The 128,619-nt window shown below is 41.1% G+C and overlaps 1 protein-coding gene, 1 long non-coding RNA gene and 1 pseudogene across 4 annotated transcripts; all 3 read right to left on the reverse strand.

Moving 5' to 3' along the window:
- Positions 1–3,685: 3,685 nt before the first annotated feature.
- On the reverse strand, positions 3,686–52,971 carry TAPT1 (transmembrane anterior posterior transformation 1). Of its 3 annotated transcripts, XM_075420573.1 has the most exons (15): positions 52,716–52,971; positions 48,086–48,216; positions 44,970–45,088; positions 40,101–40,124; positions 32,627–32,789; positions 28,393–28,528; positions 27,474–27,571; positions 27,258–27,327; positions 16,364–16,444; positions 15,366–15,475; positions 13,731–13,790; positions 12,217–12,285; positions 10,600–10,676; positions 7,060–7,220; positions 3,686–4,508 (listed from the first exon to the last, which is right to left on the reverse strand). In XM_075420573.1, the coding sequence occupies exons 1-15, from the start codon at positions 52,954–52,956 to the stop codon at positions 4,279–4,281; spliced, it is 1,770 nt and encodes a 589-aa protein (XP_075276688.1). In that variant the 5' UTR covers positions 52,957–52,971; the 3' UTR covers positions 3,686–4,278. The 3 variants fall into 3 exon arrangements, with proteins under 3 accessions (XP_075276688.1, XP_075276689.1, XP_075276690.1); XM_075420574.1 differs by lacking the exon at positions 40,101–40,124 and having other exon boundaries at positions 52,716–52,956; XM_075420575.1 differs by lacking the exons at positions 48,086–48,216; positions 52,716–52,971 and adding an exon at positions 40,771–40,837 and having other exon boundaries at positions 44,970–45,057.
- A 32,043-nt stretch (positions 52,972–85,014) lies between these two features.
- On the reverse strand, positions 85,015–86,124 carry LOC104329257 (lamin-B1 pseudogene; annotated as a pseudogene).
- Positions 86,125–100,464: 14,340 nt separating this feature from the next.
- Positions 100,465–116,277, reverse strand: LOC142361359 (uncharacterized). Its single transcript, XR_012763942.1, has 3 exons — positions 116,101–116,277; positions 105,677–105,723; positions 100,465–100,703 (listed from the first exon to the last, which is right to left on the reverse strand). It is a non-coding gene; the product is annotated as an uncharacterized LOC142361359 (long non-coding RNA).
- Between the last annotated feature and the right edge of the window lie 12,342 nt (positions 116,278–128,619).

Here is a 128,619-nt window from a genome sequence, read left to right on the forward strand (position 1 = left end):
AACTGCCTCCAATTAAGAGCAAAACCTTGGCTCTGCTTGACAGCAGCGCTCTGCTACAAAGCAGGAACGAATGGAAGAAATGACACTCCACACAGCCCAGAAGAGGAGCTGCGAGCTACAGGTGGGCAGCGTATTTACATTAAGGGCACATTTTAAAATCTGAGTTTATTTCAGCACAAACACGCTGATAGTGTTTTAGTCAAAACTGAGAAATATTTTAAAAACTTATTATCATTTTGGATTTTTTTGTTCTTAGAGCTATGAGCCTACTGAAGAGTGTTCTTTGGTGTTATATACTCATAATCCCACTTACAACTCCTCTGCTGGCAGCGTTTTTTCTAGAACAGAGCACAAAAGATACTGAAGTCCTAAAAGAAGCCTAGCTAGGCTCTGGCTTAGTTGGTACGGCTGATGAAAGACTCTCTTCTCCTAAAGACACACAGAAGTGACACGTTAGGTGTTTCGACAGCCTTCATAGTCTCCGCATCTCATACCACTAAACAGAGACAAACTTCCTTGCACTGAAGATGGGCCTATGGCACCGCTTCCAGGGTGTTTGTTACAGCCCCCTTTGCTAGCTGCTTAGTACTGACACAAAACTACTCGCTTCATAGGAGTCAGCAAAATTAATAGCCCAAATTTCTAAGAAAGAGCAATTACTCTGAAGAAGTTTTAGTAACAAACTTTGTTTAGTAATTGTGAAGAGCATTTCTGAAGCCAAGATTACCCAATTCCTAGTTTACTCACACTTGAGTAGCCCCGTTTGTAAGAAAAAATGTTGCAATGTCTCAGGAGTTTCACGGAGTTTGATCACACTTGTGCTATAATCAAGACGCATTCATCCCTGCTTACCACCACCAAATACATTCAGAATTGTAGCCCAACAGCTGAGCTGGTGTAGCAGCCACAACTGGGCAAAAAGTGACCTTACAAACTATGCTGACTTACAAAAACTGACTTCTAAATGGATATGTAGAATATAGAAAATTTTGCACTACAAGAACAAACACGACAAAGTTGAAAAGTTTCAACAAATTCACTCTAAATTAAGAGGCAAGTAAATTAACAGTGTACTTGTGATTGTAAAACTGCTTTGCTTGAGGGGAAATTCTGCTCGGCTGATGAACATCTGAAAAGCGTCAAAAGATTAATTAAATAATCCTATGGAAAACACGGTTATTCCTTAATGCTCCCATAATGAAGAACACTAATTATGAATATACACTGTACTCAGCGTGCTTTTGGAATTATTTTGGCACCCGTGACTTCAGTTGAAATATCACTGCTTGAATCCAGACGCTCTAGATTTTGGGTTTGAAGGGATTTATTAATTGAAGAACTCAATTTATTCACTGTTCAACCTCTGATGCTCTTACTTATTTCACTGTTAAGACAGCAGCTTTTCAAGGAAAGCTAAAGAAATAAAGAACTGCATCTACAGATCACTTGATCTTGCTGGGTTTTTTTTGTTTTGTGATGTTCCCCGCCCCAGCCACCTCTAGAGTTCCGATAGGACCACCCATGGTCAGAGATGAAGCTGTGACCTTTCACTAAAGATGCAATACTAGATATTCAAGGAACCCCTATTAATCACGAACAAGAACATGAGAGCAATTAGAGAGCTTGGAGCAAGAGAAAACAATGACATGTCATGCCCAGTTGGGCCCCAATCAGACCTTCTGCGTGCTTAACGGGCAGTGTTGCATTTGCAATGCCTCACGTATACCTCTGAATTATTTTGATACGTAAGTCAACAAAGTCACGGCTACACAACAAATGGAGATGTAACAGCCCAGCTACACTGCTTTAGACCTAGTTATCACCATTCAAGGGTAACAACGAAGCAACAAAAGCTCTCAGCCTCAAGATGAGGATCTGGACCAGGACTCAGCCTTGGGTGCAGTCAGCCAGGACCCTTCCGCTGCTGCTGTCACGTACTCAGTCAAGGATCTGCCCAAGCTCACACTACAGTTAAATATGGCTTTGCTGTATAGGTGTAACTATTACAACTGCAGTAACTGACTACAGAAATTACAACTCCCTTAAGACATAATGTTTTTTCATTTACGTGGGTTTTGCCTTTAAAAAGCAAAGTAGTAGTAGGTTGGCATGAATACCTTCTTCTGCCTACAAGTGCCAATAACCAACTGCTACAGAAATAAAATCAGAAGTAAAGCCACCGATAACCCAGTTCTTAGGCACATTTATGTCCCACATTTTCAAGAATCTTACTTTATGGGAATCAATTTAACACAGTAAATACATTGCAACTTCACCAACTTGGAAAACTAAGAAAGAAATGTTGACACTGTACTTTTCCTTTTTTAAACAAATATTACAAAATTGAATTTTATTGAGTTTCACACAAGATGCACTTATAAAATTGATACAGAATGTCATTCAACAAAAAAAAAAAGCAATTCCAAGCTTCCTTTAGCAATCGCTAAATAATTCAAAAATAAGATACAGCAAATTGACAGATAATCTCAATTTCAATGTGTGAAGATCTCCAATTAGTATAAAATACATCAAAAATTAAAGAGTTTCAGATTTTTCCCCAGCACAAGTCCTCTTCTTTTTACTCTTATCCCTGAACTGTAACCACAGATTTTGGCCATTACTCCAGCTACTCTTGATGGGAGAGAAGAGGCTGAAAGACTGCAGCAAGAAGTTCCCACCGGAGCAGATCATCACGCTAACCTGTATGGCAAAGCCATCCCATTCCAAGTCTGCTCGGATACACGAGAACTTCGTCCAACTGTCTCCATTTGCTACAGTACTGTAGTCCTGCAAGCTTCAGTGATTAGCGTATACATTAAACTTGCACACTTTCATAAACCAAGTAAACTTTGGCTTTCCCACTCTGACAAATCACAAAATCAGCAAAGAGCAAATTTTGTCGTCATTTATTCAGCACTGAAGTACTTTCACGATACCTTCCCTTGGAAAGTGAAACTGGTGCTTACTTCAGTATCTGAAAGGCATTTGAAGTTATGTTGTCTTTTAACAACAATATATGAAGAATTTTATCATTAACTAAAGGGTCTCCTCTGATACAAGTCTCCAGCCTAAGTTTTTTATTCTGTTCTTGGCCTGCGGATTCTAAACCGTCTTTCATCAATTCTCCCACAACTGCATCTCACACTAAAAGCTAAGATGCACTGGTAATGCTTAAATGCTTTTTACAGATCCAGTCCCTCTGCTTATGTTCCATCTACTTCAGTTTGGCTAAAACCAATCAATTAAAATGGATAATTCTGATTTGACTGTCAGTATGAGCTTTTATAAGCATGTTCTCAGGCAATTTAATACACAGATGTCATTCTTATCAATCAAACCCCAAATGCAGTGGAATATTCTTTTCTGCTGTGTTAATGCTATATGTAAGTTCCAACACAACAGTTGGTTGCTGCAATTAACTCTGCCTTTCCTCAATACATAAAAGTGCCGGTTGCTGCAATTAACACTGCCTTTCCTCAATACATAAAAGTGCCCCTTTATTAATTTTTCCTACAGCAACAAACAATCCTCAGCTTTAAAAAATAATTTTATAAATAATTTGCCTGGCAGGACACACAACTTAACACAAGAAATGATTATACTTCATATTTGCCCCGTTAAGCAGAACCTTCATTACTGTGATCTTCCCTTGGTGTTTAGTATTTAGACAAAATAGTATACAGTCTTTCATTTAAAGGCAAAATTTTATTCTGATTACAAGATTTTCAAGATACATCTTGAAAAGATTTTTGTTGACAAGAATAACTATCTTGACTTCCTGTTTTATGTACCAATGCTTTATGCGTTTGCTGATATAAGCACAAGTTTTGGAATCTGCTTGCAGATGTTTAATAAAACAAGGTAACTGGAAAGGCAAGCTTCCGGTCAAGTTGTCACACATTTCCAGGAATATCCTTACACTGGAGGAACCTTCATGAAAAGTAGTATGTTCTGGAAGCATGGTTTCATAACGCAGAACAGGATTATGCTTTCTTTCCAGTCTATCTCCCAGAAGAGTGATTCTGCAGCTCTGCCACCAGGCTAGAGACTCACGATCCACCACATTTTCCAAGAGGCAAGTTAAAGATCACTTACTTGACCTGACCAGATACGAAGCCAAGTTACTTGTAGAAAGAAATTACTATTTTTTGCCATTAATAATTTAAGTTTTTAAATAAATATTTATGTGCCTTTTTTGGCAACCGTCCATTCTGGTAGCATCTGCTGTCCCAACAGCTCAGTATCCTTAGCACATTGATTAAAAAAAAAAAAATAATCTTAGTCAATTCTGTTTCCACAAATAGTAAACCTGTCTATCTCCAACAAGTCTTTCTTTGAAGACCTGTGTTTTAATTCTGAACTGTCTTGGCTTGTATCTTTTTCTTCTCCATCAGGAGTTGTCAGAAATTGATCAGAATTGCTTGTTACAAGTAAAGACGGCATATTCTCCTTCTGATGCACAGGCTGATTGGTAACAGATGTAGATCCGTTTTCATCTGTGGAAATTCCTGTTGGAACAGAATACAATTACAAAGATACTCAAGAATTCAACACAGACATACTGATGCATCTGTAACGTGCAGATTGGTCTGAAGCTGTCCTGGAAAAGTGTGCAGCACCAAAGCAGCAGAAGCAACAGAAGAATGCTTTGTGGCAGCCACTACCTCTTCTCAGTTTCACCATAAGAGATTTCCTTTTCTAATCTGGTAGAAGGACAGAAAATGAATTCTACACAAGTTCGGACAAGGAGCAAGCACATAAACAGCAGGTGTCAGGACATACACTGCATTGTTCTGGTTTACAGAGTCATTTTTAGTGGCTTAGGCAAAAAGATTTTTTTACAGTCATTGCGCGAATTGCACAAGTATTTTCTACTGAAATGAAGAGAAGGAATCTCTGTAGCAGGAACTAGATGGGCCTAATCCTCTACCTATGTACAACAAACCTGGCTTCTCTGGGGACAGCTGATCAATGACTCACGCACTGCTACACACTTTAATAGCAGTGGCTCCTAAAGCAGTTCTATTAAAGGTGTCTATTTTTATTCCTGCATCTTACTTCAGAGGACTTGAACACTAGCTCCATTAACCTAAGATACTTCTAAGTAATATCCATGTATTGTTTCCACATTTTGTTAAAACATTTCAAGAATTAGAATGCACAAGCAAGTGACAAGGCAGTAAATTTTTTCTTGTTTACCATCTCCTCCTAAAGACTGAGCTGTTGTTTCTAAAGGGAACAGAAAAAGATCTACAGCATTAAGCAAGTCAAAGGTACTAAACTCGCACTAAGAAAGCAGACAATTAATGCTAATTGCAGAACTTTGTTACCAAGGGAAGTATTTTCTAACCCAGCAGCTTCCAAAGAAAGCTGGTCAGCCTATAAATGATTACCAGTAACTAGAACTTCCATCCGTCAAGAGCAAGTATAAGATTTTATCCTTCAAAATTTTAGACTGTTTCTGGATGAGGTGCAAACTCTTAGGAAAATGAAGTACATTATAAGCTGATAGAAAGTAGACCAGATTAATTCCCTCACCCTCATTCTAGTAAGAGATGGGTTGAAAGACTGTACTGAAAAAAACCTGCTAAGTGGGGCACAGGGATTAACCAATATTGCAGAGCCCAGCAGTAATAATGCAGACACACAGAAGCTGGGGAAGGTAAAATCATTCTTTCACATAATTGACGTTTCTAGTAAATAAAGGGCTATCAAAATGTATTCAACAACCCCTGAAAACTGTTAAAAATTGAGCTTTTTCATCACTGATGCAAGTTAAGAATATTCTAAATTAAATCAGCAAAAGCTTTTTGATTGCTACTTTTCAATCAAAACCCTTCCATTTGAGGAAATCACCATCTCTGCTGACTGACCTGGTAAAATTGCTGCTGCTTCAGCTAAAAACCGTCTTCAGGGTTTATTTACTGTGAGTTTAAGAGTCACTCTAAGTAAGTATGACTTACTAAGTCTCATATCCAAGTGTAGTACTAGAATGCTTAATTAAACCACTGTCATTATGATAGCCGTCTAAGGAAATGGAAAAGACATTCAGACCAATTCATATCACATTCTTTCATTATGAAACTAAAGCAACTCTATGAATTTAACCTATTTAAAAATAAATGTCTGCACCAAGTTTCTGCCTGATGTGATTTGACACAGGTGAGATTTATGACTGAAACACTGACAGATTCTCAACTCTACTATTGCTGGCAAGACACTATGATGACTAATAGGCACCTTCAAGCTGTTCAAGTCTTTGGCAAGCACCAGAGTGAACACAATAAAAGCCTCATTTAAATTCTCTAGGGCTCTCACTAAGCTCTTCACAGATACACAAGGAAGATACACAATCCAATTCAGTTGACTGCAACAATGAAGGTTTCTGTCTCCTTCTATAACGTGCCACAGGAATATAATAATGCCCCATTCCAATTATATATGAACTGCTGCTGCTGAGGACCTATATGAGAAAACCATGCTGCACAGACTTGAAATGCAGTGAGCAGAGACCAGCTGAAATTCCTATTTAGATTTCATTAAGCTTTTCATCAATAGGTTCACGACAACTACAAGTAATTATACCTACCCTCTTGCAATGTTCTACATTAATTTCCAGAAGAAATGCATAGACTGCATCCTTACTAAACTTCAGCACTGCCAGAGATGATGTGTAAATATTTACTTATTTGTGTAGTGACACGGCAGAGGGGGTTGGACTAGATGATCTTTCAAGGTCCCTTCCAGCCCAAACCACTCTACGATTATGATTTCCAAACAAAAGTGTGCTACTGTTCTGATGTTTCTATCACCTCCACGCATCAGGGTGGGATCTTATGAGAGCGGTGAGTATTTATAAGCAAAAAGAAGATGCACGAACTAAAGCAATAAATTCTATTACATTTACAGATTTGTGTTCACAGCTGTGATACAGTACAATTAACGTCCAGCAACAGGGTTACTGTGCAGCAACAATGTCATACATCTGGTTTAATATTAAATTTCGTCTGAAAGCAATTTTCATTATAGTTGAAAACAAAACAAGGCAGTTAGCCTTACCCTGGGTAGATTTAAACATGCTTTGCTGCTTGCCAGCCGGCTTCCCTGGGGTGGCAGTCAGGACAGGATTGAATAATTTCTCCTCCATTTTTGCCTCCTTTACATATTGGCAGGATTTCCCCAGCAATACAATACTGTTAAGGACTTTTAAAGATATTAACCTGAAAAAATAAATGTATCTGTTTACATATTTGCATTAGCGTATTAAAACTATTGCATATTATTCATACTGCAATTATTCATATTAAAATAGTTGCATATGGTTACTGCCGTCTTGGAAGGATTAGCTAACAAATCCCTGCAATAGCAAGATCAAAAGGTAATTCCCTTTCCCTAACAATTTGTTTCACATTCAATGCTTAGTTTTGTTGGCTAAATTTTATTTTTCTCTTCAGAATGCATCTAGAGAAAAACGTCAAGTTTTATCATAGTTTAAAAAAAAGCACCACAAGGACAGTTAAGCAGCCATTTAAGACATCAAATATTTAAACACAGATCTAAAAATGGCCCTCAACAGAGCAAGTCCAAACTAAACGCACTACTGTCAAAACTGTAGTCTTAAGTGTGCCCAGCCAAGGATCACTCGTGGACTTTGAATCACAAGAAAGCAGATATCTAGCTTTCACAAATTACAGGCTAATCATAAAATGCCCATTTTCACATCACAAAAGATAGTACATTAAACTCAATAAATCCAAAGAGGCAGCACTGCCTTACTGTCCTAGCAGTACAGTTGATGGCAGATTCCTTTTCTGTTGTCGCTGATTTTCAGCAGAAACTTCGGCAAATCATTGAAGTCCCTTTTATATCTGTCTAATCATTTAAAGAACAGTAAGGTCTCATCTACCATCAAGCGCTTTTAGATTTACAACTCAAACGAGCTTTGTAAAAATCTAAGTTCCATTACTGGTATTACACAACACACAGACCAATGTCCACTCTGGAAGTGAAGGCTCACTACTGAACAAGGAAATAGTGATCTGTTCTCTGTGTGATGAATTTAAATATTCTCCATGCATATCAACCTATGTAACGAAAGTGAACGAAATGCAGACTCTCAATTCTTTCTCAATTCTCTGACAATCTGTTTATTATGTACCTCACTAACAGAATAAAAGATGACGAGAAGTGAACACTGACAGGTTGAAACTGCTTAATCATAAAGCGACCGAAGCGCACTTCAGCAGCCGCTCCATCATCTCTCACTGCATTAGTGTAATCAGAACTTGTCAAACAGAAAAACAAAGTACACTGCACTTTTAAGGGAATTTTATGCACTGCATTTACTTGTAGAAGAAATTTACAGGAATGGGAGAATGAGCAGAGCACTTTCAGTACTCAGAAGAAACTGACATTTTAGTATCCAAGCAACCACAAAGAAGGTATCATTTTATACAAGTTGAAAGCCATGGCTCTCTACAATTTTATGAAGCTATCAGGACAGATTTTGTTTCTGAGAGTTGAGCCGCTCTCCTTCGTTTTAGAGGTTTTTTTCCCCTACCCTTTCTATGTAACATGCTTCTGTTCTGAGAGACTACTGTTTACAGCATGATTTAATGAGATCAGAAGTTCAAAAGGCCACAAATCAACACTTTACTGTATCAGTTCCAGCTTCTCATGGAAAATTATGCAAGGGTTTCTAGTGATTCTCTTTTATTCTTTACTGCCAGTCCACCCCAGCGTCAAATTTCAAACAACAATGTAAGTTGGCAGTTGTTCAAAATCCTAGAAGAAAAAAACCTCAGGTTTCATATGCCGGGCAAGACTCTTTAATAGTATAACTTAGAGTATTACAGTTGTTAAATATCAATACAAACCAATGTCCTCCACATTATAGTCTCAATCCTTCGCCCAGTTAACTGTTTCAGATTTTATCACATTGTTTCTCACATATCTATGCTATACTAATCTGACGAAAAGCTGAAATTTATGTTCAGAATACAAATTACTTGAAAGATGCAAGAGGTGAGTTAAGTCCAAAACTGAGATCACAACAGAAGTAAAAATCTGTTCTCCCTTTTTAATAAGGACAAAATAAAATGTATTTACTCTTTTGACCTATGACTTCAAAGAGCAGCATTTAATCCTTCATGTTAATCACATTACTTCTTTCTGCCCTCCATCCTCCAAGCCACAGAGACAGGGAAAAATCCAGGACTGGGCGGCAGCACTGGAACGGTAGACGTAGGGAAATATTACATTTATTGGGAAAAAGGAAAAACCACTGAGCAGAATGAAGGTGCTGAGCTCGGCATACCACAGCTTGAATGTGATGATCAGGAGCTACTGCTTTTAATCATATAGAGCTGGCTTTAGGCAAAACATGGGCACAGCATGTGGTATGCTGGGGAAGAAATCAAAGTATGGTGCAGAGGAATATGGCTAACATTTTAACATTTAACCTATGTACAATATCTCAAAGTCCTAGTTATCTGACACTAAAGAAATGTGTCTCTGCACTGATGCAGACTGGACACATCAGACCAAGTTTTACTTTTTTGCAGATCAAGGTCAGATTAGAGAAAAGTCTACTACTTCTTAAAAAAGGTGTAGTAACCCCACTCTTTTCATAAGGTATTGTAAAAGAACAGCCTGCTCTCTTCCAGTGTACCTGCTGAACAGCCCCAGACCTAGAAGTCTTTTACTTCCCAAGTCTTGCTGCCTTCAATTACAAACACAACTTGGTAGGGCATTGGAAGAGCTACTTCCACCATACCGCAAGGCAGGTTCTCTGGGCTGCAGCAATTTGAATCACTTTAGAAGGACTCCAATATCAATCAGTACTGAGACAAACACCAACACCGTCCAGCATGCAACTTTCCTAGAAACTGGTCATCCCTGTATAGTCTACAGCAAGTGCCTCAAGACAGGCAAACTAGATTGCATCTAAAGTACAACTAATTGCATCTCAGAAGTACACATCAAATGGTGAGAATTTAAGGATAACACAAGTATAAAGCGACTTGGCAGTGAAGACATATTTACCAATCATCGGTTTTGGAAAACAAGTTGTCACAGGACATTATATTCCTTAGCAGAGATCACTTACTGACCCCACCCTTTGCAGAAAGGTGAGCCTTGCATTTACTTTTCTTCCCTCCATACAACAGTTTCCTATCACAAAGAAACCTCACATTTAACTACCAGAGAGAAGAATTCATGATCTGCTCAACTGCTTATTTTTGTCGGCATGTTGAATCTTTAGCTCTTTTCACAGAAACTTTCATTCATTAGAATTCTATTTCCCCTTTTATGCAGAGGTATGGTGCTTGTCTGTCGTAAATTCTTTCAACCATTTTTTCCACTAGTTGTTTTCATTACTGAAGTTACCTATTGAGGGCTACAATACCCCAATGCAGTTACAGTACTTAAGAGACCAATCTGCACTCTCAGTTTCAGTCTATGAGCATAGAAGTTTTACATTTATGTCCTACTGAACATAAACTGTGTTTACACTTATACCTAGAACTATCAACAGAAGCTTTTTCACTTATCTGATTAAAAAATTGTAAATACTTTCAATTGTGTGCATTTACTTACCCACAGTAGAACAGCACAACACAAACATAAGCTAAGACTCCTTGTACTTTTATTGAACTTGTTACGACTCTGATGAGCTGTTTTAAGGATAAAAGTTAAACAGTTAAAACATATAGCATGCAATTATTAACTGAGTATTTTAACAGACATTTCTTATTTGGTAAATTCAAAACAAAAGTAGAAACATATACGTTAATAGTAATTTATTCTAATATTGCCCTTCGTAGTGCTAACTAGTCAAGATTTTGGTTTGAATAAGTATTATACTAGTACCTAGCTGAAACTTTGCCAAAACTAGTCTGATAATGTTTCCTTCACCAGCGACTTCCAAGTAAAATAAGAAGCAAAAAAAAAAAAAAAAAACCTCCTGAAAAGTCAAGGGCGGGGAGCCGAGTTAACAATTTTTGAGGAAAATGTCAAGAGATGCTAATGCAGTAAAACAGAATCAGTGTTTTGAACTATGCTACCATTTTGAATACAAAATTGCTTTGTGGATTAGGCATATGAATCCCAAGTTTCAGTAACAAATGATCCTGAAAGCTCAGTTTTACTTCAGTATTTCATAGTTAGTGTTCCAAGTTAGCAGAGCACTTCAGTTTGTTTTAAACCTATTAGTAGTCAGGATATCATATCATAACACAATTAACTTGAAAAAAGCACCTCAATCAAATTCTCACTAGATGTGCTTTGCTTAGTTATAAAAGAAATCACAATTATGATCATAGTTGGTTTGGTTTTTGGGTGGGTTTTTTTTTTTTGTTTCTTTTTGTGTGTGTTTTGTTTTTTTAAAATCCTGAATCAAATCTAGGCAACGCTTGTCAATAGTATTTTTCCCCATCTCTATGGGAGAACATTACATTTGAAAGTTAATTGCTATCAGTGTTCTTCCAGGAAAATGACAAATTATCATCTTTGCTGGCAAAGCAAGGACACATTCCCAGTATTACGATAACTACTGCTCGTCTACATGTGTGTATGGGCAAAGTCAGAGCAGCTGTTCACAGAAAACATTCTGCAATAGATAATTCAGAACAGAGAGCATGTGAACACAATTCCAATAATGAAGTGATTCATTTTGTAGCAGCATGTCCATGTAACAGGGTCAACTATTTCAGAATCATGTATTCTACAACAGCTCACAAGCTCAGTGCCCCATATAAAAGGAAACTTAGCCATTAAGCATACCATTACACAGACAACCACAAGGACTCCTAAGGAAAACCTGAAAAAAATAGTACACTACTGCTAACCTTCTGGCAACCAGCTGCTTTGACTATTCCAAATGAATGAACAGGGTAATTGCCAAAAGGAATAAATGTTTAATAAGCACAGATGTAGTTTAATTCCACTGCTACAATTCAAGTGCCTATAAATTCTAGCAAATTAATACATATTTGATTTTCTATGAAAGGCAAATAAACAGTAATGCATTTGTGAAGTCATAATTAGTATGTGATATAGGTTATACTGAATGCTGACTCAACCTTGCAGCATCATTTCCATTACTTAAGGTGGTAATTTCATCCTCCAAACATCAAAACCTGCTAGGCATCTCAGGCATATATTCTCAAACTGAGATCTTATTGATAGAAAATGGACAGGAAAGACACAACTTACTAAAACAGCCAGTGGAAGAGGAATGAAACCCATTCTTCTGGAAACCGAATCACTATAATCTGTGTATGCCTAGGAAAAAAAGAGAAAGAATAATGAGCTATTTATGCAAAGGAATGAGCTTATTTTAGCTTGGCACACCCTCTAGGTAAGATTCAATCTCAGCTAACAAACATTATACTGGTATAAAGTGTACCTATTCACATTTGGAAATTCAAATGCAGATAGCTGTACCCTCAGACAAAAACGTAATACTACCATGACCAGTAAGATTAGCTTCAATGCTCTAAATCAAGAGCAACTGAAGTATAACACAAATCTCTAAATCGAGAGCAATCAGGACACTGAATCCAAACACTGTGGTATTTCACCTGTACATTACTACTTGCTTAGAGATCTTTTTGTATTAATTTGACTTTGATCCTCAAACGCTGTACAGAAAAACCCGTAACTGGGATAAAAGAATAATTATCCATCACACTAGCAATTTTAAATCATCCTACAAACACCTACAATTAGTCTCAGGATAACTGTGTTAAAATCATTTTGAAAATACATTTACATGTGAACTCTTAAAACACAACCACTTTGCATGACAGCTTTCACGCAGTATTGAACATCCTGCCAAAGTTAGGTAGCATCATATAGGCACCCATTTTCCACAAACGATCCTTAGGAAAAGTAATGGGAGTTTTCAGCACTAGTAAGCTGTTTTTATAATTAACAAATTATTAATAATTATTAAAATAATTTTAATATGTTTTATAATATATAATTATTAAATATTAATTGCAGGTGTCTAACTTATGAGGTATAACTACCGCATTCCTAGCAATGGCTATTAAACATGCCCAAGAAAACTACATAAATTATTACAACTAAGTTAATTTCACAGTTAGGGCACTCATCCAGAGCACTCACTAATAGTTAAGAGAGTCATCAAGGAAAGATGTGCTGTAAATAGTCTTCCAAAAAAACAGCACTCATGAAAAACACTAGCAGTCTGTGTGTCCTGTAAATAGCCATGCCACAAAAGTAACATGCATGGTACAAACACCCCTACAGATCTGTGCATGCCGTCTCAGAATAACACAAATGCCTCATGAATACTGTTATTTTGATCCAACATGGTTAAAATAAAGCAAAAAGAACACTAATTTAAAATTATCTCAACATAATTATCTCAAGAACACCTTGTTAAGCTCGCTTACTTCCCATATAACTCAAAAATGTCAAGGTGGTTATAACCATCCCCTGACTACACCTGTATTTGAAAGAGACTTCTCAACAATACATTAAATAAAGCCTGAAGTGACCCGAACTGAATAAAAATATGAATATACATCACAAGGAAATATTCCTGTTATCTCTTTTTAAAAAACAGCAGAGTAGAATTTCAGTGCTGTAGAAGTGCAACAGTTCTGTATGTATTTCTTTAAATATCTGTCCTAATATTCATCCCCTCACCCTCCACAATATGATGTTAGTTAAGAAAATGCCTTTATTTTCAGGCTTACATTTTTCTGTCGACTGCTAACAAGGTCAAACGCAAGACTGGCTCTGTATTCACTGTAGACCTGGAAAAAATCCAGCACATCAGATGTGTCATTAATTTGTTATCACACTTTATAGAAGCAACAGAGATACTAATATTTCTGTAAAAATATTATAAATGGTCTTGCACAGGCTGAAGGAGTCAAAGCCAGTTTTTCTGAGGTTTAACTGCACCCTTCAACAGATGAGCTTATATTTCTGTGATAAAGTAACTTGTGTATATACACAACAAACAAAAACAACACTATGCTATGTTTTCGGAACTGAATGAGACTTTATAAAGCATCTGCTGAATCTGAGGATCATAAGGAACACAAAGTAAGGGAAATCCCGTTTACTTTTCTCCTACAGTTCGTAATTTGTTTTAAGCTACATGAAAGGTAGCACTGGGATCAAATTAAACAAATGAGAGAGCTTACTAATATACTAAGCATGTGATCCCACAAAAAGAGCAAATTGTATCAGAAGATGAATGAACCTTTTCTTTCTCTTCAAAACAGTTCTGCATATTAAGACAGAAAAGCATCTATTTTAAGGATACGCGGTAGGGTGACTTGCACTGTAGGTGTTCAAAACTTCTGAAAAAGTCTGACCTAGTAACAGTAAATCTTTAGAACTTCATACAAAAAATACAAAGTTTGTTAAATAAACCTTGCAAAATTGTCACTCACTACTCCCCATCCTCCAGCTGTTTCAGCATTCCGAAACATGCTACATTTTCGGTTATCATGACTTCACTATTGCTCTTTTCCACACTCTATATGAAAGTAGGCCACGTATAACAGCCTTTGGCGTTAAGGGACCTTATTAAGTACATCTATTAAACGTGTTTCTACACTGCACAATGTAGTTACTTTAGAGATACTGAAAAAGATAGCACTTCCAAGTTCTGATCTCATTTCCTGAAAAGTGTTTTTGATAGTGGAAAAACGCTAACTCATCTCTTCACAAATTTATCAAGTACATTTGAATTCACACAACATGCAAGACAAATGGCCAATGCATCATGCCACACCACACAAAAAGTAACCTCATCTACTACTTTATAAGAAAGACTGCATAATATATATGGCCTAAGAAATTTCAGGAGTGGGAAACTACCATAGGCTACTTCATAGTAGTGCTCCAGCGATAGTGGAAAAATAGATGCACAATTTCACATTCCACCTTTAACATACAGCCTCACAATACCCGTTTTTCCCAAAGCCTGAATTTTAATCTATTCTGCTAGGAAAAGGTACAAGCTCTGTCTAGACTAGAACAAGTAAACTTCTGTCAATGTAATTAGCGATCACTTCACAAAATTATCTGCCAGTTACATGAATTGTGGTTATTGTGTGAACTGTTACACAACACTTTCAATAATTTATGGATCTGGAACTACTAATTTAGAAGCAGAGGTATTTGTTCCACATTATAAAGATCCTCAGAAGTATACTGTATCAGGAAATTACCAAGCTTCCCCAGATGATGTCCTATATATGAAAATAACAATTTTTACATTATCTGCACTGGAATAAATTTTAATATTTAGGAAAAAAATAGAAAAATAATCTACAACTTAAAATAGCACACAGCATTCCAAACAGGATACCTACATCTGCTGTGATGTCATTGAATTTTGTTATAAAGGCATGTTTCACGATATCCACCGCAATTTCTGCAGCAACCACCATGCAAACATCTGGGAATAACACCCAAAGATGATCTGAAGGTTGAAAGCGGGAAGAAACAAGTTAGGCCATTTAATTTGATGCCAGTACACAAAACAAAAATTCTAACACTTTCATTCAAGAGTGAAAAAACCTCAAGAGTCTGAAGAGTCTGTGACTTTACCTCAACACTCAGCAAGTAAGTGTGCAAGTTCTCGCTTACTCCGTTGCTGTTCTAGAAACTTATCAGTACTATACAATCACAGCGTAATTAGGATCAGGTTCTAAAGCTTTTACTTCATAAAGCTTTATGTCTACTAAGAAGACAACCTTTGCACGTACTAGACAGTAGATGTTCAGTGTATATGAGGAATAGACAGAGCACCTGTGGGTTTAGATGCTTAAGGTAAAATTTAGGTAGACTGTAACATTCAAGTAAAATATACCACATAGATCAGGACTCAAAAATTATTCAACCAAGTTTTAACAAAATAAAATCCAAATTTTACTCAATATTTATTCAATATATTAAAATCCAAAGCATAATCAATACTAAATTATTAATGCAAATTTTTACAATCTTCTATCAAATTTCAATCTCACCAACCTCACAAAATAAAATTCTCTAGGGGATACTTCATCCTCAACATACTCCAAGGAAAGGGAAAGGGCTGCGAAGAAATCATTCACGACACTACTTAAACATAAATATGCACGTTTGTAGCATAACACCATATACTTCTAGCAGAAAGGATAGAGTCACTCTTACAAGAAAACCAGAAATACAGAAATTAGAATCTAAGGTATCTGATAAACTAAAATTCTTCAATTAAATGGCCCGGTTACCCTTATCTTTCAGATTGAGGAAAGAAGCAAGACATGCAGTTCTTGACAGCACAGGAATTTGTCATTTTTTTACTTAATTTTTCTACTAATTTACTCACCTGGATTCCATGAGAACTGCTCCATATTTCTTAGACATACAATTAGTAGCAGCACATAATTGGTGAACCTCTCCTTTATATCTAGTTTAAAAAAAAAAAAAAAGCAGTCAACTCCAAAGAAACATTTATTTGCATATATGGGTATATGGGTACCTACTCATTCTGAGGTTCTATCGTTTACTGAGTGTTGGATTAGACAATTTTTTTCACAAATTATTTGGTTGGATTTGTGGGGAGGGGATGCTGTGAACCTCACCACGGACAGGATCTCTGCAGTATGCTGTGGTGTGACTGGAGGTCTCTCCAATACTGCATCAACTCAGGGATCCCAGCAACAGAAGGGACTTAAGCCGTGACTTGTTATTGCCTTTTCTAATACATTAATCAAACAGTCATCTTTTTTCATAAAGCTTGTGTATTTCTTGTGGGATTCAAAAAGAACCAAAACCTCCTGGTGCAAAAATGGAGACAATACACCTGTCATTTGAAGTTACTAGCAAGGCAAATTTCATTTTCTACAGATCACAGCCACCCAAATTCCTATATACTGGGTCCAAGGGGGTGGGAAGTGTTTCAAGACAACTATTAAACTATTACACCCTACTTAGAAAGTTCCTACTAATTTTTTTACATTGCCACCTTAAAGGAGAACAGCAGGATACAGTAACTAGTCACCAAAACCGTAAGAACTATAACACAAAAGCAGTCTGACTTGAGTTGGAGTCCTGTGACTTGTCCTCCCAGACTAGGCAGGCTTTTTTTTTTTTTCTACTTTGGTACTGTCTCCAGAAACAATCCATACAGCTTGTTCCAGGAAACATCACATTTTTTTAACATATTAAAAAACCTCTCTGAAATTATATTATTGAAAAAATGGGGTAAAACCTAAAATGTAATGACACCACAAATTAGCAAGTCTGATTAAGTCTTTTTAGAAGTGTTTTGGTTTCGGCTGCCGCCGGCAACAAAAGCGCCACGCGGCCACCCCTCCCCCCGCCGCGCTGCGGAGGAGAATGAAAAGAAACAGGCAGAAACTGGTGGGTCGGGATAAGGGCAGTTTAACAGAACAGCAAACAGAGGCAACAGGAACAACAACGATACAGATAAGGAGAAAATATAACACAAACTCGCACAACAGACCCTCTCTCCCGGACGGGACCGGCGCCGCGTCTCCTGAGCAGCGAGTGAGTCCTCACCGCGCCGCCCCCCCCCCCCCCACCGGAACCCAGCGTGAGGGCACATGGTATGGAATACCGGGCTCTGTTTGGCCAGGTGGGGTCAGCCCCCACCCCTCGGCTATGCCGGCTGTGCCCCTTCCTGGAGTCCGGTGGAAATTAACCCTGTCCTGGCGAAACCCAGGACAAGAAGACAGAACTATTGTGAAAATCTGTGAAGATACTGTTATTGCTTGTTACACCTGTTAATAACCTTTACAGTAATTTCTTTGTGGGCAAGTAATCTCCAACTCGAAAGCGTTCATTTCCTTAAGCATCTCAAACATTCCATGGGGTTCTACCTACTTATTTTAGTCAAAATTGAAAGAAAATAAGGACACAAAAAATAGAAATGTTCAGAAGAACACACAAGCATTGAACTGGCCAAAACCATATTTGACTCTGAGTTGGCAGCTTCCATCACCTCTAACTGACTACAGACCAATGACAACGTTCATGGCTGCAGTCACTGTAATATAGTATAACAATACCACTCATTTTAAAAAAAGAAGTTTCAAAATACTGGAAAGCCTCAAGAAAGGCAGCAAAAAGAAAAGAACTCCTCCTCCAGGAGATGGGAACAAAAATCACACAGAATTCAAGACTGAGACTGCATATACACATGTAAAAAGGCACATTTCGGGGTACATAAACTCATGTCCGTACAGGCTGGGGAAGGGTCAGAGCAAGCACAACTTTCCAAAACAGAACAAATGGCATACGTATGGGGGAAAAACAAGGAAATCCTTCAGTAAAATAAATTCAAATACCAGAAAAACAGGGGCATAGATGAAGTCCTAACCCTAATTTCTTGGTTTCTTGCTGATAACACTCCAACACGTCAAGTATGTTCTTCTGAATTCACCAAATGCTGCCCAAATTACTAGAACAGAGTATTTTCTGATAAATCTAGTTAAGAGCTATCACTTGGCACTGTCACCAATGGATTAATATGCAGTCACAAAATCACAGAATGGTAGGGGTTGGAAGGGACCTCTGTGGGTCATCTAGTCCAACCGCCTGCTGAAGCAGGGTCACCTACAGCAGGCTGCACAGGACCTTGTCCAGGTGGGTCTTGAGTATCTCCAGAGAAGGAGATTCCGCAACCTCCCTGGGCAGCCTGTTCCAGTGCTCCGTCACCCTCAGAGGGAAGAAGTTCTTCCTCATGTTCACATGGAACTTCCGGTGCTTCAGGTTGTGCCCATTGCCCCTTGTCCTGTCACTGGGCACCACTGAAAAAGAGTCTGGCCCCATCCTCCTGACACCCACCCTGCAGATATTTATAAGCATTTATAAGGTCCTCTCTCAGCCTTCTCTTCTTCAGGCTGAACAAGCCCAGCTCCCTCAGCCTCTCCTCATAGGACAGAAGCTCCAGTCCCCTCATCATCCTTGTAGGCCTTCGCTGGACTCTCTCCAGTAGCTCTTCATCTTTCTTGAATTGGGGAGCCGAGAACTGGACAAAGTACTCCAGATGAGGCCTCACTAGGGCAGTGTAGAGGAGAAGGAGAACCTCCCTCGACCTGCTGGCCACACTCCTCTTAATGCACACCACGATCCCACTGGCCTTCTTGGCAACCAGGGCATGCTGCTGGCTCACGGTCAACTTGTCGTCCACCAGCACACCCAGGTCCCTCTCCGCAGAGCTGCTCTCCAGCAGGTCCACCCCAAGCCTGTACTGGTGCATGGGGTTGCTCCTCCCCAGGTGCAGGACCTTACACTTGCCCTTGTTGAACCTCATCAGGTTCCTCTCTGCCCAACTTTCCAGCCTATCCAGGTCACGCTGAATGGCAGCACAGTCTTCTGGTGTGTATCCACCACACCTCCCAGTTTTGTGTCATCAGCAAACTTGCTGATGGTACACTCTAACTCTTCATACAGGTCACTGATAAAGTTAAACAAGACCAGGCCTAGTACTGACCCCTGGGGGACACCACTTGTCACCAGCCTCCAACTAGACTCAGCGCCGCTGATGACAACCCTCTGAGTTCTGCCATTCAGCCAGTTCTCAATCCACCTCACTGACCACTCATCCAGCCCACACTTCCTCAGCTTCCCTAGGAGGATGTTATGGGAGACAGCATCAAAAGCCTTGCTGAAGCCGAGGTAGACAAGATCCATGGCTCTCCCTTCATCTACCCAGCCAGTCATGCCATCGTAGAAAGCTATCAGATTGGTCAAGCATGATTTCCCCTTGGTGAATCCATGCTGACTACTCCTGATAACCTTCTTTTCCTCCACTTAATGATGATGGCCTCCAGGATAAGCTGCTCCATCATCTTTCCTGGGATGGAGGTGAGGCTGACTGGCCTGCAGTTCCCTGGATCCTCCTTCGTGCCTTTTTTGAAGATTGGGGTGACACTGGCCTTTCTCCAGTCCTCGGGCACCTCTCCTGTCCTCCAGGACCTTTCAAAGATGATGGAGAGTGCCTCAGCAACGACATCTGCTAGCTCCCTCAGCACTCGTGGGTGCATTCCATTGGGGCCCATGGATTTGTGGGCATCCAGATCGCTTAAGCGATCCCTCACACAGTCCTCCTCGACCAAGGGAGAGTCATCCTCTGTGGGCTTCCTCTCTTACCTCCGGAGCCTGGGATTCCTGAGGGCCTGCCTTGGCACTGAAGACTGAAGCAAAGAAGGCATTCAGTAGCTCTGCCTTCTCTGCATCCTCCGTCACCAGGACGCCCACCTCGTTCAGCAGCGGCCCCACGTTGTCCCTAGCCTTCCTTTTGCTGCTGATGTAGTTGAAGAAGCCCTTCTTGTTGTCTTTGACATCCCTTGCCAGATTCAATTCCAGGTGGGCCTTGGCCTTCCTTGTTGCATCCCTGCACGCTCTGACAACATTCCTGTACTCTTCCCAAGTGGTCTGTCCCTCCTTCCACATTCCATGGACCTTTCTCTTCCACCTGATCTCCCCTAGAAGCTCCTTGCTCATCCATGCAGGTCTCCTGCCTCCTTTTCTAGATTTCTTTCTCAGGGGGATGCACCAACCCTGAGCATGGAGGAAGTGATGTTTAAACAGTGCCCAGCACTCTTGGACCCCTCTGCCTTCGAGAGCCCTGACCCACGGGATTCTTCCAAGTAGCTCCTTGAAGAGACCAAAGTTAGCTCTCTTAAGTCCAAGGTTTTGATCCTACTTATTGCCCTGCATGCAGTCTAGCATTCCTTGATCTTTATTCTCTATCACACCCACCAGTGACTTGAAAGTAGTCACTGAGTTTTCAGACTCTTGTGCAATAATCTCAAAAAAGTTTTATCTTCTGTTTCCCACATTGCATACTTCCACACTGCCATGACACATCACTGATCAGCAATGCTTAAGACAACACACAGATCCCATTTTCAGTGCTTCAGATCCCATGGAAGCCCATACAGATAGAAATTCTCAAGTGGCAAGTAAGGACATCAATTCAGGCCTAAACATTAAAGCATGTCTCAAGCCAATCCTTCAGACATTTATTACCTGCTCAGTATATGTTAGCTCACCAGTTGACAGGATTAAATTGAGAAGGGACATCTTTGGCCTTAAACTTCCTCCTATGCTGTAATAATAAACATTTTTCCCCCACTAACTTGTGAGACTGGATGACAGGCTGACACCTCTTTGCCCTCTCTGCTTGTTTTCCCTGTTCTCACTGGCCTGTCTTCTAATCTGTTATCTCTGCTGCCACAGCTGTTCCAGGCTGCTCAGAGCGAGGGGAATGAGTATGGCTGCTCTTCTTCGTCCTCGCCCCTCTCATCAACTGACTGTCAGAGACACAAGCAAGGGAGAAAGGGCATTTTACCGCAGCTTCCACAGTAAACAGAGATGATTCAGATATTTCTTTAATTTCTTGCCCTCAAGGACAAGGGCAAAAAAGGCTTCTGGATTTCCAAAACAACCAATGGTAATCACTCCTAAATCCCAATTAAAATTTCAGAATACAAAATATACACTGATACTGTTTAATCATTTATTAAGAACTTATTAGTTGTTGTGTATGTAGATTTTTTTTATTTTTTTTAATTTTTTTAAACAGGTGAGGGGAATTTCCTGTACCATGTATTGCCACTTCTTAGATAATGTGGTAAACTAAAAACCAAGTAAGGCTACACCCCTAGATTCACAATTATGGACACCATGCTCTTAAGTACAAAGGGAAAGTAAATAACTGTAGCTGTGTATCTGGGGAAACAGTGACAAGCCACCAGTGTTAACGTTTGGTTGGAGAGACTGCGAACGTAAATGGCTTTATTCTGCTTTAGCATTACGAAGAACAGAGTGGGAAGAAAAAGGGATCTCTGTTCTTCATTCTGCATCACAACAATTGTTAATAACACTAATGTAAGCCATTTCAACTCTGTTTTGAACATATCCCACAAAGTGTTGATCATAAGCATATCACAAACTGGTTTTCAATCTGAATACAGTATAGCTTCAATAATTCTTTCCATTTAAGTCAGGGTTAAATGAGAGCACGAACAACAGGCTGAGGACATTTTAAACAGTCTTCAGCTACCTCCACAAGCACATGATTCAGAAGTTTACTTTCTCACTGTTTATGCTCCTAAGTATTGAAAAACCAACATATGCCCCTAATTCAGATATACCTATGTCCTTGATTGACCTCTTGTCAGCACATACCTTGCATAGACTTCATTCTAATACCACGCTCAAACTCTGCTCTTAATAGGGCTGGCCCTGAAGCCTGGTCACACATCATACTATGTATTCCCCATATACACACTCTTTAGGCTATTTTGAAAGATGACTACTATGCCACTGAATTTGCTTGTGCTTCCACACATCCACTGGTGGTGCAAATGACTAAATATGATTCAATCTTTTCAGTTTCCTTTAAAATATATATTTCAGTATATTGCAAAGGGTAAGAAAGAATCAAGCCTTAGTGCATCAGAATTTAGAGGTCATGTGTCAAAATCTAACCAAAATATACCTTCTTCCATGACGATAAGTCACATATGCCTATTAAGATTCTCATATGAATGGAGGTGGTAAACACTTACTTCAAAGCCCGTATGCACATACTGCCACCAACACAACAGTGAAAAAAGCAAGATGTACTTTTTTCCCATTGGTTCTGTGAAGTAAAGCCCCAAAAAGGACTGCACATAGCCAAATCATTTTTTAATACTTTCGCCCCACTTACATCAACCCTGCCATTCCAATTCAAATGGAATTCTACACCCATATTAATAATACATTCTGCCCCTCTATAAATCCTTCTGGAAAACGGAGACAATTCAGTTTAAAGGACTGATACCAACAGAGACCTGAAGTTTAATTGCAAATGTATGAGATTGCATCATCACTTTTAAAAAACACATAAAAAACTACAGAATTGGATGTGATAGGCAATAAAGGATGTCCCTAGGACTAGCGCTGCATCTAGTATGAACTAGTGTAATTAACTAGCCAACATCCCAAACAATTGATTACTGAACTCATTCAGAAAGGATCTGAACTCTGAAGAACGTAACTACTTTGCAGCGATAACGAACAAGAAAGACAGTGACACAGAAGTGACACTTCTACACATCTAGGTAGAAAACAAGTCTTTAGAACACATTTACTTTCTTCCAGATTCCCTGAGATGTCATGCAGGAATCTGTAATCAGGAAGGAAAAAATAATTTGAATCACGTTAATCCCACTGCTTATATGTGCAGATCAAAAGCTGGTGGTAAATCATCAGCATCTAAGAAATGAAACAAGATCTTCTGGTTTACATCTCAACAAATTCTAAGTAGTTCCAGTGACAACTACCTCTTAACAAGTGACCAGAGCACAAAAAAGGATCAAAGACTGAACAAGGAATCATCAAGGAGGCACCGCTCTCTCTCAGATGTACTCCTGCCCCCAAATCCTTCATCCGAAAATGAACAACTGGATTAGAATAATGGTGTTACAAAAAACTAAAGCCACAGGAGAAAGCAGCTGGAATACCAGAGACCAAAGGTAAAAATAAAGGCTGTTTAATATTTTGATCAAAGCCAAAGAAACTGATAAATCAGGAACAAAGCAGAATGAACAGAACTAGGGGAAAAAAAAAAAAAGGAGTAAGATATTATAAAGCAAAAAACTGAAGTTCCTAAAGCTTCACAATACATGTGTTAAATTTGAGAAGGGAGATTTAAAAAACAAAGAATAATCTGGCCAAACAGCCAACTGAAGCAAATAACGTAAAATACCGCACCTAACGTACTCATTCAAATGAGGTACAACTGTGTTTTGTGAAAAATTGTTTAGTTTAGAGCATAGCCTGAAATGAAAAACATTTAAAAGCATAAAGGAAGGCAGCATGCTGTGCTTTCAACAATGATGAAAGAGCTTCTCTTTATAATTTTGGTCTCCTTGTTCACTAATCCTGAACCTACATATTAGCTTACAGATATCTATTTCAAAAAGAGAATACACTATTCCAATTTAGGGAAATATTTCTTCCTGCTACAACAAATACAAGGTTTTATGTCTTCTGTACGGAAGTCTCTTCCAAAGGCCACAGTCTTTAGACTGCTTGTGTGTACGTAAGATTCCTAGTAAAAGTCAGGCTGACAACGCAAAGGTAATTTTGCTGCAGCTGACAAGTCAAAGCTTTAGGAACCGATATGGTTAAAATCAGTGACTCTCTAGCTGCAGTCTCAAGCAGCTATACAAACACAAAGATCTTTGCTGACCTCCTGCAGCTAAAAGATAACAGGTTTGGTTTTATTAGATAACTGGATAACCAATGTATATCTCACGCTCTGTTCAATTAGTTTCTATGTAGATGATTCACAGTTCTTTTATTCCTGAAGTTTTAATGAATTAGCTGTTACAGCAGAATTTTAAATGGCCATTCAAAGGTGAGAAGGATCACTGACTCCACTGACACTAAGTCCAGAACTGGAAATACCAGGAAAAACTGTATAACCACACATCACCTTGCTAACCACAAGCCAGTAGTGAGCACAATGCCAAGTGAAAAATGATTTCACGATTTCCAGATCTAAACTGGTAGCTTAGTGTCACTTCACATCCTGGTGTCTCACTACATAGCATTTTCAATACTATGCAGAGCTCTGCAAGGTATTTCAATGCATGACATAGGACATGTCTTAACACAGCACAACTGCAACAGCTCATTTCTGTTTCCATGCTTCTACTCACAAGATTACTTGCTTTTGAATACTTGTAGCAACTTCTCTTTATCACTATGTCTACTCTTGAGGTCACTGATATCTTACTTTTCTGCTAGTTCCTATTTTTTTTCAAACACATTAAGTAAGAAGGGAGTTTCACCTGTTCATGACCTGCTCCTCAGATGTCTCTATGAGATTGACCTTATCCCCCCACCAAGAATTAGTGTATTTAGCTTCTGTGCCGATCAGTACCTTTTCACTAAATTTAAACCATGCGTTCGAGAGACCACGGTAATATTTTGCACAGGGCCGCACAAAAGGTGGGGCAAGTGGGCATCCCTTCAGTCTAAGCTTAATCAGCTAGAGACTGCAGGCCTGAGAAAACAGCTGGAAGAAACCAAGAGAAAGGTCTGAAATACATGAGGGAACCTATAATTAGTGCTTTATTTTAGCAGTTTAGCTCAGTTCAAGCATGCAGGTGAAGCATATCATGTTCTCAGACACACAAGGCACTCCGAAGGCTAACTGGAAGCTCAGTCCGCAGGACCAGACTAGCCTTAATTCCAGGGGTAGGATGTGGCATCGGCACAGCATGCCAACAGCAGATGTGCTACTGTTTCAGCTGCAGGAAATAACACATTTCAAGGATAATAAAGTTCTCAGAATACATGAACTGAAGCAATACCGATCCATCCTTACTGAAGCTATGATGCAGTAAAGATGTTCAAGTTCAAAAGAGGCGAAAACCTCTCTTAAAAACCTGTCTACGTTACCTATCTATGAGAACAAAAACACTGCTATTTATAACCTTACTGAGAAGTGTTCCAGGAAAAGTTATCTGTCTGTTTGAAGGCAATGAATTAGCTTGCTTTGTGCACTCTTATATGTACATACCAACCTGCTTCCATCCCCATATGGCATAATGAATAGCATCGCTTTTTCCACCAAGTGATAAAGGGAGACCTGATATTGCTATTACGGGTCTTCAATAATAATGTCTAGCAATAAAATATTGATATATATTTCTCATAGCATACTGTTGCAGGTGCTTTTTACAGAGGAAATTACTAGCTATTTCTTATAGCAATCCCTCATTTATTTCAACATTTAAATCAAGCAAGAGGCCTGGCCTTTCAGTAGGAGAGCTGGGTGCACACTTGTAAGTATTTTCTCTGAGTACTGTGATTAATGAGAGAAAATCTATAAAAATTAATCTCTGTTTTCTGTCGATATCTTAGTAAACATCACTTTTAGATGTTCTCACTGTAAAGTTAAATGTATTTTATTTGAAAAATGTAAGTATTTACATCTTGGAATCAAAAATACATACTATTAGCACAGAATAAACACCTTATCAACCCATCTGGGAAGACTGATTTTTTGTGTTTTTAAGAATGTCTATGAGGTAGATTAAAATTTAGTGCTAATTTTTCTGTTATGTGACATCTTTAAGCTTTTGTGTAAATACTTTCATCCAAAGTATCACAAAAAAATTGCTATTTAACATTTGCATGCAATATCATTGCAGTTTGAATATGAATTAGACAAAAATCACATCAACAGCCAGAATTCAAAACCTGAAGCCTGCTGAAAGTTTAACTCTTGATAAAAAAAATCTGAATTATCCGTTTCAAATAAGCAGCTTTTTTTTAAGCTATTAAAAATGTGAGTTCTCTAATTAAAAAAAAAAAAAGAGTTGGAATGAAAAAATATATTATATTTTGTTTGCTTATCTGTATAAATAGCTTTGACCAAAAAAGTTGATGCACAAAATAACAGCACCAAATATGTTCAAAGATCAGAAAATACTACAAGCAAAGATGCTCTTGTACAACCTACAAGTGCAATCTCTCCAATCAGTTTTGAAGCCAAGAATTCAACAAATATTTCAGATGACTGACATCAGTATTAGAAAGAATCCCCATCAAAGAATAACTGTTACAGCTTTTCCTCATGAGACACACTGAATAAGAGTTCCCAAATTTCCTACTACGTAGCATCACAGTTAAGTATCACCAGAAGCATAACATGTTTCTTAACTACCCTCTACTATTATCTTGCTAGCGTGTCAAAAGTTAGTCACCTCTGGTATTTCCTTCATAAGCCAGCTATTTCATCGTTACATTCTTTTGGGAGGGGGCAAGTATTTCAAGATCCATCCTCACAACTGCCAACCAATCTGCATTCTGAGGTCACTGTCAACGCAGCACACTACAAAGTCAACTTTCTGAAAACACTGAAATCTCTGAAGTCTTCTGAGTTATGATCTTTTGAATATCATAACTGAAATCTGAAATTCGTACTTAGTAACAACTTGAGCACACAACCAATAGGTTGTTTTAGCACCTCAAATTAAAAGTAGCCATTTAAGAAGAACAGTGTTCCTGAAGTGGAATCCCAGTTTTGTCCCATTCAACCAAACAGTAACAGGGAAGATGAAGAATACAACTCAGAACGCTCAAATTCACCAACATAAAACTTTTTAACATTAATATTTAATAAATAAATTAAAAAATGGGCCTCTCACGTCACATCTTCTCCTGATTAGCACAGCTATACATACCGCTATTTGACATTTGAAAAAGATTGTTCTTCTCAAACTTCTTGAAAACACTTCCTTTTATTTCAACAAACTGCAATTTTTAAAAACAGATAGTTAGTTTTTATTGATAAAAATTATATAAACAAATCAGACAATCAAATAATATGCAAATAGACATAACACACAAAGGATGCTGAAAAAATTTAGGGTAGCTATATAATAAAGCTACATACTTACATTATTGGACATCATGATGGTAAGCAGTGATTTATTGTGGGAGTTGAAGGCCACATTAAGGGTTGTTGCTTGAACCATTATAAGAATAGCATGCAGAACTGCAGACAGCAGGGTTAAGAAGCATATATGGAAATAATTTTTCTGAACAGCACCAGAACTCAAATTTCCTATTTTGTTTCCAAAGTTTAGCAACAAAAAAGTTTCTATCTCCCTGTCAACTGGATTTGCAGCAGGACAGTACTTAAACCTATGTAATGTACCCACAGTGCTTTGTAGCAATGACATTAGTGAGGAGAAACAGCAATACAACCTGAAGGAAAAAAAAAAAAAATCTGAGATAAAGAAAGGTTCATAATTAGCCTGAAGATTTCAGAGAAAACAGGGGAAAGTACAAGAATTCTAAATTGATCACCACATCTATCAGACTACGTATCTCTCAAATTCATTTTTATCAGTTTACTGTGACGTTACTTCACACTCAACTCATCTGCATCCTGAATACGCATGAGTTTATCCCTTCATTGAAAGAAAATGTTTTCAAGCTAGGTGTTTGTAACATTCCACTAAACAACAAAACCCCACTGTCTTCAAGATCTTGTGACCCAAAATGGTCAAACACAAATCAGAAATCAAAGTTTCCATGAATTATCCAATTACTGTTTTTCATTTTACACATTAGGTATTAAAAAAGCTGTCTACTACTGCACTGGAATACCATTATGAAGGTTTTTTTAAAGCAGATTAAAAGGTTTTTTTCACTTAATTTTAAAAACCTGTACTACCAGCAATCTCACTTTGAAAGTAAATGAACACTGATTTAGGAATATTACAATTTTAATATACTTGAAAAAAGAATGCAGAGCAACTCCTGTGTAATTTAATTTACAAAATTTTGCAATTCATCAAAGAAAAAGGATACACACATACAGCACTGCCATGAAGAAGTGAGGAATCACACCTATGTGAGCTCTTTTTCTTTCCTTAGGTTCTGTAGCTGTCCAATAAAGAGCATCCAAAATATCTTGTCCAAATGAGGAAAACAGACGATCAGCCACCTAGACAAGAACAACTTTTTACTACCTTAAAGCGATATTTTTCTCTGAACCACTTGAATATGCTGCTGTAAGTACAGCTCAACCTAAAAAACATCTCACACATTTATCATTTTCCATCTCTTGTTCATTCCATTTCCAATCTGGATTTCACAGTGATATTGTTCCTTTCACATACTCAGCAGATTACTTTCCCCCTCAAATTTACTATCCCTTTTTCAATAGTATTTACAATATATTAACCATGTAGTGTTATCCGAGATGCTTCCTTGGAAGACATCCAAGTACAGTTCAAACTTCAGCCTTTGAAAAATCAATATGTATGTTGCATCAAACTATCTTAAATGCTTTCTCCCATGCCTCTGGGCTTGACAGGGGGAAAATACTATGAAAAGTGAATTTCAAATGTGTGATAGGTAACAACATCAGCTTACAGGTACAAAAAGGACTGAATTTCAATGTGGTTTTACTGTTTCCTTACATCTTGGAATAAAGTATATACTCAATACAAATCTCTATATAAAGCACGATTTTAAATTAAAAGTACATAACACAACAAGCAAATGATCAAGAGGGACTAGAAACTCTGCCAAAAAGGGAAAATTAATTTGAAAAGACTACACACATCTGAAGTGTAACCTAAAAAATATATGCACAAGTAGGAAAAAAAACTAGTAGTAATTCTAAAGATAGGAAAAACATGGACAGCAATCTGAGCTTGTAATTCAATACCACTGCAAGAAAGGTCATGTGGAATTCCACCAGTTCTCCACACTTCATCATTAGCAAGCATGTAAAACTGAAGATGATTACAAGGAAAAACTTTTTTCTGCCTATACAGTACGGTTCAGTAATTCTAAAACTAAGAAGCACAGGACAACAAAAATAGCACTTCAAAAATTAAATTCGGTATCACAAGGCACATGTCTGGCTGGAAAAAAAGCGTTATCTTTCATTGCTTACTAACTCAACAAAACGGAAATAGTTAAACATGAAAAACTGATTATCTCTACTTAAAGACGACTGATATTTCCTCTTACTATCTTTCTGTAAGACAACAATTTCAAACACGTTAAAACAACATGCAGCTACACAGAACTAGGTGCAACATGTACCTGCAAATATTGAACCATACGTATTAACAAGAAAATAAGTTCTTGAGACAATATAAGTAAACTTAGATTTGAGACCATTTCCTGACTTCGTTAATTAAGAGTTCAAAAGGTAAAGACACCAAAGGGAGAGGTCATATACTTTAACTTATTCAAGCCAACATTTATTGAAGTTTCCTAAAAAATGAAGGCTAAATTAAAACAAATTTTACTGGATGTCTCAAGGAAACTGTACTGTATGCTACTCTAAGCATCAACTACAAAATAAAATGAACAAAACCATGAGCTGATGAATTATCATAAACCTCAAGTTCAAAAACCCATCAGTGTGAGAGATATTTACAGTGGTATTGTTTTCGGCTTTTAAATTGTGTAAATTAAGGCAGTCTGCATTATTTGGTTCCTGCTCATTGTGATGACCCACTGAGTAATTACACATGGTGTAGTAACACCAACTAAGAATGTTTAGAGTTTGGTATGTTTTTGTTCACAATATTGCGAGGGTTTTAACGGATAAAATGGAGGCTTTGCTTTCCTTTTTATTTAAACAGTCCTTGTTTCTTAGCTGACAGGATAGAAAATATTAAAACCCACCACACAATATTGTTGCTTGCTTTTCCAAATATGACTTACCTAAACCCTATATGCCGGCTCCAGGCTCCAGCAGAATTCCATGGTGAGTGCTGTCACCAGCGTAACGCACACTGGGGCTTCACAAGGAGCAGGAGCCGGTGGGTCTGAATCTAAAAAAGAAAAGTGTCATTTAAGCCAAATGTGCTGAATGCTCCCTGTAGGCTATCTGGAGCATTCAGCACATAATTTGAAGACTGTGCATTCCTCATATCTGTCCAGGACAATATTCCCTGGACTTGCCAACAGCCGAAAACATTAGGACATTGTAAACATCTCTGTTGCTCAGTGATTTAACTAAATTAAAAAGATCTTCCTATTTTGAAAACTTGTGAAAATGTAAAGTATATTACATAAAAAAATGTGTTGAACAGTTCCTTAAAAAGCATTGCTTGCATTAGTAGCAAACACTTATAACAAAATTCATCGAAGTAGTCTAAGCAAGCCCATAGTCAAACTGTTGAAAGCTGACTACCAACCAAGTCTTTCAGTGGGATCCCATGACATTTTCTGCTGATACTGTGGCTGTAACCTACCACAGTAAAAAATACCCTTACAAAACATGTCCTCTGCTTGGCATGTTGGGTTTCCTGAGACACTGCGTAAATTAAATACCATTTCCAACTTCCAACTTCAAAGTAATGTAATTTTTCTAGTAACTATGAGTGGTAACAGACTTTCTCCTTTCTTAGGGAAACTCAGGCAGCACTTCTTAGTTGAGACACACACTTTTGGTTCTGCCAAACATAGCAAGGACACTCAACTCGTCCTCTTCATTCAAAACGGAATGGCACATGGCTTCCAATTCACAGCAAAAACTGCAGTCTCTTTTCAGATTACATGGTAAGCACACGGCGCTGTAACTTCTCAGCTTTAAGAGAAGTGACATGAAGTAGTCTTCAAATAAACAGAAGTCACTGTTTTGACCACATGCATGTATTTAGTAAGTGCTAATCTCTCACAAATTATGGAACTATACATGGAGGAATACTTCTCAACACAACTAAAATCCACATAGTAACGCAGTGCCAATTTAATATTTGTACAAGTTTTTCAGCACATCTAAAATCAAAGGAAACAAAACCCAATAGATAAACAACTGAGGTGGCTTGTATGATGTTTATTTCACTGAGAATAATGAAGTGCATCCCTTATGCAATATTTTCTTATTTTATGAGAAGAGAACAAATGCCTTTAGACAATATATTCAGATTTTGCCCAAAGCGTAGCCCTGTTTTAGCAGTCTTCAAACAAAGGTACACCAGATGTTCAAATAAGGATTAATGTGTTATTCAGAGATCCCAGAATCCTAGTAGAGTAGCTCTTGTGTACAAAGCTCTGAGTCCTTTTAAGAAGCTGTATTGCTAATATGTCCTATATTTGCAGGATTGAGATAAGATTGTAGCTATGAAGACATTACTTTGAATCACAGAAGTGCAACTAAAAATCTCATGCTTTGCATTAATAACAACACAGAAACAATTTTCCCCCAGAATTTCTCCTTATCTTACCTCCCGAAACAGAATTTCCTTCTCTTGTTTCACTACCTACATTCAACTTACTGTTTATGTACTCAGGCTTTTGCCTGCTAGCCAGGACTGAGACAGATCAAGCTGTAGCACGTGTCCTTGCATACAATGAAAGTTACACTTCCATAACGAAGACTCAAAAACCAAATTCCATGTCTGCTGCCATCTTCCTTCTCTGTTCTATCTCAGGATCTTATCACTACTTCAGATCAATAGTTTCCACTTTTCTCAACAAGTTCAAAACCTCATTCACTCCACTTGTTGCATTTCATAGAATCATTAAGGTTGGAAAAGACCTCTAAGATCATCGAGTCCAACTGTCAATACTAAACCATATCCTAGAGTGCCACATCTACATGTTTTTTGACCACCTCCAGTGATGGTGACTCCACCACTTCCCTGGGCAGCCTGTTCTAGTGCTTTACAACTCCTCCAGTAAAGAAATTTTTCCTAATATGCAATCTAAATCTCCCCTGACACAACTTGAGGCCATCTCCTCTCATTCTGTCACTAGTTAAAGACATTAACTATGACATCCTGTTGCAGTTTAAGACCTTTCTTCTTCCATTTCCAGATCTCAATTTTCATTCAACTAAACTGATTAATAAACTCCAGGAACTAGGCAATAAGAAATAGTATCAAAAAAACCCACCAAAAAACCTATGTTTTCATGAACTTCTCTGTTTCACTATGTCTAAGCTTATTATCCTAGGTGCGTGCACATTTGCAAGAATGAGAGCTGTCATGCTCTAATTACAAATACCGTAATACAACAACGTATTAGGTAGTCTGAAAAAAGCATGCTTGATATTCCGATGCAACATTCTTACCTCAAGCATGTTATAGATGATGTAGAGCTTTATGACAGACTGTCCCCTTATCAGATGATACATCATAGAGTAGTCAACATAGTGCATCATGAAGTAGCAGATGACCAATATAACTCCTTTGAGAATGTCACATACCTGAGCAGGTTGTAGCAAACGTCTATCACTGAAATACAAAGGGCAAAAATTTCCACTAAATGTCATATACCAACAAAATACAAATGTTATGAAGCGAACAGGCATTTACAGAAACTGTTAATCAAGGATATGTGTTAATGTAGTCTATTGCTGCCCCCGTACCTTACTTCAACAGATAAGGAAAACCATGACATATGTTTATAGATCCCACTCCCGAACAGGATCATGTTCCCTCATCTGCCACACCCATTTCGTTACAGTATTGTATTTGTTGGGTAAGAGCTCCCACTTGTTAAAAACCTTCCACATGCATGTCCCTTGGTTTTTAATTTACGTTTCCTTTTCCAGCCAATTCTACTTATCATTTTGACTTCCTCAGTTACAGAAATTGTATTTGCTATAACCAAAGGAAAAAGAAATGAAGCTCAGTTTCACTGTAATGAACCAGATGCTGAGGAATAGGTTCTAAACGCAATTCCGTATCTTCTTTTAGCCAAGGTCTGTAGCAGCAAATGCAAACAATTTTACGCCAGAGCTTCATGTTGATTCTGAAACAATGCAGAAGTTTTCTATCTATAGTCCCAGAAGTAACCCAGAAGACTAAACCAATCATTAGAAATTTCATCCTATAAACTAAAACCACAGGAAGAAAATAGCTTTACTTCAATTACTACAATAGCAGCCATAACCACAATGAAATTGCAAGGCAGTATTTACTTGTCTATTTACTTAGTTTAGTATTAATAGGATGCAAAGTATTTAAAAAGCCATCAAAAAGTAATTTGAGAATTCAATATTAAAAAATAGAGAAATTACTTCTATTACATGTATGTATTTCTAATATACACTGAAAGGCTTTCGCAGAAATTAATGTTTCACAGAAGTCAGAACCAATTAGCAGAATGCAAGTTACAAATTTTAATTTTCTTTATTCTTCAGTCACTAGGTTATCCAGAGATCAGACAATGCTCCTATAAACTGGTGACACGTGTAGAAAAAAATTAGAGTAACCTGATAAAAATTCATTCTCTTTTCAAAAAACATCCAAACAGTTACTTATGACCTCTGGGAGTCAAGACATTTTACAGTGCCTGCAGAAAAGTCAAAAATCCCAGCTACCTGACTCATTCTATTTACACACAACATCAGAGCTAGAATGTTACACTTCAGGTTTCTTTGTTGTCTTCCATTCAAAAGACAAAAGCCCCCAGACAGCATTCATGCACTGTAACACTGACGGAACTACATGCTGTCATTCTACAGTGGGCAAACAGATCAGGCGGGTTCTAGAAGTATGAGCCAGAGTTTCTAAAACTCTCAGATTTACAGTACTACACTTCGAACAGAGTGCGCCTGCTCCTTTTATTATACACTTTTTTACTGCACAATCTGTATTAAAATTATTTGCTGAGTAATAGAATTCAAGATGGTCCAACACACTAGAATTGCTGAGTGGATTTCTCACCCGAAAAGACATCATCTTGCTCTCACAAGTCATCCATCATCAATAACCACACTACATTTTATTTCAGATTGAGTCCTTGACGAAAAGTCTCAGCCAATTTTTTTCCATTTTTTCCCTCCAAATTGAGTTTTAGCTCCAAATACCAATTTAAAAACTTACAGAAAACTGAAAGTGTCCATTTTCCAGCACATCCAGTATTCACCTGCTGCTTAAACAACCTATGACTACGCCCTTGCATGACACACACCAATAACCCCACACTCTCTCCAATCCACAAAATTACATTTTGAAAGTTTATTGCCCTATTTAACTACATCTGACTACGATTACACTTCTTAAATATATTAGCATATACTGAAACATTTACAGGATTTAAGCAAGCCCGTGATTACGATTATCACTCATGCACTAAGTAACACAGAATGTTCCTTTTTCTCCAACCTACTTCAATTTTGGAAGTGTACTCGGAGTCATTTCAGTACAAGTCCCCCAGTCAGCACTCCTACTCCGCAACGCAGACTGGGATAAAGTGGTAAAGGTATTACTCCACAACAGTAATACCAGGTCTTAGTATCTGAAGAAAAGAATCAGAATTTGTTATTCAGAACATTAGCATCTTCCTTCTTCCAGCTAACACCTACCTTATCACTACCAAAGTAGTGACTACCTGGTAGAGAAAACCTGACTAGCGAGAGACACCCACCTCAAAAGTCTATGTTTTAAAAGTATGGCAAGGTACCATATTTTATGATACGATAGTCTCTTGTTAAAATGCACTAACAAGCAGAACCTGTTCATGAAGTTTCTGAAGCAGTCTTTCAGAAAGATTTGCACAGGACAATACAGATTGAACATTTTCACTTTGAAGGTTTTCTGGCTTACAAGTAACATCAAAGATGCTCAACCACCAGCATGGTCACAAGTCACAGTTACTCTGTACTGTTAACCCTACCACTCTTCTGCTTGTGTTGATTTTCATCAGTATGACTATGCTCACTTGACTAAAACAAACTCCGGAGAAGCCAATGTAAAAGCAGACAGCAACCATCACAGGGGCTTACAAACTCTAAGAACAGACTACACACAACTGTGAGCACAACTGCTCTTCTAAAAGTGGTCTCAACTCTGAAAACTAACTCAGGAGAATAATGCCATATGAAGATGCATCCAAACTCACACACAGCATCCTACACACTGGAAAGATGAAGATATTTTGAGAACGTGCTGTGTACAGAAGAAACTGCATATCACTACAATTCAATTCAAAGAGTGTCCGAAAGGGTCAGATCAACTACACTTGACTGCTCTGACTTACAGGAATTAAGCTTCTGCAGGACAGGGTACATTCAAATAATGTTTTTAGAGAATTTTACCTCTCAAAGTGACTTGGATTTAGTTTCTCAGTAGTCTGTATATCTAGAAAAAATTGCAGTAAGCGCTCCATTTTTTTCTGAAGTTTTAACTAAAACCACACTATTAATGTTCTATTCAAAGTTGTGCATTAACTTCCTTGTGCTTCTCACCCACAGGAGAAGCAGAACCAACACTAATGCTGTAACAACTTCTTCAATATGCATGTTTAGAAGAAGGCATAAAAATATCCTCACAGTTTCAGTTTACTCTGATGACAGAAGAGCTCTCAGCATCTCTAAGCTCTGGTCAGTACAAGGGATTATTGCAAAGGCTGACTACAGAAAGCTGCTTTCTAGAAAACTGAAGAGCGAAAGGATCCTGGCATTTAAAACATATTCCAGTGTTCTTTCATTATACACCAAGACAGACCCCTTCATATTGACTAGGCAAGCAATCTAAGGTCTACTGCTAACGTGTTTCTGATTGAGAGAGATTAATCATCACTACTCCATAAAGCCACAAAAGCACTCTGATTGCAGCAGAATCTTTTTCTGCTTTGGCTAATAACATTTACAAGGATTTTGTGGTGTGGCTCTGAATATAATATGAGATAGGGATAATTATTCTCTACAAAGACAAGGAAATCAAGTAAATGGATGAAGTCTAATGATTTGTCACCTTTTGGCAAATACACAGAACTAACTGCAAAGCCTGCAGTTATGAAATGATGTACGCAGCGTTCAGTGAGAACTGAATATTGCAGTTTCAGTATACCATCAGGCTCACACTGGTTCAATCTGTATTTGTCACAAATAATTCATATCCTTCGCATTAAACATACATATAAATACATATAAAAACCACACAGGCTGATGTGATTTTATGCCTGTCAAAAAGTCTTAGCCCACCCATTACACTTTCTGCATTCATTTTTCTCACTACATGTTTCTACTTACTGTCTCCAGCAGCAACTCGGAGCCAACACTGCCAAGTACTTTCAGAACAATCTTGAGCACTAAGTCATCAGGCCTTGTGATTAATACCACGTACAAACTCACAATGCCATATTCGTAAGTACTACAGAATGAATGTAATTGAAATTACAATTTTCACATCTCATAAACCAGTAAATATGTGGATTCAGGGCATTTGGACTGTCCTTCAAAAGCACCTTATACACACACTTTCTATCTTTTCGCCCAACTATTTTCTGCCCTTATTTCATTATTACTTGTAACGTTTTTGCTGTAAGTCATGCTCTCCACGATGCTCTCTACAGAATTTTACAAGTGGTTTGATTATGCTAAGCCTTGAGTTCCCACGTTTAGCTGTACAGGCTAGACTACCAAGGAATCAAATTTTTAAATTAAATTTTTTCAAACATCAAAGTATCTTAATAGCAAAAAGTAAGGCTTATCCATTCTTTCTATTATCTGCTGCATAAAATCTTGTATTGCTTTATTATTACTACCGCTGAATACACCAAGCTGTTTAAACATGACATGATCCTTCAATCCGCAAGAACTCAGAGTGAAAATCCAAGCATTCCTCTATAGATAAAATCTCTTACACTGTAACACCACCTAGCAAATTCAGGCAACACATAAAAAAAATGCACACAGGGACTTCAATATTCTACAGCATGTACTTAACAGTATTTCAAACTTCTCAGTCTTTGGGTACATTTACCATTATGTCTACTGACAGAAAATCTCCACTGGAACAAACCTTTGTGTCTCCAAATAACATAATTATACAAAGACTTGCTTAAGGGGACATAAAAGCTTATTATTCATTTTAATATAAGCAAGTGATGTGCAAGCCTTACTACTATACCTCCCTATTGCACCACAGCATGCTTTTGTTTCAGCCCAGTCAATTAACAAAAGGAGAAGCACGCCAAGCTCAATGCTTATCGTGCATTATTTGAGGCAGTTGAAAGTGAACCTACGTCAAAATTTATACAGTGCACTGACTGACATCAACCAAGAACTAGGAATTCAGAAAACCGGTCTGTTACACAAAAAAAATTACTTTTTTTCAACACAATTCGTAAGCTCAAGGTTTAATATTCATTCTTCAAACTTTCCAGTTTATTGTTTATCCACCTCAAGACACACTTGGACAGTGTGAATCCAAGTCTTTCCTCTATTTAGAAAACCACTGGATCTGTGGATGTCCTCCCCATTTGGAAAACTAAAAACAAGCAACTTCCCTTATAAACAGGAAGAATTACTCTGCTATTCTATAAAATTAAATTAAAATACTATCAAATCAGGATACTACCAAATATTCTGGCTACCCACAAGGTTGCTCTGTACATTTTAGGAACAACAACAACAAGAATTTAGTGTTTTTTTTCCTGATTACATGACATTTCTAAGAAAATCCACTCTAAGTGCTACAAAAGTAGAGAGTCAAACTTACTTCAAGATACACAAAACACAGCTACCCTGTGAAGAAAAATTTGGTGTGAAAACCAGCATTCATCACAAACCATCTCCTTACACAAGTGAAAGTTCAAGGAACTAGTTACCCAACCGTCATTTCCAAGGTATGCCTATTTCATACCATACTGTAAAGGCTGCGAGCCACATTTCATATACTAATAGGAGTTCTGTCTCCATCTACTGGTTGAAAAACATTAGGTTCAATCATTCACAAGGGCTATATGATATATGCTACCGATATATAACGTTTGTGATTGTTTCAACTGCATGGCATGTTGGATTTCACAGTATTTTTCCTCTAAGTTATTAAAGAAACAAGAGAGCTCAAGGCTTTCAGTGTATTGGCATCTACCCCACTGATCGCTTTCTTGTTCCAACAGCTGTACAATTACTTAGCATTAAGTAGAGCATTACTAAAAATAAATCACAATTTATTGATATTCGGCTTTAATACGTTACAAATCACAACCAAACTTGTGCATTAGCTACTTACGTGACTGACTTCCACAAAAACCAAGATTGGATGTTAAGTGCTTGAATAAGCCTTACTTACTGAATTTCAAGTGGTTCAACCATTTGGAACATAAAATGCACCCCAGCACAACCATAAATTTGTTCTTCCTGTGCAAAATGTCTAAAAATCGCACTACAGTCGTCTATGGTATGCTTTTCAGCAACTGTCATTGCAAAATGAACAACGTTTTCATTATATTGTATACAAAGTAATCTGTAAACAAGTATGTTGTCTGAGTACTTAATTACTTTAGAATCCAATGCATAAGCACTCTGCATATATTATTTTAAACTTAACTCTGCACAGACTGACATATGCTATCATACGACTTCTTTACTTTTGTCTTTCAGGCCTTCTGGTGTTCCTCAAACCTTCACTAGTCTGATTTGACATGGTTTTCCAGTCACCTTGTAGATTTGTTTAGGTTTTGTTTGTTTTTTTAACACCAACAGGAAATCAATATATTTTTCTCATTTAATTTTGCAGTTTAAAGATGTCCAACAGAATGACTGCATTTTTAATTGGTTCCTTCAGTATAGTCCCCCCCAAATAATTCAGATTACTCTAAACAATTACTCCTTCATAATAAGCATAGACAAAATTTCCAATATTGATGTCACAGATATGGTAATTTAAAGATATGAATACAGTAATTGCAATATTGCCTTAGATGGGCATTTTAATCTAATGAAATAATGAACTTTACCACTTGCATACATATACACATACACATCTACAAATTCAAAATAACTGTTATTTCTATAAATGTTATTGTACTTTACACTATTAAAAAATCTTTTCATTTATATAGGTTTATTGTTTGGTTAATAACACTGAAGAAGTGTTTTAGCACTGAGGTTACAAATTTGAGAAAGTATTTTACAGCAAACATTTTGTAACTATTATTCAGTATTAACACTTCTGTTTAGGTATCTTTTCCTTCTCCATTTTTACATCCCAGATACTTGTATGAAAACTGAACTGTGGGATTTTGGTTTACATGTAGATACTTAGTCTTGATCAAAGTCTTAATCCTTCAATGCCTCCTTCTTTAATGAACTGTGGTATCGTACGTTTCTAATCTTACACAAAGTATTAACAAGAATGTTCAGATTAACACATGAAGGGGTATTTTCCTGTTAGCATACTAAGTAAAGATGTCAGGGAAATCAAAACCCAAGCAAGTGTGTCTGAAGGGCATACTTGCCCATACAGCTACACACCAAGAATTTTCAAAATGAGGAAACTGATCCACTGGAAATATTTTCCCACGATTATGTTCGTTTGGCTTCAGGAAGAAAAGCTATTTTGATCAAATCCAATATCCATTTTGAAACTTTAAAAAGAGATGGTTTACAGTATGCAGGACTTCACTGTTGTAAAATTGTGAGATACACAGACCGAGTGCTGATAAAAATACGTCACAAATGAAGAATTCTAAGATACAGAGAGCTGAGTTTGTCAAGATTAGATGGCATTCCATCTGTCAAACAATAAAAAGCCTCCACATGCACACAACACAGCACGAGATCATGCTAAGAATGAAACGAAACCAACCTTGCTGTTAGACCCCGATGAGAGCTGTCTCAAAATAAATAAAAAATAAATGAGGTTTCAAGTAAGTGACAACTAGAATTAGCTTTTATTAAGCTTTTATTTTTTCAGTAACAGAATCAACTATAACTCTAGTCAGTAAGTGAACATATGCAAAGGTTCTGTATTTTCAAGAATCAACTTCAAGTCTAATACTAAGATACCTGGCAATGAACTTTCAGAACTCCCCAAAATTCACATTAAGCATTACAAAAAAACCCGCTTGAAGAACACACAGAAGTATGGCTATGAACCTGACTGAAGCGTTACTTAGCATAAACGTAAAAAAGCTTAAGGCACTATAAACTAAGTACAGCAGGGGCTACAGATTTTCCAAGATACCATATTTTAAATTGGGCTGAACTGCTCCACAGGCACTCTATGTAAAAAATGCTGTAAGTCTATTAAGATCACAACCTATTTCGACAGTGGTGCGAAGTTACGTATGAAAATACACCTACCATAAACAGCACTGAACCAATTTAATGTGTTGGTTTCCCCTTTGAAGTATGTTGGTTAATTTAGCTACACTATTCATTTGTAATCAGTCTTTTTACTGATCACGTGTATGTGTGTGAATTTGGCTGACAGCATAGAAGGGAGAAAAAAAAAAAAAAAATCAGGATTTACTCACCAAGGAGGAATCCCTGTGACACCACATTCCATCCTATAAAGGAAGTGAAAGTGCTCTTCCCTTCAGTCTGATTTACAAGAAAGAAAGAAAGAGAAGGTTGTAATGTTGCTACACTATTCACTGTTATGGAAAGGAGAAGGGAGTACTTGATCGGAGAGTTCACTACAGGAAATACTGAACGCACCTGCCTTTTTTTGGTTGGTAGGAAGCCACACATTTTGGTGGACAGGTGCACTACTTTCTCAATGAACTTAACCAGACAACACGAAGTTTATGTATTTAATAGCTATAGCCCTTAGCAAAAAAAACCCTAGGATTGAGAATAAGTGTGCAATGGAGGTTCTAATTTATTTAATAACCTGATAATATGAACAAAGAAATAATGTCCATAATAAGAATGCCAGTATATTTGCTTGTTTTGGTTCATTTGGGGTCTTTTCCTGAGATGCTTTCCTTCTACAGTTTCTTTGTTGAGGTAATGCTGTTCTATTTATTTCCTACTGAAAAGTGCAAATTATGATTTCACAGGAGGGCAACAGGAATTTTAAGAGGTACATATAATACAACTGAAGTTAATGATGTTATTGCTGACAGGACGTAAATTCACTTATTTTACTTATCTCAGGGAGAAGAAAGCAGAGTAAAAGAAAAACACAAAACACATTTATAATCTATATCTATTTCCACATGGAAGAAATGTAAAGATCTTGTCATTCAACCTTCACATACAAGAAAATTCATCATCTACTTCTGTACTTTCTGGGGAAAACTAGAATTTGGAGGAAAAAAAGAAAGTCTCACTTTCCATAACAAGTCCTTACTTGCCTTGAAGCAAGCATACAATTTTAGCTCTCATATCACAGTGTTTTTCAAATAATATAGAAGAGCTTTTCCACATTTCCACAACAGCTTTCATTGGTCCGCAAGATATTTTTAAGAAAAACAAAAAATTAGCTCTATAAAAGTGTTTCAAAGCAAGCAGAGGTATTAATCTGCCCAGAAGCTCTGGGTCTGAGGCATTAGTTAAAAAATGTGTCTGAATTATAAAAGGAAACTGTACCTTTCAACCACAGTTAGTTTTAGGAACCTATCATCAAGGACTGTAATTTTGAACAGAACTCCACCAGCTCCACTTCTCTCTCTACCTTCGGTTTGTTGTTCCAGCAAAGTATGTGACATTATGTTGTCAAAGACTATTTTGATAAAACAAGAGTAGTTTACAAGATTCAAAACGAGTAATTTAGGAAGCTTCTCTCCATGACTTGGAAGAAAATGCGCAGAGCTGATTTTTTTTTTTTTTTTGTAATTTCACAAGATGCAAGACGTAATTTAATTTTGTGAAGTGTTTGTTAATTTAAAAACACCCTGCTATTTACAGGATATAATGAAGCAGTAATGAAGTTTCACCTGCCAAAACCACCACAATCTGACAATTCAGCCTCTGTCAGCTTGACCACAGCAGTTTAACCAGCAATTTAGTTTACTTAATGACAGAATCTTGGATTCTTCTAACTGAAGTTTTCGAAGTTTCAGAGTCTCTCTCTATAATAGCTATGTTAACACCAATATAGCTGTGACAAATACACAGAAGTAAATTTACTCAAAAGGAAAGAATAAGTGATGAAGAGTGACGACTTGGCTGTCAAACTGAGGCACACTGTCTAGGCAGAAAAAGGACACAGATTTCTTTAAGATACATTACTCTCTGTTCCCTTTCAGAGCTCTGTGAAACGGAATATTAAAACATGTGGAAGAGGCTATGAAGCACTCCACCTACATTTAAGCACTGCACACAATACCATAAACAGGAATTCGCCCATCTTACATAGAATGCAGTTTTATTGTTTTAAAGAAATAATGGGTAATATAATCTTTTTCTACACTAAAAAGAACAGAAAGAGTTATGAGGAAACGAACCGAAGAGTAAGCTGGGAGACAGAACATTCACTGCTCAATCACTTCACTGAGATGTTGAGAAAAAAGTCAAGATGAAGGGAGGAGCACTTTTATTTACTACACAGAATGGAATATGATGTGGCAGGTTTAAATAACAACTTGTCATGTGTCTCAAAAATTACTTGACATTTGTGAGGAAGAGCAAGCTAAAAGATACACAGCCACCTGCTTTGTAAGTACCTTTTGTAATTATAGATGTGTTATATCTATTGAACTGTATTTTATTACAAACTTCTAAATATGTTTCCTGAGCTAGATGCAAATCCCAAATCTTTTTTTGCCATAAAAAAATCAAATCAGCATAAATAGAAAAACAACATCCCCACCCCCCAAATCAAAGTGCAGGCTCTGAATATTTGGAAATAAGAACCACTACAACCGAAAGTTTCATTACACACTATAAACACGAATTATGAACCTTTCAGTAAAAATTCACCAACTTTAAAACATTAATAAATTATACAAAGCCTCAAATAGTGAACAAGTAAAGAGATTCTAGGGAAATAAATTCCACAAACATTTGAGGAAACTGTAACAAAAGAAATTGCTTCAGGAGTTATTACAAAAACAAAGCCTTCTTCACTCAAGATAATCTCAGTTTCACCTTACCTGATAAGACTTTAAAGTTAACATAGTGAAGTTGAATAGATTAAATTGGATTCTATCCTGCCTCACACACTAAAAATACTGTCAAGCAAGCAGACTAAGTGTTAACACCGCGGGTGTGTGTACATATACCTATACACTTGTGCATGTATGTGTATGGTATTTTTCAATGTCACTTTCTTCAGTATATTGAACAATACCCCAAAACAGCAACTGGTCTTTCAAATTTTTAATCATAATTTCAGAAGAGCAGAAAACTTGTTTGTCAAAAGCAAAACTGAGTTGATAAACAAGGAAGAACACTTTTCAAACAGAAAAAAAGTAGTAAGATCCAAATGATAGGTTAAAATCCATTACATTTACCTGAATTTCAGTATTTTAGCATCTGTACAGATATTTACAAATAAGAACACAATTTGATTTGTCATCAGGCTAAGACTAAATAGCTGTCGTACATTTTTTTTTTTTTACACAGCTACAAAAACTCTGAACTTTTTTTTTTACACAGCTACAAAAACTCTCTGAACAGAAGACTGAGATTCAGCTGAAAATTAAAAACACAATCAAATATTAGAGTGCCACCTAGTGCCTATGTTAAGCATCACCAAAGTACAAACACTTCCACTTCAGATGACACTTTAAAACATTATTTCATATGCAACTAGACTAGCATTTGCTGTAATTAGAACATACATTCTACTATGCATCTAAAAGCACTTCACATATAAAAGGCTATTAAAAATGCAAATGCAAGCAACTCAATTGAAAAAAACCCAAACAATCAGCTACCATAAATCCATTTCAAGTTTGGAGAAATCCAGAATGGAAACCCTGAAGTCCTTATTTATTCAAGGAAAAATAACATCAAAACAAATACTCCTCTTCTTTTAGGCTACACTTAAGGCTTACATAATCAGTTTCACTGTGAAGTAGCAACTCTTATGAAAAAAATTAATTCTGCCCAATTTTTTATGCCTACACCAGAAAGGCAAACCAAAAATCCTGTGTATTAGCAACTACTTCTTAGTATTGATGTGAACAAAAAAGCAAGGGGTTAAGACCTAAAAATTTTTAATATTATTCTGATTAGTTAGTCCCATCCAATTACTCTCTAAGATTCTTTGGAGAGGAAATGAAATAATGCTTTTTATACCGGGATCCTTTGGGCAAAGTTTACCGTGGAAATGAGGAAAACTTTTATACTTAAAAAACAAATAAAAAAAAAAAATCAAACTTCTTTTGTTTCAAGATCAAAGAGTCTGTTAAAAGACACGAGCCAAGTCATTAACTCAAGTCTAAGAAATCCTAAAACACTGTTCAAACAGATGTTAGCTGAAAGAACAAAACTACAGGGTAGGGTTATGTCTCTGTCCTCCTTTACTAACCTGAATATGCCTAAATGGTGCTGTTATCAAACTGAGCTGTCCAAAGGAAACAACAATGACAGTTAGTGACTGGTGGCAAAGCTTAAAGGTCCCATGCACATGTTTGCTTCGGCTAGTTTAGATCAAAACTTCTATTTTACAGTAGAAGAAGCCACTAGTAGTTCAAAATGTACTGAAAGGCCATACAATCATGCACACGCATAAATAAACATTATTTAAGGGTGTCAACACCTTTCTCTTCAATCAACTTACCGTAAGCCATAGCAAGGCAAAGTGATGAACCGGAACATTGCCAGAAAAACTCTCAAAGGAAGCAGGGTGAATACATACAGAAAAGCATCCAGGCACAGAAAGATTCCAAAAAACATCAACTAAATTACAAAAATAAAACAGAGGTATGTTAGTTGTTTATAAAGCATTACAAAAAGTTTATAAAGAATTCTATTATTTGATGAAAAAAACATTTACATAACACTAATTAACCTAATAACCACAATACTCTCACTACACTCAGCTGAACTGTAAGAAACACAACATGCAATGCACTTGGAAGACTATCTGCAAAAATTCTGCACCACAATGTCCAAGCTGGATGACTGGAGCTGAGCTGAACATGTTTTCTTGCTTCTTTTTTTAAACACCTTAACCCATGCAAAACAGAAAGATAGCCTGTCATTTTGCCCCTGTATTCTGAGGCATCTTCATAATCTAGAAAACAACTCTGCGTTTTCTTTTTGACGCAGAAAGACTTTTTCTCTGCCCCAGTATAACCACAGTTTTTCACATTCTATAAGCTCACATTAATATTTGCAATTACTGCTTAACGTCCTCATTTTCCTAATTTTTTACTACATTACACTTGCACACTTACATGTACCCATTGAAACATAATCAGCACTGAACCTTCCACTCATTTCTGTAAACGTTATTGTCGCTGTTACATTCCAGATACCGAGGACCTAACAGAACAGCTTACAGAGCTTTTCCATCATTACAACTATATTTTAGCAAAAGAGCACAAAGATTAATTTTGAGATCAACTGACAAGTGTTCCCTTAACAAGGCAGGAATAGGGACCACCTTTTCATTCAGTATAAATAATCTACTACAATTAAGAGCTTCCACTGAAGCTGCATAAAAAGCTTGCGCGGAAGTAGCATTTATATTACAAATTATCTAGCTTCTTTAAATAAAAAAGGGGTATTCAGAATGACAACAAAAAAAATACTACCCTTTTAACACCACACCCAACTCTAAAATTACGTACATGTGATAAGTGCATGTTAAAGAGTATCTCCTGAGATTATGCTTTGATAAATTTACTCCAGTTTATTTTCACTCCACCTGATCATGATTTTCATTCCTAGTCTGTAATTGTACTATTAGATAGCAAACAATACAAGCCATTAAGAAAATACTTCTCTTCTTTTCCTAGTGTCTCACATGCTTTATTTCCATTAAGCAGACTTCTGAATCACACAGTCAAGTGATTCCTGCAATAGGTGATGGTCTGTACACTATTTAGCTTGCTTTCTAGGTGCTCATCACCATACTTTCTCGATTTCTTCAGCGAGTATGATTCAGTTTTATATAGCCAGTATGTCTACTAAGCCCATGCAAAGAATTAACATTTATTACATAATCTCTTTGCAAAAAGACAAGTATTACTTTTTAAATCTACCTGCTTATTACTCAGTTTCATATTTTTATATTCGTTTGAATTTTGACTTACTATGCAAAACCCATCAACTTCAACACTTACAGCATCAACCTTATTTATAAGACTGTTGGCCTTCACTCGTTCTTACACATTGAAAGTTTTATCGGAAATCTATGGTGATGATCCTTCAGAATAATTTCTGTGGCTTGGAGATGGCACATAATTGTCTACATAATTACAGTGGAGATAACATAGAACTCCTATATTGTTCAACTGAGACTCTACCATAACTGAAATATTCTTCTGCAAACTGGAATGGATAAACAGTGAGGATGTGAAGACACCATCACTGGAGATGATCAAAGCCCAATCAGATCTGGTCCTGAGCAACCTGTTGTAGGTGATGCAGCTTTAAGCAAGAGCTTGGACTACATCCTCTCCGCAGGACCATCCTAATCTCCCTCATTCCGTGATTTCCTGCAGTAACTGACTGGTAATTTAGTTTTGTAAAACCAGGTCTCATCACGGTTCAAGGATGAATTTAAAGATACTGAAGCGAAAACCTGAGTGTCGCTGACAAAGCAAATCCTGCCCTCACTCCCTCCTCGTCTTTCATCTTCCTACCCTTACTTCAAGCTATACAGCTCCCATTCCACCCCCCCTGCATAGGTTCCAGATTCTCAAGAATACTGGCTGAGCAATTCAGCTCACTATTATTGCTCTGTTTGTTCTTTGCTGGAAAAGTGAAGCATTGACTGCCAAATTATGAGCTGATTTAACTCAGAATGGTCCAACAAGCACCACAGCTCATGCAAAACGGGCAGCATGCATAAGGCAGGAGACTGAAATGGGAGGAACAATGAAACAAGACTCTTTCTTCACAGTTAAGTGAGAGGGAATTTGATTTAGCCCTACCATGTAACTTCATCCTTAGAGGTTTTGAGAACTTTACCAATATTACTTTAAATGTTCCATTACACTGCAGCCTAGTCAAACCTTATTACCAATGTTGCCTTATTTATCATCCTCGAGTATATTCCCTCTGCCTCCCAAATAAAAATAGTTAAGCCAGAATAAACTCTCTTCTACATTAAAGCACTGGAACTGGTTCACTGCTGGGCCAGAATTGTATCTAAGCTGACAGAAAAGAGGTGGCAGGAATGCCTCAGGAAGAGCCACAGCACTGGGACAAAGTGGGAAGATGTGGTGAACGGTAGCAAGAAGCAAAACAGAAAGCTATGAAAATGAAGTAAAAAAACTTAGACAGAAACTCATCCATCACCATATTTTTTAAGTACTGAAATCTTCCCACCCTCAAAACATTTTATATTGGAAAAATCTTTAAAACCATTTAAAAAGAAAAAAAAAAAAAAAGTAAAATTACATTTTGCAGTAAAAAGTCTTCGTTTGCTTGACTATTCCTTTAAGGATCAGTGTCATCTTTATATTCAAATTAATTTATTGTTATCTGGACTTGAAAGTTAGTCACGTCTGTCTCTGCTAACATGTGCTGCCAGCAGCAACAAGCAAACTTAGGCAGAAAAACACGAAACACAAAAGTTTAAGTTACTAACACCAAAAATTAATCATTAGAGACATTTAAATCTTTTTTAGTAGCAAAAGTATTTGAAAAATTAATATTTCTCTAAATAATTTAATGCAACTGATTTAATCTTTAAATTAAAACAAATCTTAAAGTATACTTCACCTTTTCCAGTTCTTTCGGTATCCGCATGCATGTGTACACTCTCTCTCTCCGCTCCGTGTATTTTGCTTCATTGTGTTCAAGGAAGTAACCTCTTGTTAGCTCAGCACTGATGAATCTCAGCAATGAAAGATCTGTATTCAGGAACACACATAAGCAGAAGACACTTCAGGCACAACCTCCAAAGAGTGAGAAGACTTCTACGCTCTTGCTACATGTTTCATTTACATCACATCTAACCCAGAATGTTTCTACTGATCAGAACCAGAATGTCAAATAACTTGGTACAGAAGGAGCCATATGAGAAGCAAGTCCTGTGCTCCCCTGTTCCCCATTTGCCTCTCAGCGAACAAAAGCAGCTACTTTTCCCAGTCAATCATCTTCATCAGACACCTCACTTCTCCAGAACATTACTCAAAGCAACTACACTTTTGTTGAGTAGATCTAATCCTTAATCGACTGACAGTCCTCCTAAATTTACTAAGCTCTACTTCAGACTTCTTAAAAGCCATTTTCTCTCTCAGCAACACTAGCAACTTGTTCTTTATTTTGAAGAACAACTTTCTGTAAGATCAGAATGTTCATGGATACATGATCCCAAGTGATTAAGTGCACAAACAGCACATGCATGCTGATCATTTGATGACCAGACCAAAGTCTTTCAAGACCAAAAAGCCATCAAGCACGTATAGGTCTTCTGCATTTTAATAGCTACAGATAAACAAGCGGAGGGCTGACTGAACAATGTTTAGTCAACTCATATGGCTTCTAAAAAAGACTTTGTGCAGAGTAGTCTTCCAAAAGGAAATAAAATATGAAATTATAATTACGAAAATTCAGGCTATCAGCATAAGGAGATTGAGCTTAAGTTTAGATGCTCACTGACAAAATCTGACATTACCACCTCTCCTGGTAACACTTTGGAATTGACAGAAGACTACAATAAAGTTTAACATTTCTGGTTATTATTGGCATTTAAAAACAGAAACCCTCAGTGTTCATACAACATCCAAAAGATGGAAGTCACTTATCTAGACAGAGATGAAAAGCTACAGAGCATTTATCATGACACAAGAACATGCTCACAGAAAGTAAATTCGGATTTTTGCCACAGTCTTAGTGACTGGGGGGGGTGGAGGGCAGACCTTGCATGGTATAATGTTCCACGTTGCTTGGAGGAGGAAGAGGCTGCATAACACATCCTTAGTAAAACAGCCTAGATAACAGCTGTTAAGAGAGGAAAGCAAGTATAGATGCTACATGTGAAGAGTTTACCCCAACCTGTCTTGAGATAGCGGCTCCTCAAGATTCATCACATTGAAGATGATGAAGATCATTAGCTGGTAGGGCACCCAGAAAAATACAGATTTTTAAAGTAAAGAAGGAATTAGCTCCAACAGAGGTATAAAAGCAGCAGAAGAGGCAGGGTGTGCTTATAACCTGCACTGCCTTGGGTGGAGGGCACTTGTATTGACTGTGATTAGAACTTGCAGGGATTACAGATGGGCATTTTGAAGTTTCCGTTGGTGTATTAACATTCTGCATATGTGTAGTATTGTGATTTATCATGTTGCTGATACTGATCACAACTACATAATTCACTGACTGCTGGCTAATTATGTACTGTCTATAAATAATTTACATCATGTTTTGCTTTGAACTACATGAGCTGAACAGTATTTCCCTGTATGAGCTTGTTTGGATAGAGATTTTGATGATTTATATACTACTGATCCACTTCTAGTAAGTGGGCCAAAGCCACTGTATGCCTTAAAGGTATTTATTTGAACACAAACAAAAACAACATGTAGTTTAATGAGTAGTAAAAACCTAATATTTACACGTAAAGTTTCAATCAAAGTTCATTCCAGTGAAATAAGGCAGAAGTTCATACCACTAAATCATTGTTCAGATCTCTTGCAAACTTGTTTTCTAGAGTCTTCCTTTGTAATACTATCACTTGTAACTTTTTTGGTTTTCCCAATTTTTCCTTGCTTAAAAAGTTACAAGTGAAAAGAGACAACCTTAGGTATAAACACGAAAATTGACTACGCTGTTAACTGCCCAGGTGTATTTTCTTCCACCTCAGATAACAGACCTTATCTAGCTTAAAGGTAATGGATCTCAAAGAACTGAAGTTTCCTGCGAAGTAAATATATGCACATGGGCAACCACCATGGAGTAACTTCTGTGTCCTTTTCAATTTGAGATATTCTAGGATTCTAACGAATGAGCTATTTGTTCCTACTCCTTACCTCACACAAACTGGCTCACTGGCCTATTGTTGAAAAATAAATGATTTTAAGTTTCCTCCACCTGGCTAGACTTTCATGCCCTAAATATTAAGAGATAATCACTCCTCATGACTGAGGCTGATCAATACAAAAGCTCCAGACTGTGACTGCAAAACAATCTCTCCAGTGACAGGGGATGCACTGAAGCACAGTCGCTCAGCCATCTCCTTTCTGAGCACTTACTGCCAGCCAGCATCAGCCCTAGTTCTGTGCCAGCTGTGAAACACATCAGTGGCTGACCCTGTAGGAAAAACACAGTAAGCAAAAGAACAGCATGAGACACCAAGGCGGGACAGAGTAATACCAAATCATCTGAAAAACGGTTTAATTCTGCTGTCAAACCATCATTTTCTTTCAAAAATAAACAAACACTCCAATTCCTACTTCAAATTCCCTCCCTACTTCAAATTTCCCTCCTTTGCAGTCAGAAAGTTTTAGGCTGTGCCCTAAGTTTGAACTATTTGGATAGCATACTCTTAATGCTTAAAGTATTCTCATTTACTTCTTATCTCAGGACAAAAAAGCACAAGCATCTTCGAAACATAAAAGGCCACTAACTCCTTCAATGTAAAAAAGATAATGATTTACCTAAGTTATACTTCAATGCGTAGCTACACAAAGGATACTCATTAACCAGAAATGGAGAGGAAAATTTGTGCAAATGTAAAATGCACTGCACCTCAATAATTTTCTGGTGTTATACAATCATAACTTTAATCCTAAATGAAACATTTCCAGGCACTCATTTCACTCCTGTCAATCCTAAATACGCACTTCTTCCATAAACATTCAAACAAATCAATCAAGACTAACTCAGAACTTCTTTCTTTTTTTTTAAAAAAAAAAAAAAAGGTATTTCCTTCTCCTCTAAACAACTTCTCTGTACAGTGCTGGTCATGCCTTACCACCAGGAAAAAAAACTACTTCTATGTACTATTTAACATATTGTTACCACTAGGCGAGTTAGAATTTTTACTTGCTCTATCAAGAAGCCTGTCCTTCTGATGTCTTCCTATCCTGAAAAGTCAGAAAGCACTAATGATTTTTAACTATTTTTTAATTTAAATGAATTGCCGGAAGATAGTTAGGAATTCACACACAAATAACAATTTCCTTTAGAAATAATTATTTGTTCAGTTGTCTTTCACGCACACCAGTATGTATCTCAACCATTCTTTTTTCATCACAAAGCAATCCATAATACTATGATCAGGCCAATTCCTTACAACTACGGAAACCTCAACAGTTTCATCAACACCACCAAACTGCAGTTAATGATGCTTCGTGTCCTACTACACAACACATGTCAGAAACAGACACAGCACCTGCCAAACTTCGGGGGAAAGCATTCAATTGTTGACAGATTATTTAAGGTAAAACCCAATTCCTCTTTCTCCTTTTCTGTATTTGGTGAGACCTGCGGTATCACATTCAAGCCAACGCTGAGGCAGAAAGCCTGGAAATCTGAACACAACTTTGCGCACTTTGCAGATGTTCAGCGAGCACATCAATTATTAATATGGCGCTAATAAAGTTATTTACAACCTCACCAACATTAAACCAATCCTGCCACACCGAGCAACAATTTTCATACACAAAAAAGGGAGGGCTATTCTCAAGAATTACTCTGTAGATACCGGAAATAGACGTAACAACGCACAACAATAATATTGGAAGTCTTCTGGACTAAATGCAGTTTGCTGAGGATTTTGTGAGGAAAAATAAGAAGAAAGCCTCTGCTATCGATCTGTAGCTGTAGTTAAGTTTATTTCAGGTATCTACAGGTCCGCCGTGCGGACGGCGGGGCCGCTCCCTGCTCCGCGCTCCAGCGGCGGGCGAGCCCGCAGCCCGCCGCCCCGGGGGGCTCAGGGGACGCCGGGCCCCTTGGCAGGCATCACGCCCGCCAACCCGAGTCCCGGCTCCAGCGCTCCGCACTGAGACGGAAGACGCCCGCGCTGTTTAAACCCCCCCTGAAGACCAACGGGCAGCTAATCACTGACAGGGGACCGGCGGGGGCACAGCCGGCTACCCCGAGGGCTTCTTCCCACGCCCGAGGTCCCGGCGCACTTTCTGAAGCCGCTCGCCCAAGTCGGCAGAGGCGGGCGGGCGGCCGCGCCTCAGGCACCCACCGCGGCCCCCCAGGACGGGCCGGGCCGGGCCGGGCGGCGCCGTGAGGAGCCGGCGCTGGCGCCGCGCCCCTGAGGCGACGCCCGCCCCGGGCGTCACCGCCGCGGCCACCCCGGTCTCCCGCGGGGGCCAGCCGGGGGCCCTCGCTGCCCTCCGCCCGCCCCGGCCTGCGGGAGGAGGCCTCTCGCCCCGCCGCCGCCGCCGCCCCTCACCCGAGAGGCTCCGCTTCTTCTTCCTGCCCCGGTCGCTCTCGTAGAAGCCCAGCGTCTCCGTTCGCTGCTGCGGAGACGGCTGCCCCGGGCCGGCGGCAGGCGGCCGCTGCTCGCCGCTCCCCCAGAGAGTTTTCGGCTCCCCGCGGCCGCTGTCCTGCTGCTCGGGGGCCCCGCCGCGCCGCCCGTCCCCGCCGCTGCCCGGCGCGGCGTCGGAGGCAGCGGCGTCGGCAACGCCGGCCATGTTCGCCGCCAGCAGCAGCGCCGCCCGCCGCGCGCCCGCCGCCCCCGAGCCGCGCGCCGCGCCGCGCCCCTGGCGGTGACTCATCACCGCGCGACAGCGGCGCGCCACGGCCCTGCCCGGCCGCCGCGCGAGTGCCGAGGGCGGGGGTGAGGGGGGCGGAGCCTGCGCGGCGCCATCTTGACGCTGTGCTGCCGCCGTTAACCGCTCCGGTGCCGGGAGGCCGCGGGCCCGTGTAGCCTCTCTCGGTCCGGCCTCGAAGCTCACTCTGGTTTGATAGCGGGTGCTGGGCACACGCAGAGGGCTTTGTGTGAGGGAGAGGTCTGACGGGCCCTCTTCCCCTGGCGTCGGAAATATGGGTGGTGATCATGGCTTCACCCCCCTCAGACCGGCTGAGGGACCGTCATTTGAAACAGTTGCAAATAGCGTGATTAATCTACCCTGCGCCATGCAAATAAAGCCCTTGTTTGGAACTGGAAAGCGAGAGGTGAATTATTAACTGCAAAGCCAACAGGATTTCCATGGGCTGCGTAACGCATGTTGGACCAGGCCGGGCACTCGAGGTCACCAGCTCGTGCTCCCGGCCTTCCTGCAGCTCTTCCCACAAGAGGCCTCTGGACCGATGAGCCCCGCGCGAAGGGCAAGTGGTGGTGTGGCACCCAGCTCGCAGGGAGCTCACGAGGGCAGGCACCGGCGCTCGGGGAGCCCGCAAAGGTCAACAAGCTCTGCCAGCCCAAGAACCAGGGTCTGAAATCTTCTTGTTCGTGACGTGCTGAGGTTGGAAGTGCTGCTAATTCCTGGCAGCGTCGTGGTGGCAGTGATAAGACTTGCCAGAGGCCATGCTGATGACAAATAATTTTTCCTGGCTCCAAGTGCTTATAATTTATACAAGAGTAAACATGAGCGTGAGAAGCAGGGAGCTCAAAGTCACAGTGAAGCACTCGTTTGCAGGGGGAATTCATGCGTTACGAGGACAAAATACCTGGCCTGAATTTCAAGTACAAGATCTCCTTCACATTCAGTTCTCATGTTCTTACGCCTTCAGAGGCCAGATTCAGTCAGCCTGATACTTAGCCACTCATCCTGGGAAAACAGAGGGCTTTATTCTTTCTTTGGAAGGCGATAGTACTCTTCCTCTATAAATTAACTGAATTGTATAGTTGTCACAAAGAGCATTTCAGGCTTTGGATAGACTAGAGGTGCTTATGCCGAAAATCTGGTGGGATTAATCCAAGTCTTGATATTTTCAGGCAGTGGAGCGCTTTTTACAGGCACTCATGATGTGTAATAAGAGTATGACAAAGGGAGCTAGCAGGGATACCTACTACACATTGTCAGTTTGGGCTTTCTTCTTCAATCTTTTCTCTGCAGATGTAAAAAGCAGTTGGAAAAATAGGATGTGGAACAAAGAGCTCCAAAAAAAGCTGAAGTATTCCCTCAGCGGGAGTGCTGTTGCAGTCCATGCAAAGTTACATGATACCCAGGGAGATATTCTGCTTCTCTCCTTCCAACTGTGTATAAAAGCTATATCCATCCATAAGATGCATTGCATGATATTTAAGGACAACAAATTGTCACAACCTTGTTATCGGTCTTACCCAAATGAAGGCTTTTGCAACATCAGGCATCATCTGACAACCAGCTATGTTCTTCTTCCTTCAGGCCCACTGAGAAGCTACCTAATGAATGGCCAGCACCAGTGGTGACAGCACATACATTTTCTATTCAGGGATTGACCCGAGATAACCATACTTGGTTTACAAGATCTTCCAGTTTTCCACTTGAAGTCATTCAACTGAAGGCACGATAATAGTATGACTGCAGTACGGTTCAGTTAAGAATTGGCTCATATTTTTGATGCTTCAAAAGCACATTGAAGAGCTGCCCTCAAGTTTCTACCCACAGAGTCTTTCTGTATGTGTTTTCTGTACTTTACATCCAGTTTGTGACCCATCATTGGCCGGAATTTTCATGTGTTCTGTTCCGCATGCAAAGATGTGTGTATTTCAACTATTACATGTGACATTTCGGCACGGTGGCCACTTCCAGAAGGTCAACCCAACTGCAGTAAAATCCAGTCCTCAGATGTTTGAGTCCTTGAACTGGTCAAGTCAGAGGGGAAAGTTGCTTGGTGAAAAATGCTAGTGGTGTTGTTATAGGAAGCAGTGGTTCATTACGATATCTGCTGTTGGGAGCTATCTGTGACCATCTGCTGTTTGGCATGAGAAGCTGTATTTTGTTGCTTTCCGTAGCTTATCTGCTATGAGACAGGCTATGGAGTGACTCTGCAGCGGGTCAGAATCCACTTTGCAGTTTCATAACCATTCACCGATCTTCTTCCTGAAGCGATTTTCTTAGAACAAGGCACAGCCCTGTCTGTGTTCCCACAGCTGGAGTTGCACGGTTTTCCCCAAGAGTTAACTAGCAGGTGGGGGGAAGAGGGAGGATTGTTTCAAAATAATGACTGTCTCCAAGGAGAAAAAGCGGTTTCATTAATACAACAACAACAAAAACATTAGGATAGTTGTGGAGTGAATACAGACAGGGAATTAAGATTTACTTGAATTTTATAGGAAATGTCATCACTGCTGATCCTTAGGGCTTTGAGCAAGCTGCTTCATTTTTTGCCTTAAATTTTCCATACATATACTAGAGTAATTGTTACCTACCAATAATGTATCTTATACATCATCATCAGAGAGGGATTTTTGCTAATTTGATGTCAGGACAGTTTCTTCTGGCACTGTCAAGTATTAAAACTTTTATAGTGTGTCCAGCTTGGTTGTGCTTTAGTCCCTGGGTACTCATTGCTGCAACTACTCTGTCTCCTAGTGAGGATGGTCTTTTTCTAAAGAACATTTTTACATGGTCTAAAACTCCTCCTTTTTTGTAATGGATAATGATTTCCCCACAAGACCCAAGGAAAAGTTACTAAGAAGAAGACTTTGAAAATGGATAATAATATTTTTGTAGTGCCTTTTGCTGACAGAACTTTGTTGTTTTTTCAGACCTTGCCATCTATGTCATTTACCCCCACCAACTCAGATATCACCTCTTAACATAGATGATCTATCTGTGAAGCATGCTACCAGAGGTAAAGTAAGTTCTCCTTTTTATAGAGCAATACAAATGTGAAAAAAATCTGTCAACAAAATGATATATGAGAAGTAAATTATGGACATAGGTTAGGAAATGCAAAAGAAGTCTGGAGAGAAGTATAGAAACTCAGCATGCTGTACCGAGCAGAGGCAAGTGAAACTGGAGAATACATGAGCTAGCGATAAAGAAGAGGCAGCTGTTAAAATGATGATAGTAACAATGTACTACTCATACCTGTATGAAACAGTTATGAGTAAATGCAATACTCATAACTACATTAAAACATCTGATATCTATCTTCCATTGTAAGCTTTTTCTCAGTGAGGCTCAGACTTCTTTAGACTTTGCAATATCATTCAAAAAAGACTCGATACTAAAAATGTATGGTTTAATGGTTTAATTTCTTGAGTCTTCTGCAAGAAGAGTTATAGTCTTCAGCGTGATTTTCAATCATTCTGCATTTTTAAAAATGTCGTCACTGAGTACACCTTGTGCAAGGAGGCAAGTCAACAAAACTCATGATGAACACAAAGTGCAATAACGCTGATTTTTTCCTACAAGAAAATATTTTCAGACCCTTTTGTAATATAAACAAGTGATTTTGTATTGGGTTGATGACTTTTAGTTCATCAATCTCCTTAGTATGTGGGTGCATATTCATTCTTCTACTAAAGGCAATGCATCTCTTAGCAACAACTGATAGTAACAAACTTAGTTCTAAATCTTTCAGAATCGCAGCTGTCGTATATTTGCAAGGTACAAAAGTATTGGTTGGAAGTATAATTTAATTCTGTCTCAGTCAGTTCTGTTTGGTAGCTGAGGTTAAAAATAGCTGTTTACGCCCACAGGAGAAAAATCATGTAAAGATTCTTTCCTCCATTTTGTGTTGAACATCTAAGCAACATGTGAATTTTGGAATGGGATAATCTTTGCCTATGACAAATAATTGGTGTAAGAAATTGTTGTATGGACATTAGCATCCTACATGTTTCACTTCCCCCCCCCCATCTCAATATAAAATTTACAATGCTATAGTTGATCATATTTTTTCCTGAGTTGTAGCCTCACTAAAGATTAGGTTGCCTCTTAGGTAAGCTAAGGGCATTACTCAACATCAGCATGTCCTTGAATAATGCAAGCACAAATCATGTTACGCAATACTACAGTACCTGAAAGTCGAGTTTGACTTCTTGCTGGTACATTTCCATTATTTGTTTGCTTTGGTTACTGTATTGGATAGCACAGGAGCTGCCGCACAGTTAAAATCAATGGTGCTCTTCAGTGGTAGCATGAGTGTCCACACCTGCCATCTTTGAAGTTTTTGGAAGAAATAATTCTGAGATGCTTGTGCATGGCAGCTTATCCTGGGACCATAGTTCAAGGAGGACTGAAGGGCAGAGGTACAGAAAGTTAGTTCAGTATTATAGGCTTTTAAAAACATGTTCAGATTATCTTAAAAGTAAATTTTATAATATTCTTTGATTTTTGTTAAGACTTCTAGTAGTTCCCTAGTGTAATATTGTTATAGCTCTTTCCCTGTCAGATATCTTGAATGTTTTATCAAGGCAGTTCTTTTTCTGTGACTGTCAGTGACAGTCTTTTCCTGGCCATGGTCTAATCTCCATTTCTCATTGTCAAGATTTCTTCAGGATTTATATCTTGAGCAAAATACCACAACTAATACTTAAACTGCTGCCTCTATTGGAGCTCAGATACCCGAACCTCTGACACTGACTACGTAAGAATAGCAGCGAATGGTCTTTGCAACATCAACATAACTGAACTCGGTGATATATGGGGCATTTCCCCCTAAGGTTCACACATTTGAAAGTAAAATAGCAGGGAGATTACTAAATCTCTTCCATTCCAAGTTACTTTATCCCAATCTTCATCCTGAAGTGCTGGAAGAGAGGTTTCGTAATCTCATCGTTCCTCTTTTTTTCTACTTCCATATCTGTAGCTATGCTACAGAACATTTAAAGATGGCTCTGTACATGACAAGATGGTTCTAAGTGTTACAAATTGAGAGTGCAGCTGCCTTTGACTCCATCCTCAGCTAATTCCTTAGAAGACCTAAGCCAGACATGAGGTGTGAGGGGAATAGGTTGGAGGAAATCGGTGGAGAGAATGCAGATGGAAAAACGGTTATGAGAGCTCCAACAGTCATAAACTGGGAAGAGAAAAGCACCTGGGGAAGACAGTCTCACCACCTAGACATGAGTTTCCTGTACCTAAGAATGAAATTCCCAGTATCAGACAGAATATATGTTATCTCTCAAAATTTCCTCCTAAAGTGTACATTTCAGTCTACCATTTCTTCGTATTTTTCAGGTCCAGGGAGCAGAGTTGAAATCCCAAACTTAGAGTGGCCTAGGTTTTGTGCCTGAATTTACAGTATGAGTTTTCGGTCTTGCCAAACCCAAGTGGAGATGGAAATCTCTGTGATAAGTATCATTAGCAATCAGCATTGCTGTAAACAGTCCTATTGTTTTTAATAAGTTGAAAATCTCGGCTCAGCAAGAGCATTTCTATTATGATAAAGTATGGAGATATATACACACATACAAGCTTTGCACCTAAAATTGGATTGTGAAATCTCTAGATAGGATCTTAAGTCTCTCACTTCTGGAAATCATCTCTAGTCAGAAGAGAATTCAAATGTGTTAGATTTAAACGTAAGGGTAAGTGCTTTACTGATTTTAGGCTGAAAAAGTGCGTTCTTCAAAAATGTTGAGCCTCTTATAGGAGCAAAGGAATCAGTTAAGAGGTTGTGGGACCACTAGTTTAGCTTCCTATATCTGAAAATCATCACTCATTTTGTAATTATAATTGCACGTGAAAAACATGAACCATAGCATAACTGGAAAAGGAAATTGCTTACAAATGTGTAACTAATGGCTCTGAGACCAAACTTTCAGTCATTGTAAGTCAAAATAAAGTCATAACCTTCAGTGGCTTAATGCAGTTTTCGTGAGGTTGGGACTAGTTTTGAATTACTTGAAGACTGAAAGAAGAAATGTTTTCTTGTTTAATGTAATTGTTATTTGCTATTTAAGCAATGATATAATAGATACAGATCACCTAATCCACTGCGCACAATATCATGAAGGTGAAGAACATTCTGCAGAACTTCTCTCCGTGAACACAGGTGTTGTTTTCATATATATAAACACATGCAAATATTTATTTACGTATACCTGACAACAGAATACTGAAATAAACTTTAGGAGCTAAGCATTGTTTTCATGTTAGAAATATTCTAAAATCAGCTAGTCTCTTTCAGGCAGGGGTTCAGTGCTATGTTTTTTAATGATTGTCATCCCTTGAGATTGATTTTTGCTTTAGTTATAGTTTTTGTTATGAACTCTTATAATCCAGTTGTCAAGTGTCACAACAGCATTTGAATCAAATTAAACTCTTGATTTAATTCCAGTAATGCCAGCGTAGTCTGCATGATCTTTTATATGTTAATGTGCAAAGGTAGATTTTTGATGTATTCACAAACTGTGTCTATCAATACACCAAACCGTGTCTATCTATACCACAGTTACAGCATCAAGGGAGTGATTTCTTATGTCATGCACCAAAGACCCTCTATAGTAGCATGATGAGATAAGAATACATTGTCAACTGGAACTCAAAATTTCCCGTCCTTTTTTTGCTCAAGCTTTATATTTTGAAGCAGGCAATGTTAATTTGGCAGGCTCCGTACAAATCCAATTACCATTTGGAACTCCTGGAGGACTGCTTTACCTTGATGAGTAACAAGATGCACTGGAACGTGTTTGGGATTGCTCTTTCAGCCCTGGCAGACCATAAAGAAAGGCACTTACACCGAAAATGCTTGATGTTCCTGCAGAGTAGCCCTACCTGCCCTACATTTGCATCAACTAGCAGAGGATTAGCTAAACATGTTCTTCCCTTCCATTTTCAAATTATTATTGTTGTGAGATCCTGTAATTTACAACAAGTTTTATGCACCAAGGCCACATTAAGAGTTGACAGAAGTCACGGAGGGCCACTGAGTTCGCATTTGGAATATCAGAACTTCGGCACTGGGGAAGCCATCAACTGGTTAAAGAATTCAGCAATTTAATTGAAACAATATGAAATGTATTCCTTTTTTGAAACTCTTATGGAAGCACATTTTCAAACACAGGCAGCTGACTAAGAAAAAGTCCTATAAATTATGTCTCAACATTATTATGTTTAAAGTACTGTCAGCATTTCTGTTACTGGCATTTACTGCGGAGTAGTAGATTCACTTCTAACTCAGCCTTAAGAATATATACTTCTTGTTTTGGCCTAAAAAACTTATATAGGTATGCACATGTGTTCATGTGTTTGTTTAGAGCACCTGCACACAGAAACGCATGTTCACATAACCACGTACCCGTACATTGTATAGAGGTGTTTGTAAGCAAGAAGAACCCTAGACAAACAATTACCCAACCAGCTCCCACAAAGATGACTCCCATGCATACGGATATTTTTGTGGGCATTAGTCAGCTGCTTGGTTATGATAACTTGATCCAAAGTCTGACTCTGGAGTTATTTTAGTGACCAGGATGCACTATTTAAGATCTGTATTATAAATCCCTATAATACAATTGCTGACAGAAGCTTTATCACAGCATTGCTAGCAGATCATTTATGATCGTTATGATCTGCTAGCAGATCATTTATCCATTCAACAGAGGAATAAATGCTCGATACATAAATTTTAACAATTGCAGCCCTGCCCAGTGAGTGCCCCTTTCCGAATGACTGGAAGTTGCATGACTCATTCCCTCCTTTGTATATTCCCAGCTGGCACATTCAGTTCCCTCCCAGTGCTCCTATATTTCACAATCCATAACAATCATTCTCCCCTTTCCTTAAGTGAGATTGTTTGAAATGAAATCAGGAGAATTATTAATTAAAACAAGAACAGTTGAATATCTGAATGTTGCCCCTTGGGTAAGTGCAGAAGTATAATCTTAACTGCAAGCAGCATACTTTATCGTAATATACGAAGCACAGCTTGTTTAATAGAAATATTTCACTCTTCCATATGTCCTGATGTGTCTGCAGAGCATAAGCATAGGTTTAAATTGGAGTCCCTGATATGGACAAGCAAGTCTAATAAAGCAATACCTGAGAATTAACAGAAAAAAGATATTATCTTATCAATCATTATTGTTCACAGAACTACTGTGCCTTCTGATTTACTCTTTCCTACTCACAGCATGTTCCTGGCTTCTGATGCTGTGAGTTAAGATTGCTTATGGTGCCAGTTCACCCTTTTTTTCTACAGTGTGACTCCATGGCAGATCTTGTTCTCCCCTCCTTGGCTGTGTTTGGCTCGTCCTCAGTAGCCGAATGTTTAAAACTTTGCCTGAAGATTGTTGTTGACCTTTCAGACCTCTAGCCCGACTTGAGTGAGCAGTTGTAATGCCTGGCTGAATCAGCCGTGTGATCAGCATCATAGGGTCTTGAAGGCACAGCCAGGAGTTCAGTGTTTCACTCTGGAAAATAACTGGTGGCCTGGGAGAGAGGAACCCCCTCCCATTTGTTTGCAATGACCGCCCAAACACTGTGATGCTAGAAGGCACCTGTTTTAAGAAGTTAGGCGGATTCTGAGCCAGGTCTTTCCCTTCAACAAAGCCTGATTTCTGTGGGTTTCAAGGAAACAACTGAGCAGATAATTCAGCACTGAGAAAGTGAGAGCACTGTGTCTTACTGGGTTAGAGGTAGTTGAAGGTGACAGGCAGTTTTACAAGGGAGCCACTTGTATTTAGAATTTTAGATCTGGGTTGAGGAGTGTCATTTTAGACACAGAGGCATAAAAATCGTAGCTTAAATTCAGGAGCGGGTTAACAACTGAGTTTCTGTTGTAGAAAATGGATTTCCAGGTTGGGAACAGCTCTATCACTTAGGCAGTCTTCCCATTTACTAAGTATAGCTATTAATTTTCATTTGCATAAAGAACATGGATATGTAAGTCCCCAATTACTTTAAAAGCAATATTTTAACTGATACAGTGAAGTAATTAGTTCAATGAGGAAATTATATTACATAGTGGAAAGCTTAGTTTGCCAAAGATCAATTTGTTGACATTTGAATCCAACTAGAAATGAAATGCACAGAACAAAAAGTAGACTATTTTAGTAAAAAGCCATCTCATCGGTTTGGAACAAATGAAAAGCATGCCTGCTTCTCAGCCGGAGGGGCTAAGGCAGGGATTTCTCTGCAGTAGAAGACTTAAAAATGACCATTTAAAACATGAGGAGAATAGTTTATGATTAAAGCATGGCGAGTATACATGCTTGTTTTGTTACTCCAGAAGCAGAATCATTATTTCTACAGCACTTTTTTCCTTTATGTAAAATGAGGATACTATTATATATGCACCTTTTCACAGAACTGCGATGCTTGATTCAGCAACATCTGTTAATCTCAGAAATCCTTGAACAGGAAATACAACAGGAAGACAAATACTGGAACTTGGATTTACATCTGGGTTTACTTTGCTTGAGTTTTGCAGTTGTTTATGTACTGTCGTATAAATTCATAGCATCTCCGCTACAAATAAAGCACAACAGGATTTTGTTCCAAGAATTTTCCTGTCGAAACTGGATTATATAATAGTAACTGGAATATATAATAGTAACAACCGATCAAGTGATAGCAATGAAAAATGAGTGAGCTACAAAGGAATAAAGAATAGAGCTATGAGAGAAAACAGACCAGTTACTATTACATACATATTTTATTAGTTCATCCAAGTAACAGAGGGAAAGGACAAGGTGCTTTTTATAAGCCAGGAGGTTTTCTTTCTCAGTACAAGATGGATGTGAATGTTGCCAATGTAACAGGTAAAGGTAGGATTATTTAAATTGTCCAAAGCACACTGACTTTCAGTTATTCTTGAAAATTGCAGCGGTTTTAAATCTTTTTATCAACACAAACTTAGATTTAAAATGTGTAGGCTCCACATGAAAGTTTTATTTTTTTTTTTTTTCTGGAATCATATAAAAGCTACAATAAATTGACAAGAACGATTAATTCCTATTCTAATTGAAGACAATGGTGTTATCTAAGATCATTCATATCAGTGTTGGATAAACACTTATAAATAAGGTAGTAAGGGTTCACTTTGTCTGCTAGAGATTGTGTGTTATGGCTGCCAGGTATAACTATATAAAAATTAAAAAACTGCTGAAAAGCATAGGGCCTGTCTCCACAACTGAAATTCAGTTAATATAGGGTAAAGAAAAGCTCTTTTAACAACACATAGCTATGCTACACAACAGCTTCAAGTAGAAAATGAAGACATAATATTCAGAATTGCATTGGTAAGGATTCAGTTCTGTGGTAAGGATTAGTCTTCATTCTTTTGGACATGAACCAAGTTTTAACTGATGTGAGTTAGAAAAATCTGCCTATAGGAACACTTTTTGTTCCAACCTGGTATGCTTCAAGATTTCTAGCTCTTTCCTCATAAGAAATCAATTGGGGTCAAAGGTAGAGTTCTGGAGATAGGATACTGCCTCATAGCAAGTAGAGGTCTCATCAGCTGTGGCAATGCTCACCTGTTTATAAAAAAAATGGATAGATATTATGAATTCCAGTATGATGGGTCTTTGAAGGACCACACAATGAGAAGTTACCAGTAGTTGAGGAGATAGCAGAAGAAATCCACTTAAACACAAAAAGTGGCTGCGTGCTGCCTTTTCATGTTTACACTCCCGTGAATGAGCTAGGTCAAGTAGAAGACTACCTCTGGCACCCGTCAGCCCTCTGCTATATTCTACTTTTGCCCCTTTTGCATCTTTGACAAAATTAGCACAAAAGGATTTCAAGCGGACAGAGATCATTCATGTCTTGCTCATCAGCAGACACAGGTCTTTACCTGTGACTGCTGTCATAACCTGAGCCAAACTGGAGGCAGTACCAGAGCATCTGACTTCACATGGGCTTCTGCTTCCATGTGGTCTCGGTGACCTTTGCATCAGCAGTCAGAAAGTGAAGGTTGCTTCTGGATCTCTCACCCAGCTACTCACCCTGTTCAAATTTGTAAGTTCTGAATTTATGCCATTTTGAAGGAGAAAAAAGTGCGAAGATTATCACTTCTTTGGTGAAGAAATTCCATTAAGTTTGAGTGTACATTCTCTATATGGGTATTTTGGAAACATTAGTGATGTAGCCTACTGAATCTGCATATCTCTCTATATATATGTATACATATAACATATATATATATATATATATATATATATACATATAACAAGTGGTGTCCCCCAGGGGTCAGTACTGGGCCCAGTCTTGTTTAACTTCTTCATCAACGACCTGGATGAAGAGTTAGAATGTACCTTCAGCAAATTTGCTGATGACACCAAACTGGGAGGTGTGGTAGACACACTGGAAGGCTGTGCTGCCATTCAGCGTGACCTGGATAGGCTGGAAAGCTGGGCAGAGAGGAACCTGATGAGGTTCAACAAAGGCAAATGCAGGGTCCTGCACCTGGGGAGGAACAACCCCATGCACCAGTATAGGCTTGGGGTGGACCTGCTGGAGAGCAGCTCTGTGGAGAGGGACCTGGGTGTGTTAGTGGACGACAGGTTAACCATGAGCCAGCAGTGTGCCCTGGCTGCCAAGAAAGCCAATGGAATCCTGGGATGCATCAAGAAGAGTGTGGCCAGCAGGACGAGGGAGGCTCTTCTTCCCCTCTACACTGCCCTAGTGAGGCCTCATCTGGAGTACTCTGTCCATTTCTGGGCTCCCCAGTTCAAGAAGGATGAAGAGCTACTGGAGAGTGTCCAGCAGAGGGCTACAAGGATGATGAGTGGACTGGAACATCTCCTCTATGAGGAGAGGCTGAGGGAGCTGGGCTTGTTCAGCCTGAAGAAGAGAAGGCTGCGAGGGGACCTAATATATACTTACAAATATCTGAAGGGTGGGTGTCAGGAGGATGGGGCCAGACTCTTTTCAGTGGTGCCCAGTGACAGGACAAGGGGCAATGGGCACAAACTGAGGCACAGGAAGTTCCGGATGAACATGAGGAAGAACTTCTTCCCTCTGAGGGTGACGGAGCCCTGGAACAGGCTGCCCAGGGAGGTTGTGGAGTCTCCTTCTCTGGAGATATTCAAGACCCGCCTGGACAAGGTCCTGTCCAGCCTACTGTAGGTGACCCTGCTTCGGCAGGAGGGTTGGACTAGATGACCCACAGAGGTCCCTTCCAACCCCGAACATTCTGTGATTCTGTGATTCTGTGATTCTGTGATTCTGTGATCTGTAATAACGATAATAAGCCAGCAATCTATGTTGATACTAAGTGGTTGATTAACATCTTTAGTAATAATGCAAAGCATTATGAACTGTGGGAACAATCAGCAATTTAATACATTTTGTATTCTAGAGACTTGCTGCAGCTAGGTTAGCAAAGAATGAGTGCAAGGCAAAACCGAAAGGCTCCCTAAAATACCTGGGTGCAGCTGGCTGTACTGACAGACCGAGTCTGCCCACCACTTGCAGAGGTCGCTGCAAGATGTGTCAGAGTGTTCTTGGGTGAATGTTTGGAGCAGGATAAAAATATGCTCTGGGTAGTCTATCATCCCACCTATGGCTCGGCTCCTGCAAATTCTGTGGAGACAGCGAGCAGACAGGACAAGTTACAGGAGGCATTTAGACTGGGCCAGTGTACTCCAGGGGCTGCACACACCTGTGGTAGGATATATCCTTTTCAACTATGGCATTTCTTCTCTCTCTGTTGACCTCAGAGACCTTCAGATCAGAACTGTGTTCATTACTCTGTCTTACTGGTGTGTCCAGGCTTGTATTTGTGAGTAATCCTGTGATTTTTAAAAATGCATCTTTCACTGCACTGTAATTTTTATTTTGAATGTGGACTTCTATCAGATCTATATAGTTGTCAGTGAAGAGTTCTTGCCAGCAGCTGAATTATGACGCGCTGTGCTATAAATCTGATGTGGATATAAATTGTTTGCGCTTGTCTACTTAGAAGTACAATTTCTCTTTGAAAGACTCACTATGAAGAAAACCCAAAGATAACCAGATTTTTAAAGAAAGGTCTTGAATTTTTAGGAAACTGTGAAATAAAAAGTGAGTATCCTTCTGAAAAATACTTAATAAATTTAGCAGAAAAGGTAAATGTTTTTGGCACTGCTAAACTCAACATTTATAATGTAGAATCAAACTGAAATTAAATGAATACACATAAGCAACAAATAGAACATATCAGTAATCTTTTATTCTATGCTGCCATCTTGTGACTGTAATTGTGACCAGCTGGCATATAATAGCTAGACTACCAAGCCCTTTAAATAGGACCTGTACAGTTTGGTAAGAACATTTTATTGAAATACTCTTTTTGTTTATATGTTGTCAGTACATACTGAACCAATAGCAGGAGAACAGAGAAAATACTTTGGCAATATTTCTGCTAATACAGTCATCAGTGAGCAGTCCCAAGCTTGGCCGTTGTGAATAGGATGGTTACACAGTGAAGCCATTGTCCATGAACACTTCTGAGAAGGAAACTTCTGTAAGCATCCATTAAATCAATTCCTGCCCCTGGGTAAACAGATCCACCAGGCAGCCCTTCTTCAAAACTCCCTAGAGAAAATACCTCCTGTCACTATGGGAAAGCAACATGAAATAACAGCCCTCTCCTCTCTGTAACATAAAGGAACAGACATTTAGCTTGGGATGAAATTCAAGGTTAAATAAGAAGATATTACAGAGCGTTATATCCTGCTGTTCCCACAGCGTGGCTTTGAGGATCCAGTTGAAGACAAGTGAATAAGAGCCGGTAGAGAAGGTGGTCCTTAGCTGCTAAACACATAGTAAGATAGGCAATACCACCCAATGTATAACCAGCACAAAGCAGAGCCAGTCTGGAAAACCTCAGATTTCGGTGGTGCTACTCAGGATGAAGTTTTGCACACGAAAGCATGCTAGCTTTGCAGTAATGGGTAGATGACAGAGTAGACATTCATGTCTAACCACGCGCTTCTGATGCATCTCAGTGTAGAAACCAACTTTCAAAGCTGGAGGACATACAGAATAACAATAACTCAAAAAAATCATAAAGCATAAATTGTCCAGGAATTAATTTAGTCTAGAATTGAGAGAAAAGTTTCTAACCACTCAATGAGATTCTGAAATGGCCATCTAGGAGAGCAAAGGAACCTGGCTAGTAATGGGATGAATCTTGTTACAGCTGTTGAAAACGTTTTTAAGACAGATTGTTGGCCAGAATTCAGGAGATTGCTTTCCAGTCCATTCCAGTGGTCACAGCAGTTAACAAGACACCAACTTTTGGAAGCTCAGATAAGAACAAATGGAAAGTGCTGTATCTTACCAAAATAATGTAAAAAAACCACCACCAAAAAATCCCCAAACCAGAGAGATTTAGATGTAGCCTGAACTGGAATAGGGGAGAGCTTGAAGGACAGAGGGTTGTGTGCACAGAGAGGAAACCACTTCCTAACAGGAAAGGCAATGGAAAAGAGATGGAAGATCCGAATAGAAAAGAGAGACCTCCATTTTACCCAGGCTGTGGGCTTTTACCCCAAGAGCAGTGGGCCTAAGTGTGCCTGTATTTATCTCTTAACACTGATGAAGCCTGACAGATTTGCTCTTTCCCAGGGAATTGCGTCAGTAGTGAGAAGGAGGAACTTAGGGTCAAAAGAATTTGTGGTGTTGTCCTGCAGAGGGATCTGGACACACTGGATCAATGGGCTGAGGCCAACTGTATGAGGTTCAACAAGGCCAAATGCTGGGTCCTGCACTTTGGTCACAACAACCCCATGCAACACCACAGGCTTGGGGAGGAGTGGCTGGAAAACTGCCAGGCGGAAAAGGACCTGGGGGTGTTGGTTGACAGCCGGCTAAACACGTGCCAGCAGTGTGCCCAGGTGGCCAAGGCGGCCAGTGGCATCCTGGCTTGTGTCAGGAATAGGGTCGCCAGCAGGAGTAGGGAGGTGATCGTGCCCCTGTACTCGGCACTGGTGAGGCCGCACCTCGAGTACTGTGTTCAGTTTTGGGCCCCTCACGGCAAAAAAGTCATGGAGTTGCTGGAGCGTGTCCAGAGAAGGGCAACAAGGCTGGTGAGGGGTCTAGAGAACAAGTCTTATGAGGAGCGACTAAAGGAACTGAGGCTGTTTAGTCTGGAGAAGACAAGGCTGAGGGGGGACCGTATTGCTCTCTACAACTACCTGAAAGGAGGTTGTGCTGAGGCAGGTGTTGGTCTCTTCTCCCAAGTGACAAGCAGTAGGATGAGAGGAAATGGCCTCAAGTTGTGTTAGGGGAGGTTTAGATTAGATATTAGGAAAAATTACTGAAAGAGTGGTCAGGCATTGGAATAGGCTGCCCAGGGAGGTGGTTGAGTCACCATCCCTGGAGGTGTTTAAAAAATGTGTAGATGTGGCGCTTCAGGATATGGTTTACTAGGCATGGTGGTGTTGGGTTGACGGTTGGACTTCAAGATCTTAGAGGTCTTTTGCAATCTATGGTTCTATGATTTGGCTAGGATAGAGTTAATTTTCACAGGAAGCTGGGAGGAGACGCAGCTGGGATGGCAGACCCAAACTACCCAAAGGGGATATTCGATACCATGTGACATCATGCTCTGTATATAGCTGGGGGCGCTGGCCAGGGCAGGGGAATCGCTGCCCAGGAGTGGGCTGGGGATTGGGCGTTGAAAAAATGTCACTGTGTATTCTTTTTACCAGTGTTATTGTTGTTACTTTTCTCTACCTTTGCTGTTCCATTAAGCTGTCTTTATCCCAGCCCGTGAGTTTTGTCCCTTTCTTTCGATTCTCCTCTCTGTCCCACTGGCTGGGGAGGAGTGAGTGAGCGGTCACGTGGTTCTTTGTTGCTGTCTGGGGCTAAACCACAAGTCTGTACCTCCAGTTTGGAAGTTTATGTAGGGAAGGGTGAGAAGTCCAGCTGAGACTACTCCATGCTATTGAAATGCTTTAAGTATTTTCCATTTTAATCTGTTGTTCACCTTCATTTTTGTTCTAAGAGTACGTCATCACTGTGAATTAAGACCATTATTTAGAAACTAGATTGAGCGGTTTGTTTCGCACATGCAGTGGGTTTGATGTGTTGCTCTCAGTGTGCAGAATAAACTGCATGCTGTATGTACACAGATGATGCATGGATCACCTCTATTTCATGATGCATATGTATGATAAAATTCGGTGGAGGAATGATACATTCCATGACAGATCTGAGAGCTGACGTACTGTGCGCATAGTGTACATTTTAAGAGTGACAGTTCTTTTTGTTTATAAGGTGTTTACAGACAGCTTGACGAAGGCAGTGGCAACTAGTTAAGTGAGTGGTAGAGAAGGAGACTGTATTGGAGATTGACTGGTGAGGAAAGTTTTAAAAGGAGCCAGATATTTTGAAATTATTGAGTTGTAGCACAAGAATAGATAAGGTTAATGTAGAAGTGTGGCATTTAGCAGATCTTTTTGAATATTCCAGTGGATGTAGCAAAGTAAAAATAAATACACTGCCATTTACAGATGCTCAGAAAGAAAACAGTATGGTGGAGAATGAAGGGGGTGGCAAAGACAGAAAATTAATCTCTTGAACTCATATATGCCATGATACTCCTGCTTTCTCAAGGCTTGCTTTGACAAATGCTGCCAGCATAACCTGCTTTCTTTGAACAGCAGCAAGCTGGTGGTGAAATACACAACCCATACACCATCTACATGCTAAGTTTCTTTTCTAAGTCTACTTTGTGGTTAGAAAGCAAAACTATGTGGTAAGAAAGCTGGGTTGGGAACCTTTAATAAGGCCTCATGACCATGAAACCTCTCCTTCACCCTCTACCTTTCACTAAGGAGCTCTGCATGCCTCCTTTGTTCTGCGCCTTGTAGATACTTCGAGTCCAGTCACACTGAAGGGACACAACATGCAAGTTGCAGCTGTCTTCAAGATCCTAAATTATCTACCCTGGAGATGCCTGCATCTTAGGCAAAACAAGGCTCTGGTGCTGCTAGGTGTGCTACACCTTGGAAGAACTGGGAAGCTTCTACCTCTGCTGCTTCCATAACAGCTTGACCTCATGGGCCCATGTTTGACTTACTGAGTGCATCTGCTGGCTTTACAAAAATATATACAACCAGGTTTTAGCAACCAGGGCTGACTTTTGGCTGTGGGACTTTGTGACTAGTTCGGTCACCAAAACAGGGCAGTCTTGGCAAAGTAATATACCCTTTATCAGCTATGAAGGTGCAGATAAATTGAGGGTTTTCTAATGTACTACAATCTATTGCTTAGTGTGGAGTGGTTAAGCTTATTCCAGTTTTTAAAGACCACAGACATTGATGATACTGCTTAGTAGCTGGTTGAATACTCACCGTGAAGGCTGACAGCATTCTGCTAAATGACCTGAGAATTCAATCAGAATTATTTGATTGGGTCATATAGTCTTTTCTGTCCCACTGCTTCCATTCTCTTGGCTTCAGAAAATAAGTGTAATTTGTTAAAATTATCTTTTCCCTCAACTTTTCTGAAAGTTCGCAAAGCTTGCAATACTGACTGGTGGCTCATTTGACACAGGCGGCTGCTCTGCCATTTGAACCTCTCAAGTGAAAATCTTGGCAAGAGCTTTCATTTCTGCTCATGTTTCTCTTTCTGTAAAGCTTACTTCCATAACCTGAAGTTTGCTTAAAGTCTTCCATTGCTTAATCCAGCTCCCTCCAACATAACTTTCATCCACTTTTTATAAGTGCAGCCAGTCTATATATTTCTTCCCCTTTCTAAAGTCATCTTTTACAGTCAGTGATCACTTTCTCCTTTGCTGCCTTGATGCTGCTTCATTGAAGTTCTCTTTGCCATATCAATTTGCAAGAGGCAAATAACATCATTTTTTTTCACTCCATACAATCCATCACACACTATCTCCTCTGCCCAGATTCAGGGAGGTCAGCAAATAAATAGTTTTTGTGAGATTTCCATCTTCTGCTCAACTTTCATTAAAACTAAAGAGGTGATGCTCTCAATGTTAGGGTTAAGAGGAAGAGTATGTGAATATGCATGCAGTCCTAGGACTTTTCCAACAAAGCATGCTTATATAGGAAGCATGTTGATACAGTAATACTATATGAACATGTTTTCATCCATCCAGAATTAGAGTGTTCTTCCTCAGTTTAGATTATGTTGCCTGAATGCAACATGGGTAGAACAGGGGTAATCCAGCAATGTTTCCATAAATAATTTCCAAGAGGTGTTAGCTATCCTGCAATGTGTGTAAAAAGAAAGACAATCATGTTACGAACTTTTGCATCACCCACTGTAAGTGACCTTTCCTTGGGACCGCTAGCAAGAGAGACTTTTTCTTTTGCCAGTGGGGATATTATATGAACAAACCAGAGCAGATGAGGGCAGATTTTGAGTTCAACCCACAATACCCAGGAGGACAGCAACATTCCAGGACAAACAAGTGGGGATGAAGGAAAATACCAATGGGTTGCCTATTGGCAAGTCCATCTAAACAGAAGTAAAGGTCTAATGGGAGTGGCAGTGCTCCAGTGACAGGTGGGGAAGAGAGACTTCTCACTGTAGAACCATAACAGCACCTGACCATTCACGCGCAGTCAAGACACTGATTTTCGGAGCTGGCCAAAAAAAGGTATTTGAGCATGTCTGCTCTGAGAAGGTGAGAAAGGTGAGCCATCCATCGCTGTTGACTAAGTGTCTGAAATGCAATTTACAGAAACACTGATTTTGCAATTAGAGAAAAAGGATGATGCTGTTTCAAAGATACAGGCAGGTAGGCAGAGAATCAAGCACTGTCCAAGAAGTTAAAAGGGAAATGTATCTTGTCAGAAGAAGCTGCAGTGAGGCTAATTCATCACTATACTAAATTACCTACTGTACTCAGAGAGGGAGGAACCTTGCCAGAAAGGTTTTGGACCAGTCAACTACTTGGTGAATTCTCTAAGCCTCCAAGGACTGTCCGTATTTTGTCATTTTAGGTGAAGCTGGGACATGGACTAAAGATGGAAAAATACTTGGTTGCATACAAAAGCATTTTACATCCTATCACTATTATAGCCTGCACTAACATAGGGTGTTGAGTTTAAATACAGTCAGCTGGCATATGTAACAGAATATTCAGTAAATTCAGGTAAATCCAGAATTACAATGCCTCTAGTTTTATTAATAACCCAAATTAAGGAAAGACCATCTAGCCTCCGAGCAGGGTTTTGCTATGCCCAGTGATCAGAAATACGAATTCTAATATAACAGTGCGGCCAAGCGTGGGTATCAAACTTGAATAGCCCTGTTTCATTCATTCCCCTCAGGTAGAGGAGGAGGATTTGCTCTCGTTTTCTCATCTAGGTGAGACACAAAGATCTCCTCTCTCAAGCCCCATTTTATTCCTCTGAAGGGACATAAATCTGCATGTGAGGTTAAAAATCCCTTTCAAGTGAAATAGGAACAGATTGTTTCAAATAAAATTAGATATAACCTAAGCGTTTTGAAAATACATCCAGTACTAGTTGCTTGGTCTGGCCCTGGAGCAGGTGGTGGGTTACTGTCTGATACTCTGCTATGTCAGGCATCAGGGAGCAGCAAGGCTTTGAGCTCCAGAGCTGCAGGCAGCAGCCGAGCAGCAGGGCAGGGGCCTCACCAACACCTCAGTCCCACCACCCCAGAGCTTAAATGCAGGCGACGGACCATGGGCAGAAGGTACATAGGGGATATCCCAGGCAAGGCTTGTTGCAGCGCTTTCGCACAGCTAGCTGTTCTCATAGCAGCCTGAGCCAGGGGCACACAGCTGTGGCCCATCCAGGCTGACGTGGGCCACAGGATCTGAACCCCTTGCATGAACCACTGGTGCACACAGGCTCTGATGCTAGGTGTATTAGAGGTTAAATCAGTGTGATCAAGAGATATTTCCCTACCAAGGAAAAATATTTTGAGAAGTTCGGGAGCCTTGAATAACATGGATTCATTAATCTTGATGAACAAATGAGTTTGTTTTAATAACTATGGTGATCAAGGACCATCTATACCTACTGGTGCCCCAATTGTTTTGCTACCGTACGTCACTGCGGAGGTAGCAACTGATGTAGGTACACAGAAAAAACTGAGCCACATCGTGAAGAGTGAGGCAGAAGTAAGCATTAGAAGTAAAAAAGCACAAGCTAAGGACTTTGAATTCACCAGAACCACAGCCGGAAGCAGCCTTCTGCAGGAACCTGCAGGCAAGGACATGCCAAGCTCCTGATCCAGCGCTTGGCTGGTTCACAGCAAATTTGGGGGACAATTATGATGTGGGTTGCCTGGGTCTGATGCCTCTGCCTTGACAGAAGGCTATTGCTCATCTTTCTAAGCTGGAAGGGTCACATCTGCTCTCCTGATTAGGGCTAACAAGTTGAAAGTGATTTTCACAGCCCACTCTTCAGCAATAAATTATATTTTAGTATTTGAAAGAGGATAGGACTAATTTATTGCCCTTCTCCCAATTCAAGCCCTGTCACACTGTAATGTTCTACATTCTTAATGTCAAAAAAGTTTATTCAGTACCACCTTACTCACTTTTCATATTGTCTGGATTTACAAAGGCTTGAACAATTCCTTGTGTCGCTTAAAGAATTCATTTTTGTGGATACACAGGCAAAAGAGTTGAATGGCAAACACGCATCTGCACTGTTTGTGAGATTAGTTTGATGATTTACTAGAGAACTAGAGCAAAACCACTTTGGTTGCCTGCTACAGGACAGCCAACCTCTCTCTCAGACTCCTCCTTGCTCTAAATGTTGTTCCTGGTAATAAAAGAACTGAAGGAACTGAGATGAGGATTCCTTTAAAGAGAATTTATTAAAACCCCAGAAGGTCTCTGTACAGGAGAAAAACTTCCAAAGCTAAGATTAAATTTGGCACTTTTTATTAAAGTGTGAGGTGCCTGAATAAATTGGTGGTCCCACAGGCGCTGAGCATCTGCTGCTAACATTAGCTTCCATAAGAGCAGAAACCAGGCAGCACGTATGAAAACTAAGCTCTTTATATAGGAACTTGAACATGCCAAAACCCGAGACTCTTCCCCACACTTCGCCTCCCTTTGACTGACCTCAGTTTGGCTCACCTGCTTTCAACACACTCCGTTACTGTACAGGTGTTCATCACAGCCACCCAACATCAGGGATGGACAGTTGCACAGCTATGCCTGTTGGAAATACTCTCTCTCCCCCAGCTGCGCACTGTTTGCTTGTACTAGAGGTTGCTGTCCCCAGGAGGAATCTTGTCAGCGTTTGCTAATCTGCTTCAGACAACCACAATTGGGTTCATTTAAACAGCTGATTAAAGTGGTTTGCACTAGCGGGGCTAAGTTTGCTTGAAGCTTTTTAGCAAATCCACCCAAGATCCCTTCCAGGAGCAGAGGCGTGGGGACAGCTTCCAGCTGCTGGCTGTGCAAACAGCTCTGGGGAGAATGGTTGAACAAACACTTGGGATCTTGAGGACGACATCTATCCATGGCCTAACATGACGTTATCTGAGACACTGGGAAAAAAAAAAATGAGTCACAAGAGCAACACTGAGTAAGGATAGAGTCCAAATCAAGGGTTTGTCTCTGATTTGTCTACCATGGATGGAGATTTCAACTAGAATTCACTGCTGATGTCCAAAGGTCCTTCAGCATCACAAGGAGACTGGTCCCTCATGAAAAAGTCTTTAATGACCCTAAAATTACCGACGGTGTCTGAGTGTCCAGCTTTGTAACCCAAATACCCCCTTCTGCTTTGTGATTTCAGAAGACAAAAGCAAATGAGAACAAGCAAATAAAATGTAATCTCTCTTCAATAAAAAAGCATCTGTATTGGAGTTCACAAATACATCTGTTAGCTTTCAGGCATTATTTGCAGCAACAATGTCTGCCTCTTATCTTTTCCTCTCAATAGGAAAATGGAAAGCTGAAAAACAACTCTTCCTTTTACATCTCCCCAACATCTAACATTTTCACCTCCTTAGTCAAGTGTAAAACTGAGTCCTTGCATCCGTATTTTCAGTTGTGGTAATCCAGTGTTGTCTGGACTGCCTTCTCCTTTTTTCCAAGATACATCACTACCTCCTGTATGTTATGCTTTCTTCCTTCCCACAGTATTTCTGGCACATTACATCCCCCATGTGCTGGATGAGAACATTTTCTGATTCCATGGTTGTAAATAACTCTGTTAATAGATTTATATCAATGCCAGATTTAGAATAATGCTACTTCTACAGCTATCTTTCGAGTGTGTGAACACAGACTGGCCTCATCTGGGCTGGTTTTGACTGCCACAGAGCTTTATCTTCCACATGGTAAGCAGGACCCTGTGGCCAGCATTTGAAGACTTAACCCTTCAAAGACAGGAAAATATCATAGAATCATAGAATGCTTTGGGTAATCCCCTCTCCAATGAGCAGGGACATCTTCAACTCAATCAGATTGCTCAGAGCCCTGTCCCACCTGACACTGAATTTGTTAATTAATGGCATTATTATTATTAATTTCCTTATATCCAGTCTAAATCTACCCTCTTTTAATTTAAAACCATTACCCCTTGTACTATCGCAACAGGCCCTGCCAAAAAGCCTGTCCTCATCTTTCTGCTAAACCCCCTTTAAGTACTGAAAGGCCACAAAAAGGTCTCCCCACAGCCTTCTCTTCTCCAGGCTAAACAGCTCCAACTCTCTCAGCCTTTCCTCACAGGAGAGGTGCTCCAGCCCTCGAATCATTTCTGTGGCCTCCTCTGGACCTGCTCCAACAGCTCCATGTCTTTCCTGTGCAGAGGGCTCCAGAGCTGGACACAGGACTCCAGGTGGGGTCTCACCAGAGCAGAGCAGAGGGGCAGAATCTGCTCCCTCGCCCTGATGGCCATGCTGCTTTTGATGCAGCCCAGGGTACGGTTGGCCTTCTGGGCTGCAAGCACACATAGTCAGCTCATGTCCATCTTTTCATCCCCCAGTACCCCCAAGTCCTTCTCGGCAGGGCTGCTCTCAATCCCTTCATCCCCCAGCCTGTATTGACACTGGGGGTTGCCCTGACCCATGTGCAGAACCTTACACTTGGCCTTGTTGAATCTCATGAGGTTCACACAGGCCCACTTCTTGAGCTTGTCCAGGTATATGATATGTATATATCGCATATGAAGCAATAAAAATCAGTAAGCTGCACCATGAATCCCACCAACCGCTCCTTCACACACCTCCAGATGGCCAGTAACATCCTGCTTGATACGGTGTTTTTACATGTTATGTGCAGTTTTGGTTGTGTTAGACACCAAAGTTAGTACGTAACATCTTTACATAGTCTGATGTGTTTTGCTAGGGATACGCTCACTGGTTATTAACTGGATAAAACCTGGTATTAGCTTGGCTTTTTTTAATTTCTGATGTTATTTACTCTCTGATAACTGTAACCTCAGTTAATATTGTGGATTGTTTGCCCTGTAATAACCAGGTATTCCATTACATTATGTAAATTATTTGTATAGTGATTATGATTTAACGTTATTTGTAATTAGAATTATTTGCCTGCTGGTAATGCTGTATAAATGATCTGTCATTAATCACAGTGCATACCTTACCAGGAGTTCTAATGAGGAAAGCTGCAGTCTAATGCCACTACACTATCTGTCTCCTCTGGGCCTTTGTTTTACATCACAGGGAACTGTGTTCTGTATTTATTGATCATTCATTGATCATTAGCATAAAGACCTGAGGCTTTGTAAATATGTCTTTATTCTTTGATGTAAGATTTCACTAGACCTTGAGTCACAAGCAAAATGTGTAGCTGCTAAAATTTATTTATCAGATTTTTGCACTTGCAGTTTTAAACCACATCAGAAGTTCCTCCTCTTGAGGAAGGAAGAAAATTCATAGTCCAGACCCGTCGCATTAGTACCCATAGAGTCAAGGGCACATCTTTTCCAAAGGAAAGGTACAAAAGGCAAAGGCCAGTGAGACCCCAGGCAGCAGAGCACCGTGTTTATTTCAGGGAGAAAAATTTCCAAGGGGAATCTCCTCTTTCCCTGGACAAAGTCAACTCAGAAAGGTTCTCTCTTGTTCTTTTCCACTTGCAGCTTCATTGCCATCACTTTTTTAGGAACCACTTTAATTCATCTTATATCTTCCTTGCAATAAACCCCTAGTAAGCTAATTGGTGAGAAGAACAACAAAAACACACTCCACATCCTTCCTACCCCTGTTTGGTGTTTGTTGTGCCTGTTTTGATGAACTGAGTGACTGTTACCGTGTAAGCAGAGAATCCCGTACCATTGGAAAGCTGAGTGTCCATGTAAAGCAGAGGGCCACTAAGCCAGACCTTCAAGCTCTGCAGTGATGAGCCAGCGTGTAACAGCCAGCCGTATCCACACTGCAAATGTATACTGACACTTTCTGTCTATCGAAAACTGGGCAGAATCATTGATTACCATGATTTCTAAGGTAGGAATTAGAGCTTAAGGATCCAAAGCGCAATGCTAAGATCCTGAAGAGCAGGGTTTAAGGCACACTGGTGAGCCCTGCCCCTCCACACAGCCCTGCACGCCATGAACAGATGCGTCAAGGTCATACGAGAAGTCTGAGGCAGATTTTCACACACCCACAGTCAGTGCAAATCCTGAATGTTTTGTCTTTTCGGGCTCTGAAGTTACTTAAAATCAGACCTATCTGATTAACTAATGGAAGATGAGGGAGTTATTCCCAAATGAGAGACATTCTGAAGTGAGACTCATGCCTAGTAAACAGCCTTTACTATGGCTTAACTGCAAGGTATTTAGTGTAAATACTTTTTCTGAGTATCTGAAAGAGCTAGAACTCTGTATGAAAAATGAAAATACTTGTCACAACACTTTCTGCATTTTTTGTGGAATAAAGAATTGTTTACCTATATACCCATTCAGTCAAATTGCAATGCCTGTTATCATGCTAAAAGATTTGAATAGTCTGAAAGAAATATTTGTACTGAAAACCTTTATTTAGAACCAGAAGGAAAATAGCTGAAGTCTACTGAACTAGAAAATTTATGCAAAGAAAAATCAATGTGAATAAAATATCTCTTTTAATATTTTATTGTGGCAAAAAAACAGAATCATTAATGTTATTTTTAATTTTGAGCCTCTGTAAGATTATGGACAGTCTTGGATTGGCCTTGGAAGATTAAACAAAAAGACTAGTCAGCTGAATAAGGGAGAATTGGATGACAGAGGAACATGAAGAAGAATTTCATACATTGTTATGATTTGGCTGCAGCCGGCAACAAAAGCGCCACGCGGCCGCCCCTCCCCCCACCGTGGTGCAGAGGAGAATGGAAAGAAACAGGCAGAAACTGGTGGGTCAGGATAAGGGCAGTTTAACAGAACAGCAAACAGAGGGAACAGGAACAACAACGATACAGATAAGGAGGATACACAACACAAACCGCACAACCCAGAAAGCCGCTCTCCCAGACCGGACCGGCGCCATGCGCTCCCGAGCCGTGAGTGAGTTCCCACCACCCCGCTCCCCCCCACCGGAACCCAGCATGATGGGACATGGTATGGAATACCCTGCTCTGTTTGGCCAGGTGGGGTCAGCCCACCTGGCTGTGTCCCCTCCTGGTTCCTGGTGAAAATTAACCCTGTCCTGGCTGAACCCAGGACATTATCCACCCCTTATTCCATACCATCTATGTCATGCCCAGATCCCCCATTGTCCAGCTGATCACCACCACTTCTCCTGTCTCCAGATATCATTCCCTTAGTCTATGGATCATCACTCTAAAGTGTCCGTTGAGTTCATTTAATCCATGACTTCAGGCTCCATCGGTCGTAATGGTCTTCCGTGGCAGGAGAGGTGATGTGTGGTGATGGGCGGTCACTTGCTGTATCCGGAGCTCACGGCTGATGTATCTGGTGCGGCCCGTGCCCACAGTCTGCAGGAGATGTTGATCTTGATGAAGTTGGTGGGTGCCAGTTGTTGAAAACCAGGTCCAGTCCCATCATCGCTGTGCTCTGCTAGGTTTCATCAAAAAGTCCATCCTTCTTTAATCTGGATGATTCTTACTATGATACTACTGGTATAACATATAAAAATTATAAGAATGATAACAGACAGTGACAGGGTTATTTAACAATTAACTTTATACAATTTATTTATGGACTGTTCTCACCCATAATCAAATGCCCATGAGGTACACATCGGACTTCCCCATCCTTCCGCATTACCCACCAGTTACACCCAGGTCCCTGAGCAAAAGCAATCCCATGGACGGGCTTGCCTTTGCCTGAGGCAGGACTAACCCAGACTGTCTTCCCTAACGTGTTCAGCATGTGCACTACGGGGACTTTATCCCCTTCTACGAGGCGCTGAGGTTTTGATTGGGCAGGACCAGCCCGGTTGGTGGATCCCCTGGTGTTAACCAACCAGGTGGCCTTTGCTAAATGGGTATCCCAATTTTTTAAGTCCCACCCCCCATTGCTCTCAAAGTGGTTTTTAGCAGCCCATTGTACCGCTCGATCTTTCCAGAGGCTGGTGCATGGTAGGGGATATGGTACACCCACTTGATACCGTGTTCTTTGGCCCAGGTGTCTATGAGGCTGTTACAAAAATGAGTCCCGTTGTCTGACTCAGTTCTTTCGGGAGTGCCATGTCTCCACAGGACTTGTTTTTCAAGGCCCAGGATGGTATTCCGGGCGGTGGCATGGGGCACAGGGTAGGTTTCCAGCCATCCAGTGGTGGCCTCCACCATTGTGAACACATAGCGCTTGCCTTGGCGGGTTTGTGGCAGTGTGATGTAGTCAATCTGCCAAGCCTCCCCATATTTGTATTTTAGTCCATCGTCGTCCATACCACTGAGGCTTTACCCGCTTGGCTTGCTTGATTGCAGTGCATGTCTCACATTCATGGATAACCTGTGCGATGGTGTCAAGTCCACCCCTCGGTCACGAGCCCATCTGTATGTCGCGTCTCTTCCTTGGTGGCCCGAGGTGTCATGGGCCCACCGAGCTATAAACAGTTCACCCTTATGTTGCCAGTCCAGATCCACCTGAGCCACTTCAATCTTGGCAGCCTGATCCACCTGGTGGTTGTTTTGATGTTCCTCAGTGGCCCGACTCTTAGGTACGTGGGCGTCCACGTGATGCACTTTTTCAACAAACTGCTCTAGCCGGGCAGCAATATCTTGCCACAATGGGGCAGCCCAGATAGGTTTGCCTCTGCGCTGCCGTTGTTCTTCTTCCATTGCTGCAGCCACCCCCACAAGGCATTGGCCACCATCCAGGAGTCGGTGTAAAGATAGAGCACTGGCCACTTCTTTCGACTGGCAATGTCTAAAGCCAGCTGGATGGCTTTCACCTCTGCAAACTGGCTCGACTCACTTTCTCCCTCGGCAGTTTCCGCGACTTGTCGTGTAGGGCTCCATACAGCAGCCTTCCACCTCCGCTGCTTCCCCACAATGCGACAGGACCCGTCTGTGAACAGGGCATACTGTTTCTTCTCTTCTGGCAACTGGTTATACAGTGGGGCCTCTTCAGCACATGTCACCTCCTCCTCTGGCGATGCTCCAAAATCTTTGCCTTCTGGCCAGTCCATGATTACCTCCAGAATTCCTGGGTGACTGGGGTTTCCCATTTGGGCCCACTGGGTGATCAGAGCGACCCACTTACTCCACGTAGCATCGGTGGCATGATGCATAGAGGGGACCCTCTCTTTGAACATCCAGCCCAGGACCGGCAATCGTGGTGCTAGGAGGAGCTGTGCTTCAGTGCCGACCACTTCTGAAGCAGCTCGAACGCCTTCATATGCTGCCAGAATCTCTTTTTCAGTGGGAGTATAGCGGGCTTCGGATCCTTTGTATCCCCGGCTCCAAAACCCCAGGGGTCGACCTCGAGTCTCCCCTGGTGCTTTCTGGCAGAGACTCCAGGTTGGGCCATTCTCCCCGGCTGCGGTGTAGAGCACGTTTTTAACATCTTGCCCTGACCAGACTGGACCAAGGGCTACGGCATGAACTATCTCCTGTTTAATCTGTTCAAATGCCTGTCGTTGCTCAGGGCCCCATTCAAAATCGTTCTTCTTCCGGGTCACGTGGTACAGAGGACTTACAATCTGGCTGTAATTTGGGATGTGCATCCTCCAGAAACCCACAACACCCAGGAAGGCCTGTGCTTCCTTTTTGCTGGTTGGTGGAGACATAGCTGCTATTTTGTTGATGACATCCATTGGGATTTGACGGCGCCCATCCTGCCATTTTATTCCCAAAAACTGGATCTCTTGCGCAGGTCCCTTGACTTTACTTCGCCTAATGGCAAAACTGGCTTTCAGAAGGATCTGAACTATTTTCTCCCCTTTCTCAAAAACTTCCTCCACTGTTTCACCCCATACAATGATGTCGTCGATGTACTGCAGATGTTCTGAAGCTTCACCCTTTTCCAGTGCAGTCTGGATTAGTCCATGGCAAATGGTGGGACTGTGTTTCCATCCCTGGGGCAGTCGATTCCAGGTGTACTGGACACCCCTCCAGGTGAAAGCAAACTGTGGCCTGCACTCTGCTGCCAAAGAGATGGAGAAGAATGCATTAGCGATGTCAATTGTCACATACCACTTGGCTGCCTTTGACTCCAGCTGATATTGAAGTTCTAGCATGTCTGGCAGGGCAGCACTCAGCAGTGGTGTGACTTCATTCAGGCCACGGTAGTCTATTGTCAGTCTCCACTCTCCAGTAGACTTTCTCACTGGCCATATGGGATTATTAAAGGGTGAGCAAGTTTTGCTGATCACTCCTTGACTCTCCAGCTGGCGGATCAGCTGATGAATGGGGAGAAGGAAGTCTCGGTTGGTACGATACTGTTGCCGGTGCACCGTTGTGGTCGCGATTGGCACCTGTTGTTCTTCAACCCTCAGCAACCCCACAACGGAAGGATCCTCCGAGAGACCAGGCAAAATGGACAGCTGTTTAATTTCTTCTGTCTCCAAAGTAGCTATTACAAAAGCCCACCGATACCCCTTTGGGTCCTTGAAATACCCTCTCCTAAGATAGTCTATACCAAGGATGCACGGAGCCTCGGGGCCAGTCACAATGGGGTGCTTCTGCCACTCCTGCCCAGTGAGGCTCACTCAGCTCTTGGGACGCCCCTGTCACTCCCAAAATGCAAATGGACTCTGACCCTTTGAAATCTGATGGCATTAAAGTACACTGTGCACCAGTGTCCACTAGAGCTTTATACTCTTGTGGATCTGATGTGCCAGGCCACCGAATCCACACCGTCCAATAAACCTGGTTGTCCCTTTCCTCCACCTGGCTGGAGGCAGGGCCCCTCTAATCCTGGTCAGAGAATTTGCTGCTCACTTGCTGTAAGAATGACTTGGAGGTCCCTTCCAGAGGATCGGAATCAAGATCAAACTGTCTACCTGGTCTGGAGAGCTGGCTGCTGGAAACTGGAGCGGCATTTTTCCTAACAGAATCCCCTTTCGTGATCATTTTACCTTGCAGCTCACGCACCCATGCCTCTAGGATTGAGGTAGGTTTTCCATCCCAGTTCCTCATGTCCTCTCCATGGTCACGCAAGTAGAACCACAGGGTGCCCCGTGGTGTGTAGCCTCTGTATTCTCTCTCCTGAGCAGAGGAATGCTTACCCCTAATAGCTGAGATGGTGGCCCGTACAGGTGGGGAGTAGGAAATACTCTGTTCGAGTCGCTGGACCTTCTGGGACAATTTCTCCATGGCTGAAACGAGGGAGGAAGGGAGACTTTCCTCATATTGCCATATACGGACAGCCACCTCATCCACTGTTGGTGCCTCCTCACCTTTCCAGTCTGCTATTGCCAGTGAGTTGGCATATGAGGATGGTGCGCTCCGCACAAACTTCCTCCACATAGATGCTGTGCACTGGAGTTCATCTGGGTCTGTGGGTACCTGCTTATCGTCTGTGTCACAGTAAACCAGCTCCCGCACAGCTAATTCCCTCAAGTACTGAATACCCCTTTCCATATTGGTCCACTTGCCAGGGTAGCATACAAAATTGTCACTGAAGGGGTACCTCTCCCTCACGCCTGACAGAAGTCTCCTCCAGAGGCTGAGGACTTGTTCCTTTTTCCCAATGGCCTTGTCAATGCCCCCTTCCCCTGGCCAGGGATCCCATCTGCTTGGCTTCCTTGCCCTCTGCTTCCAAGCTGCTGGCCCCGTTATCCCAGCACCGCAGCAGCCAGGTGACAATGTGCTCGCCTGGGTGGCGGCTGAAATCTTTCCGCATGTCTCGCAGCTCGCCCAGGGACAAGGACCGGGTGATGATCTCTGTCTCTGTCTCCCGCGACGACCCTGGCTCACTGTCATCCCTCCCGGAGCGATCTGCTCTCTTTGCGTCTTTCTTTAGTTTTACAGGGGTGACTGCAACTGGCATAGGTTGGTCGTTGGGCTTAGCTGCGTTGCCTGCTGCCGGAGCTGGGGCTGGAGCTGCTGCTGTGCCCCGCCAGGCAAACTGGGGCCACCCCTGCGATCGTGGCAGCGGCAGCCGTGGTGTCAGTTGGGGGGGCTGTGACTGCCTGCTGGGCTGGAGGGGCTGCAGGGCTGGCTGGGGGGGCAGCAGCAGCTGCAGTGCCTGCCGCTTCGCTTCATTTCCCCCCCTTTCCCCTTTAGAGCACTGAATCAGGTTGAACAGGGCTCGGTAGGCGTGGGCCAGACCCCAGCACATTGCAGTGATTTGTATCTCTCTGGAATTCCCAGGGTGGCAGCACACTTTTTGTAGATATGTTACTAGTTCATCCGGATTCTGCACTTGCTCAGGGGTGAGTTTAAAAAACATTGGAGGTGTCCACTGCCCTAGGTACTTGCCCATGCTGTCCCACACACCCAGCCACTCACAGCTATCCGGCCCCGGGGCAGGTCTCTGCACGATGTTCTTAACTACTTGTTTAACCCTAAACAAGACCCAAAACGCATTCAGGAGGCATAACAATAGGAGTGAGCTGGCCTGAGCATCCCATGGGTACTCGAAATTCTCAGAAGTCGTTAGGACCAGCCTGAAGGAGAGGGGGGGGGGCGAAAGAGTAGTGGAAGATATCCCCTCTGGTTTTCCCCACAGACTGGGTTCGATTATTAACAAATTCTAAGACATAGGATCCGAGGTATGGAAATGACCGCAGTGCCACATGCAAATACAAGCCTAATTTCATGCACAGTGATGTTATCATGTCATAAGTCGATATCATACAGTACAGCAGAATCGTCATCCTGATCTTTTTCCCCGAGGTAGTGAACAGCACGGCAACGAACACATAAAGCAAGTATAGGTTTAAATACCAGAGCCACTTGATCAAAGTCAGAGACCTTTTTTTTCTTACTGGCGACTGTTTAACTAACAAAATAAATGTGTATAAGAAAATCTAAGAAAGCTGTTTTAACACCCTCTGCTCAGCCCTGCCATTATCCCCGCCCCACGTTGGGCACCAAATTTAATGTTATGGTTTGGCTGCGGCCAGCAACAAAAGCGCCACGCGGCCGCCCCTCCCCCCACCGTGGTGCAGAGGAGAATGGAAAGAAACAGGCAGAAACAGGTGGGTCGGGATAAGGGCAGTTTAACAGAACAGCAAACAGAGGGAACAGGAACAACAACGATACAGATAAAGAGAATACACAACACAAACCGCACAACCCAGAGAGCCACTCTCCCAGACCGGACCGGCGCTGCATGCTCCCGAGCCATGAGTGAGTTCCCTCCGCCCAGCGCCCCCCCACCGGAACCCAGCTTGACAGCACAAGGTATGGAATACCCTGCTCTGTTTGGCCAGGTGGGGTCAGCCCACCTGGCTGTGTCCCCTCCTGGCTCCTGGTGAAAATTAACCCTGTCCTGGCTGAACCTAGGACATACATTTAAAAGGCTAGTTGATGATTGGTCAATCCAAATAAATATACAATATGAATGACTTTGATGAGGTTTCCTCATGGAAGATGTGTGTTTCATCAAATCTGAACTATGAAAGTGCCAATTTCACATCCAGAAGTCATTCGTAGTCACTCAGCTGCTCCTGCATCTGATTCCTTATCTCTGCTATTTCCTTCTCCTTCTCAGATGGTATTTTGCGACAGCTTTTCCGTTCCTTGGCCAAGCTGTCCTCAAGCTCTTGCACTCTATCTTGCCATGCTCTAGACTCTTTCTGAAGGCTGGAGAGATGGGAAGACAGATTATCAATTCGTATGCGACTTTCATTCAGTTCTTCTCTCTCATCGAGTTGGCTGCAGAATTGTGCATCTCAGAGGAGAGTCTAGCATTCTCAGTTTTGGCATGGTAAGTCTATTCAAGCTCTTCTTTGTACAGCTTCACTTCAGCATCATGCTGCTCTCTTATTTCATGAAGGCTTGGGTTGGTTTATGCTCATATTTAATTTGACGCCCAGAATCAACCTCAGCTAAGCGAGTTTCATGTTTCCTTTCTGTTTCATTGATTTCCTCCTCATACATATTTTTATGGAATTCCAAGTCCTCAGTGAGACTCTGACAATGGTTTTCAAGATCCAGCTTCAGCAAAGTTTCATTTGCAAGCTGTTCCCTGGCAGCAGCTGAAGAAATTTCAGCTGTAAAATTTGATCTTTTAAGTCTTCAATTTCTATCTCCAGACTTTTCTTATCACCAAGGGCTGTGGCCAGTGCAGCTTCTTTAGAATTGAGGGCTGCTTCAAACTCTCGAAGTTTGACTTGGGCTCCATTAAGATCATATTCTTTTTTTGCATAGCTGCTCAGCAGCTGCTTGTGCTTGGCATGGATCTTGCCCAGCTCGATCTGCATCTTGGCCCGCTCCCGCACCGTCTCGTCCAGCGCCTGCCGGGCGTCAGCCAGCTCGGCCTCGTAGAGTGCCTTGAGGCTGGTGACCTCGTGGCCACGCACCTCCTCCCGCTCGGTGACCTGCAGCTTCAGGGCGCTGTTCTCCGTCTCCAGACTCTGCACCTTGTCAATGTAGACGGCCAGGTAGTCGTTCAACTGCTGCAGCTCCTCCTTCTCCTGCAGCCAGAAGACGCGTGTCGGGCTCAGCGCTGTGGCGGCAGCGGAGCCCTGGCTCTGCGGCCCCAGCAGTGTGACGGCCGCCATGGCGGAGGGGCGAGCACGACCTGCGAGGGAAGTGGAGCGGGAAGGAGGGAGACCGGGAGGCGCTGTGGCCGATCCTTGACTTCAACAAGGCTTTCGACACAGTCTCCCGTAACATCCTCCTAGGGAAGCTCAGGAAGTGTAGGCTGGATGAGTGGTCGGCAAGGTGGATTGAGAACTGGCTGAATGGCAGAACTCAGAGGGTTGTCATCAGCGGCGCTGAGACTAGTTGGAGGCCGGTAACTAGTGGTGTCCCCCAGGAGTCAGTGCTGGCCCAGTCTTGTTTAACTTCTTCATCAATGACCTGGATGAAGAGTTAGAGTGTACCCTCAGCAAGTTTGCTGATGACACCAAACTGGGAGGAGTGGTGGATACACCGTCAGGGTGTACTGCCATTCAGCATGACCTGGAGAGGCTGGAAAGTTGGGCAGAGAGGAAACTGATGAAGTTCAACAAGGGCAAATGCAGTGTCCTGCACCTGGGGAGGAACAACGCCATGCATCAGTACAGGCTCGGGGTGGACCTGCTGGAGAGCAGCTCTGCGGAGAGGGACTTGGGAGTGCTGGTGGACGACAGGTTGACCATGAGCCAGCAGTGTGCCCTGGCTGCCAAGAAAGCTAATGGGATCCTGGGATGCATTAGGAAGAGTGTGGCCAGCAGGTCGAGGGATGTTCTCCTTCCCCTCTACACTGCCCTAGTGAGGCCCCATCTAGAGTACTCTGTCCATTTCTGGGCTCCCCAGTTCAAGAAAGATGAGGAGCTACTGGAGAGAGTCCAGCGGAGGGCTACAAGGATGGTGAGAGGACTGGAGTATCTCTCCTGTGAGGAAAGGCTGAGGGAGCTGGGCTTGTTCAGCCTGAAGAAGAGAAGGCTGCGAGGGGACCGTATAAATGCTTACAAATATCTGAAGGGTGGGTGTCAGGAGGATGGGGCCAAACTCTTTTCAGTGGTGCCCAGTGACAGGACAAGGGGCAACAGGCACAAACTGAGGCACAGGAAGTTCCGGATGAACATGAGGAAGAACTTCTTCACTCTGAGAGTGACGGAGCAGTGGAACAGGCTGCCCAGGGAGATTGTGGAGTCTCCTTCTCTGGAGATATTCAAGACCTGCCTGGACGAGGTCCTGTGCAGCCTGCTGTAGGCGACCCTGCTTCGGCAGGAGGGTTGGACTAGATGACCCACAGAGGTCCCTTCCAACCCCGAACATTCTGTGATTATGTGATTCTGTGAAAGTCTGGTAAAAGATTTGGAAGACAAGTGTCCTTGCATTCTTAATGAATGATGACAAAAATAAAGGGGTGAATAAATTTGGAAGTATTTGGTGATGTGTCCTTTGCACCAGTCTTTACCCTTCATAAAATATCTACTGATAGAATTAAGGAGGCAAATAGTGAGGTGTGCATACAGCAACATATTGGAAACGTGCTGGTTATCTTTGGTTATTCAAAATACAACAGCTACCCTTTTTTTGAAGCCAAATATCCACTGACGTGACAGTCTTCTCGGACAAGAACATCATGTTTCTGAAGTCTTTCGATAAACATGGAACAATTGCCCTATAATGACAAGAAACGGAGGAAATGTGTTGTACGAGTTCTGTTCATGAGCATTTTGCTAAAATAGCAGCAAATGAGTTTTTCTATGAATGTAGGGATGTGTTTTGCATTTTGGCTCATTTCATTTCACTTATGTCTTCCATCAGCAAATGAAAACATAGAGAAGTATATTTTTTAATTTAGAGTTACATTTTTCTCTTAACAGCGATTCCAACAAATATATTTCAGCATAGGTTGGAATACTGCCATCCATCAGACAACTCATTCAGCTAAAATCACTGGAATCACACAAGCATGGGTGTTAGACAGATGCTATGGGTAGCAACAGAATAGCCAGTGCTACAGATGAGCTGTATAAGAAAACAAAAAAGTAGGTCTAATTTTAAATGTGTTAATCCAGATTCACATATTAGCTTTATCAGTGTCTGTGACAATTTTTTCCACAGTTAGTTAATTAATGACATCAGGAAATCCTGTTAATGAATCCTCTGAGTCTTTGCACACAGGCATAGAAAATATCAAGGAGCGTAGAAAGGTGTTGGAGAGCAGGGGTTCTTACAGACCTTGCAGTTCCTCAAAGCTTTTCAGAACATACCTATCATGGAAAAACAGGCCAGCTACACCCGTGTATTCCCTGTCCAAGAGCTGAGCTAATCTGAATTTACTAGCAGGAGTTTGTACATGAGGGAAATGTGAGAGGAGATAGCCCAATGGTCTGGAGGGGATGGAGGATGCAGGACAACCATGTGTGCAGTGCTTGCCGCGTCCAGGCCCCTCCTGATCCTCCTGACAGTGGAGGGTCTGGCTCTGCGCAGACTCGGGCACCGCGATTCTTCCTGCTGGGATTCTTTGGACTCTCTTTTTCTTGTTGTCCCTGAGGAATCTGGGGAAGTTCTAGCCATTGCTTTCTTCTCCAGGCTGGGGAGACAACGTGATTTGTAGATACTGGATTGATGCCACACTGCAGAGACTGAAAAGCTGCCTCAGCAAAGGAAAGAGGATTACGTGTACACAGCATATACGTATATGCTAAAATACAGCCTGTACAGAAACTTACATAGCATGAAATAGGGAAATAAGTGCAAGAAAATACTAACAAATTTACTGCATAATAGTTATTGAATTTACAAAAAAATTCAGAAAGCCACTTGCAAGGACACACGTGTGTATGTTATAAAATAAAACACATAGCACTCTCTGAACAGTTCAATTCTGTGTAATGTTGACTGAACTTTGCTTGGCCTTCAGCTGCGAAGTAAAACAAGGTAGCATCTTAGAGTTACGTGTCATATTACCTCAGTGCCTCCCTAATCCACAACAGAAACATTAATCACTGTGTCTTTGTCACGGCAGCAAGGCAGTTTGCAGCCTGTCTGTGTACTTGATTTATGAGCAGGTGATGGCCACTGAACTGCAGCAATCCACCAAACAGTGTTCCGTACTTCCTTCCCTCCTACTTCCTTCGGAGTGGAAGTGTTACAGAACACCGACATCATATTCCATCTAATATCTATGAGGTTAGTTTTGTAAGCTCCTTCATTTTCTCCTCTCTTTGGTCTGTTTTCATGTCTCACTCTTTCCTCCTTCGTCACAAAACGCATTGCTGATCTCAGACCCCCAGCTCACCACCATGCTTAAAAGTCTGGGCTTTGCCAGAGCAGGATCAGGACACTGCAGTCTTCCAGCACTATCAAAGTGAGTTCCTGTCAGCTGAGCAAGTAATGGCATGGTCCTCAAGCCTATTTTCCTTCTTCTCTCAGTAGCTTTCCTCTCATCCCGTGAATGCTATGTGAAATTTGGAGTTTCGAGACCTGATGCGTATCCTTTTGGGCATTAGTCCCCAGCATGGCCAAGTTCTACTTCACAGAGCTGCAGTGGAAGGAAAAGGAAGGGGACTAGATTTGCATTTTGTTCTTTTGCAGATGCCTGAGAGGTGGGATACAAAAGAGGCCCCTCCTCAGCTCCCCCTCTGCAAGCACAGCGCGAGTCCTGACCCCAAAGCAGCCAGCTCCTGTCTCCGCGGCGTGCGGAGGGCGGTGCTGGTGCGTACCTGCGGTGGCACAGCGGCTGTGGAAACCTGCATGCTTCATCAACGCGCTCACTCAGCAGGGGTTTTCTGTTGCTGTCTGCTCTCCGGGGGATTTCTGCCCGTTTCTGATGGGTGTATCTGCATCCTCCCTTTCTCAATGTTGTCTCATTCCTTAGGACCCCTCTGTTCTCTGATTCACAACTTTTAAAAGCCAAGGCTGCTTCCAAATTTCTGTTGGTCACAAACCTATGGCAGTGCAGCAGATTGCTACATTCAGTAGCATTTAGGAGGATATTGCTTTGTAAACTGTGCCCCACTACTCACCATTGCCTGTACCAAAGCACTCTTTGTTGGTTAATGGTGTCTAGAAAATAATGGTGAAATGTAAAGCATCTCAAGTTTTGAAGAGTGCATTAAGGAAAAAAAAAAGAAAAAAAGCCAACCACTAGAAAAGTGAGGGGTTTTAGTGCTTTATCTCACCTCTCTTGGTAAGAGAATGAGGGAGGGACATGTTCAGAAATATATGAAGGGTGGCTTGAAGAGAGAGGGCTGCCCTACAGGAACTCCTGGCATCAAAGGGCATACACGAGGCATAATGGGATGAAATTAGGCAGTAAAGTTAACCAGATAAGTAGTCTTTAATCCTGGAAGTACATTCCAAATGTTTATAAATGCAGTAGTGATTGCAAACATTTTTTGGGATGGATTCCTACCAGCAAGATCTGCCAGGTATGGGCTGGCTAGGTGGCTAGGGGAAGGAGGAAGAGGAGGCTGAGCATCACCCTCGCCCTGGCCGGCATGGTGCTGGCTCCCGAGCAGCCTCTGCCACTCCAGAGTGGGTCGAACTGTGTGCTGCACCGTAGGGCATCACTCCCCAGGTCAGTGCTTGAAGTCCTGACCCCTGTGAAGCTGAGCTGAGCCAAAAAGCTGTTACAAGGCTCCACCTCACACTGGCAGAAAAATCCCCCAGGGCAGGACCAGGAGCGGGGTTTGGCCCAGATGCCTCCATGAGGCACTTGACCCACGACGCAGCTGGCTTGGTGGGAGCCTGGCACTGCTGCCACGGGCCCCATGACTCCATGCGCTGAGCACGGCGAGGCAGGTCGCGGGTGCCAGGGTACATTTGTTATTTAGGCTAGAACCACTGTAAGCGATGAGAGCAAATTGCCAGCCCGTGTCTAATGACAGAGAGCTTGGGAGAAAACCTGAGATGAAGCAGAGCAGTGTCAGGCAGCAGGGCTGCGGAGGGTGGTGGTGATGGTTTCCTTCGCCTCTTTCGGTTTGCTGCTATTTAATAAAAAGCCTGTATCCTCATAATGTTTCTTTAAATGAGTGAAAATAAAAAATTATGATAAGCAGAGTCTCCGCATTCACTGTCACCCACAAGGTGGAGCTCTGAGCTCAGGAGCAGGGCCGATTTTCTTTGTGTGTTACAGAAAAATGAAACATTTTTCCTCTCACCCTTCTCTAGTTTTTATCTTTTGCTAATATAATGCAGATTGGTTTTATACATTATTTATGGAGCCCAGAACTGGTATAGGGAATGCTGTCACTCATTTTAATGATTTAGATGTGTTTTTTATTGTTATTATACTGTGTGGACTTTGGAAAACCTTCATTTGGATCCCATTTAGAATACAGGAAGTTCCCCGAAGCTTGGATGTGAACCTTAATTTACTGAAATCCTTGTAAGGCTGAGAATATTTACTGCTGGCATTTATTGCTCCTGTGAGAGTCAGAGCGAGGGTGAGTGGTGGGGGGGAGAGAAAGAGAGGAAAGGAAAGACAACCGCAGCTTCAGCCAAAAAAGCAAAGAACATATGCTGGAGTCGTGCTTGGCTGTGCGAGTGCGGCAGCAGGGTAATCTGCCTCCGAGCCACTCTGCTGGGACGAGGAGGTGCCTTGCTGCCGCGGAGATTTAGGAGAACTCTGACAGGACTCGTCCTTCAGAAATCTGAGTCTGCCTTTCTAAAGCCTCTCTTTATAAAGTGGGTTTTTCACTACTGGTTAGGACACTTGGGATTGATGTAGCCGACAGAGGATTGGGCCCTTTTTCTGCTGCAGCAGAAGTGCCTTTGGACTTCCTACTGTGCTCTGCAGGTGAAAACCATAGGGATTTTAGCAGCGTAGGGTTCCAGCATTTCCAGGAATGCCCAAGGGCTGGCGAAGGTGACCCAGCAGCCAGCAGTGATGGAAGCGGGAAGAGATCTCTTATTTTTCCCCCTCGTTTCTGTTACTTTGTGCCTGTACAATAATAATAAGCCTATACAAGCTTTGGTTCTTAAAACTTGTAGGGAAAAATATTCCTAGGACAGGGGTAGCCTTTGCTCAGGCTACAAGTGCAGGCGATTTCATCGACCTCCAGCCTTTCAGAAAATCAGAGTTCTGCACTTCAGGAAAAAGAACAAGTGCCCCCGTAATTGCCACAGTGTTTTTTACTTTAAAGAAAAGCAGAGCAAGTTTTTTTCAAATAACTTTTTTAGATGATTGCTTTATGCTCTCCTGTTCCTCCAGCTCCCTTTCGTTCAGCTGCTTAACCTACCTTTCAGCCAGTCTCTCTGGTGGCTTGTTTGTTCTGTGCTGCGACAGTTAAAAAGGCTAATAAAGCAGCTGGCAGGAGGATGAATGAAGGGACCATGCCAGCTATTGCCCCTAATGTGGAAAAAAAACAATGGTGAAACTTTCATAAGTCTATGCTGAAATTTCTTCAGAACTTGTATATTAAGGACCAGAGATTGCTTAAATGGAAACACTGTTTTGTGAATCTCTAAAGAAATGCAATATGCTTTCTGAGGAGCAGTTTAATTTAAGAGACTGCCTATTTACATGAAATACCCATGACTGTTTGTTACTGTGATTGCTGAAGCAGCTTTTGATGATATACTGTCATTATTTTGAATTTAGTTATGCTTTGTTAGTATTTATTGCCGACACTGTGAATGGATCAAGGCGTTGCTCAACAAGGTGTACCAATGTGTGGTGTTTCTCTGGGAGCTCACAGCCAGAGTATGGCCGTACAGGAAAGCAGGATGGGGTGAGCAACTGGGAGGTAGCGAAAGCAGATGAAGTCAGTCATGGAAAACTGTCCCTCTCTTATAGGCTCTATACTGCATGCAAGAGCACAGTGAGTCCCAGATACAAAAGATTTCTGCTAAGGTCTCAAATGTCAAATAAAGCTCAGTTAGAGAACATGACTGAAACAGTAAATACATACGACTGGAAGATCTATGTTTGTGATACACTATCTAGATGCTTACAGTGTAATTATAATCATAGCACCAGATTGTCTCCCGCATAAACACCTAACATCTCTCCAGTAAAGACCTTCTGAAGTTCCTCGAAAGATGTGCAGATGGTTTAGATATGCAATGTCTGCTCCTAGAATTAGGAAACCTGAAATGAAGAGAAGGGATTTGCAATTGCTTGTAGAGCTGGAAGGTTAGTGATCATTCTTTATCGCTCATTGTGTAAGTGGGAGGGCACCCATCTTGAGCAAACCGCTAGACCCAGTTGTTCATTTTTACATTAAGATGTCATTTCACATTAATTTAAAGGACGCCACTGCAAAATGTGGCAGCATAGTTTCATTCTAAATAATCTTGTAATTATTTCCATTTTGAGAAGATATTAAAGCATTGGGATAAAGAGAATGTGGAAATTCGATCATGAGACCTGTTTAGAACAAGTTGGACAAATATCTGTCAGGGATGACACAGGTATAGTTGATTCTCCCTTGAGGCAGAGGAATAGACGAGATGACCTATTTATTCTGTTTTCTAGGACTCGTGTGAGACTAGCTGTAGGTGCTTAAATGCAGAATATATGCTGTGTCAAAATAAAGAAAAAGACCAGCTGCGCTAAAATAAAGTTCAACTTAACCTGAAGCTAAACAAGAAATTTGTAGGAATCATGTAATTATCCAAAATTAAACATATATATCTAAAATTGCAAAGGAAGGTGAAATTATAAGAAAATACATGGAAGACAGCATGAGAAATGCTCAGAAACATCATTTGAGGAACCTCAGCTCTGCTGTATTGCAACATTACCAAACAGAATTATTCCAACGAGGGGCATTTTTGTGTTTCTAGTTCCAGATTCAGATGTTCGCCTAAAAATAGAAATTATCTATTTTTTTTCTCTTTGTGTCATCGTAGTGTTCCCGTTAAGAATGTAGCCAGCAGCTACTTTCGTTAACAGAAGCCTGTGATCTCAGCTGCAGGAAGAACAATGGAAACATGCTGTTCTTCTCAAAATGCCCCTGTGGATATAGGCTTCTTCTGCTCTGCTGTTTCATCATCAACTGTCTTCAGACCAGAACCGCAAGCCTCAAAGCAGCCAGGGAAGAGCAGGGTCAGACTGATTTCTGGGTACCTCCGTCACTTGGTGCAGGTTGGGTATGTGCTGGTGGTGTCTGCAGGTTGAGCTGCAGGGTGACCAGGCTGCCGTTCTGCATTGCTTTAGCCACGCTGGTGCCATGGTCTGGCCCACAGCCTGGAGACCAGATTTCTTGGCATCTTTCCTAGAAGGACACTCATCCCATATCTCATACCATATGCTACAAAGGTAGCTGGGACTGACGAGCAGCCTGAGTTTTGTGTACTGTGGATGCTGGGAGCTCAGCTGTAACAGTCCTGTCTCCGTAAATGTGCCCTGAGAGAGCCAGGTCAGGGAGTATGGTGGGCTATGTTCTGCTCATATGACCACTTATTCAAGCAGAGTATAGATGCAGCATCATATTGGGACTTCACTTCTACTTAGGAGAAAGTAACCATTTTGAAAGACAAGTTTCCCACACTGTCCGTAAGATTTTCTGCAGAAGAACTTCTGAAAATAACAATATTTAGAGGGGAAAATGGTTGTTAATCCTACAACACTGTCTTGAAGTGTAGGACGCAGACTTCCATAGTTTGAACTACTTAGAAGAGTGTAAAGAATCACCTGTTTTACTAAGATCACATAATCAGAGGTACAGAGTGCTACTTTTAATCCAGATGCCCTTTTAAATTAAAATTAACTCCCAAATACTCTGGTTTATTTATAAAACCCTAAAAATGTGCAGATATTCTGTGCTTTCCATGTTAAGAAGTTTGTGACCTCCTGTGATAGTTTGTTTGAAGCCTTCATTGACTGTTTGATGGATATGCTGAAGAAGAAGCAGGAACTTTGAGTTGACACCGTTTTACTGTAGGATATCAAATGCTAGAAAGACATTGTCTCGTTGGCTCCATTTGATGAATTCTTGCAGGCGTAATTCAATCTAATGTGTAACAAGCAGTGTACAGTGACCTGATTATTTATCTTGTCCAATGGAGTCCCTGGACATAAGCATCAAGCTGCCATTGACACTGGTGTGTAACCAGCTCTATATTAAACTGTACAGCTGTGATGTGGAGACTGCAGCAATTATTTACGTAAGAAGCTTAACACACAGTGCTGAGGGTGTTTGACAGACATGAGAGCCCATAAAGGAGTACCTGCTGCCTCACTAGCCTTTCTGAAGGTGTTTCAATCTAAAATTTTCACAAGACTGCTCTAAAAGGTCATGTTTATATCAGCTTTAGTGTAAATTAATGGAACATGCCCACAATTGGAGAGGTTTTATTCTTAATATTTAATTTTAATATATTGCCTCAGTTCCCCTGATAGGGCTTTTTCAGTATGCTGTTGAGGCAACAATGACATGAGGACACATTTCAGTCATTTATGCCAGCTTCAGCCAGTGATACTGGTGCCAGAAAATAGACAAATCCTGGGGATTCGACATGCCCAGTCCACCTCCTGCCACTGAATCACTGTCACGTCTAGCAAACTTGATTGGTGAAGACCAGCTGTAGAGGAGGATGGTGACCAGCTGCATCTCCGATGTAACTCCGCTTCAGAGTTAACTGAACTATTGACCCAATTCACCTTGGAACCTGTACAGTTACAACAATTAGATAAAACAGTAATTAGTAACGTGTCTTAATTGCAACCTATTCTTATCAAGTACAGCTTTTGCACAAGATTTCAATTAATTTTGACTACATGGAGAGCTGAGAGAGTCTGTTGCTTTAAGATTATCCAGGACAAAGAACAGATGCTAAATTTTTTAAATGACCAGTTTAATTTTAGCTCAAATTAACAGGTTTGTTTATTAATGCACAGAACACTTATCCTGTTCTTAAAGGATGAGAAGTTTGGGGAAGGGGTGCTCATTTTTCATACATAATAAAAATGGTGAATCTCTGCTTTAAAAGAAGAGAGAAGTCTCCATAAACTGTAGGGTTGTGACCGAGCCCTCCATACCAGAATGGAGAGCCTGATAACTTTGTGGTGAGGTGGGGGAAGTGAGACGTCTTCAAAGAGCTTCTCGAAAGTGAGACTTTCTACAAAAGATTTGCTGTGAATCGGACCTGTTGCAGGGTGTCCCTGCAGTTGTGCTTTGCCTCTTCTCCATCATACTTCCTCCGACAGGCAGTTCCACGAGCAGGAGGGGCTGCATATCCGTCCAGTGCCACACTTCACCCCTGCATTACCTCCTCAGATTGCTTTCTGCTTATCCTTTAAGTACTCTGGTCATCATAAACTCGTGTATGATCCCAAGTTATGAAACCATATCACATTTTAGACACAAGAACCAGCTTCGAGAGGCCCCCTATGTTTGCAGAAAATCCAAGCATGAAAAAAATGCTGCATATAAACACCTATCAGAGTCTGTGATTCCCGATATACGTGGGAATTAATTGGCTGTGTGAAATTTGAGAATTATACAGGTTCACTGCTAGAACTAAGTCACAATTAGTGCCAAGTGCCTTTACCACTAAAAAAGCCCCATGGATTAGGCCTTTCAGAATAAAGAAAACCTGCTTCTGAACTTTTTGCCGCAGTTGGATACTCCGTCGTAGAATAGTCTACATACTGCCAGTACATTTACAATGTAAACGCTTTCTTTTCAAGGTCAGGGTTTTAAAGCACTAGACTGCTATTGAAACTGCAGGGGCAGAGCCTGAACAATTCTACTGGTTTTCTAAAAATAAGGAGCTTTATAGCTAAACTGCAGGATGTATTTTAAAAGAAAGAGTCTCAACATTTTTCTTTTTACTGTTACTTGTATCCCATCTCTACCGATTTTTACTGCCTTACACAAAGGCACATCCATTGCAAAGCATGGCATAAAATCAACACTCTTCCATTCTAGCAGTTAAGCCCAGTCTTACTATATTTGTGATGTGCCACAATATTCAAATGCATTAACAGAAACCCTGACCCACAAAAGGAAATATAGCTTTACAAATAAAATGACAGAAAGGGAGATTGCCTACTTGGCTAATTCAGACTTCTTAGCTGCAACTACTAATGTTGAATTTTACATTTTAGAATGTCATATTTTCATTTAAATCCTGCATCCCTGAAATACCTCATGAAATCCTGCAAGACTCTGAGGCATGAATGAAGCAATTGCTTCCTTCGTTATAGGTGATTAATTCTAATCAATCAGGGCTTAGTATTCCCAAACCTTTAGAGCTCTCTTGTTTAGCTTTTGTCGCGCTTGAAAATGTTTTTTGACTGAAGGGTGAAAATGTTTTTTCTTGGATAAGATTTGGTGTTAACTGTGATACCTTAAAATACTAAATTCTGGTCAGTTTGTAGCTAGGCATACTGACAGAAAAACAGCGAGGTGTTGGCGCACTTGTAAGGTTACCAAAAGATTGTCCAGTGTTGCAAATAACAGATCATAGCGCTGCTTGTATCCATACTTCCTTGGAGGCTGTGACAAATGGTCATGTGTCTTCAGGTTTCAAGGACAGCTTGGCGTGTACTTGGCTGCTCCTGCTTCAGATTTCAGGGTAAGCTGCACTGGCCATAACCTCGCTGACCGTGTTGCCTGGCACAGCCGCTAAGCACGGTCCCAACGTGAAGCCCCATGAGTGAATGTGAGTGCCGCAAGTTTCCTGGTCCTCACTGAGCATCAGGACTGAGGAGAAGCAGATGACGGTGAAAACCCGCCCGCATGGATAACCGTGACTCACCTTTCGTTTTCTTCTTCAAGATTTTCTCTTTAGCTTTTAGTACCAGATTTAAAGATGAAATACTTAACCTCCTTTTTATACATGCCCGAAGATCTTGTTCTTCAATTCCAAGGAAGTCTAATGCTGATGGTGTGTTATCCATCATTAGCCAACGTGGGTAAAAGGACATTTTGTACACCCAAACTGCTCTTTTTTTCCCTAATTTGGTCATTTGATATTACAATGGAGATACATATGTAGATACTGTATATGAACAGGTATTTTTACGTGGTATCACACCTTTGATAAAATACCTTGTTGAGTAAGTATGAAAAACTAAGAGAATGAAATTGTGTTCTGTTCCAAAATTTATAGTTCTAAACATAAAGCTTTCCTCTCCACTTACCCTAGCTTTTGTCCTGAAAAATAACTTTTTTGAAGTCAGACAAAGTGTGGCAATTTCGTGTCCCCAGTCCAAGTATGTCTCAGCTGAATTTAGGTCCCGGACTATAAAACTTCATTTTTCTTCTCTAAATATTTTCAGCTACATCTACATCTTTCAAGTTTTTGTTTCGTGTTTCTATTAAGATTTGCAAAAAATATTATGAGGAAACTCTTGGAATTCTTTTAGAAATACCAGAATTGTATTTAATGAAATTACCACAGTTTTTAGGACAAGACTCAACTGTTAGTAGTTTTAGGGTGCAAATTGTATTGCAGAGCTATATTCAGTGGATTCTGATTTCATTCCTTCTTGAACCAGGTATCCTAAGAAGCAAATGTTTCCATTCTTTAGCATATAGAAACTTAGATATGGTTTGCTCTTACTGCTGCCCAGTGCCAAAGCCAACATCTCAATCTGTGCAAAGAAACAGGAGGACAGCCCGTGGGTGGGCTCGAGGAATGAAACAGAAGGAGGGAGAGGGAGCGAGTGGGAGAGAGGCTGTGTGTGTGTGTCCAGAGGAGTCAAGTAGTTAGAGCATCCGTTGGGGAGATGAAAGACCAAGACTCATATTCTTCTGCTGTATGATCCCAGAAATTTGCTTAAACTCAGGTCTACCAGAGCCCCAGTGACCAGGTTATTTGGTTACTCTGTCCTTTCCAAATGTCTCTTCTTAGAGACATTCTATTGTGAATAAATAGAAGATATCCCTTGGAGCAGGGATATTCTGTTCACGTTAATTAACCGATATTCTTCGTGTTCTGCCTGTTTTTGTTCCTGTGGTAACTATATGAAGTGGAACAGCACCAGTGGGACAGATGAAAAGTTTCATCCTAAACTGACCAAGGGGATGGAAAATGTTAGTGAAAGTTCTTGCTGTGAACGAGAGCAGAGCATGCTTGCAGGATGTGTCTCACTCCTCGGGATCCTGCTGGAGGAGCATACCTGATCAGAGATACATGCCCAAATCCAGGCGTGCTGGTCGCTTTGGCTCCTGGGGCTTGTCCTCTCCTCTGAACTGCAAATGTATCTGGTAAAGCAGCTGTCTTTTCTGCCAGGAGTGCTCTCTGCTCCCACAGGCCTCTAAATCAGGAATGGAGATGCTACTAGATCGCAATCGTCTATGAGTAAGATATTTCAGTGACTAAGTTGCTTTGAGGATTTATTCATAGCTTTTACTGCAATCAGCGGGAAATGCACATCTAGATTCCTCTGCAAGTCAGCCCTTAGGAGTTTCAATGGGAAAGGAATGTCCGGGCATCAGCTGTGTTATTAAATTTCATCTTTGATGCCTCCAAAGATTTTATAGTTTTGCAAAAACATGTAGCAAACATGGAATTTATTGCTTACAGTTCATCCAGGAAATGTGTCGTAGTACAAGATGGACTGAACATACCAGATAGCTGTTTTGGTTTTGGTTTTCAAATGTTAACAAGTATATAGCAATGGTCTGTAAAACTGTTAAATAGATCAACAAATAATTCCAGTGATAACATAGTGCATTTCAATAGTCAGTGAAAACCAGTGCTTTGAAAATGCTGAATTTTGCTTATCTAATGACTAAGTCTGTGTCACTTTACCATAAATACTCAACTTTAGCAATTATCATCAAGGCCTTATTCAACAAGTTTCTAATTTCATCAAGTGTTATTTACTGCAATAGTGAATTGTTGATACAATACCTATTCTTTATTTCTTGATGAGCTTGACCCATAAATTGATTATATAAGTAAAAATGTCTGCAGGGAATTTTTGAGTAAGCCTGAGGAGCAGGAGTGGAAAAAAAAGCAGAATTTGTTACACTATTGGGTTGTAGAACCGGAGGTCCCCTGAGTTTGTTTCCCTGTTTGAGTTATCTGACATCCAGAAAGCTGGCAGCATCCAATCTTTAGGGAGACCCTCAGCTATCTGAGCTCGCTTTCCTTCAAGGACCTTTGCTGTGCTGATTTGTTGTTTACACGGTGAGACCTTCAATGCTGCAGTGCTGAAGGTTGCATCCTCTAACCTTACCACCCTGCTGTCTCAGAGACCCGAGGTACAGGGTTATGAACTGGAAGAGTCAGACACTAAGCACATTGTTACAGTTCGGCTGCGGCCAGCAACAAAAGCGCCACGCGGCCGCCCCTCCCCCCACCGGGGTGTGGAGGAGAATGGGAAGAAACAGGCAGAAACCGGTGGGTCAGGATAAGGGCAGTTTAACAGAACAGCAAACAGAGGGAACAGGAACAACAACGATACAGATAAAGAAAATACACAACACAAACTGCACAACCCAGAAAGCCGCTCTCCCGGACCGGACCGGACCGGCGCTGCACGCTCCCGAGCCGCGAGTGAGTTCCCTCCACCCAGCGCCCCCCCACCGGAACCCAGCATGATGGGACATGGTATGGAATACCCTGCTCTGTTTGGCCAGGTGGGGTCAGCCCGCCCAGCTTTGTCCCTTCCTGGAGTCCGGTGAAAATTAACCCTGTCCTGGCCGAACCCAGGACACACATGTTCGCAGAAGGAACAGAAGAATTCCAGACCTGAGCTGGGAATCACAGGTGGCTTTCCAGGAGACAGTGCCTGGAAAAATAACACATTGCAAAGCACTGATTTTAGAAGTAGTTAACTGAAAGTATTAAGAACAGACTGCTGTAAATCAATTTGTGTAACAAAAATACTGAGTAAAAGAGATGAAAGAGCAGCATAATTTTATAAATGTAACAGAAAGAAGCCTAACACCAAAATTCTTAAAGGACATAAAACCCATTAATAGATAGCTAGCCAGTTGGCGCTAAACCTTGTCTGAGCTTTTGCTGTTAAGGTATGCAAAGTGAGGACCTTTCTGCCCTGCAGACAAGCAGCTTGACAATCACAGAGGTTCAGCTGCAGAGGAGTGCTGCGGTAGGGCACGTAGATCTATATTATCTAATCCTTAATACATTATTGTCCAGATGTTAATACAGGCTGCATTGTTATAAGTAACACAAGTGGATGTATTCCTAGGCAGACTAGATCTAAGTGCATGAATGTGTATTCTTGGATTAGCTAAACCAGCCTGATCTTGTTCTGTGGTCAGTCATATCGCCATCGGTTCGTTCCTTTTCTTCACCTTGATTTTTCTTGTCATCTCTTCCGACCTAACTTTGGCAAACAGGCTTTCCTTCTAAAACACTTTATGAGGAAGTCTTATAAAATGTGCAAACACCTATTAGCATTACTGCATCTCCTCAGGCGTACTCTGTCTCCATTTCTGCCTTATTTTCTATGTCAGGATCAATCTTCTATTTTTTTTAAACTGATGTTTTTATAGCACCTAGTCTAATAGGGTTCTAGTCTCTCAGGTGCAGCTGCACGGCACAGTAACCCAGTAGGATATATGAAGTAGACGAGTGTAATTTAAGGCCCTGGCCAATGAGAAATGAAAAGAGAAGATGAACAAAAGTAGAAAACCACCTCTACCATCTGAGGTAGTCAGAATTTGCTATTAGACCAGGCACCGGGCGTGCAGCGAGCAGGGTGCATACCCATCAGATGTGTTCTTGTTAAGCATGAAATACATCCTGACAGTGGCAGGAAGCTTAGAGCTCTGGGTGGTACCAAAACAGGCACCAGACGAAGCTTGTGTCAGAAGGGGGATGTTCAGTGTGAGCCAAAAGTGTTCCCACAGTGGGAAAATATTTCTAGGAGCAAGTGAAAAAAAATATTTGTAATTTGTTAATTTGGGCATAATGCTCAACAAAACTCACATGTTTCATGTGTCTGTTGCCAGGCTGGAAATTACAGGGTGCAATTACAGCCACCAAAACACAAGAGGTACAGAGATTTCATGCTTTCCTCTCTGCAGCTCACTCAATAGCTTCCACAGGTAAACAACCTGGCACATGGAATACTGAGCCAAAAACCTACACTCTCCTGTTAAGACTCAGTTGTCCAGTGACAACTTTCTACGGCTTCCTTCCCTTTCACAAAAAGCAAATGACTTGCCCATGCAATTCCTCTTCATATCATACTGTGTTATTCCTCATTCCTGCCTAACATTGTCTTCCCTGGATAAATAACATGTAAGAGGTCTGTAAGGCTTATGGAATTTGGTGCAATTTGTCTAGGTTGGTTTGGTTGTTCTCACTCTGGTTTGTCCCATTCGCCGCCACCCTCCCCTCCTTCCCAGCCTCCCTGAGTTTCACAATAAGGCTTTAATGGTTTCGTGCCCTACTAAGCGTGAGTGTTGTGGAATGTGTCTGGGAGCTGTAGTTTACTACCTATATTTTAAACCAAACATAGTAATTTAATAAAAATATTGGGTTCAACTTCTAGATACATAAAGTATTTTGATGTTGTCAATGTGTTACTAAAATCACTTAAACCCACTGGGAATTAATTATGTATGTGGAAAGTAGCAAACTCTAGAGGAACTATTTAATGTTGAGAAAAAATACACCAGCCCAATGGCTAATGCAACAACTTTTGTAGTATAACAGCAATAAATTTTCTGCATGCATGACAAATGCTGATAAAGCTGAAAGTTTTGTGGCTTTTACTGCTGAAAGTTGCTTGATCACCCGTAATGCCACTGCTTCCAGTAAGTGTACTGGGTACTGAATACTTCTGAATAAACAAGTCAATGTGAAAAAATACGTTTTTTATTCCTTGCACGTGTATTTAAACAAGAGTATACACATTCGTGGCAATAATTTTTGCGCGTGAAAGGGCTACATGCTTAGGTCTCTATAATAATAATGGGAGAACTATTATTTGCTGATTTTCAGATAAATGTTTACACTTCATGAAGTATTAATACCTAATGACGTGTTTTATCAAATAATCAAGTTTTGTTTCACAGTGCAAATATTTATACCGTTCAATCTGGCTTCATAGTTCTTCCTCATTTCTGTATGTGTATACGTTAGAGTAGTCAGCACCAAGCGACTCAAATTGGCATGAAAGTATTACCTCACATAAACATTAAAATGATTTAATGATTTATAAAATGGAATCAGAAAGAAAACCCGAAGTGGACTGTTTGTCACTGAGAAAGACTGTAGTTTCTGACACTTTATTTAGTTCATTTATATACCCTGAGCCAGAGCTTTAACTGAAACTAACTTTTGTTGCCTTCATTGGAGCTGGGCTAGGGGGGACAGAGCATGAACCAAATCTTTGATCTTGATTCCAATTTTGGTGCTAGCTGAAACTGAGAGCTGCTTTTTCAAGTGTTCAGCTCCACATGTTGAAGCCGGGGCAGACCTTTAGGAAAGTGGAGATTTCCCTGGAGAGCGCAGGTTTCAGCTCCACTCTGGCCCATTTGTAGAAGCCTTAACAAAGGTCTCACAGTTTACTAACATCATGATTCGTATAAATTTATGTGATTACTGTAGATCTTAAAGAGGTCAAGGGAGGTTTTGAGTTCTTTTTTTTTTTCTCTGTAGGTTCTCTTGTTACTGGAAGGTCTTGGCTCTCAAGGGAAGAACAGTAAGCACTAATCCAGAACATGTTCAGGCTGGTCTGCTTTGTTCAAAACTACCCATAGCTGTGTAGGTGCATACCATGTTATGCCATGCAACACCATACAGAAATTTCTGAACTTGTGGTGGGTCTTATTATTGTGTTTGTAATGTGTTATTACTGCTTCAGATCCTGGAGCAGGCTTGGACTGTCACTGCTTTGGGGGTCATTTGCACCGGACTTGACTGAGCTGCACAGACGTGCTGTAGCCTGGGATCAGTCCAAGCCTGGATCAAAGCCTGATCTGATCCTGCCGAGAGGGAACATTTTTCCCATGCCCCGAATCCTTTCTTTAACATTGCCCACTTCACATCACAGCCTGGGTGCTGACCCTTTGGTGACAACCTTTAAAATAAAGGTGTTTTTCTTCCCTCTATGTGGAGTGCTGCTGCTTTCCACTCCTCATTAGATAGTGTTACTGACCCCCACCACACCTTGAATTGCATTCTATCCCAAAGGTCTTCTTCACCCAGGTCAAATCTTAGCTATTCTTCCCAGTCTAGGTCATACCCTAAAACCACCTCAGAGGCAGCTCTGTCTTTTCTGTACTGCCCTTTCAGGCATCGGACTTGTCAAGAGGAGCCTTTTGGGCTTGTCTTTATGGGGCAGTTTGAGGCAGAAGAACACAAAGTCAGGGGCTGAGATTTGTGTTGGTTTTGCTGCCTGAACTTCCCGTGCTCCCACTCTGCGAGCCTGGCTCTGACAAAGTTCTCAAGGGACAAATCCCAAAGGGAAGATCGTTCAGTGGCTGAGAATCTGTCACACTTGTTCAGTTTGATGTGGGAGAAAAGGGGCCATAGTGTTGCAGCGCTGGAGATTGCCAGGCATGGTGTTGACCTCAGTTAGGTTGGTGACAGTACGTGATTTCAAACTGCACACTATCTGCAGCTGAATTTAACTTCACCTGAGTATGTGTCTTGTTTACAACCCTCTTTTGCTCCTTTGTTTGCCTTTTTTTTTTTTTTTTTTTTTTGTATGACTGTGTAGTTAGGGCTTAGTTAAGGAAAGGAACAAGTGCCCAGTCCAATCCTGCCTGCTATTTGGATATGTCTCTTGAAGCGACACTGCTCCTTCCCATGGGATGCCCCAGATAAGTCAGCAATACTCTGCTGTCAGTGGCATTAAGAGCTACACCTCACCGACGCACCAAGGGCTCGTGTCCTCCCTCATAGGATGAGGCGGACACTGCAAAGGGCACAATTCACCATTAACAGGTTACTTTATTATGCCTTCATTTGTGTGTTCATTTAGAGTTTGTAAGGGATTGCTCACATATACGGGCACTCCTTGCTGCTTTGGGGGTTTTAACGTGCAGCTTTAAATTCTGTTAGTAGATGAGGTTTTGAACAGATCCCTTCTGAACTGCCCAATCTCTACTGCACCAGTTTGGCCAAGCTGTTGGTTTTATTTGCTTTTAGACACATTTGCACGGTTTGTTAATGCACTATAAAAAGCCTCAATATAAAATTTCACCATCTTCACGTTTCACTTACACTTTCACTTCCTACAAGTAAAATTCTCAGCGTCCTTACAGTCCAAACTACCCATGTGCGTGGCCTCTCTATTTGCTGTTTATTTAGGAACAAGATTGGCGAATTTCAGACCATTTCAAATGCTGGTTTTGAAGTATACTCTTGATATAATTTTTGGATTATTCCTTTTTATTACATCTTAACTTTGACTATCAGAAATCCTTCTCCTGTGGATAAGGGTAGTTATTGGCAACCTAATTTCAAATGGACTTTAAAAATTCAATCTTTTTAGCTCTTTAGGTTTGATTGTGCACGGCTTGTAGGATTATAGCTTCTTAGTTTTAATGTCTATTTTCGAATGCTGGTTTGGGGTCAATGGTTAGAAACTCTCAGTATCATTTTTAGCACTGAAATATCCTTTTGATTTACATGTCTGAAACGACAAAACCTCTTATTGTTATCATGTTTGAAAAATTGCCAAGATACAGCCAAATCTTTCACTGCTTGCTGCACAGAGCTGGTTCTTGCCTTCATGTCATGTACTGTAGAATTCATTATTGTAATGCCGTGTTTACTTACATTTCTTTCTGGTGATAATAGGCTTTTCAGCCTTCAGCATTCAAGGCCTTTGTCCGCAGAGGAAAAGAAAAGAAAAATCAGGCAAAACATCAGGCTCTCTCATCACGCTTTTCAAATCTGATTTCAAAAGTTTGCTGTTAACCATTTCAGTGTCACGACAGACTAACAAAGACCTTCACAATAAAAGATCCGGAATCAGAAATACCTCTGCGGGGAAAGAGCTTTTGTTCATAAAGCTGTTTTGATGCAAGGCCTATCTTCCAAGATGTATATTCCCCTTTCAGTAGTGAGGGTTGCCTACCTTCAAACACATTTTCCAGTGTATTTCTTTCAGTAAAGTCAGAAAGTAAAGTGGTAGCATCCATTCTATTGACATACCGTATGGGGTCATTAACCTTGCAAAGTACCAGATTTAACTGCTGATCTTTACCTCTCTAAATACATGAATTTTCTTGTACACTTCATTTAAGAATGGCAGCTGAGGCTAATGGGTTTCAAGAAGCTGTTGAAAAATTCTCAAGCAATTTTCTTTCTTTCTAAAACCAAAATATTGTCTGAAAAATTGCTGACATGTTGTCAAATGTGTTTTGTTTTATGATTTTTTTCACTTTTTAAAATAAGAGGTGTTTGCAAAATTTTATTTTTTAGCTCTAGACATATTTTATCTGACTGTTAAAACAGTAAGAAAAGCTGTCTTTACCACCCACAAACCTGCAAGTCAGGAAGGGCATATGTACTTCTTAATAAGTAGGCTTCTGTTTCTCAGATGATTTTAAAAAGTGTTTTCTTTTTCAATACTAATTTTACTGCTGTTATAGGTCCTCAGACTTTCCTATTTAATACCTGCTTCTCCATGCCTTTAAGCTTGCTGTACCTTACCAGTTTGATATCATTGATATCTGGCTAAGTAGAATGTTTTAAAAACTTATTTTTTGTGTCAGTGAACACAAGTGCACCATTTCGAAGGACAAGGCAAGGGGAAAACTCTTTCTCATATTGGACTCACATTTTCCCTGACAAGATCTGCTCTTTGACTGAACCCTGCTCATTCTGGGGACTGGAGAAGGTGGCCATTCAACAGGAGGGAACTAGAGAAGCATGTCATAATGTGTTTAAAGACCACATATGGCAAATTAAAGTTCATCATCTAACATGAATTCCAGAGTTTTCTGACTGCTCAGTGTTTAGCTTCAGAACTGTGAGTTCTTCGGGCCTGTCTCCATCTTCTTCAGTGATTCGTTTGGCTACTCCTGTTATCAGGACTTACGACTTTGTCAGGCATAAAGCAGCTAGGCTGAGATTTTCTGTGCTTTGTTTCTGCCCCAGGATGATACTTTCTGGAGAGCTTGGGAATCAGTGTTTCAGATGGCTTTCCCAGAGTTAAGAAGGATTTCTGGCTTTTCCAGAGTGAAGACTCAGAATGAAATTATTTTCTCTAGAATTAAAACACTACTTTTAAAAAGGCCTCTGTCCTGCTCATATTTATAGAACAATTTGAAATCTGGCCAAGTGGGTTGGTTTTGTGTCAATGACGTTCCTTTTTTTCAAGCTCATGAAAATTCATCTGTGTTTTCTTCTTGCCCTGTTGAGAGTTTTGTGCCTAACTGTCAGAAGATTTCATCTAAACTCAGCAGGCTGTGTCTTCTTACAGCTGCTGTCTGCCATTTAGACCATTCTGTGTCTGAGCCATCCCCCAGCATGGTAACCAAAATGTGCTAGCTATGGGCTGCTCAGCCTTCCCAGCAACGCTGCAGCTCTCTTGAAAGCGTTTGCTGGGCGAGACTGCCGGCTCTATCGACAGCAGCAACATGCCGCTTCCGAAAGACCTCTTGGTCTGTAGCGCCTGTGAGTCTTCCAGTGGTTTGATGAGGACTGTCAGTTCTGAACCTTCCTCTTGAATTTATGGTTTGTTTTGGGTTTGTCTACCTGATGGTTAAGGTCTGGCTCGTCACTTAAATACTCAAGCTATTCATGTGAATACCTCCCCTTCCCCATGCCATGGAACAGCACAGTCCATCCAGAAACATGTCACAGGCCCCATCAGCATACTGGGCGAATATTTTTACTTTTTCCAACATTTATGTCGTATTTGCTGATGGCTAAATACCGTTACTTGGATTTCAACTGTAAAAAGGAGTATATTTAAATATGGAATTTGAGTGTTTTAATAAACTGCATACATTTAACACAGGACAGTCAGGTGCCTACTTTACTGTAAAGATAAACAAACCTTTATGACCTGAGGTAAGAATTCGTGAAACTAAACATTACCCTGTGCTTTATAAGCATCTTATCAATGTATAATACACTAATTTCATTCATAATCAGTCTTGAAATACTATAAAGAGGAGAATCTGAAGTAAAATATGTTTGGAAATGTATGCTTTAATGAGCGCGTGCTGCAAGCACATCCATCTGTAAGGCTGAACTTTAGCATCCGGGTAATAACCGTGCTGTCACTTTGGCATCTACCTTACACTCGGCACTATGGCACTAAAATAATTAAGAAATATTAAGTGTCTTAAGATCCTCCATTTGAAATGCTGCATTAGAAACAGTTTTTGTAAGTTATTTTTGCTTGCAGCATTGGCACATGAGGACAAGTTTCTTTTCCTTTAAGGCTCTTGGAGCTGGGTGAAGTCCCCACATTCTGTGCATTCCTGTGGGTTTTGAATTGCACTTAATGGGTGAACATATGAAGATGTAAAAATGCTTTACCCCCAGCCATAAATTATTCATACCAATAGGCCACTCCCGCTGCTCCTGCACAGGCTGGGGGAGTTGGTGAACAACACATGGACAGACTGATATTCCAAAGTGCTTTAGCATGAGTCATGTTGGAGAGGTGTTAAGACAGACAGCAATTCCCTAAAGACGGAGCGCTTGTTCTTTCTTCTTGGAGCACGTGCTCTTAAGAAACCCTGAACTTATTTTCAAACTAAAGTACGTTCAGAAAGATCCTTCTGAGTATATTAAGTAGAAACACTTCAGCCTCCATTAGCAGGCCTAAAGCTGAGCAAGAACATTAAAGAAAATATTGGTACACAAGTTAGATGTGATCCTGAGCCTGCAATGAGCGGCTTTCAGAAAGCATTAAAGCAGGATGGAGACTGTGGCTTGCAAAACACCAGATTCTTCTGACAAAGAGAAAGAGAGAGGGAGAATGAACGTGTGAAGCAAAGGCAGGAAAGTTCAGAAGTGCAAGAATGCTGCATCCCCATACTTCAGATCAGCTTAAGCGCACGGCAGAGACCTACAGGCTAGCTGGGAGAGCATCGTGGGAAATGCAAGCAGACCTCTACAAGCAGGGCTGCTAGTTTTCAGGTTACATATGAAAATCTTGACTAGAGGTTTTTTTCTGTGTTTAATTTTGTGATGACAGCAGCCCCCAGTTCAACAAAGTGCAGCCCTCTATGGATGTCAATGGGATTTACACACATACGTAAGTGCTTTGTTGAATTAGGGCCAATGGCACTGATGATATCAGTATGTGAGAACCAGATAGTAGGGGTGTAATAGACTCATGAACCAAAACCCAGAAAGCTGGTATTAAAAACTGCAAAATTAGTTGAACATTTCGTCTTGGCACCCACAGGCAGGGGAAGGCAGATATATGAGATTTTAAGTAAGGATTCTGAAGAGGGGTTTAATTGCTTTTTTTTTTTCTTTACTTTTATATTTTATGTGCTTGATTCCTTTTTACTCGTGTATTTAAAATTAATAACAGTGTTATTTAAAATCATTTTTTCTTACCCCAGAAGATATGAAGCTGTACAACATGAAACCAAAACAATTATTTTTCCCATTAGGAATTATTTTTTCATGAAAAAAGCAGTACGTTAAACTTAAAACAAAAAAGATACAGTTCTTCAAATCTTCAGTCAAAATCAGAAGAAAAACCCTCAGAAGTAAAGATCCATTATACAGGCAGATCGATCTAAACTATAAGGTCAATGCACTTGTGTAGAATTTAAGGATTACTGTAGGATCTGGATGTTTCCTTTTAATAGTTTCATGTTTGCTTGTCTTAAAATAAAACAGAATAAAAATGGTTGAGTTTCCTTACATCTATGTAATTAATATATCCTCATTAGAAATAAATTAGCTCTGCTAATTCCCATTGGTGCCGTGGTTGATAAACTGAATGCCAATCAGTGTAATAAAACCAGTGAAATGTAATTTCTTGTTGTTCAAAGTGATGATCAACTAATCAGCAGTAAATTTATTCAGAGTGTATCAACATCAATCAAACATATTAGTGTTTGTAAAATATAATAACCAGCTAGATCTGACAAGTTACAGGTATTGAAACAGTTGCAGACCATGTACCAAATTAAGCATACATGCAAGCAGTTTAAACATATAGGAATGTAAAACTTCCATGAATAGTTAGCCTTGTAAATGTCCATTGTTTGAACAGCCCATGATTTCTGAATCTGTACTGTGTTTTATTGCTAATGGACCCAAGAGACTCTTATAATCAATGCCAGCTTTTCTGCATGTCCTGTAAACGTGTCCACGCTGTCCATTTAGACAAAAAAGCTTTAGTCTTTTCCCCCTTGCTAGTGTGCAGTAAGCAGGGAGAAAAATGGACCTAACTGATATATTTTCCCAGATTTTCTTTCATTACCTACTGAAACCTGTAAGGTGGAGGTAAACTGGGGACCCTTATTTGTTTAGCATCTGCACACCAGTGGGGACTCAGCCAGATGTAAGATGTACTGCTGGAGAACAGCCTGGAAGGACTTGGGAGCAGGGACCCTGGCTACCATCAAGATAGCTTCCAGGGACACTCTCAAATTTGTATTGGGTAGTTTTCATCCCAGTCATCAAAATTCAAGCCATTTAATGAAGAACTTGAGCTCAGGCGTATAGGCTATGTAGGAATTTATCAATTCCTGCGGTGGAAATACAAACTTCTCCATTCAGGTCCTGACCTTTAAGATGCATATATTTGCAGTGTTTAATTCTGCACTGCACATGTTCATGGTAATGACTGAAGATCTGAAGAAGCATTTTGAAGAGTATTTATTTGATATTAAGAGAAGCATTTTAATTTATCTTCAAATAGACCACAAGCGTACATCAGAGCAGTGTACATCTGTTCAGGGTTAGTTTCCACGGCTGAATGAGTATTTTGTAGTAAATAACCTACTTAATTGACTTAACCTTTCTCTGTTTGCGTATTTTCTGAAGATACTTTAAAATTTTCTTGGATTAATAGAAATTACTCTTTCAGTGGGTGCTCTGAAGATCACCTGTAGATTGTTTACATTTGAAAGACTCACTATTCAAAATTAAAAATGTAAGATTTTTCTGAACATCACTTGCCACATATCGTTATCTCAATTCACAAATTAGGAGAAATTTCTGATTAAACTGCTCCGAGCTATACGTTTAAATCCATTTTGTGAATAGTGTCATTATTCTTCAGCACTCCTGCCTGTGAACTCATCTGTGGGAATAGTCAAAGAAAGCAAATAGGAAGAAGACAAACAGCCAAGACACAGTCACTGTTTTACTTGACTGAATATTCTTAGAAAATATTTAGAAGTATTGGCTCTGTTATTAGTTACATAAATATTCATACAAATCTGTCTATCAGATTGCCTCCCTGAAATTACTCAGGCTTTTTCAGGAACTTGGAGAGAAAAATCTCTTAAAAATATATTTCTGCACATTTTCCAGAAGTATAATAGACTGGATATGGCCTTATAAATTACAGGCTTTCCCATACTCATCCAGTCATGGGGCCAAATCTCAAAGTTAACTTTAATGGGATTTTGGCTTAGCGAGGCTGGAGGAAGGGCAGCAAAATTTAGCCTATGATTTATACTGCTTTCAGAAATTGCTCAGTGAAAAAAAAATACAGCAATGGTACTTATGCAGTACAGTTGCATGCAATTTATTTTCTGCGTAACCGACATGAAATTTAATAAGGTATAAAAAAGTCACAATTTTGACTGAAGTCTTACGAATTCTAGCCCTGGTGAAAATAACTACTGGCTTCTCAAATGAGTTGATCAAGTAAGGTAAAAAAGTGGAAAACATCTATTCATTGCAATGTGGTTTATTTTATTATTTTTATTTTTAAAACAGGGAATTGTATTTTACGAAACACACTAACATATGATAGAAATCAGGAAATGCGCTGTAGCTGTGTTCTCAGCGGGGATGAAAAATGAGAATGCTCTGGCACTCTAGGGAGATAGGGTTCAAACTCCAGGGCCAGTAGGTATATTGGTCTCCAGGATAAAAAGACTGATTTTCATTAGAGACAGGGGTACCCACTGCCTTAAAAAAAAAAAAAAAAAAAAAAGTTTTCTGGATTTAGGAGCTCCCTTTATAGAATATTGTAAATTGGTACAATTACCATAAAAAAAACTTTTGTATGCCTTCAGCTTTGGTAGCTTTTCCATACATTTTTGTATGCACTTGTGTTTGACTGATGATCACATACCAAGATAAGGTGGCAGCCAAACCCTGATGTACTCAATTCAAAAAGTTTTCTGGAAATGTATGGAATTCAGTGAATAATATTGTTTATGGACTTACTGAGGTAAACCCTAAAACAAAGCAAAGCAAGATGAAACAGCAAAGCAGAGAGCTGCGTGCATCCCCTGGGGATTTTGTCCCATCTGCCACCCAAGGGGAAGCTGCCAGCCACAGGGGCTTTACTGTGTGCCTAAACAATTAGGCATACTTTGCAGAATAAAATGACATAAAATTGTCAATTATATGTATGATTTTACGTAGGTCCAGAAGTAATTCTTCTTGTGGAGCATATATTTTGATTACAGACCCAGGGACTATGAAAATAAAACAAAAAATGCCCCAAATTTTAATTGACAGCAGTTCAGTAAAACTTGTTCCACACAGCCACAGGGCTAATATGTGCTTCTTGTTCTCTACAGCTATAGCCCAGCAGCTGAGAGACTCTGGGTTTACATTTGGAGCAAGGACAACTCAGACTAGACATTGGGAATCGATTGCCTGGGGCATCTTCAGTGCTGGAGGTCTGTAAGAAGGAATTAGATAAGTATTGGTCAGAAATGCAATACATATGGCTAATCCTGCCTTCGTGCAAATGGCTGGACCCCAGCAGCCTTCCCAGACTTATGATTTAGAAGACAAAGCTACATATGCAAAGCTACAGCTTAGGTCAAAGCTACATGTGCAATAAACAATAATCAGAAAGCCTTCACTGTTACATTCATTTAACACCTCAAGTTAGTCCAAAACAAAGATTTTAATTGTACTGTTCAGATTTTAAATTTGACCTAAAACATGTATTTCCCGAGAAGTAAATATAATCACAAATTATTTATTTTTTGATCAGGGATGCCATTGGCTTATGCTCAGAGGTCTATGCTAAACTTTTAGAATTCCACTAAGGGCAAAATCTTTCCCTCGCATGCAGTGTTCTCAGAAATGAGGTCAGGCATTTCTCAATCCCTGGCAAGAAAACTTTCTGACTCATTACTCCACCACAAAGCATCCAGAATTTCCTCTTGGGTCCCAGTCAAATTGTTCAAATGCTTTGGAAAAATAATCTTTGACATCCCAAGAAAGGGAATGTAGAAAAGATGTCCTCATAGCATGAAATGATTAGAGTCCTCTTGGATTTGAAACAGAATGTCTTGTGGTTTCTAAGCTATTATTATTTATTAATTCATGCAATGGGTTTCACAAGCACTGAAGTACTTTACAGAATTACAAATTCTACTGTAAAAACACAGATGTGAAAGTCCCATTGTTACAGACACTGCTGACACGTGACCAGTTTTCTTGTAGGGCCTAGAAATCATCAGAAATCATCACTAATTTGGCATGGAAATGACCAAACTCCCCCTGCATGTTTGCTGGGGGCTTCCAAATCCCCCAGAGCTTCCTGGCCCAGAGTTTAAGACATCAGGTACTCACTTCAAGCACTTTGAAGGCCTCCTGCATTTTCATTTGGTGGTTCATCCTATATGCTTCTGTCCTGAAACTTAATGCAGTTCACCTGCCAAACAGGTCTTCTGGGAGGTCTGAGGTCCTTTTTTGAATCATGAAGCTTCTCCTTTCTTTTTCTTCTGACTAACCAAGATCTGAACTGGGCCTGTCCATAGCAAAAGCATGTTTATGCATTCTCTCTCCATCCCTCCTTCCACATTCGCAGGTTGGATGGGACCTTTGAAGGTCCTCTCGTCCAGGCTCTGCTCAGAGGAGGTCCAACCATGAGTCTTCCGTTCTATTTCTCCTGGGAATCTGGCTTAAATACTGGCTTTGTCCACTTTTTCTACATTAACTTTCTGGTTGCCAATACATTGTTTATAAAAGGACTCCTGAAAGACTTCTTGTGGACAGAAAATGGACTAGCATCTGCCACAGTCATAACCAAGACAGCAGGTAACTCGGGTAACCGGCACTGCTACCCACTGATGTCTTTAGACAGCCTATATACTGTGACAGTGGCTTACACAAGAGGTGTCATAAAAAAAGACTGTGAGGACACAGGGCTGGTGGGGAAGGAAGACAAGTGGCAACACTGAGTTGGTGATGAATTCGTATTCTTACGTCATGTATCCATCTCAAGCAAAGGGGAAAATGATGTAAGCAATGGCCCCTGTCCCTGTATTAGACTGAAGAAAAATGGAAACCTACCGCTCAATAAAATGGTAATACCAGGAAAAGTTTTAATTAACACGTAGCATTTTTCTTAGTGAGAAAACAGGCAAGAGCTTCTGCCCTGTGAGCTGCTACAAAGCAGCCTTAAGTCAAGACAACTGGCAAGGAGAAGCTTCTCTTGGGAAGGCAAGCCCTTATCTCTGTACATGTCTGACCACCATCTCCCTTCTTCTGTCCCCTCTGAATTGCTCATATAAACTCTAAGACTGACTTTGGCAGTGGAAGGACAAGGATAAAAAGTCTGTAGGTTCCCCAGGTGGTCTCACAAACCAGACAAGCCTCTTCAGAAGCATCCATACACCTAAATGCTGAAGATTCTGCTTAAGCTTATTGTAAATAAACAGATCTACTAAGTCAATTAGACTATCATCAATTTACAGTCTTAAAATTTCAGAATTATGCTTACATATTTAGCTGCTTCTGAGCCGTATTGAACAAGGCAGAAGACGAAAGAAAAACGGCAGTGCTTTGCTTCTTGCACAGAACTTGTCCTGGAGCTAGAGAGACCAAGGACTGGAGGGCTTCAGGGTGGCTTAAAGCCATTTCCTATCTCTGTCCCCACACGCTGCCAAGGCCAAGCCCTCCATACGCACCCCTGCTACCGCCATCTCTAGTAACCCAGTCATACTATCTTGTCTTGAAATTTCTGTCTGACAAAAAGAATGCATTTCCTCCCCTTTTATTTCATAATGGAAAGAGTAAGAGAAAATAATTTAGTGCATGATTATATATCAAGGAAGGTGGTAACAGGCTGCTTTAGAGAAGGTGAAGTGTCATGTTAACATATTATATTCTAATATTAATAATTTGATTTAATATTTCCTTTATGTGTTTAGATAAGAATTCAGCAAGCTTTCTCAATCATCTCCCACACTTCAGTTTCTTGAATATTCTGTGCCCTGTCCCTCACAGCACTTACTCACACATTAGGAAAATATTGACATCGTGTCGTTGTCCTATTTGTGCAAAGGTCTCATCTGCTTGTTGACATGTCTGTTCCTTTAATCAGCTGTAAGAGTGCCGATGCGTCGTACAATCAGTGACAGACATTTATGTGCCTGACCCGGTAGCTCTTAAGTATGCACAGCTCCCATTGATTGAAGTGGAAATTTTGTATGTTTAGGGGCAGCAGGATCAGAGCAGTTCATGAAAATAATCTCTGCCTGCATTCACAGAGGACAAAGTGAAAACTCTTGACTTTCAAACAGGGCTTCACTTATTGCGACTTCCTACACCATGTTTTTCATCAGTTTTTGGCTTTATATAGCCAATGATTTTCCTAATTGAGAAAGTGCTTGACTTCGTTCTCATTCAGGGCGGCAGAAAATTTCTTTTTTTTTTTTTTTCAGTGCACTACACAGTGGTTCCTGGGAACTCAACCCCTTCCGGGATCAGGCCCTAATTGATCTCATTTCAGAAAATCTTGAGACAAGGAAAATCTGGCTTTCTGCCAGGAAATGAGACACACAGATTTTGTTGCTTAGACCAAAAAGATTAGACCGACCCTCCGGAGCTTCGTGATCAGTTAAAGATGTGCCTCTTCGGGACACTTTTATCCCAAAGCAGCATTAATATTTCCCCCTTTTTACTGCTCTGCGTTTGTTGTTATCGAAACCTGGCATATATTTGCTTTCTCTTTCTGAAAGAGCTTTTTTCTTCATTTAAAAAAAGTCTAAAAGTCTGCCCATTACCCCTCACTAACACAGAATTGCAGACTGGGCAGCCAAGCAATTGTAATCTAGCCAGTAACTCACCGAGCTTCTGCGCAGACAAGTCAGACAAAGCTCTGGCTGTGAGCTATGCTGGTATCCGTTTCTGAAGCAAAGCTTGCAGGAGAAGGCCATAAAACCAGGAGTATCGAGCAGTTACGCATTTCAGCTTCTTCCCCTACTTTTGGAGAAGAGATTGTTCTTGTACTGGACAGAACTGCAGAAGACAGTAGTGGGCTTTTGCTGGGCTTCCAGTGACTTTTGGGTGATGCGAGTTTTCAGAAATTTGTGCGAGAGTGAAATCTCACCAGTTTATTTCTGTCCTGGTTTTGCTGCCTCGTGATAAATGCATGAGGCATTACTGCAAGGCAGACACATTACGTGTTGTTTGTGTTAAAATGGCAGGGATATTCCTCCCACCTGAGGCAACAAACTGAGGTGCTTAAGTTAAAAGCCTCATTTTCCACTTCTTACCTGAGCAATGGGTTCAGGTAGACATCTCGGGGGGGCTCCACGGATTTTTGAGGCTCTTCCCCCACATCCAGACTGAGTTCAGAGGTTTTGCAATGCTAAAGCAAACTAAGGGAGGAAATGGGGCAGATAATGATGAAGGAGTGTCAGATAACAGAGAGTTGCATATACGATACCGAACAAGGACTTTCTGGAGGCTGTATTTTATTTTTACGGGGGGGTGCGTGTAATTCAGCCTTTGCTCAGCTTTTAAACTGCTAGTGAAAGGACAAAACGGGGAGCACGTGAAGTCAAAAACATGCTTCTGCCTGTTGTGGAGGTGAGGAGGGAGAGCAGTTCAAATGCAGACCTCCGTATTCTTCACGTCCTGGCATAGTCAGGGATCTGGGTTTTCATTTAGCCCCACATGTGTCTGTTCAGCTGCTCCCTTCTCTCCTGGGCATGCAAGACATGGAAGAGTTGAGGGGGAGAGGAATTAATTTCATTAAAAAATGGAGAGATTTATTTTTTTTCCTGAAGTGTCACAAAATTAGAAAATGAGTGGAGGAGACCGTTCCTATGGCATCATGTCATTTCTGCCCTGCCTCTCCTCCTGCTCTCAGAGGCTCTACTGACGTGCCGCTATCTGCAGATCTGTAAGGCATGAATCATCTCACACATTGCCGAGGTGAAACCTGGCAACTATTTAACAGCACCGCTGCAACACTATGGAACATTTTAAGACAGGAAATTAAGAATACCTGAGCCAATGAAAGCCACAGGGGGAAGTTTAGATGGACAGAATTTAATTACACATGTTGGAATTTGGCCAGGACACCAAAAACTTACACCCCAACCCTCCTGTAAAGTGCCATCGGACCTTTAATACTAACAACTGGTCAAAACATCAGCTTTAGATCTGCTCCAAATGAGAACAGCACTAAAAGTCATTGAAGACCTGCTGAGGTATTAATTTTCTACTGACTGACAGGAAAGGGTATCATGCAAACCAGCTATAGAACAACAAGAAAAATACCTTTCCCAGCAGCACTGGAGGCTTTTCTTCTCTAGAGGTAGCTTAATATTTTTAGGAGAATTTGGTGTATTTTCAGAAAGGCATCAAGTGACTTGGTAAAAAACCCAACACGTTTCATTATCTCAGAAATCAAAATATCCTCATGCTCCCCTTGCAGAGCCCCCAAATATACTTCAGTGCTCAGCCTCTAGTTTATTGCCATTTGTAGAGTGGAAAAGAGACACGCTATAGTGAATAACAGTGTGTTGACTTTAAAGGGAAGATTAAAGCCTGAAAGTCTATATTTTTTCACTTCTCACATTATTTTTCTAAAGAAAGCTGTATGCTATTTAATGTTTATTTGTGGTGAAGATGAAAAATTCTGTGGGTTATCTTTTCTAGAAGAGTCGGGTTTCTACAAATCACGGTTCTTGAAATTCCTTAGGCTGAGGAATTATGTCAGCCCTGAAAAGCATGGGTTCATTATTCACATCGTGTTACTCTGTTGACATAATTCTCTAACAGACTGGGACATGAGGTGTCCCAGTTTGATACTTCAACCTATAGTCACTGCTTTCGCCTTCTCTAAATAGTAAACACTTCTGTGTCTGAGTTCTGTTCTAAAAAATCCTTTGAGCTGTATATCTATATAAAAAAGAAAATCCGGGTTAGCTGTGGGCCACCAGCAATTTATCAAGCAGTATTAGTTATGTCTGTGGGATATTTTTCATTATCTGAGGATTATTAATAGAGACACTATATACATAGTGATTATTCCTTGACTAATAATTGAGATAATATCAATACGAAGCCTAGTTTCATTAATACCTTAGTAAAGACACTATAATTGTGAAGGGTATTTTTCCCCTCCAATTTGTAATCAAAAGTTGTTTAATAGTAAAATCAGTCTTTACTTATAACAGAGGTTGTGGACTTTGGGAGTTGGTGGAGCCAGCTGCTGGGCTGCTGGGAGCCAGACTCTTTTTGATCTTCGTATTGAATGGTTTCCTTTGATCACCTAGACAATAGATCATAAAAGAACAGAGCTTTTACCCGTATCTCCCTAAATTTGCAGGTAAATAATGAGATGGTCTGAACTGAGGCTGGAGTGTAAGATTTTTAACAAACAATTCTCCCCTTTGAAGTAGACTTAGTAAAATTAGCATATAAATGAGCAATGCTGCTACATAAGGACATGTGGCTGAAGGAGAGGGATAATTGGACTGAGGGGGTTTATTTCTAAATGAGGTCGTTTGCTGAATGACCGGCACTTAGACTACAGGTGTGTTAGTTCTGTGAGTTGGAGATGAGGTTTGAACAATGGGGTATGCTCAAGTTGGGGACCCTTCTGTCAGCCTGGGCAAGGACTGGAGCTTTGTAGCCAGCCTGGAGAGCACAAAGCTGGGTAGGAGGCAGGGCATACATAGACCATGCTCTGTGGGAAGAGGTATCTCAACTGATGTGGTAAAGTCAGGCTGTGGTCCATTACACCGATACTTCTATCATCTTCAAATATGCAATGCTATTCAGTATGTCCATCCATAAATCTCTTCAGAGGTCCGTTTGCCAGTGGTTGCTGCCAGTGACTGCATGGGCTGAACTCGAAAAGCCAGAACAAGGGTTTAGTGTGGTGGCAACAGGTTAACATTAGGATCTTTGAGCCTCACAGCTTTTCATTTCACCAAAATCAGCTCAATTAGCTACCCTAGTGGGAAACTGCCACCTCACTACAGGGTACCTTGTACTCCCTTGTTGCTGTGTGGCCAGGAGAGCCCTCCGGCACCAAAATGACCTTGCCCTTCTATGGCATGGACAAGTGGCTGCGGCTATCTCAGTAGCATTGCTTCCTGATTTACTAAATAAGTAATATGTTTTTGAGTCAGCCTTCAACCAAAGTTTCTTAGTATGCTTGAAAGAATCATGCTCAGTTCACTGGGACTTGCTTCTTTATTCACCCTAACAAAAAACAAACTTGAGTTTGACAAGAGATGGTAGATGGAATGGAGCATGGTCCTGGTGGCATCTGAATAGCCATGTCGTGGTTTTGCCTCAGTTTGCAACAAAGGACCACGCAGTTACTTTCTCACTCCTTCCCCCTCTCGGTGGAATGGGGAGGAGAATCAGAAGGAAAAGGGCAAAAGCTCGTGGGCTGGGATGAGAACAGTTTAACGGAATGGCAAAGGGAGAAGAAAACAACAACCAGTAATACTGACAAAAAGCATATATAACACGCAGCGTCCTCACCACCCGATGCTCACCTTGCTCCTGAGTAGCAAAAGCCCCTTCTTCAACCAGCTGCCCACTTAAATATTGAGCATGATGTCACATGGTATGGAATATCCCATTGGATTGGCTATTTGGGTCAGCCCAACCAGCTTCTTGGGAAAATTAACTCTATCCCAGCTGAACCCGGGACAAGCCAACAGGGTAGTGTTTTCTGCATGGTGTAAAACCCAAACTCAAATCCCCTCTGTGACTGGTTTGGAGGAAAAAACATGGGCTAAGCTTCTGTGAAGAGCATCAGCATTCTCTGGAACCGCTCGCTGTCCTCTGGCCCAGGTACTGCTGAGATCATTGTTGCCCTTTGTGGTGGGTTGACCCTGGCTGGATGCCAGGTGCCCCCCAAGCCGCTCTATCCCTCCCCCTTCTCAGCTGGACAGGGGAGAGGAAATATAATGAAAAGCTCATGGGTCAAGATAAGGACATGGAGAAATCTTTCAGCAATTACCATCATGGGCAAAACAGGTTCGGCTTGGGGAAAATTAATTTAATTTATTGCGAATGAAATCAGAGTAGGATAATGAGAAATAAAACCAAATCTTATAACACCTTCCCCTCACCCCTCCCTGCTTCTCAAGCTTGACTTCACTCCCCATTTTCTCTACCTCCTCACCCCAAGCAGCGCAGGGGGTGGGGAATGGGGGTTGTGGTCAGTTCATCACACATTGTCTCTGCTGCTCCTTCCTCCTCACCCTCTTCCCCTGCTCCTGCGCAGGGTCCCTCCCACGGGGTCACAAGCCCTGCCAGCAAACCTGCTCTGGCGTGGGTTCCTCTCTCCACGGGTCCACAGGTCCTGCCAGGAGCCTGCTCCAGCGTGGGCTCTCCATGGGGTCACAGCCTCCTTCGAGCATCCACGTGCTCCAGTGTGGGGTCCTCCCTGGGCTGCAGGTGGAGATCTGCTCCACTGTGGACCTCCATAGGCTGCAGGGGGACAATCTTCCTCACCATGGGCTGCTCCACGTGCTGCAGGGGAACCACTGCTCTGGTGCCTGGGGCATCTCCTCCCCCTCCTTCTCTGCTGACCTTGGTGTCTGCAGAGTTTTTTCTCTCACATATTCTCACTCCTCTCTTCTCACTGCTGTTGCATGTTTCTCCCCCCTCTCCCGCCTTCTTAAATGTGTTATCCCAGAGGTGCTACCACCATCGCTGATGGGCTTGGATTTGGCCAGCAGCAGGTCCATCTTGGAGCCGTGTGGCATTGGCTTTGTCAGACATGGGCAAAGCTTCCAGCAGCTTCTCACAGAAGCCACCCCTGTATCTCCCTCCAATATCAAAATCGTGCCATGCAAACCCAATACACCGTTCAACAGGAGACGACAACACCCTCACTCCAGTGTAACCCTCATGCAACATGAGAGGCTGAGGACTGAATCCAGCTCTTTTACATCTTAAATGAGTGTTAAAGGCAACATTTCTTTCCAAGATACAAATGAGATTTCATTTTCTTGTGAATGCAGCCTGAAAAAAGAGGTTCTGTACAGTAGTTTTCCACCCATCATAGTTCTCCTTTCCTGCCCTTGGAGGTCTGTTAGGACAGGACTCAGTACTCCTGGTGGGTGCAGCATCCCTCTGGGATCTTTCGCTTGCTGCTGGAGCACAGTCAGAGGCTTTTTCAGAGGGTGAAGATGGGCACAGTGTGCTGCAGCAGCCAACAGGGAAGAGCCAAGTACCTGCTCTGACGTGGATGTCTGAAGCAAGAACGGGATTCGGGGAGGTTTTGTGGAGCTGCTTGAAGCGGGGGAGCTCTGGGCGGGTTTGGACAATGAGAGTTTCATGAAGAGCTTTAGAAAGAGAGGTGTGGGATGGCAGGGGTTGGGGGTTCTCCAGCTGGGACCTGGGCATGTTCGTGGGAAGGACAGAAGGACGTGGAAGATTGTAATGTGGGTGGGTTTGGAAATATCAGCTTTGACACAGGAGAGGGGGAGAGCTGGGGCAAGGGCTGGGGCAGGAAAGTGATGAGCACCAAAGGAAATGGATTTATTAAACACCTCTGACTTAGATGCTGGGTTTGGGCCAAGAGAATCTCCTGACCCTTTTCCTCTTTCCTTCCTTTTTGTTTTTGCTGCTGGCGACAGAAGTAGCCTAGCCCAACGAAACAGACCTGATTTGTTTCAGAGAAATTGATATGAACTTTTTCTGCACTTCTGAAATCTTTCTGTCCTCACCTCTTATATTTATTAGTTCAAAGTGATTCACCAAAAGTTGACCTGAAATCTCAAACTACTTTTCTTCTGGCAAATAAACTCTTCACTAAAAACATATGTGCCCGTCACTATACTAAATGCATGCAATCTATTTACTCGCTGTTTGGCTGATGGCTTGCCCCTTCCCAGCACGGCAGAGGAGATGGAAGGCATTAAGAAAAGCGCTGAATATTGCTGGCTGAATAGTTTGCAAAAAAAAGGATAGGGATGATAGGAATGAAATCCTAGCACTGTGAAACAGCGCTTGGAAGATTCTGCTACAAAATTTCTATTAAAAAAAAATAATTCAGTGGAAGGCACACAAATAAACACCATGCACAGCACTTTGAAACCACATCAGTGTGCCTCCTTAAATGCATGGGATTTTAAAAAATAAATAAATAGAAGGACTTTAGTTGTAGGCAGTGCACTTTAATGGCTCAGCTCAGTATGGAATAACCTCATGAGTACACGTTCCAGACCTGGTCCCTCCATCCCATGGAGGAAAGGGGCAGATGCGGAGGCACAGCATCTGCTAAGACGTCAGTGCCTGGCTACTGCTGTCCTGCTGCTACGCGGTGGGACCGACGCCAGCCCTGCGCCCACGTGCTGCTCCGGAATCCGCAGGGTAACAGGATCACGTTTACGAAAGCAGGGTGGTGGCAGAGAAGCTGAGCGTGGAGCTGGTGTTCAGCAGCCCCCTCGGCACGAGGTGCAGGGCCCTCAATGAACCTGCTGGGTCAGTTCAAAGTGTCTTAAATAGCAAACAGAGGGGCGAGGAGGCAGAGAAGAGCGATGGCTTCAAAAGGGGCTGAACTATGCTCTGCCGATAGCCTGGATTGGAGACACCAGCAAGAAGAATTGTATTTAAGGGTCCACCTGTCCTTAGGCTAATGCAGTAGCATTAGAAAAAGGATGTCTTTCCTCTGCATACCTTTCCCAGCACGCAGGGCAGGCTGGTGGCTCAGGCTGGTGGCAGGGCAGGAGGGGGAGTTCCCATTCCATGGGGTACGAGGTGTTTTAATGAGGGGTTTAAATCAGGCGATGCCTGCTCTTGGGGCTTCCCTAGAACTGAGAACGTATCTCAAGGGATGATGAAGAGAGGAACAGAAAAAGAGGTGGTTTTTTTTTTTTTCTTTTTCATGCTGGGGGGCATCCAGCTGGGGGTAGGGGGAGGGAAATGTTTCACTACTAAATAGGAATAATCGTCAAGGAAAGATATGGGAAGCAGAGAAATCACAGGCTGAAGTAGGCTTAGTAGGAAAACAACTAGGGGTTTGAAAAATTACCAGAAAAGTGATATTCTCAAGAGTGCAAGCAAAAGCACAGGCTTCACTGAAAATGAGGTTAGTTTTGGAAATTAACATCACATCTGTCTAGTTCCAATAATCCCTGTCCATTTTAAAATGGACCTCATGCCACAAGATATCTGCTATAAATAATCAAACACATTATAACCTGGACATATCCTCTACATCGAATAATCCTGCTATAAAAACTGAGAATAAAGGAATTTGCTGGATGACTAGCACTTAAGAAATTGTTCCCCGATGGGTTATTTGCAGCCTATTCTCTACTTCAGTAGGAGTTTATGTTGAATAACTCACAGCTGTGGAAATACCTGCACACTGGAATTTAATACTGCTAATAAAGGGATCCAAATTGGCCCAGCTCCACTCAAGACGCACTGATGTTAAGACACACTGATGTCTTGGGTGGTGTGAAAGGCTGAGTGGCTCCAGTGCAGAGCTGCGGTGATGGGCCAGGATGGCTGACGGGACGGGCATCCTTGAGCATCTGAGCTGCTCCCTGGGCAGTGGGTGCTTCCCCCGAGGAGCCACGGATGCGCCACGGGGCCAGCTGAGCTCAGGAGCTGCGGAAAGTGGGGTCCTTTCATGGGAATGCTAGGAAACTGGGGCTTTTTTAGGAACAACTAAGAGGGAGGAGGACTTGGTCCTGCTTGCTGCTCTGTGCACACAGAAAACACAAAAAAGCCACCCAGGTACACAACGGCCGCCTTACAGTCAGGGTTATCATAGAATCATAGAATGGTTTGGGTTGGAAGGGACCTTAAAGATCATCTGGTTCCAACCCCCCTGCCATAAGCAGGGACATCTTCCACTAGATCAGGTTGCTCAGAGCTCCATCCAACCTGGCCTTGAACACTTCCAGGGAGGGGGCACTTCTGGCCACATTTAAAGCACCAGCTGCTGGAAGAGCATCCCCAGATGTGCGTTTGTAATTGGAAAGACGGAGTTGACAACCCTTTATGATTATTTTTTTTATTGCAACTCTCCTGGATTAGTCTATTTTCAAATATTGAAAGGAAATGGGGAAGGGAGAAGAGGAGAAAGATGGAATAGTTGATGCTTTGGGTGTTCTATGTCATTTGTGTGTCCTTCAAGCTGCCTCTCTGCAACGTTTACAAGCATATTTCTGTGGAGAGCTGGGCAGGACACAATCTGTGCAATTCACTCTGCAGCGTCGTGGCTTAGTTGGGAGCCTTGAGAAGGGAACCTCATCAGCCCACTGCTGGCTAGATCAGAGGTGCTTGTGTTTGATATTTGACTTTCAGCTCCAGCATTTTTTAACTGTTTGTTTTAAATTAAAATCAAATTTGTAGTGCATAAAATTCAAATCTGGAATAAAAGTCATCAAAGTCGAAGTTAAAAATCTCAGTACCTGGAAGGAACCAAAAGAAAAAGAGCATTCAAACCAAACAAAATGTTTTGCTTTAATAAAATAAAATGTAAAAATCATGATTTTGAGGATCATTATTTCTGTACATCTATGCGAGGTGTTGAAACACCTCAGCAGCCTGAAGTCATAAATGCAGCCGTTCTGCAGGGGAAGTTAAACAGCCACAAACCTTCCCACCAGCGAGGCACTGGCCCGGAGGAGACTGCAAGGGACTCAGGGGGAGGGAGAGGCATAGGCGGATGGGTACAACGTTCCTGGAAAAGCTGTGGCTGCAGCCTGGCCTTTAGTGTGGCAGAATGACTCTGCTGGTTTCAAGGGGGGGCTGTGCATGTGCTTTGTTTATTTTACCTGAAAGGTTATTTCAAATTAATCCATCTGTTAGTTAAAGGAGATTGTTACAGTTGAGAAACCAGAACAGTTTTGGCGCTGACCTGCATTATCACAGATGATTAAAAACTAAAATGGATAAAAAATAAAATCAATTTTCCATTTCCCATTCGAGTCTTGACCTTGCAGCTATGTGCCCGCCCTGGTACCTGCCGTTGCCTGCATGAGCCCCTTCTCTGGAAGGTTTCCTTCATTACTGATTGCAATTTTCTTCCCCGGTACATGGGCTTTTCTTGGAAACTGCCGTCTTGTAGATTGCCACTTTCTGGAGCGTCAGGCTGTTCGAAGGCAATTACAATACAGACCACTCCTTCCTTCCCCAACAGTCCCCCTCCCTGCTTGAGAACTGGCTGTGCCACGGGTCTCACATTAAAATCATAGGACTTGACGACTCTGTTTCCATTTTAAAAGCTCACATCCCACTATTACATGGTCTTGAGCTTAAAAATGTTGCTTCCCTGTAGAGTTCCACTGTTCAATCACTCATTATAAACTGGTCATTAGCACTACTTTCCCCCCCCCCCGCCTCACAGGAATGCAGCTGGCGTGTACAGTAAAGCCAAATCCTGCTGCGTGAAGTTCGGGGGTTAGGCCCTTCCCAAGCAAGTGCTGACTTTAAAAAAAAGAGGGGAGGAGATATTTAAAAATAATACATTTTCTGAGAGAAAGAAGGCTTTTTTGTGAGCCCTTAGGCTGAAATAACAGCAAAACTTGGAAGTTTGCTAAATAAGTCAGCTCGAAACTCCCCGTCCCTGTTGACACAAAGGCAGGTAGACGAGATAGCTGGGATATGCAAAAATGCAATTGCCTTGCTCCTACGAAGCTTGGGAGCCACAATAAAGGTTCTTGATCTCTGTCCAGGGACACCTTAGCTATGAGCCCAGCTCCCGTAAATTGAGCTACTGTAGCACTTCACACCTGATTCACATCGGAGGGGCTGGGGATTTAAGCACAGTCATAGAGCTGCTGAAAAACATGTATGAAAAGATCGCTGTCTCAGTCGCTCACCTTTTGTTATCACCCTTTGGAACATGAGTTTAACCTGGAGGGGAGATTTTGAAGAAAACAGCTAAAAATTCCCTTTCAAAATGGAGTTTGCAAAGACAGATACAAGCCCCAGTATCCATCACAGTTCCTAAATTTCACAGCTTCTGTCTGCTGAATTTGATCTCTCTTGGCAACCCAGGAGAAACCCACCTTGGTTTTGATGGGTTTGTCTGTGTGCAGTACAAGCGAAGCCTGTGTTTTGTTTTACACATAGCCAGAACAAGATGGGAAGTTAAAAACTTTGGGCAAAATGGCAAACAGATTTTTGTAAGCTATCAAAGAAAGATGAAGGAAAATTGAATGGAAAAAAACCCCTCAACCCTGCATCTGAAAGCCCCAAACACAGTTCTTAAAAGCTTTTCCAGTACTCAGACCCCCCAAGAGATCACTCAGAGAGGATGAAACTTTATGGGATGAAATGAGAGTTGCAGTCGAATGCGATAAGGAGCGTTAAATGCCTGCTTCGTATCAAGCATTTGCTGAAATGTCTCCTAATGCACTTACAAAGGAGACGCTAGCTTTATACATTATAGCTGTTCAATACAAAACTGTATGCACTATCTATCTCAGATGAATTCAGAGCTGTTGAGACAGAGCTATTAATTAAACTGGGGCGATACACAACTTGAGGATCTCCAGAGATCAGACAGAATTCCTTTTAACATAATATCAAATACAGCTCCTCCCCACACACACTCTAATGACTGTTCTGCATGCCACCTTCCAACTGCCAAGATCCTGGACACCCGAGAAGTATTTATATCATAGAGCACTGTACAAATTAAAACAAAACAAAAAAAACCCTCATAAAATCCCCACAACCACACACAGAAAGAAAAGAAAGAAGAATTTTGGACTCCAGCTATGAGCTCACACCTACAGGATCCTAAATTTGGGTGTCCAACAGGAACAGAGGCAGACTGGGTGGGCATTTATCTGGGTTCAGCTGAAGCACATTCCCCTGCTAATATGCAGTAATGGCATTCAGCACCAGAGTTATCAGGGATAATTTAGTAACTTAAAAACTGAAGCTTATCATTCTCATCCTGCTCCCTGTTAAGCTGTCGGAAGCACCATCAGGAGTTTCTTGACGACCTAAAGTGTTTGTACTCTGTTGTGGCTGGGTGCTTTTTATTAAAGTTTATGATTCTGTATGCACAAGTGTATTATTCTCTGATGTCATCTTTAGTGCATAATGGTGTTTTAAGATGTGTTTATGGATTAAGACTGCCCATACACCCATTAAAATTATTTCTTGACCGAAGGGCTGTAGTTTTTTTATTTCTGAAGTGACTCACGGGGTCATGGAAGAAATGCTCCTACAGTTGGATTGCTTCATCACCGATCCTAAGAAAGCCTCTCCCTTTGAAAGAGCTGGTGCTAGTCACTGTCAGAATAACACACTAAATTAGAACAGATTTTAATACTGTGAATATTCGGTGGAAATTCGTATCTTCACATCAAACATAGCAGCATGATCCATAAATGTAGAGACTTCCATAAGCGACTCTTTATCTAAAGGTCCCATCTGCCATTCTGCAATGCTGGGGTACCTCCAGAGTTCTGATAGAACCATAATGATATGCTAGAGTAACATCAGTTCTATGGGATGTTAGATATTCAGTAGCGCCTCTTACATGGGAGAGGATTCAGGCCTTAGTCTTGTATAAAAATATGCTGTCAAAAAGCTAGAAAAAACACACAAATCATCCAGTCCTACACAGTAAAACCAGCTGCCGGGGTTACTTGTGCCCCAGGGCAGCTTTAATTTGGGTATGCAATATATCACCATAGGGCTACTTGATCAGAGTTGCAGTCTCAGGAAATATTTTCAGGACTATTCAATTTCCATTAGCAGTTTCTCCAGGATATATTAGGCACAAACTGGGTTTCCTTCAATATCAATCATTCATGTTTTCTCTTTCATCCTGTCTTTGCTAAAATGGGATTTTCAGGGAGGCCATGAAATTGCAAAATTTAGTCTGTTCTTGTGGCTGGTTCTGTCATTTAGGCTCCTTTGATGGCGTTTCGCAGCAAAGGCTGGGTTGAGGAACCTGTCTCCACCCTAGTGTTAGAGAACACCTGGTAACGCTCAGTATCTTGCCTTTCCATTCAGAACTTTCCTTCCCCTCTACCCCCATCTCTTTCTGCACACTTCAAGACTGATTCTCCTTGGCAGCTCCCTGGTGATGGGCACTTCTCCTCTCTTCCGCACAGACGCCAGTTGGTTACGCTTAGTGCGCGAGAGTAGTACCTTCGCCAGGACTACGGTTAAAAGTCAGTTGCTTATGACTTTCACAGAGCCTAAATGTGATGCTGTAAGCATACAAACGCTAGCTCTGCCTCCCAAGGTCCCTTCCAAATTGAATTATCCTACAACATTATTACATTCATACCTACGACGCAGAAACGACAAGACCCGAGGACACCTTCTTACTGAAAAGACTACAGAGCTGCAAATAGTGCTTCTTGTTGTGAAAAGGGAGAAAGAAGCAGCTTTGA

This window comes from Opisthocomus hoazin, chromosome 5 (assembly GCF_030867145.1).
Source record: "Opisthocomus hoazin isolate bOpiHoa1 chromosome 5, bOpiHoa1.hap1, whole genome shotgun sequence".
Taxonomy (NCBI): domain Eukaryota; kingdom Metazoa; phylum Chordata; class Aves; order Opisthocomiformes; family Opisthocomidae; genus Opisthocomus; species Opisthocomus hoazin.

What these genes read in the sequence shown, in the direction of transcription:
- TAPT1 (XM_075420573.1), bottom strand. Translation starts at nt 52,956, where the DNA reads ATGGCCGGCGTTGCCGACGCCGCTGCCTCCGACGCCGCGCCGGGCAGC. An exon ending in CCATCATGATGTCCAATAAT is followed by an intron (nt 27,328 to 27,473) that starts GTAAGTATGTAG and finishes TAAAAATTGCAG; the next exon opens with TTTGTTGAAATAAAAGGAAG. An exon ending in GTTGTGCTGTTCTACTGTGG is followed by an intron (nt 7,221 to 10,599) that starts GTAAGTAAATGC and finishes TTATTTTTTCAG; the next exon opens with GTTAATATCTTTAAAAGTCC.